This window comes from Microtus oregoni, unplaced genomic scaffold, assembly GCF_018167655.1.
Source record: "Microtus oregoni isolate MIOR12 unplaced genomic scaffold, Mior012 000023F_ref0000262, whole genome shotgun sequence".
Lineage (NCBI taxonomy): Eukaryota > Metazoa > Chordata > Mammalia > Rodentia > Cricetidae > Microtus > Microtus oregoni.
Genome location: NW_024543082.1, coordinates 31,623,909 through 31,768,087, shown reverse-complemented (window position 1 = coordinate 31,768,087; position 144,179 = coordinate 31,623,909). Strand labels below are relative to the sequence as shown.

General features: G+C 43.9%; 2 protein-coding genes and 1 pseudogene across 3 annotated transcripts; all 3 read right to left on the bottom strand.

The window, feature by feature from the left end:
• Window positions 1-26,557: 26,557 nt before the first annotated feature.
• Window positions 26,558-39,496, bottom strand: Psmg1 (proteasome assembly chaperone 1). 2 transcript variants are annotated; one of them, XM_041673085.1, is made up of 7 exons: window positions 39,318-39,496; window positions 38,057-38,163; window positions 35,844-35,995; window positions 35,275-35,337; window positions 31,642-31,840; window positions 30,051-30,187; window positions 26,558-26,756 (listed from the first exon to the last, which is right to left on the bottom strand). In XM_041673085.1, the coding sequence occupies exons 1-7, from the start codon at window positions 39,452-39,454 to the stop codon at window positions 26,682-26,684; spliced, it is 870 nt and encodes a 289-aa protein (XP_041529019.1). In that variant the 5' UTR covers window positions 39,455-39,496; the 3' UTR covers window positions 26,558-26,681. The 2 variants fall into 2 exon arrangements, with proteins under 2 accessions (XP_041529019.1, XP_041529020.1); XM_041673086.1 differs by lacking the exon at window positions 39,318-39,496 and adding an exon at window positions 38,950-39,299.
• A 2,972-nt stretch (window positions 39,497-42,468) lies between these two features.
• On the bottom strand, window positions 42,469-123,736 carry Brwd1 (bromodomain and WD repeat domain containing 1). Its single transcript, XM_041672793.1, has 41 exons — window positions 123,547-123,736; window positions 123,403-123,461; window positions 123,280-123,309; window positions 123,117-123,176; window positions 110,390-110,540; window positions 108,477-108,575; window positions 108,059-108,219; window positions 106,815-107,036; window positions 97,058-97,158; window positions 95,172-95,242; window positions 94,305-94,405; window positions 92,227-92,267; window positions 90,666-90,764; window positions 87,528-87,678; window positions 86,762-86,896; window positions 84,996-85,124; window positions 84,613-84,838; window positions 83,882-84,070; window positions 81,585-81,768; window positions 79,564-79,657; window positions 77,964-78,095; window positions 74,044-74,135; window positions 72,083-72,272; window positions 70,274-70,399; window positions 70,076-70,183; window positions 69,447-69,571; window positions 68,630-68,712; window positions 66,786-66,897; window positions 65,776-65,837; window positions 64,759-64,914; window positions 64,472-64,592; window positions 61,632-61,757; window positions 59,835-59,907; window positions 59,369-59,410; window positions 57,251-57,397; window positions 55,368-55,520; window positions 53,327-53,493; window positions 51,852-52,078; window positions 49,606-49,764; window positions 48,342-49,184; window positions 42,469-47,822 (listed from the first exon to the last, which is right to left on the bottom strand). The coding sequence occupies exons 1-41, from the start codon at window positions 123,593-123,595 to the stop codon at window positions 46,681-46,683; spliced, it is 6,738 nt and encodes a 2,245-aa protein (XP_041528727.1). The 5' UTR covers window positions 123,596-123,736; the 3' UTR covers window positions 42,469-46,680.
• Window positions 123,737-139,747: 16,011 nt separating this feature from the next.
• Window positions 139,748-140,650, bottom strand: LOC121461650 (annotated as a pseudogene).
• Window positions 140,651-144,179: the final 3,529 nt, after the last annotated feature.

The following is a 144,179-nucleotide window of genomic DNA, read 5'->3' as shown; positions in this document are numbered from 1 at the left end:
GGACAGGTCACCAGAGGTTCATGCACACTGAGTTGAATGCTCCTTACGGTCGTCTGTGTTTTAATCCCAAGCCTTAAGTGTATTCACGGTCTTTGACTCAATGTTTCCACTCTGGCCTTTACTGGCACCTTTCCCAGCGTCGCTTCCCAAGCAGAACCAGGCCTTGCTGAGCGCACACCCCTGACCTGCAACTGTGTAAGGACGCTCTTCCGAGGACAAATAGCCCTGGAACGAATGTCAAAGAAAAGAGTCACGTGTGCTCAAGACAGGGACCGCTGACCTTCTAGAATGTTCTTGATTTACTTGCAGCAAGATGGCATCTCTAACATAAGGGAACTGCAGAACTGGCAGAAGTCCACACAACTCAGGACTCCCCCCAAGCCCACCTCTATGGCATGCTTCTTCCAATAAGGCTGCTTCTCCTAGATCTACCCAAACAATACCATCAGCTAGGGACTAATCATTCAAACACCTGAATCTATGGTAGACATTCAAACCACCAAGGTGCTGAATTTGTTTATTGACCATTTGAATAATAATGTTGGAGTAGCCAGTCTTATTTATGTATAAGAGCATATCAGCATAAACATGATATGCTAACATATCATGCTAAAATGCTAACATATCTATGGGATACAATCCAAGTAGAAAAATCTTTGGCTCGACGGTAGACTCATATAAAACATCAGATAACCTACTTTTTTAACTAAAAGTTTACTGTAACAAAATTTAAACATCCAAGGAGATCATTAAATGAAGAGTAAAAACACCACCTGAGGCCCTGACATTCTACTCACTGGTTAAGAGTTGTAATCTGCTGCCTTCCTGGTGTAGGGGTGACTATTCATATTGTCTTAGTTACCATTCTATTGCTGTGAAGAGAGACCGTGACCAAGGCAGCATATAAAAGAAAGCATTTGATTGGGGTCTGTGGTGGTTTGAATGAAAATGGCCCCATAAGGTAGCACTATCAGGAGGTGTGGCCTTGTTGGAGTAGGTGTGGACTTGTTAGAGGAAGTCTGTCACTGTGGTGGGCTTTGAGGTTCAGAAGCTCAAGCCAGGTCCAGTGCCTCACTCTCTCTTCCTGCTGTTTGCTGATTCAGATATAGAATTTCAGCTACTTCTCCAGCACCATGTCTGCCTGCATGCCACCATGTTCCATGCCGTGATGAAAATGGACTAAAGCTCTGAACTGGAAGCCAGCCCAAATTAAATGTTTTCCTTTATAAGAGTTTCCGTGGTTGTGGTGTCTCTTCGCAGCAGTGGAGACCCTCATGAACACGGGGTTTTCTTAAGTTTCAGAGTTAGTCCACGACAATCTTGGTAGGGGTATGGCACCGAGCAGACAGGCACTGGAGCAGTAGCTAAGAGCTAACATCTGATCCAGAGAGAAAGACTGAACCTGGTGTGGGTTTTTGAAACTTCAAAGTCCACCCCAAGTGACACACTTCCTCCAACCAAGCGACACCTCTTAATCCTTCCTACAAAATGTCACCAGCTGTGACCAAGCATTCAAATATATGAGCCTCTGGAACCATCCTCATTCACACCACATAAACTCAGAAACATGGAATCAAAGCATGTTGCACAGGCTAAGAAAACGGTGCCATTGCTACAAACCCCGTAGTCGGTGTAGGCCAGTGGTTCTCAACCTGTGGGTCTCAACCCCTTTCCACAGTCAAATGACCCTAAGGCCATCAGAAAACACAGATGTTTACATTATGATTCACAAGAGTAGCAAAGTTACAGCAAAAAGAATTTCATGGTCGCGTGTCACCGCAAGGAACCGCATTAAAGGGTCGCAAGGTTAGGAAGGTTGAGAACCACCCACATACACCAAATGTACATTCCACAGGTCATTCCTAACAACAGAATAGCGTGTAAGAGTGAGTGTTCGAGCCAGGCTCTGGGGTTCACGCCTATAATCCCAGCCCTTTCAAGGCTGAGGCAGGAAGAGAGTAAGTTTGAGGCCAGCCTTGGCTGCCCGGTAAGATTGCACAACGCTTACCCAGCATAAGTAAGGCCCGAGTTCCACCTTTGGTGAGTTTTTCCTCACGCCTGTGTCAACCAGACAGGTGAAGGCATGGCCCAGAGGTCACAGGTCATACTTGTGGTGAGAATGGGGTGACATGGGGCTGCAGAGATGGCTCAGAGGTTAAGAGTACTTGCTGTTCTTGCAGAGGACCCGGGTTCAATTCCCAGCATGCACAACCATCTGTAACTCCAGTTCCAGGTGGTACAGCACCCTCTCTGGCTTCTTCAGGCACCAGGTACACAAGTGATACAGAAACACACATACACATAAATTAAAAATAAATACACATTTAAAAACAAAGAGCAGGACAGAATACCTGTTCATCTTTTAGGTACTATTGCGTTTATCTTCTCACAAAGGGCCCTTCTTACCCTTTGCCATCTTTTAGGTACTATTGTGTATATCTTCTCACAAAGGACCCTTCTTACCCTTTGCCATCTTTTAGGTACTATTGCGTATATCTTCTCACAAAGGGCTCTTCTTATCCTTTGCCATCTTTTAGGTACTATTGCGTTTATCTTCTCACAAAGGGCCCTTCTTACCCTTTGCCTTTTTCCATCCTGTTGTTTTATTTTTTTATTGAATCGTGTGGTTTCCTTCCTAAGGAAATAAGGTAGACCAGCTGCTCTAACAACAACAGAAAATTACCAGCAGTAAGTCCACACCTTGAATGGCACAGACGGCTTCTCTCTCAGCATCACACTCCAAGGTGGGGAGCAGGTGGGCTTGCTCCACCAAGCTGCCTCGAATTGCACTTAGAGTAGAGCCATAGCTTGGAGTACTCCCCCAAAATTCATATGCTGGAAATTTGGTCCCCAGAGTGACCATCATGGCAAATGAGCCCTCCAGAAGGGATGGACAATGGGTCATTGGAGTTCTGCCCTCATGAATGGGCTAGTCCAGTCCTGTGTGAATGACACCATGGTCACTGAGGAGTAGCCTTGCAATGGAAGTGGTGACTTGCGACACGCTCACTCCCACTTTCCAATGAGCCTCCACGTAATGACACAGCACAGTCATGGATTTTCCAGATCCTAGAACTGTGAAGCAAGTAAAGCTTTACCCTCTGCAAACTGCCCATATTGGAGTATTCAGTTACAGCAGAGCATGGATGTAGACACGTGTCCAGGTGCCCTCTCCCCTGCTTCCTGACCCTGACCTAAGAAGACGTCACTCTCACCTGCACCGATGATGCTGCCTGGCGCCTCCATGTCCTGGCTGTGACTGGAGAAAGCAGGGAAGACACACCTATGCCTGAATACCCTGGCCTGGAATAACCCACATCATACCGTTCACTGGTTCCTACTCAGATGACCACAGAGATCCCAAGAAGGCTAAGACATGCAACAAAGCATCCTTACTAGTAAAGTCCCAGGCACAAGCAGCTATCAGCCAGACATTCCTTACCTCACATGTTTTGTGGGCTGCAGGATGGCAAGGTTTAACCGCATCCTTTGTAGAGTCGCAATCAAGGCACTGGCCTGGGTTCCAGTCACAGCTTCAGGCCTAATGTTAATCCCAGGTCCCCATCTCCTCCGCCTGTACAGTGACTCTCTCCACTGAGGTCTTCCACCCCTCAGAGTCAGCCATGAGGCATCAACTCCTCCAACTTCAGTTAACGATGATAATCTGCCCTCCTCCCATGAACCACAAGCACTCTTCACTACATACAGCATGGAGAACTCTTCCCAGTGGCTTCCAGTTTGTGCTGTCTGCTCCCTCGGGCAAAGTCTACACCAGGTATAATCTTTCAAGATATATTCCCTGAATAATAACTCACGCATGTGTACTAACCCCTTGATTGTGGAGGCTGCTGTGCTTCCAGACATGAAAAGAGCATCTCTCATTGCACACCCTCCACGCAAGCCATCTTAAAGACTGTTCCAGTGCTGTGAAGAAACAGCATGACAAAAGCAACTCTTATGACAGAAAGCATTTAACTAGGGGCTTGCTTGCAGATTCAGGGCTTAGTCCATGTGATGTTCTGAAAGAAAATGGCCCCCAAAGGGAGTGGCACTATTAGGAGGCGTGGCTTTGTTGAAGGAATTATGTCACAGTGGAGGTGGGCTTTGAGGTCTCATAAATGTTCAAGATGCTGCCTAGTGTCCCAGTTCACTTCCTTGCCTGAAATATGTAGACTACTAAATTACCTCTCCAGCACCAAGTCTGCCTGTACACGGCCGGGTCTCACCATGATGATAATGGACTGAACCTCTGAACTGTAAGCTGCCACCTCAATTAAATGTTTTCCTTTGTAAGAGTTGCTGTGCTCACGGTGTCTCTCCACAGCAATAGAAACCCTAACACAACCCATTATAGCATCATCATAGCAGGGAGCGTGATGGCGTTCATGATGCTACAGAAGTAGCTGAGGGCTACATCCTAATCCACAGGCAAAGTGAGAACACCAGGCCCGGACGCAGCCTTTTGAAACCTCAAAGCCAACCCACAGTGACACACTTTCTCCAACAAGGCCACACCTCCTAATTCCTCTAATCCTATCAAAGAGTTCCACTCCCTGGTAACTAAGCCATTCTCACTCAAACCACCACACAAGCCCTTGGAGGACTAGTGCTTTGTTGACGGGCAGTAGCAGCGTTTTGAAAACAATCTTCTGAGCAGAAAATCTTAACAATGGTCTTAAAGTGCAAGCCCGGTTATAACCGTAAGCTGCTATTTGCAGAGCAGGGCATGTTTAGTGCTGAAGGTCCTGTAATATTCAGAATGGTCAGTGAAGATCAGCTTCAACATGAAGTCAGTGCCTTCGCTTCCAACAAGACATGCATTTAGATGCTGTGAGCCCACGGACTGGCGTCTTCCCTCTGTGCTCTGACAGCCATAGATCCCCTTCTCTCCCAATCGAAGGCTCCTCCATCACTTAGTGCGGCCGCCTTCTCCGTACAGAATCTGTGCAGCCCCTGCCCACACGGGCCGCTCCTGTTCAGTGGGGATTCATATTATTGATATGACTAGAGTTAGGATCACCAAGGGGACATATACTGAGGCACGTCCACAGGGGCATTCCCGGAGAGGAGGGAAGACCCACCCTGCATGTGGGCAGCATCATCATGGGTTGGGGTCCTGGACTGAACAAAAAGAAAGTGGGCTGAGCAACCACCTTCATGTCTTTCTGCTTCCTGGCTGTGACGCAGTGTGACCAGCTACCTCACGTTCCTGTCACCATAACTACAGCCATCCTGCCACCCCGCTTTCCCCACCATGATAGAGTCTCGAAGTGTGAGCTCGGGGATGCTCAGGTCATAATCCCCTACAGCAGCCTGTCCTCTCCACCCTCAGAGCCAACTTTGGAGATCCCACCGCTACAAGGGAAAGACAGGCACTCACGAGGGTACCTGACAATGATTCTGAATTTTTCCATCCCCAGGAGAAATTTTCCTAAGCATTGGAGGCTACAGGTGCCACATCTCACGACAGACACTTCCGTTCCCTCCCATACTGCTTGGGATTCAGAAAAATCTGATTTCCAGTATATACGATGGGCTCATCATCACATGGTAGAGGGTATCTCCCTCTCTCCCTCTCTCTCTGCCTCTAAGAGAATCCTTCACCTCACCCCACAGCCCTGCACTCTCCTCAGAGTTCCCACCAGGATACTCTACTTCTGTAGCGTTTATAACTCTCTTGATAAATCTCTGACCCCAAAGGATAATCTGCCTCAGTGTCCCCTTGAGACCCTAATCTGAGAACTCATAATTCACAATTTGGCTAACTGGCACAAGTCCAACTTTCCATTCTTTAGTCTTCAACCTGCCTTTCTTGTTAAGGTTCATCATTTGGCTTTTAATTTAAATAAGATTCATAAGAGCCCTTCACTTAGTGGCTTTGTTTAGAAGCTGTGGTAGGGATATGAATTAGCCTAGTTTCAACATTACATGTCTCAGGAAATGAGTAAATCCTTAAAGTAGAGAAGAGATGTGGCACCAACCGGAGTGCACATCCATTAAGTTCGTCGCCTGGGTCATGGCAATGCCATCCTCAAACCTCCAGTCTGTAGGCATCATAGTTGCTCTGAGGTATAACACAGGTCCGAGCCAAGGGAGAGGGATCCCTCTGCACATCCCACCTTGCCTAGATGCTGCAGGGTGCAAGTAAATCTACCACTCACAAACACTCAAGGAGAGGAGAAAGCATGGGTGGGCATAAAGAGTGGAGCTTACAGGCCCACGGGAGGTCCACCTCAGACCCCTTAGAAATCCATCACAATTAAGAATGCAAGATTGCAGCCAGGCGGTGGTGGTGCACACCTTTAATCCCAGCACTCAGGAGGCAGAGGCAGGCAGATCTCTGTGAGTTTGAAGCCAGCCTGGTCTACAAGAGTGAGTTCCAGCACAGGCTCCAAAGCTACAGAGAAATCCTTCCCCCCCCCCAAAAGAAGAAGAAGAAGAAGAAGAAGAAGAAGAAGAAGAAGAAGAAGAGGAAGAGGAAGAGGAAGAGGAAGAGGAAGAGGAAGAAGAAGAAGAAGAAGATGAAGAAGAAGAAGAAGAAGAAGAAGAAGAAGAAGAAGAAGAAGAAGAAGAAAAAGAAGAACAACGCAGGATGGCAAGGAGAGCTGGCCTCCTGCTGCCATTGCAGCTGTGGCTATTTCTCTTAGCAGCGGGAAGTTACTAGACTCAAGATTGGCTTTGTATCTTAATTCAATGGGCTATTGCACAGTTGGCTTTTAAAATTTGCTTAATAGTGTACTTGATATATGGAAGCCTTTAATTTGTGTCAAGCTTATCAGTATTTCCCGTTAGCCTCTCGTTTTGTTACGCTCTTGAAATTGGGGGCACGGCATGAGAGAGCGCTGCGGCCCTCGATTAGCTAATATCTCGTCCCCCTGCCTCCTAAGACTACCGTGTTATTATGGCCACGTGTCCCATTTTTTAGAACGCTTCACCGCTGCCAGGGTAATTTGTTTATATAAACTGTGCTGCTGCTGATGGCTTGAAAGCAATTTCTTCACCATTTTGCTAATCAGTGGCTTTTTAAGGGGAAGAAGTGAGATTTCAGCAAATTATTTCACCCTTTAATATGCAGCTCGTAGCGCGGCCCTGAGATAAGCAATAAAATTCCACAGGAAGCCGCTTTTGATGCCACATCAGCACGCTTCACGTGCACCCAACACACTGCATTCCGGTTCTAGCCGCTTTCTTGACTCAGAGAAGTCCTTTTGTGACCCCAGGTGTGAACTCCGAGGCCACTCTGTCGCTGACCATCTGCTTTCTTTTAAATAGAAAGCTACGATTGTGCCAACAATATCCAGTCACAGCCTCCTCACCACAAAAAAGGGGGGCAAAGTCATTGGGAAATCCCAGCGATGCCCACACCGCCTCCTCCTTCCGCACAGTCAAGATGATCCACACCCTGACCTCAGCACTCTGCAAAGTGGGGGGCTGTGGGCCAACATCGCAACCAGCACCACAAAGGCCTCCGTGTTTTATTTCCACATTTGCGGTAACGGCACCTTGCTCTAGTGTTCATCAAACGACCAGCATTGAGACTTTCGAACAAGGCCACCTCGGGACCTCATTACCAGAAGGAGGGACACCTATTCAGCTTCTTACCAGCAAGTTCTCCGGCATCTGCCACGCCTGGTACTTTACCCGCCCAGCCTTGACGCCCATTCACACCTGCGGTGGACACAAACCCCTGAGGAAATGTGATATGTACAAAATCCTGACGCCTCCTCCACCGCGTCTCCTCACGTCCACCAAGAGCCCCCCCCCCACACACACACACAGAGAGAGAGAGAGAGAGAGAGAGAGAGAGATTTCTGAATGCTGCCCCATCATGCCTGTAAGCAAGGATGGCAGGTGGCATCCGGGAGATTCAGACTAGAGAACTAGACTGACTGTCAATCAATCCTGGTGCAGGAAAAGAGGCTGAAAAATTAGGATGCACTGGCGTAGGTGCAAATGACTTGAGTAGCTTCAGGCTCTGCTGGAAGCTTATTCTTTTCATTGTAATATAGACTCATAATAACAAAACTACAGCCAAAATTAGACTGGGTTCGACTAGAAAGCCTTTATTTCCTTGACCTAACATCCGGGTTCTGTTTCCTTCCTTCGATTTCATCATGCCACCAGTCTTAGGACACTGCTTCCCACCCCCACGGTGCTGAAGGAAAAGGGAGCTACACCCTCCATACTCTATAGACACTTCCCTTCCCCGGCTCTGCTCTGTGCCTAGCTGCAAGGGATGCTAGGAAAGACAGCCTTAATCAATCCAGAACTGAGGATGTAGTTACTGTGGATGATGGGACAAGGGACTTTAAAAGACAACTAGCAGTGTTTGATGCTCTCATGAAATAGCGTAGGTACTTTCTCTCTCTTTCTCTCTCTCTCTCTCTGCTCCTTTCTCCTTCTCCCTTCCCCCTCCATAACCCACTAAATAAATGTCTAACCTCACTCTGAAAATAAAAATAAAAATAAATCCTACCTACTCCCTGTAGACCAAGTGCCAGTCACTTCTTCAGTGATCAGAATACCCAATGATGTCCCCCCTCCAAACCACCAGTGGAAAGTAATTTTATCTGACTGGCCTCCCAAAACCGACCCCTGAATCTCTTCTCTATCCTCATAAGGCTATACACTCTTCTGCTTCCACACTGCCGGGTCTACACTCCTGACCAACTCATTGTGTTTCTTGCCATAAAAAAAAAAATGTATTTGCCTTGGCCTTGCCTGCAGATTCCCTCCTCTCTCCTGCATCTTTATTCCACCAACCCAAGTCCTTCTCAGGCTGGAGGTCTAGGAAGCAGCCCCCTGAGTCCACACACCCACTGCCTCATTTGTAGTCTCAGACAGACTCGACTTCTGTGGAGTTAGTAACCAGGTGTTTCTGATGCAGAAGGAACAGAGTTCTCTGTGTCTCTATAAGCCTGGGGCCACACAGAACTCATTTCTCTCCAGGTTCAGCCTTCTACCAAATCCAAACAAGGTTAGTTATGATCAGGCGGGTCCCAGAATGCAGGGGAAGAGCTGCCTAGACTGCTGTGGAGCATCAGAGAACCTCCCAAGAATTTCCACCCGCATTTATTCAAAGGAAATACCAAGAAAACACAAGGCTCTCTGGCCTGCCTCTATGTTTGGCGGCTACCTCAGTTTTCAGCTGGCTTTTCACCAAGACTATATATAAAATCTGCTGGAATTGAGCTTCCACCCAAAGAGGGGACACTAGGGAGAGAGAGGGAGAGAGAGAGAGAACCCCAGCCCTATGACTGCCATGCTGCAAAGATAGTCTTCCTGGGTGGGCCAGGGACTAATGGCCCTGAGTGATGGCCCTGGAGAGCTTTTGTACCCTTGGGCAGTCTTGGTGTCTAGGATCCAGAGCCAGGCAAGTCACTGTCACGGGGAAGGCATAGAGGCTGGGATCCTCACAGGACCCCAGGGTTCAGGGTCACATCCATTTCCAGGCAGGGGAAGCAGAAGCCTGGTAGTGAGGCCAGCCAGGATGGCTTAGCCACTAACACAGACGTGAAGCCTCTTTGTGAATCCTCAACAGACCACATTCAGTGGAGGAAGGAAAAGCCAGCACTGCTGTGGCTGGAAGGAAAAACATTTTAAAGAGAGACCACACAGACATCCATCAGGGTGCATAACCTGAGAGCCTTCTGGGAGCCCTCTAACAGGGGAAACCGAGGCAGCAGCCCTGCCTTTTCCCCACAGAGCAGCTGGCGCTCAGAGGGCAAGCCTCCTGTTGTGCCTGTCTCCAGGGCAGTGTGTTCCAACTGTGCTGGCAAAGTACCACATCTTCCAGGAAAAGATCACTTTCCTATCTATAGAAACAGCCATTAAAACTGTGTGTGTGTTGGGGGGTGCGGACATTTTATTTTTCAAAGTCAACATTCTTTCATAACATTGTTTGTTTGTTTATGGGGGTATGCATGCAGAGGCCACAGAATATCTTTCTGGAGTTTGTTCCCCATCCCCACCACATGGGTTCCTGGGATCAAACTCGGGTCAACAGCCTTCTCAGCAAGCACCCTTAGCCCCTGAACCATCTTATTAGCCCTCAACAGACAGTCTTAAAAGTCTAGTACATACAGATGCCTCGCTGTGTTTTTAATTGTTTGTGGGTGGTTGTGGAGTATTAATAGAGTCAGACGTTTAGGGAGACAGATTAGACAGGCCCCGGGGAAAACCTTTGTTGAGCAATACTGCCCCCTTGTGACCAATCTTTACCTTCACTCTCTACAGGTTAGGGAGGGCTGCCGGTGGCCCACAGAAACCTTTTAACACTCGTGTATGCCTGAAGGGGACATTTATATGAAATATCACTCCTGAGTAGGAGAGAGTTTGATTTAAGAACACTTGTCATCAATACCCACCACAGAGTCCACAGTAGCTCTCAGCAAACGTGGGCTGCTGACATGACGACAGCTTCAGCCCGTCCCAGCTCTCACACTGGCCCCCGGGAGCCAGAGCGTGGCAATGTCCAAGGGATTGCACGTGTGAATTCCTTCCAGCCTGGGAATCCCACCTGACGAATTTGTTCTGCAGTAACAAGAGACGGCTACTCGGCTACTCGAGGCGTTTGTGGGAACTCTAAAAAACTGCTCATGGGGGAAATGGGCACGTAACTCGGAGTAGGATGTGTCATTCTTGGCCTGTATCCTCACGTTCACCATAGATCACCCAACCCAACAGCACCTCATCTCCTATATACGCCATGGGTAGGTCTGGGACCACAGCCTCTGGCCACACACCCACAGTCACAGCTGGGACTTTCTCAGTCCTGCTCCCGATGTGAGTTCGACTCTCTAGTTTATGGAGGTCCCCACATGATGCACACTAAAGTGGCCTCAGACTCACCTGGAGTGCTTGTGAAGGCACGGTTTGTGAGATGCCAGCCGGCGCATGAATCCCTAGGTCCAAGCTGAGATGTGAGTACGTGGACTTCTAACAAGCTGATCCTCAAACTTGGCATGACCAGAGGGGTGGAGAAATGCTGGGTCCACCTCCAGATAGGGCATGTGTGGAGGGCACTGAGCATCGGAATGCTCCCCAGAGTTCTAATACCCAGAAAAGTTTTGGGACCACCGTCTCTGAGAAACAAAAAAAAGAGAGAGAGATAAGAGAGAGAGAGAGATTAGAGACCCTTTCTCAATGAGTCTCAGTAAGCTGTGTGACTGCTCGATGTGGATATTTTGATCCTATGGAGTGGCTCTGTGGAAGCATCCATTGTGCTGAGAGACTGCATTAAACAAAATAAGACACTAATAGAAGATACTGGGGCATGTCCAGTGGGGAGGGACAATCAGATTCCCCAAAGACCTCTGAGAACGTACATTGGCTGAGGTTGTCTTTCAGCCTGGATCCAAAGCTGGTTGGGATGCCCTAGAGCATCTAGTAGGCTGACTTCAAGACTCCTTCAAGCCCTCACAGCTGGGAGCTTAACTTGAGAGAGCCATCGAAAGACCCATGGCCATTGACTGGAAACTGCATCGAAAATCTCTACTCTGGATTTTGACTTCCTTGTCCTTTCGGGTAACCACATATTCATAGCAAAGGACCGAGCATCAGGCTTTCCTATTGTGCCTCACACAATGCAACAATTCTTACTTAAAAGGTAAAGACCCAGGCTGGAAAGATGACTTAGTGGTTAAGAGCATGTATGAGGCTGGAATAATCCCAACACTTGAGAGGCAGAGGCAGGTGGATCTCTGTGAGTTTCTGGCCAGCCTGGTCTGTATAGCAAGTAACAGGCCAGCTGAGATAGATACTAAGACTCTGTCTCAGAAGAATAAAATAAAATAGAAAGAGTGTATACTGCTCTTCCAGAGGACCTGAGCTCAGCTTCCAGCACCAATGTGGAGTGGATAACAACCAGGGGATAGCATCCTCTTCTGGCCTCCATGGGCCCTGTGCACATGTCCACCCACAGACACACACACATGCACATAAATAAGGCAAAGATTGGATTATTTGGAGTCATACTGCATGCTGTTTACAAGACGTAGAGGAGATAACAGCCAATTCAGCACAGGATGAGCACAGAGCTGCTGTCTGCAGAGACCATCGCTAGCCTTTCTCTGGTGCTCTTCTCTCCCACAGCTGTGTGGCAGCTCTGAGGGCAAGTGTCACAGCTCTGAAAGATAAGGCTTCCCCAGGGCAAGCATTACAGCTCTGAAGAAAAGGTATCCTGGCAGTCAGGAGCCAAGGAGCACCACAAACTGCACACAAGAGATTTATTGAGGGTGGCTGGTTCTGCTCAGCCAAGAAGCTGCAGAGAACTGAGCAGAAGACAGGGTTTATATAGGATTTCTGGAGAAGGGGTGTTTTCCAGGGTGGAGATTTCCAGGGAGGAAATTTTCCAGGGAGGAGATTTTCAAGTCCTGAGCTTAGGGAAAGCCCAGGCATTGGTGAGATTTCAAGCTCGGGGATTGGTGGGTTTTCAAGCCCTGAGCTTGGGCCTTTTGCTCTGTATGGCAGAGATTGGCTGTCTGCATCTAGAGAGGCCGGGTCCAGCCATTCTGTGACCCACAGAATATGTCCTATATACAGAGCCTGGCGGTTGGAGGTCCTCAGGAGTGGGGCCTGGCCCGTTGCATGCACCTTGAGGGACTTAATAACAGTTATTCCTTAAACTGGCTGCTCTTGGGTGGGGAGCTGGAGAGACGATGGCCCCACAGTAGAGAGAACTTGCTGCTCCTCCAGAGGACCCAAGTTTGATCCCAGAACCCAAGTCACAACTGCCTATAACTGTAGTTCCAGGGTATTCAGTGCCCCCGCCTGGCCACTGTGGGCATCTGCACACATACACATAAACAAAGACAGAGACACACAGGCACACATAAATTTTTAAAAAAAAAAATATTTCAAAAGTCTTTTTTTAAGAGCTAACTGTTCTATGGTCCCCCTGAACTCCATCTGCCATGTCCAGCTGGTGAGGCCACAGGTCCTCAAGCCATGAATAAGATGGGAGAATCCAATGGGATAATATAGCCGTCTTTTCAAATCTCCAGCCTTGCTCATAGCCAGAATATCTTCCCACACAAGGAACTCACCCACTCTGGGCGGACACCAACTGTGCTACAGTTTGTTCAGTCCCGTGACTAATTGCCGTGATTTAGTGCAGGCCCCTGGCTTAGTGGTACAAACCCTACTTCAATCACAAGTTTAGAACTCCTATATTTGTGGCCACCACCCTTGGGGATTTTTTTTGCTTGTTTTTTTAAAGATTTATTTGTGTATTTTATGTATGAGTCCTCTGTCCACATGTACATCTGTACCCCAAAAGAGATAATCAGATCTCATTAGATAGTTGTGAGCCACCATGTGGTTGCTGGGTATTGAACTCAGAACCTCTGGAAAAGTAGTCAATGCTTTTAACTACTGAGCCATCTCTCCAGCCCTTCATCCTGGTTCTTCCCACAGAAACTCTTAAGTCCCTTGAAACCATCTAAGCACAGTTTGTTTGTTGGTTTCTGCTGAAGGGCTTCTTGATGGGCTCATGGGAAGATTCAGGATAGAGGTCCAGCATCAGGAAGAACAAATCTGGAAAAGACTTTTGTAACCCCAGCTCCATCTCCATAAATACATAAATAATTAAATCCAAAAACATAAACAGAATCAAGCAGTGGGGCGCATGCCTTTCTTTAATCCTAGTACTTGGGAGGCAAAGGCAGGTGGTTGGTGAGTTTGAGGCCAGTCTGGTCAACAAAGCGAGTTCCAGAACAGCCAGGGCTACACAGAGAAACCCTGTCAAAAATAAATAAATAAAGAAAGAAAGAAAGAAAGAAAGAAAGAAAGAAAGAACCAGATTGAAAACCAAAACCAAACCTATTTTCCTTCTTGAGTATCCTATAGTCCTTCCCAACAACAGGATGTCTACACTATGCATCCACTGCTATGCACCCACCGCTATAACGACATCCTTCAAAAGCTGTCGCTTTATCCTTGATCATTTCCCCAGTGGTTTGAGATGCCTATTTTTAAAAAGTGCGGTGAGGGAACTGGAGAGATGGCACAGAGGCTAAGAGCACTGGCTGCTCTTCCAGACGTCCTGAGTTCAATTCCCAGTACCCACAAGGTGACGCACAACCGTCTGTAACAGGATCTGATGCCCTCTTCTGGCTGCATGCGTACATGTAGACAGAGCACTCATACATTTAAAAAATTTAATTAAAAAAGAAGTATGGTGAGTTCATGCTTGTTTTCTGTGGAGTGCCAGCCTCTCGGGACTGAGGTCCTCATGAAGTACAGAACAGAAAGCCCCTCAAGGACTCAGGCTGTGCAGTGGGTGAGTGGGTCATCTCTGACTGCTGTGTGGGAAACCGTGGAGATTTCCCGGTAGGGTGCTTTTAGTAACAGATCCCAGGAAACAGAATGAGTCCCTTTCTCATCAGGGAACTGGAACGTGACATGCAGGTTTGCTCATCTCGAAGACTGCAGATCTGAGGTGCCTCTAGCCACGGCAGTGGGATGGATGGCTGTCACTAGTACCCGTGCTCCAGACATCCTCACTCACACCTACAGAAAACACAGTGGTTGCTTTCCTGTCACAAGACGCCTAACGCATTCACTTGGGCTCATGGCTTGGTCCAGTCTGTCATGATGGGGAAGGAACAGCAACCGAGCAAGCGTGGAGTGTTGGCCACATTGCATCTGCAGTCAGCAAGCAGACAGAAGTGAGGACCTGTCTTAGATTCTGCTGCTGTGATGAAACGCCATGACCAAGTTGGGAAGAAAAGCGTTTATTAGGCTCACACTTCCACAGCACTGCTCGCCACTGAAGGAAGCCAGGACAGGATCCTGGAGGCAGGAGCTGAGGCAGAGGCCACGGAGGATGTTGCTTACTGGCTTGTTCATTATGGCTTGCTCAGCCTGCTTTCTTATGGAATTCAGAACTGCCAGCCCAGGGACAGTACCACCAACCATGGACTAGGCTCTCCCCCATCAATCACCCAATTAGGAAAATGCCCTACATGTTTGGTTGCAGCCTGGTCTTACAGAGGCATTTTCTCATTGAAGCTTCCTTCTCTCAAAATCTGTGTCAAGATGACATGAAAGTAGCCAGCACAGCACTGAAGCTTTGTGTTCTTCTATCCACAGGATAGTTCAAGCCACATTCAGAGTGGGTCTTCCCTCCTTGGTTAAAGTAATCCAAAAACAGTCTGAGATAAGATCCTCCAAGGTCTGATGCAATCAAATTGATAATGAAGATTAATCACCACAGAGAAGAGCCTAGAGAATCTTCTATTCCTCAACCACTAACACAAGTCTTGGGCTTCCCACTATCTGGCCCAATATTCTAATATCTACAAAGAATTCAATGTATAGATGACTTGAATTGATCCATATTGGTCCCACCCAACCCTATACCCCAGAATGTCTTGGTCCTTTGAGAAAAGAATAGAAAAGCAGACACTGGAAAACTTAAAGCAGACAACTAATACCAATGTTGTGACCCAATTGTAGACTATCTATATTTGGTCCTTACCCCACAAAAGGAGGAAAATAGAAGCATTGCTTCAGTTCGGAAGGTAGACATCCAAGGTCCAGACATAGGTAAGACTGGCTTCTAGTGAGGCCTGTGGGGACATCCCCTCGTCCTAACATGGCCTTTGCTCTATGTGTGGAGAGGTCGGAAGCGTTTCACTCTTGGAAAAACCTCAGACCCACTGCATCCAGGGCCCACTGTTCCGGCCTCATTTGACCTTAATTATACCTTATCTTCAAGTTCAGTCACATTGGAGGTTAGGAGTTTCAAGCTAAGAATGAGAACCTGCCCACCACAACAGATGGTGGGTTTAGGCCACCACCTACTTGCAGGGCTCTACAGAGCCCTCATTGCTGCAAGGCTCAACTCCAACCCTCAGGTTTTACAATGGATTCCCAGCGAGCTTGGTAGGGACAGCAAAGCTACAAAACCCAGCAGTTCTAGTAAATCCCCTACCAAAGATGGGAGACTTGGAAAAGTCAATGCCTCATTGGTAATGAAGGGATTAGGCCAGAGATTGGTACCTGTGACCCAGGTGCAGTGGCCACATCCCAAGAACTGTCCTTCTAAAATCTAAACCATCCATGCATGTGATGTGATCACTGGAAATTAGAAGAAAGGCATATCTATGACCACAGGAGGAGACTTGTTAGAAAGAGGGGGCTCAGCAGGAGTGGGAGGGCATGAGAGAAGGTAATAGGAACTCCAAATGAACATAATATATTCTATCCATGAAATTGGCAAAGAATAAAAATATTTAATTAATTTTCAAAAAGAAAAAATATGTCTAAAATGACCCCAATGTTCAACCATGGAAGAAGAAGCTATAGATAGGATTGGACTTCCTGCAAGTGTAGTACCCCCAAAAATGCATCCCCTACTACAGACACATGGCTTGCCCTTCTGCATCTTTATGTTTCCTCAAACACTGCGTGATCCGTAACAGTCATGTAGCACAATCACAGTTTCTCAGTAACCAGTCCTGGAACTTGCTCTGTAGACCAGGCTGGCCTCGAACTCATAGAGATCTGCCTGCCTCGGCCTCCTGCATGCTGGGATTAAAGGCATGAGCCACCATCACCTGGCTAAAATTTCTTCTGCCAATGATATTAATCTAAAACTCTTCAATTTAGCCTTAGGCAATTTTTTTTTTTGAACAAGGACAGAAAGTAGCCACATTCTTTGCCAAAACACCACAGGAATGGTCTCAAAGCCAGTTGCTAATATTGTTCCCCTCTGAAAGCATTGAGCTGAACCTACATAGTCCACAAGGTTCTTAGCACTACCGTCTTCCAAGCTCTACTAGTATGGCCCACTAAGCCCTACAGACAGCATTCAACTGCTTTCCTAATCCAGAATCCCAAAGTACACATTCTTCGAACAAGCAGCAGGTCAGGCCTGTCACAGCAATACCCCACTCCTGGTACCAACTTCTGTCTTAGTTTCTGTTCTATTGCTATGAAGAGGCACCACAATGAAGGAAACTTATATCAGAAAGAGTTTTGGAGGGGCTTACTTACCGTTCCAGAGGGTGAGTCCATAACCATCATGGCAGGAAGCTTGGCAGCAGGAAGGAGGCAAGGCGCTGGAGCAGCAGCTAAGAGCGTACATCTTCTCTGCAAGCTGGAGGCAGAGAGGGAGAGACTGGGTCTGCCATGGGCTTTTGAAACCTCTAAGGCCACCACTAGTGACACACTTCCTCTAACAAGGAAATGCCTTCTAATCCTTCCTCAAGCATTTCTACCAGGGAGGGACCAAGCACCCAAATATGTGAGCCTATGGGGATTATCCTCATTCAAACCATCCCAGTACTCATACTGATTCTGAGACTGTGAGTAGGAGGAGGCTGTGCTGGTAAAAAACCAGTGCAGAAGCTGCAGCTCAAGACTCCTCTAAAGTTCAGAGAATTCCTCCTAGCAACCAGGCCTTTACAAGCAGCCCTGAGAAAGGCATTGCAAGAAAGGACCTTACTGGTTTTTCAAGTTTTCCCAGTACTTGAGAAAGATAACCCAAATAAACCAGGTCAGAGGCCACAATGCTTTGTTTCTTTCTCTTTTTAGTTGGGTTCCAGGGATTGCCCAAACTACTGAACTATACATCAAGCTGCATTGGGAGTATTATGAAATAAAATATGGGGAGATGCGGGGCACTAACGTATCCCTGTATGAATGAGCATTCATGGCATGAACATGGCCATGTCAAGGACTTCAGTACCTCAGACCCATGGAAATGGTGAGACTTCCCCTGGTCTGAGTCCAGATGTTGACAGTGTATGATTAAGGTATCAACCACAGCTTCTCCTGGATAACTGCAGCCTGAGACTGTCCCCTTCAGAGACACCTTTCACAGACTTAACTAACCCAGCTCCTCATTCAGCTGTGTATAATAAAGGCATTGAATTTCTGAGCTGCTGGTACATCTCCATCGGAATGCACAGCCCACCCAATCCCAGTTTTCTGTGTGCCATGTCTTCACTCTCCATTGCTGCACAGGTCACTGGCAAAAGTATATACAAATGTATCAAATATAAACACTTCTAGGGCTGGCAAGATGACTCAGAGGTTAAGGGCACTGACTGCCCTTCCAGAGGTCTTGAGTTCAATTCCTAGCACTCACATGGCAGCTTACACCTGTCTGTAACTCCAGGTCCATGGGATCTGACACCCTCACACAGACATCCATGCAGGCAAAACACTGATGCACATAAAATAAAGATAAAGAATTAAAAATATTAGAAAAGAGAAAGAAAAGATGATGAGTTATTAAGTGATGTGTTTGTACATCAAAGTTGGCAAGTTAGCTTTAGCTATCGACCTGACACCATGGAGGAGGGGCATGAAGAATTGCCTCCATCAGTTTGACCTGTGGCCACATCTGTGGATCATTCTCTTAACTGCTGGGTGATGTGGGAGGGCTCAGGCCACTGTGGGCTTGGGAAATATAAGACTCCATCCTATCACAAGAACATTTGCTCAACTATGTTCATAGCAGCTTTACTCAGAATAAGCAGGAGCTGGAAACAGTCTTGATGTCCCTCAACTGAAAAATGAATAAGAAAATGTGGAGGGGCTGGAGAGATGGCTCAGAGGGTAAGAGCATTACCTGCTCTTTCAAAGGTCCTGAGTTCAATTCCCAGCAACCACATAGTGGCTCACAGCCATCTGTAATGAGGTCTGGTGCCCTCTTCTGACCTGCAGGCATACACACAGAATATTGTATACATAATAAATAGATAGATAGATAGATAGATAGATAGGTAGATAGATAGATAGATAAGAAAATGTGGCACATTTACAAAATGAGGTATTATTGGGCTGTTAAAAAACAATGCCATCGCCGGGCGGTGGTGGCGCACGCCTTTAATCCCAGCACTCGGGAGGCAGAGGCAGGCGGATCTCTGTGAGTTCGAGGCCAGCCTGGTCTACAAGAGCTAGTTCCAGGACAGGAACCAAAAGCTACAGAGAAACCCTGTCTCGAAAAATCAAAAACAAACAAACAAAAAAACAATGCCATCATGAAATTTGCGGGCAAATGGATGGATCTTAAAAAAAAATCATCCTGAGTAAAATAACCCAGACCCAAAAAGACAAACATGGTATGTTCTCACTTACAAGTGGATATTTCTGTAAAGTAAAAGATCACCATGCTATGGTTCACAGACCCAGGGAGGGTAAGCAACAAGGAGAGCATCAGAGGGGAATGCTCGAATCTCCCTGGGAAGGAGAAATAGAATAGATTTCCTAGGTGAACTAGGGCCAGGTGGGGTTGGGAATAGGAGAGATCAAGGTAGGGGTGGATACTGGCTTAAATGACTGGAATTGGGGGCAGTTTGGGGGCAAGGTGGAAACCTCGTGCAAGGGAAACTCCATGGAATCTGCAAGAGTAACCCTAGCACAGAGTGATGATAGTAATGGGGGATACGGAGCCTGACCAGCCATCTTTGGTATCCAAGCAAGGCCTCAAGGGAAGGATCTGGGACCCCCAACCCGGCCACAAAACCTTCCAACCTACACCTAGTCCTGCCTGCAGAGTGTTCTGGGAATGGAGCCTAGCAGAATCTAGGGGTCCATTCAAGGGAGTTGTACTCCTTTCTTCTGTCTGGCATGTCTAATAAGTTCTTGGGCCTGGTTTTCTTGATATGATTTTGATATTACCCCCCCCCCGTGTCCCTACAGTCTTACCTCACCCCAATATACCCAACAGAAAGCTGACTCCCTTTCTGGTCTCAGGAACAAGTCATTTATCAGTCCGTGATTTACAGGTAGTGCCTTGACAGTTTGTGGTCCACCCAGGGGCTGCAGTCTTCATCCTCCCTCAGAATGGAGTCAGAGCTGCTTGTGAAATGCAGTCTCCCAGGGCAGCCTGAAAAACACTGTTTATTCAATCTGGACTCAGAGTAGGGCACAGTCTGATCTCAGCAGGTCCCCTAATTATACTAGTAATTTAGGCTCAGCATTAAAAACTTTGAAAGTAAAGGCTGGAGTGTTCCCTTCCCTGACCCTGAAGAGTCTGGGCTTTGAGGATGCTGGAGGTGACGATCAGAGACAGCCCAGCAACTTCAAAGAGTCACAGCAGAGCAAGTAGGTAGAGGTTCCTAGAACAAGAAAAGAGGATGTGTTGGTTGAATAAGCACAGAAAGGCAGAATGGAGATTTAGCCAAAGCTACCATCCTTGGGGCATTCAGATATGTGTTACTTTAACTCCTTTGAAAGATTTCAACTGTTGGTATCAGACATGTTCAGTATCAGTCTCACTGTGTACCGCCATAGATACCTGAACAATCTCATTTTATTGTGAAGAGCCTGGACAGACATGGGGCTGACACCCAGCCTTCTTACTACTGGAGAACGTGCATCAGAATTCCTGAGTGTTCTCTAGACCTGGGCAGCATCTAATAGCCACATGGCAACAGGAGAAGCAGGTAGTTTTTCAGTTACATTAACGCCCCACATTTGGCTACACGGTAACCATGTAACTCAAAGCACTTGCCAAGCCAGCCCACCCACCGTGAGGGAACTCGGTACCCAACCATGAGAGGACACAGAGATGTGGCATGCCATGGTTCAGGCATAGTACCCGGGGCTAGTACCTGGTAGACAAAATGAGCCAGATGCCTGCTTAATCCAGGTCCTTTGTCAAGGCTCATGTCTTCTGAACCCAGAGGCATTCTGGACTGAAAACAGAAGTCTAACCTCTGTTAGGCCAGCCCACCAGAGAGCAGTTCTTCCTAGCTGTGTAGACACATCGTGTTGTCAAATGTGTCAACCAGGCCTGGCCGTTGAACTCACTGGATTCTAACTTGCTATGGAGGGCAGATACTAACATACCCTGGGCCTGCCTCAGTGGCCCTTCAGAAATTTCTGGTCTCACCTCTAAGACTGTCAGGCAGGCTGAGCTCCCCAAAGGCAGGCTTTCAAGTACCATTTTTACCTCCAACATGAAACCCTGCTGCCAACTCCCTGATGTTCAGTTTGTCTAACTCTTCAGGACACATCTGCCAGGAGCATTCACCTGACCTGACCTGCTTCTGGGCCAGGGACCTGAGATTTCCTTCCCAGGAAGGCTGGAGGCTGGAACTTTGAACTAACTCTGCAGAGCCTTCTGCCACAGACTTCAAGTTAGCACAGCAGAAAACCAATTCTGGAAACTTCTGAAGTCAGGGGAGAACTTGTGTCCAGGGGGTCAAAGACATACTATAGAACTGAAATGTCTGCACTCACATACATGCATATAAACACAGTCACATACATCAGGGAGAGAGGGAGAGTTTTTTAAAAAGGAAAAAAAATCCAGGTTCAGCTAGTAGTCCTACGAGGAGAGGCAGTTTTGCTTGCCTTGCAATCCGACAGATCTTACTAAGTACCTACATATGCCATCCACTCCAGTACATTGGCATTTAGAAAGTGTCGGCTCCCTTCTCCTTGGTCTCCATAGTAGTTCCGTCTATGATGGATGAAGAAGTTTCAGGGAAAAGAATATTATTTGTTCTTTTTCAATTAACCAAAGCAGACACCTCTGGCATGAAAAGCCAAGGTTTTCCACAAGTAACTGTGCTGAGCTGAGAAAGCCAGGGTTTCCCACGTAACAAAGTAACAAATAACTACGCTAAGCTGAGAAAGCCAGGGTTTCCCACATAACAAAGTAACAAATAACTACGCTGAGCTTCTTCATTCAACATTTTCTTCTGACCTCTCACAACCTGTTGGGAGTCAAAAGCAGCATACAGGTCAGCCTGCAGATGGCTCCAGACTGCTTTCACGAAATACATGACTGCAATCAAAATGTTCCCACTTGCATCTTCTGTGTCAAGGAGTGCCATTTCCCTGGAATTTCACTAAAAACAAAATACAACTTGTGGGAAACGTTGGACAAGGCTTTAACTTGCAGTCATGGTTGTTTATTTAAGCAACACCAGAGAGTTCTTAGATTAACACACCGGAAAGAATGTTGACGTGTCTCACAAGCAAAGCATGTGTGGTAACTATAGTCAGCATGACAGAAATAGGCCACAACATGAAGACCTAATACCAAGGCATTCTAAAGTTGAATTATTGAGAAACTGCACAGAATCAAGTAGGTGGCATGCAAATGAATCCTTTCTGATATGGGAAACTCCTCATGCCATTCATCTGATCTACTCTCAAAGCCTGGTTCATCAAGGGAACCCCAACTGAAAATCCATGCCCTCTCCACAAAGCCGGAATGCCAAGGAGGCATCCATATTCTACTTCCCTTTCTCCTTTCATTTTTCTACACATCTCTTTCTTTCTACTCTTCTCCTAGGCAAAATCAAGGCTGTCAGACTTGAACATAACTTAGAAATGAGTCTCCATTGGCATAAGACAGAGAATCAAAATTTAAATGTAAATGCTTCTCTTGCTCTGTTTACATTGCTGTAACAAAATACCTGAGACTGGGTAATTTACAGCAAACAGAAACTTAACCTGCCTTGACAGTGACTGTATCATTCAGACTGGAGGAACACCATCCCTTACACAACAGAGAAGGGATCAAGAAGAGAGGATCGAGCTCTACACACCAGGCCCACCCTCAAGGATGGAGCCTTCAGGGCTGAGTGGATTCATCATCACAATAGCAACTAAATGTTGAGAGATTTCTGTCCCACTTGGTCCCGCAGCCATTCTGTTCCCAAAAAATACACAGAGGTCTACATTAATTATAAACTGGTTGGCCTAGTAGCTCAGGCTTCTTATTAAATCTTACATCCTACATCTTAACCCATAATTTTTGTCTGTGTTAGCCACATGGCTTGATATTTATTATCAGCGAGGCACTCTCATCTTGCTTCCTCTGTACCTGGGTGATGCTACAGACTGCGTCTTTCTTCTTCCCAGAATTCTCCTGCCTCTACTTCCTGCCTGGTAGCCCCAGCTATACTTCCTTCCTGGCCACTGGTCAATCAGCATTTTAATAAACAAGTACAAGAAACAAATTTTTACAGGGTAAAACCATTGTCCCACAGCACTCTCCCCCTCTTTTTTTTTTTTTCAAAACAAGAACTCTGAATTGAATCTCCCTTGTTTAGCTTTCTTCCTGACCATTACCCATAGCAACTTGTAACCAACACTCTAAACAAAGATAAATATCCATAATCCATTTTTTGGGAATATGGGCATAGTTTTCCAGGCTACTTCCTGCTGATTGGGGGTGCTAATAATCTTATGGGAATCTAAAGAAAATTTAGAATTATGATCAAGTCCTGACTGGAATATCCTGTGAGGCTTGATCATCTCAGGCAGCAGTCTTGAATCTGTTCTGGATGTAGAACTCTGACATCTGGGCCATCTGTTCCTACCGGAGATTTCTCAGGTGGTCTTCCTTGATCAAAACCTGATTTTTCTTAACTCAGATTGAATCTACAGCTTCACATTTCCTGTGGAAACAAAAGCAAAACCTCTTCTCCACAGTAACATACCTTTTGACTTATATTTTAAGGTAAAAGTATTTTCAAAATATATATGTTGGCTTAATCCAGCAGCATTTATAGTCAAATGTCTTTTAGCAGCTTTTGCTCCTTCCTCAGCCATCAAACAATTTAAAGACAACACAATAACATACAGTATCCAGACTCTCTGTGTATCTTTCATCTTTATATGGCTTTATTTTAAATTCATTTCTTTTATTTTTAATTTTTGGCTTTTTGAGACAGGGTTTCTCTGTATCGTTTGCTGTCCTAGAACTCCCTCTGTAGACCAGGCTGTCCTTGAATTTACAGAGATCTGCCTGCCTCTGCCTCCCAAGTGTTGGGATTAAAGGTATGTGCCACCACACACAACTATTCTCTTCCTTTTTTTTTATTTTAAGGACTTTATTCTTTTTCTTTTCTACACATATTTTTAAACACACTGTAAACTATTTAGAGGCTTTTTTGCTTGAAACTATCTTTACTGTATCTCTCTTTTTCTGACCACATGAGTCTTTAATTTGCCAAACGACATGGCTAGGATTAAAGCCATGGCTTTGATGGCTGGATCCAGCCCATTCCTTAGCTTTTTTTCTGAGAATCTAGCCTCATGTCAGAGGTACTGGCCAGAGTCGTGTTTATTGCCACAACTCTATGGAGTTTCAAGGTACCTGCCACCACCAATAAGCATGAGGTCAGCTTTTCATCAATACAAGTGTTTAGGGGCAGGACCTCTTAAAAGAACCACAAGGTTTTGCAGCTAAAACTGAGTCAGGAAACCTCTCTTAAATGGGAGTGCTTGCCTCTAGCAAGCAGAGTCTACCAGAGAAAGTTGTGCTATCAAGAAGCGGAGCTTAACTCTATTCTTTTCTATCTAGACTAACTTCCCAAGCTCTCTCAGGCTTTTAAGTGGATTTGGCCAGCCCCACGTTGGCACGCCATTCTGTTGACCAAGATTTCTGTCCCACCTGGTCCTGCAGTCATTCAATCCCCCCCAAAAATATACAGAGGTCTACATTAATTATAAACTGGTTGGCCTAGTAGCTTAGGCTTCTTATTAGCTCTTACATCCTACATCTTAACCCATAATTCTTGTCTTTATTAGCCATGTGGTTTGATACCCGTCATCAGCGAAGCATTCTCATCGTGCTTCCTCTGCACCTGGATGATGGCTGCAGACTGCATCTTTCTTCTTCCCAGAATTCTCCTGTTCTCATCACCTCAGCTCTACTTCCTGCCTGGCTATCAGTCAATCAGCATTGTATTAAACAAGTTCAAGGGGCACATCTTCACAGGGTACACATTGTCCCACAGTGAAGGACAAATCCCGGAACTGTATTTCAGTTCATTCTGCTTCCTTTCCATCATAAATGACCAGCATTCAAATTAGTAATTTACACCATCCCAGCACTCAGGAGGCAGAGGCAGGCAGATCTCTGTGAGTTCGGGATCAGCCTGATCTCCAGAGCAAGTTCCAGCAGAGCCAGGGCTACAAAGACCCTATCTTCAGGGTGGCACTGGGGTGGGAGTGGTGGATCCAACAAATTAGTAACTTAGTAGCAAAATGATGTCAAATCCTATACTATCAAATAATTGCTGACCTGACCTGACACCCTCATCCTCAGTTAAAAGGAAGAATTCAATCAATCAATCAATCAACCAATGTGCTTGGTGCAGAGCAATCATCAGTCCTCACTGTTGCTGGAGCTTTGGTCACACTGAACTCACACTACTTTTGCTCCAGAAACTCATTACCTGATCCTTTTTCCTGTCTATACTCATTGCCTGGGGCATTGCCCACACTCACTGCACAGAGCAGTCTCTCTGCACATGTCCTGTGTGTTAACCTGCAGCTGTGGCCTCCTACCACCCTGGACTCTTGTGCACACCCACCCAGAGCAGACATCTCAAGCCTGACAAAGCCTGAAGCATGTTCCAACTCTCTGAACCTACCTCTTTCATTTCTACGTTGAAAATGCTAGAAAATCCTACTGGTCAGATGAGTGGCTGATAGAACAATAAATAGGCAGGGTGAGGATTACCAGGGACAATGTAATCAACCTATCAGGTCATTGGCTGGCCACAGTGGGGATCTGGCACTCAGCAACAGCTATAGCCAGGTCCAAGGTGCTGCCCAGTATTCCTGATACTGTGGTCACTTTGTTCATAAACTGGAATAGCTGAACCAAGACACTGGCTCCTGCACCAGAAGGCATTCTCCAAACCCACCTAACTATTCAACGTCTCTGTTGAGATCATCTCTGTTTAACAGTCTGGTCTACAGAGTTCCAGGACAGCCAGGGCTGCATAGAAACCCTGCCTTGAAAGAAGGAAGGAGGGAGGGAGGGAGGAAGAAGGGGGGGGGAGAAAGGGAGGGAGAGAGGTAAGGAAAAGAGATCACCTCTGGTTACTACCAATTTCAAACCACATTCCTTCTAATTCTTGTATCATCCAGTCAAGCTATTGGGGGAAGCCTATGAACTAATACCAGACATTCACCCAAGTACAGCACCTCAGATTCTTCCCACAAGGACAGTCACCATCCTTCAAAGATGTCCCAGCAAGGGGCTGTGGTGCTACAGTATCTGCTTTGATGTGATAACTGTGTGTCACACTGAGCCAGGTCTCCTCTTCATTGTCAATTAATGGTAGGGAACTTGCAAGTGGCCACGCCCACCACACTCTGCACTGTGACACACCACTTAACTACAGTCCTTAGGCATTGACTGAGAGGACATCTGTCAGCTGCACTGACTGAGGACACATCTGCAGCTGCACTGACTGAGGACACATCTGTCAGCTGCACTGACTGAGACGGTGAGAGGGAAGGAGGAAAAGAGGTTGGGAGGGTGGCTGGAGAGAAGACTCAGCAGTTAAAGCACTGGCTGCTTTTGCAGAAGACCAGGGTTCAGTTCTGCACCCACAAAGTTGCTCACAACCATCAGTAACTCCAGTTTCATGGGTCTGACTTTGAGGCCTCGGTGGACACCACATACACATAGTACACAGATATACATGCAGAGGAAATACTCACCTGCATAAAGAAAGAAAATGATCCAACAATAGTTCCACTTAATATATAAAAAAGTACTGGCTCGTTAATATTCCAGTTGTAGACATATCACCATTAAGAAAAAATAAAATTACAAAAATATTTTTTAATTTTTATTGTGTTTATCACTATCAAAACACCCCCAACCCAGAATAAAGTACAAAACAGTAGTGGCTGCCCCCTGGAATGGGCAGGTCGTGGTCATGGCTCACTGCCTGTGGGGGTCACGTGTAAATGTTGCTCTGAATCTCATTTGTTGTCATCAATTTCTTCAGTATTTCTGTGCTTTCAGGAATGTTCTGGAAAGAGAAAAAAGGCTGTCACCAAATACATCCAAAACCCCATACTCACAACAGAGGAGGATGGTACCAGGCACGAGCTGCCTTTCACCTTGTTCAAAGAAAAGGTAAACAGTCTAGTGGTTCAGAGCCCCCGCACCCCCCAGGCTGGAAGGTTGCCCAGATCGACTGGGTTTGACTGTGGGGATCGTCCTGACTGGAGAGGTGTCGGAGAGCCCAGCTCACTGTGGCGACACCATCCCCGGGACAGGTGCTCTGGGCGGCATAAGGAAGGCAGCTGAGCACGAGCCTGTAAGTGAGGCAACAGCCGCCATCCTCCACGGTTTCTGCTTCAATGTCTGCAAAGCTCCTGCCCCGACTTAACTCTGCTGACCGTCAGCACGCCATCTCTCACCCTCCACAGCCCTCCCACAGGGCTCGTGTTCTCCTCACACTCCGCACTCTGCCCTCGCCCACTTCTCACCAAAACATCACCACCTTCTGAAGCCATCACCTGACCCTCTCAGGTGCCTCTTCTAAGGCTGACTTCTTGTTCCCTCCAAGCGGGCCACAGTATGTGCTTCCCAGCATGTGCCTGCCACCACCCAGAGCTTCCCTATCTGTGGGGCCGCCCCAGGTGAGAACCCAAGGTAACTCCTGCATGCCATGCGCTAACTCAGGCCTGCTGTGTCCTATAATAAGCCATGCGCTAAGTCAGGCCCGCTGTATCCTATAAACCATGCGCTAACTCAGGCCCAGTGTGTCCTATAAGCCATGCGCTAACTCAGGCCCAGTGTGTCCTATAAGCCATGCGCTAACTCAGGCCCAGTGTGTCCTATAAGCCATGCGCTAACTCAGGCCCAGTGTGTCCTATAAGCCATGCGCTAACTCAGGCCTGCTGTGTCCTATAAGCCATGTGCTAACTCAGGCCCGCTGCATTTAGTCTTTATGATGATGGCTGAGGTCAGGGAGACAGATGGTTCGGCTGTAATGTCACAAGAACGTGAGGACCTGAGCTGAGATGCCCCAGAGCCACACTAACAAGCACCTGTAATCCCAGTGCTGAGAACGAGACAGGAAGTCTCCTGGGACCCACAGGCCAGTCAGCCTGTCCTAATCCAAAAGTCCAGATCTCCGAGAACAAAGTAAAGAGCACTAGAGGGGGACACCTGCTGCTGACCCGCACTAACTCACACCCACACCGCCACACCCACACCCACACAGTGTCCCTCCACACACTAATTTGTTGTTGTTGTTGTTGCTTTTTGTTTTTTAGACACAGTTTCTCTGCAGCTCCGGAGCCTGTCCTGGAACTAGCTCTTGTAGACCAGGCTGGCCTCAAACTCACAGAGATCCACCCGCCTCTTCCTCCTGAGTGCTGGGATTAAAGGCGTGCACCACCACTGCCTGGCCACACCAATTTGTTTTCAAAAAGAAAACAGTATTCAACAGGGCATTGTAGCACACATCTCTAATCCCAACACTTGGGAAGAGGACAATCTGGGTAACATGGTGAAACACCAAGTCAAACAAAACATTCCCCAGAGCGATCATTATCTTTTTTTTTTTTTTTGGTTTTTTCGAGACAGGTTTCTCTGTGGCTTTGGAGCCTGTCCTGGAACTAGCTCTGTAGACCAGGCTGGTCTCGAACTCACAGAGATCCGCCTGCCTCTGTCTCTCGAGTGCTGGGATTGAAGGCGTGCGCGCGACACCACCGCCCGACGAGCGATCATTATCTTAAGGGCAGGTACTGGAAACGCTAAAAAGTGATTTAAACTAAATGTTCATTTCAAGTTGATATGACGAATGATTTTTTATCTTCAAAACAAGTCTAGATGTTTACTGAGAACACCATCCACAGCGGAAACAACAGCCCTGCCTGCCCTCAGGGACACAGCCCTCAACCAAATGTGAAAAGGAGCCAGTCGGATGCAAACCCAGTGAAAAAGATGCTAAATCTGAAACAACTTAACAGCACTTACTGCTCCTGAAGAGGACCTGGGTTCATTTCCCAGCACCCAGATCAGTGGCTCACAACAATCTGCAACCCCAGCTCCAGGATCCAATGCACTCTGGCCTCCACAGACACTTGCATGCCCGTGGTGCACATAACTCTCACAAGTACATACGTAATTAAAAAACAGTAAATCAATCTTTTAAGAAATAATTATAAATTTCCAAATAAATTAATTGTAGGAACTTTGATGGAGGAAGGTCATTGGTTAAAAAACAAAGAAACTGCCTTGGCCCATTTTATTGGTTAGAACATAGATAGGTGGAGTAAATAGAACAGAATGCTGGGAGGAAGAGGAAGTGAGCTCAGAGACACCATGCTCCCCTCTCCCGGGCAGACGCGACAGCTCTGCTCTCTGAGGCAGATAAAGCACGCGATGAAGCAAGCCGCCGGGTCAGACATGCTGAATCTTTCCCGGTAAGACCGGTGCTACACAGTTTATTAGAGATGGGTTGATCGGGATATCAGAATTAGCCAGTAAGGGCTAAAGCTAATGGGCCAAGCAGTGTTTAAATGAATACAGTTTGTGTGTTGTTATTTCGGGGCATAAGCTAGCCAGGCGGCAGGGGTGCTGGGGATGCAGCCCTGCCACTCATATTACTACAGAACTTGCTATAGAATATTATTCTAGGATAAATTACATTGTTTATGCTGTGGAACATTTGTTTAATGATGCAGAGATGTGTTGAATTCTTTTATGTTGCATTTGTTTAACTCTGTGAAGCTGTGTTACTTTACCTGTCTGAAACACCTGACTGGTCTAATAAAGAGCTAAACAGCCAATAACAAGGCAGAAGAAAGGATAGGCGGGGCTGGCAGGCAAAGAGAATAAAAAAGGAGAAGTCAGGGAAGAAGGGGCAAGAAAAGGGGCCAGGCACACAGTCAGCACAGAGTAAGAGTGAAAGCAAGATTACAGAAGAAAAGAAAAAGCCCAGAGGCAAAGGGTAGATGGATAATTTAAGGAAAGCTGGCTGGAAACAAGCCAAGTTGAGGCTGGGCACTTATAAGCAGAAATAAGACTCCGTGTGTGATTTATTAGGGAGCTGGGTGACAGGCCCCCCAAGAGTAAAAACAACCAACAATAGGAAGGTGTCAAGCAGTCCATCTCTCTCTCCATAGCACACGTAGGATGTGACAGCAGTACCAAAGCAGTCACATATCACAGAACACTGGGGCACAGGTAAGTGCCGCACGGGGAAGCTCCCACCTGTGGCTTAGGGTTTCAGTCTTCCCGCAGCACTTCTTGTCATCCCCCTCCCCGTATCAGCATGGCTATTAAGGGGGGAGCACTGAAATCTTACCTTCACCAAGCATTTCAAGCCACTGGAAGAAAGTACAGGCTTAAAAGCTTCCACAGTGACAAGGTCCAACTTCATCACATCAGTGTAGCACAGATACAGAACTGCGGGGATTTTCCACACTTGGCAGTAGCTCAGAACTACAAACACAGAGGAAAAATGATTGTTTTCTATGACATGATTTTTAAGTGGGACACTTTTAAATAATAAAAGCTGCTTTGGAAAAGTCAACTTTCTGCCTCTTTTAATCAAGGCACCTACTGCCATGTTGATCCATTTATGGGTATCTTCTCTAAAATCAATAATAATTCTAAATAATGTTCTGTAAATATTATCTTATTTTGTATGTCCTGACATCCCATCATAAGGTAAGAATGAATGTATCAGGATAATGGCCACTTGAAGGAGGCACGCAACGTATAATGCATGCTGTTCTCACCCTAGTAACTCTAACACAAAAGGTAAAGCATCTAACAAAGGCTACATACTATCAAATACTAATGTGGGGCCCCTCTGTATGCTCTGAATACCACTGGTGAATGAAGAAACTAGGGCAGGGTAGAGCTAGGTAGGGAAAACTAAACTGAATGCTGGGAGAAAGGAGGCAGAGTCAAGGAGAAGCCATGGAGCACTGGAGACAGACATGTCAGAACCTTGCCAGTAGGCCATGAGCCTCATGATAAAATATAAAATACTGGAAATGGGTTAATACTAGATTTAAGAGCTAGCTAGCAATAAACTTAAGTGATTGGCCAAGCAGTGATTTAAATAATATAGTTTCTGTGTGATTATTTCAGGAGTCTGGGCCAGGAAAACAAAACAAGTGGCTTCCTACTACAAAATACTAACTACTGAAAACAAATGTCAACTTATCCTTGCATAATATGTGTGCCCAGCAGTATGACGGCTAGTAGTGTCCACCTGACAGGGTCTAGAATTACCCAGGAGACAAGCCTCTGGACTATTGAAATCAGATGTAATGTGGCCGCAGCTCCTGCTGCCACGCCTTCCCCGCCATGGTGGGATGTCCCCCTTCCACTGTAAGCCATAACAATCCTTCCTCCCATAAACTACTTCTGCTAGTGGCCATTTTGTCACAAGAGAAGTAACTCATATGTAAACGGCATGATAAAAACATTAAGAGTAACAACCAAGCCAGGCATTGATGGCGCACACCTTTAACCCCAGCACTAGGGAGGCAGAGACAGGCAGATCTCTGAGTTCCAGGACAGCCAGGTCTACACAGAGAAACCTTGTCTCTAAAAACCAAATGAATAAATAAATGTAAAAGCCAAGCTTCAACATCCAAAACTTACTTTGATAAAATTGCCAATTTTCACATACCAAAAATCTGTATCTAACACTGGGTTCCACTTTGAGATTGCAGAACCAAAACAGAAAAGAACTGTGGAAGCACAGAGCCAAGATTCTAAGCTGCTGTCCCAACCGCAATGCAGGGAAATCTAACGTTAAGAAGAGTATCCCACATGCAAGTACCTTCCACACGACTACAACTACTTCAGAAAGGTTACTAGTAAGAGCAGAAGTCATCAGCACAGCCCGACAAAGGGCAAAGGCTGCGAGTTTAGCCCACCTGCTGCAGGCAGATCATGCACAATGTTCGGCTGTTCCAGCAGTGGGCAGCAGGCAGAATCTTTGAATTTCTGAGTTTTTAGGGCTCTCAGGAAAGGAGAAGGAAGGCTGCAGGTGGACTCTGAGGTTTTATACTCGGTGATGTGTCGGCATGTGAGAACTGTTACCTGCATGTTCTTCCTGGGTTGACAGCCAAACACCTACGAGAACAGTGATGATGTTAGACCTCATATTTGCCGTAGTGACCCCCCCAGCAGCAGTGGAGGAGACTGCAGTGCTGCCTTGCCTCTGAGTGAGAGCGGCACTGCCCAAGAGCCATGTGACATAAACTGGTGCAGAGATCACAAGTCAGAACAATAGTGGCCCTAGGACGGCCACCCTGAATAAAGTCACAAGGGCAGAGGCAACATCCCTTCCTTCACTGGCCACTGAGGACACCTAAGCAAATGGTTCTTATGGAATTCAGTTTTGGTTACTGCAGTTGTAGAATCTCAAATTCCAACTGCAGTGTGTGGGTCTGACAGGTCATCAAGAGTCCTTCTACCTTTTATTTAAATTCATGGCAAAATGAAAAACAAAACAAAACAAATAAAAACAGATATTTTGTAAAAAGGATTTCTAAGATAGTACATTTGCCCAAATTTTCTTTTGTTTGCCTGTTTGTTTTCCTCTATTTTTATCTGTCTGCCTACCTCGTAAGTAGCCAATGCTGGCCTCAAGTGCATAGCCCTCCTATGCTGACCTCCCAAAGTTGGCTTTACAAGAGCTGTGTTTAGAAAAGCAATGCACTCCATGGGCTCATGGTCTTCAGTTGGCAGTGCTGTTTGGGGAGGCTACAGAACAGAACATTCAGGAGGCGCAGCCTCAGGGGAAGTGTGTCACTGGGGCAAGCTTTGATGGTCTATGACAGGCCGCACATCAATCCACTGCAATCTTCCCGTGTGAGGATAAAAACGTGACAGCCAACCTCCTGCTCCTCCACCATGTCTCTCTACCACCACGTTTTTCACCACGAGAGAATTTATTTCTGAAAGTGTAAACCAAAATAAACCATGTTCTCTTCCACTTTGATTTTTGTTGGTGTGTTTTTTCACACACACACAAAGTGACTAACAAGTGTGTGCTATCGTGTCTACCTTGTCTGAAATACTTTATGAAATGAGAAAAAGGCTAGTGCCAATCACAGGAATGCCGAAAGTTTCCTATCAGGTACCATAAATGATTTATACTATTAATTTCACTACAAATTTTTGTAAACAAATACTAAAAACATTACCTCTTGCAAACTTGTTATTGTGCACATCCATTTAAGAGAGAAAAATCACACCAGCATAATTTAACTTCCTTCCTATGATAGTTTGGTCTGAACCTACAGTGCTTGACAGCTGTCAGGTTGTATCACTAGGAGGATTGTGCTGTCACTAACAGAGCAAGTGTTTACAAAGAATATTCCTAAGGAACACAACACTGTTAAAAGAAACTGCTTTAACCCTCAAATGGCAGCAGATGCCCATAATCTCAGTACTGAGGAGGTTAAAGCAGAAGAATTTTTGCTCAAGGTCAGCCTAGGCTACTGAGCAAGAATCTAAAAAAAGCAAATAAAGTAAAAATAAATAAATAAATAAATAAAATAAAAAAGAAGGAAGGAAAGAAAAGAAAAGAAAAACTTTGCTTTGAAAATGTCAGCCTGAGGGCCAGAGAGAGAGCTGGGATGTTCCGAGCACTTGTTCTTGCCAAGGACGCGGGTTTGGTTCCCAGGACCTAGACGGCAGCTCCAACCATTAGTGACTACAGTTCCAGGGGACCCGATGTCCCCTACTGACCTTGAAGGGCACCAGGCATGCATATACATATACTACATAGATATGCATACAGGCAAAGCACTCATACACATAAACTATTTTTATTTAAAAGTGACTAATTTTATGTCACTTCAAGTCTAGAATATGGTCATTTTTTCTATAGTACAAGCGTAGTATTTTTATATAACCAGCATCTGCACAATTTAAAAGTAAAATTAAACATTTTGATTTTCTACCCTAGAAAAAATATACCAAGTACCCTGAGTATACGCATATATAACCAAAGACTAGCATGCAGAGCTTTGCAAACAACCCTGTACTTAATGCAGTCACTGATAACTTAATGAATGTCCAATTGCTTTAAAATAGGTACACACCAAAATTCTCATTTCCAGTGAGTTTAATCTTAGCATCTATGTTCAAGTGCACAGGATGTTTTTAGAAGCGTCCTCCTCCCAGCACAGGTGGACTAAAACAGTAACTGCTGAAGGTTCCGGGTCACCATCTATGCTGCACACTATCTGCACATAAATATGAACAATTTGCTTCTATTGAAAATAAGTATATGCCAATGTAGTAACACTTGCACTGTGTGACTATGGACAGGGAGAGTATTCCTAACCCAATCCAAAGCCTTTCGCCTGCCTAATGACAAGCCAAGTGGAGAATCTCTTAACATGGAACTACACTTCACAAATTTAAAATGTAAAACCATAACTTGTGTTTAAACTTGAATCTTATCCCCAAGACATTGTCATATTGTACATGCAAATATTTCAAAACTTTAAAAAAATATAAAACATTTCTAGTTTCAAACATTATTGAAGCCGGGCGGTGGTGGCGCACGCCTGTAATCCCAGCACTCGGGAGGCAGAGGCAGGCGGATCTCTGTGAGTTCGAGACCAGCCTGGTCTACAAGAGCTAGTTCCAGGACAGGCTCCAAAACCACAGAGAAACCTTGTCTCGAAAAAACCAAAAAAAAAAAAAAAACATTATTGAGAAGGCATATTCAATATGCAATCACTGCCCAACTGCCCAAATTACAGTTTTTCTCTCAAATGCAATCACTGTACAACTGCCCAAATTACAGTTTTTCTCTCAAGTCCTTGAGTTCAATTTTCCAAAATGAGGACTTTGTTTTTGTTTTTCAAGACAGGGTTTCTCTGTGTAGCCTTGGCTGGACTGGAACTCACTCTGTAGATCAGGCTGGCCTTGAACTCACAGAGATCTGCTTGTTTCTGCTTCCCACATGCTGGAATTAAAGGCACGTGCCACCATTGCCCAATGTAGACTGTTCATTTAAAAATAAATAAACACTCCGTGATGGTTAGTCTTGTGCCCACTTGATACGCAAGTGAGTCATCTGAAAGGAGGGAACCTCAGTTGAGTATAAGATCTGGTTGTAGAGCATTTCCTTAAATACTGACTGATGGGGAGGGCCCAGCCCACTGTGGTTAGTGTCATCCCTGGGCTGGTGGTCCTAGGATCTTCAGGAAAGCAGCCTGAGCAAGCCATGGGGAGCAAGACAGTAAGCAGCACCCCTCTGTGACCTCTGCATCAGCTCCAGCCTCCAGGTTTCTGCCCTGTTTGAGTTCCTGTCCTGACTTCCTTCAGTGATGAACTGTGATGTGGAAGTGTAAGCCAGGTAAACCTCCCCAAGATGTTTCATTGCTGCAACAGAAACCCTAAGACATACTCCATAACAACTCCTACACTGTTTTCTTAGGGAAACAAACTCTTTCTCATCTAATATTTGGCTGAAAAGTCTAAGAGACAACCATGACCTTGAGCCCACACACCCAACTAACCAGCCAGGACTTTCTTCCTCTTACCTTTTCCAGCCACTGGAACTGTTGATCCTCAGCAATGTAGCAACTACACTGACAAAGGAAAACCTGGAAAGGGAATTTCAAGTGTTCTCAAGTGAAAGTAGACACATCCGGCCCTGTCATCAATGAGCATCATGTAAATACCAGTACCTCACACTGCTCTATGGAGCTCAGAGTCTGCAGGTCATTAGCAATATGTCCTTGAGAGAGACGGTGGTACTCTCCTCCTCTTTTGCCTTCTGGCCTTGTACTCAGTGCGCTGCTCCTGTACGATCCCGCCATAGAGTACCAGGCCTCCCCACCCAGCAGGACTAAAAGCAAAGGGTCTGTCCCAATCACACATTGGAACTTCAGAGTTTCCAAGCCCAAATCAACCTCTTCTCTATGTAAGCTGAGTATTCTAGGCATTTACTCAGCAACAGACGACAACACAGCAGTTTACCCAGAGTCAGGCCTACAATACAGTTAGACCACTGGAAATCACACGACACAAGCACACACTGGCTAAGGAGAGCCTGGATCTCATGCACAAACGACTATGCGTTGAGACTACTGAGTGGAGGCCCACATACCGAGGGGTCTGATTTCAGCTGATAGAACACACAGAAAGCATCTGTAGGGGACAGATGGACAGTGTCCGTTGTTCTGCACCATTCGTTCCAGAGCTTAGCACAGCCAACTTCTTTCCAGACTCCTGAATTCATAACAAACGATGACAAAAATGCTGTGGGGGGGAAAATGTTCATATGAGCTGGTGTCTAGCTATGCAAATTGCATTTCCTACTCGTTACCCCAGAATTTAGAGCTGAAATAACCATTCAGAGCCATCTAACTGGGGAGTGGAGAGATGAATCAGATCAAGTACTGCACCTGTCAAGCCTCTGCCTAGTTCCCAGCACCCACCTCTGGGGACACACAACTGTCTAGAAGTCCAGCTCTAGGGGATCTGATGCCTTCCCCTAGCCTGTACTCTTGTAGACATATATACATAATTGAATTTCTTTTGAAAACCTCTTATTAAAGACTGTCTAATTCAGTGGTTCTCAACCTTCATAATGCTGCAACCCTTTAATACGGTTCTTTATGTTATTGTGACACCCCAACATAAAATTATTTCGTTGCTACTTCATAAGTGTATTTTTTGCTACTGCTATGAATTGTAATGCAATATCTGATATGCAACCCGGTGAAAGGGTTGTTTGACCCCTAAAGGGAGTGTGATCTACAAGTTGAGAACCACTGGTCTAATTGGTCCATTTTAAAGAAAAGAAAAATTGAGGCCAAGGAATGAAATCCTACATCTTCCAGACACGACAACCAGGAACAGGAAAGACAACCTTGTGCACAGACTCTATGCCAGTCTCACATCCTAACATCGTTCTAATACATTTGGGCCTCAAAAAACTGGGCAGTAGTGATACACACCTTTATCCCAGAACTCAGGAGGCAGAGGCAGGCTGAGAGTTTAAGACCAGCCTGGTAGGCCGGGCGGTGGTGGCGCACGCCTTTAATCCCAGCACTTGGGAGGCAGAGGCAGGCGGATCTCTGTGAGTTCGAGACCAGCCTGGTCTACAAGAGCTAGTTCCAGGACAGGCTCCAAAACCACAGAGAAACCCTGTCTCGAAAAACCAAAAAAAAAAAAAAAAAAAAAAAAGACCAGCCTGGTCTACAGAGAGAGTTCCAGGTCAGCCAGGGCTAAACAGAGAAATCCGTCTCAAAAAAACAAAAATAAATAAATAAATGGATAATTAAAACTTGGCCAGCAGACCTTTACATAAGGATGAACAGCTACCCACTGCTTACTTACACTTCTAAGTACAATGGCTACCTTACATGGGCAAGGTCTCTTAACTATAGCTCAAAAGCCATTGAAAATATAAAGGTCTCCACGTGTACTAATATACAAATCTGTTGCATCTAAACTCACATTGCTCTACTGTGAATCTACCAGGTCAATAAATGCATTCAAAGACCTTAGAACTGAAGTGCTCCAAAGTGTCTGCAATTATTGACAGACCACTGGACACCCCCTCAGACTGGAAAATGGGGCCTTGAACTCTAATTCTGAAGCTAAGCATACTTCCTTCAAACCTCATTTTTTTTTATGTTTATTACAAACATGGAAGGAGCAGGCAATCTACTTTACTTGAAATGCATTACTGTGACTGTTTACGACAGGGCTTCAGGTAGCCCAGGTTGGCCTTGAAACTTTTTCACATTCCCCTCTACTGCCTCTGCCTCCTGAGTGCTCAGACTGCATCATGCCAAGCTTATATGCTGCTGGGCACCAAACTCACTTTACCACCTGAGCTGCATACCCAGCTCCTGCTGTGATTTTTTATTTTTCATTTTTTTAAATTTTTTGACTTTTCGAGACAGGGTTTCTCTGTTTAACAGTCCTAGCTGTCCTGGAACTCACTTTGTAGACCAGGCTAGACTAGAGCTCAAAGCGATCTGCCAGGCTGGAGAGATGGCTCAGAGGTTAAGAGCACTGGCTGTTTTTCCAGAGGTCCTGCATTCAATTCCTAGAAATGGTGGCTCACAACTCTCTATGATGAGATCTGGTGCCCTCTCCTGGCAGAACACAGTATACATAGTAAATAAGTCTTTTAAATAAATAAAAAGCGATCCACCTGCCTCGGCCGCCCAGGTGCTGGGATTAAAGGTGTGCACCACCACCACCGCCCAGCATGTCGTGACCTCTCTAAGGTATCAGCACGTGGAGTTTATGCTGCCCTCCTACTCCATTCTTCAACAGCACATCTGTCTTGGTGCTGGCACTTACCTGTTGCATTACTTCCTACTGCGATTATGAACTTGGAGCAGGGATGCTTTTCTAGCAGTGCAACCTCCAGAGATGTTTTTGTCTGTCTTTGGAGAAGCCGCACTTCCCTAACGAGACGAGAGTAAAGTCAACAAGTATTTCACGCTGGGAGAGACGAGTGACAAAGGGGAGGATGATAAACAGACTGACGAAGAATAAATGATATACTATATAGAGATGGATGGATGGAGGAGAGACAGATGAGGAACAGAAGGGCCGCAGACATGTTATTTATGTAGACAGGTGACAGGCAGGTGCCGCATACACATATAAACATGTATGGATGGGTGATATAAGATACAGGTGGATGGATGTGTGGGAGATGCATAGATGGATGGATATACGGTCTTAGATGAGAGTACCCTTACAAGTGAGAAAGGTACACGCTGTCCTTTTATAAAATATATACTACAGTCTTAAAGGAAGAGCAGACTCAATCAGCGGGCAAAACTACTGCAAACTTCATACTGTCCCCGTGACACAGCCATGCCAGCACCCCTAAGAGCCAGACAGAGACCCCAAAAAGACTAAAAGCAGGTCAAACACTCCTGCCAGCAAAACGCAAATGCAGATGAGGAATGAACACAGTAAATGGCTGCATGGGAACACCATCGGACAAATCAGGACTCACAGGAGTGAAAAATGAAGAGGGCGCTGAAGAAAACAAAATGAACTGTTGAAAGGGTTTGTAGGTGGTGCAAGCCGCTGGAAAATAGAATTTCTGGAAAAACTAGGTGAGTTTGACTGTGGCCTGGTATGATGTTGAAAAATCTGTGATTCGCATACTTAGGGTTGGGAAGGTCCTAAGTTGCCAACACAAGCATGACGACCCAAGTTCTGATCCCTGGACCCACCTAAAAGCACAATGGTTCTGGGGAAACGAGAGACTCCCTAGGGCTTGGGGTCCAGCCAGTGCAGAACAACAGTGAGCTCTGCGTTCAATGAGACACGTCCCAGGAAGAAGGTGGAAAGAGCCACAGGACACCCAACTTCAACCTCTGGCCCCAAACACACACACAAAACAGATGTGTAGGAATAAAAACAGCATGCTTCGGGGAGGCAGCGGGAGAGCCGTGACTGGAGCTGCGTAGGAGACCTGGCGTCTGTGTGTTTAAATACAGAGCTTCCCGCTGACACACGGTGTGACCTCAAGCGTGGGATGGATGGAGTCGGTGTCCCGCGTAACGCTCGCCCGGCGGAGTGGGCCTCCCCGGAGCCTGACCTCTTCCGCGCCAGCTGCCGCCGGACCTCCTGGTCCTCCGGCGTGTCCCGCCTGCTCTGCTCCTCTTCCTCCTCCTCCTCCTCAGTCCCAGCTCGGCACGGCGCCTTCACCACCTCACCGAAGAACGTGGCCGCCATGCCCACTCAGCACCGCGCCGCCCGACGGCGCCTGCGCGCCCGAGACTGGCCACGCCCCCTACAGTCACGCTCCCGTCTCGCTTCCGGGCAGGGCCACGCCCCCGGCCCTGGAGCTTCCGGTGCGCTGCGCGGCGGGGCTCCGGCTCCCGAGCTAGTGGGAGCGGAAGCCGACTCTGAAGGCCTCCTGTCCGGCGGGCCCGACCGTCCCGGCGCCGCCCCTCGGCTTCCCTCAGCTCCAAACCCACGGCCCACCTGGGAGGACCCACTCGCTGGGGGAAACTGCGCGGACGGAGGGCAGACCGCTTCAGGGGTGGTGGCCGTTTTAAAGAATATACAATGTTTTCTATTTTAATGACCTTTCATTGACAAGCAAAATGTGTGATTCTGGTTTGTGTGCTGGAAGACCAGAAGCTCCGCCGAACAGTGCTCCCACATAGACAACCTCGAGGAGAAAGGACTTTCCCTCAGTGAGAAATAAACACATTGTAAATTTACATGCGAGGAAAATGGGGGAGGGGTAATTGTCTGCATGGCCTACCCAGCCTTTGGGTAAATACTTGGAAACCAGAGGGACCTTTCTAAAACAATCAAAATTCTCAGGAAGTTGCTTAAAACCTCTCACAATGTAGAAAAACAATACTCAAAGTTACTGCAAAAAAAAAAATAGTGTCAATTTTAACATATAACTGTGTATAGCTATAGCTCACAAATGATTCCCTCTCTGGTGTCTGAAGATTCGAAGACTCCAGGATTAGCACAGAAGTGAACTGAATAAAAAGTAAACGGGTAGCTGGGTGGTGGTGGCGCACGCCTTTAATCCCAGCACTTGGGAGGCAGAGGCAGGCGGATCTCTGTGAGTTCGAGACCAGCCTGGTCTACAAGAGCTAGTTCCAGGGCAGGCTCCAAAACCAGAGAAACCCTGTCTCGAAAAACAAAAAAAAAAAAAGTAAACGGGTAACGGCGCACGGCTTTCTCTTTGTATTTTCTTAAGCTGTTATTTCGCCAGTGAGATATTCAGTTTCTCAATCACATCATGAAGATCACAGAAATCTGAAACATGATTGCAAGCCGTAGAGAAGTAGGGGCTTCTCGGCCATGCTTTCAATTCTGCACAAAGCTGCTCACCTAGCACCATTCCCAAACGTCTAGATTTAAAGAGTAAAGCATGAGTTTCAATTTCCGGGCTTCGTTTCTAACCCTCCTTCAAACCATTTTTGAAATAATACCTCGGACATAACTCCCCACCCTAGGAGAGAACCAATGTCCTGATATCTGACTTCAAGGGCTCAAGGTATACTTCCAAGACTAGGGTTTCCTTTATTCGAGTATTTAAGTTGCTAAACTGGTAACAAAGACAACTGCACTTGACTATGAAGTTTAGCATGGCCTTAATCCTAATTTCTTTCCGATAATAGAAAAAGTTGGGCAGACTGAAGCTCATACTTCTGAATCAGTTTATGACAGATACAAAGGAATCCTTCCAACCATGTGTGTATGGCTCTCTTAACAGCTGACAAGATCTGTGGAGTTAGGGAAAGATTCTTTTGGGAAAGTGCAATTTTGATGAGCTAAATATTGTGAAAAGGTTTATCAGCACCTGAGCGAGGCAGAAAGTCCACTGAAGAGGCAGATCCTTTCACAGAGCTGTCTGCCAAGCAGGTAAGTCAAGTCTTTTTGTAAAAGTAAAAGTTCAAGTTATGTGGCACTTTGGGGTGTCTGTTATCGGCTAGGGATTGGGTCTCATAACTACTCTTGCAGTCATGACAAGTCAAATAAATCTAAAGGGACAACACAGCCTGATGGGAATATGACGACAGAGTGACACAGACTGTAGAACAGGCAGGCAGGCAGGCAGGCAGGCAGGCAGGCAGGCATCTAGAGAACTTGGCAAGACCCAGAAAACGATAGCCTTTTGGTCACGTATTGTTATCAAGCCGGCTTGGCCTGAATGTTTGCCCACATCACCAACCATTTTCTGGCCTCCACAGACACTACATGTACGTGGTACATCTCATTACTGTGGAAGCATTTGAAAATGTTCATCTGGCCAGCATCTCTTAATTCAAGTATTTAAATCAAATCTGACAAGATACCCAACCTAAAATGCTATGTTCCTAGTATTACTGGTGGCTGTGTGAACACTGAATCCAGTGAGCACCCTACAGTTAGCCGTAAACTGTGTGCACTTCCTCCCACCCTTCCAGAAACATCCCGAAAACTGCCATCCCTCTAGATAATGAGATATCTCTATATAAAGTGCCCGTCCTGTGATTAGGTTCCACTTCCTGTTCTGCGGAAAGGCGGCAATGGTGCGGTGGTATCTTCTGCTGCAGGACAAGAGGTGGCCTGAAACAACTGAGCTCATTCAGCAGTGCAGTGGTCATCCAGTGACCAACCTGGCTTTTCTAAGTTAGCTCATTATTACAGGGCTGTGCCTCCTTTGAAAACTGGTATCATCAAGATGAAAAGTTGGTGGCTATTCTTCAGAAACTTCTCAGCATTACAAACTACGGGTCTGGAGGATCAAGTGTCAGAGATAAAGGACTGACACTCATGAAAAGCACAAGTCACTTTGGGTCCCTTGCTCACTAGTAGCACTGCAGGCCATTGCTCTGTCTGCAGGGGTGGGACCCACTGACAGAGGTCAGGGTTCTGCAGGGGTGGGACCCACTGACAGAGGTCAGGGTTCTGCAGGGGTGGGACCCACTGACAGAGGTCAGGGTTCTGTAGGGGTGGACCCACTGACAGAGGCCAGGGAAGCGCCCTGAGTGCTGAAAGACCTTTAGCTTGCTCCTAGTGTAGCAGTCACATTTCCCGTGACTTTAGTTTGTGAACATGTTTAATCTCAGTCTACTGTGACCAAGGCCTGAGGTGCATCCTACGAACTGTTTGTTGTTGTTGTTTTTAATATGTGAGAGAAAATTTAAAGATATGCCCATTGGAACTTCAACCACATAACAAGCCCAGATGACGACTGTAGGAGTACTGCAGATGAAGCATAACACAAAATCCAATTTTATACTTAGAAATTATACTTAGAATTACACGATTTATACTTAGAAATTAAAAATACTTTCAACTTTTCCAACATTGATGAAAACAGAAGTCCAAACTACTAGGGGATGGAGGTGGGGCAGTCTGCAACTGATCCTGCTAAAATCAAGATGGTTAATGTTGCCACTTCTGGGCCAATTCAGACGCTTTGATAAACTTGATCCCAGACCTGGGGAAAGACAAAGGCACATAGATGTCTGTGTTCCAGGCTGGTCAACACCACACATTCTCTTGAAACAACCGTGTCTCAGAAAATAAAGGCCTGGAGAAAAGGCTGAGAACTCAGGAGTCACTAGAAATGATTCCCAGAACACACGGGGTCGCTCACAACCCTCTGTAACTCTAGTCCCCGGGGATCTGATACCCACTCTTTTCTGGTCTCTGTGGGCAGGGCAAAACACATACATATAAAAAAATGAAAATTTAAAATATAAAAAGTAAAGGCCTTAATAATACACTTGTCTTTAACACACGCAGTGTAGCAAGCACACATTAGAATTCAGTGGAGTCTATCAAGTCTTGCCACACTATTTACACACGGACGACAGGAATCAAGATGCTGGGACTCTAACCAAAAAATTCACAAGAAGACACCGATTAAGGAGGTAATTTTCCTAGCAATGTGGTAGTATACTAGACACAAGCTTTGCAGATAATACAGAAATTGTTTAAAGCGAACAAAAAAACCCCCAACTCTTTAATTTCGAAAATTCCCAGGTATCCTCAGGGACACTTAAAAATAATTCTAGAATGTTAAAATGTAAGAAAAGACAACACAGCCTCCCAGGAATGACAACAGAAACTACATGGAGGACTCACATTCACTAACCTAATTAGAGCGCACACCATCTCAACCCCTGCATTAACAAATTTGGGTTGGACCACGTGTTACAAAGCACTGGGAGGCCAGATTTAACTGGATCCCGTGCCGACTGGTGTCTTCTGCTTCTTTACTACTTCCTGCTCTCCACAGCCAAAGGTGAGGGTCAGCAGAAGGCAGGCTTTGCAAGGCTCCTGCACACTAAAGGGACTATGAGGAAAAACTCAAGGTTTTGGTTACAACTGTAAGGTATCTGAAACACATTGGCTTAATGCTGATAAAAGAATGGAGCTGGTTACTTCAACCATTAAAGGAGAAGGCCATTTTGAGCCTGTGAACGTTGCTAGCATAATCAATACAATGGACTGAAGAGGAAAACAAAAACAATCACGTTTCTTTAATGTTTTGCATTCTATTGATCACAAACCTCATAAGTCTTTTTTTCAGTTGACACAATCAACTTCAACTTGTAGAAGAGACTAAGACCCAATTCAATTTTTTTTCCATACAGTACAGTGATTTAGGGGAAACTACCACAGAAACTGGGAGCGCAGTGTGAGCCCATCACTACCCTAAGAAGGCATCAAGGAGGGCAAAGGTTTAGCGACACACCTTACTGTCTGGGCAGCGCACTCTTCTGGTGGTACAGCTGGACCTGTTTATAACCTTTCTGCACTGCTCTCCCGGGGCATGAAGTGCTTTTTAAAAACATGTTGTATTCAAACCCAACTTCCCCTTAGGTGCAGCCTCATTTCATTACACAGAAGAAGCCTTTGTGTTGGTATCCCTTAGAGATAGCCACAACTGTCGTACCATAGTTCCCAGGGTCACACTAACCTCAGGCATTATTTGATCAGAAGTTTTCCATTTTAAAAAATAAAAACAATGACCACCCTAGGATTACCTGATAATGGGACACATTTTCTTTATTCATAAATTACCGTACATTGTCAGGACACCTTTTTAAAATAGATATTGAGGGGAATCCTTTTAAATCTTTCTTTCTTAATATGCTTGGAAATATTAAAATTTCAAAAGAAGTAAAAATCAAACCTAAATACTTTAAAAAATCATAAATGAATAAAAGCATAGACTTTGGACATACAAAACTCGAGTGGGGAGAAGTCTACTTTTACATATACACCACTAATACTTCAAGTGCAACAGAAGCTGGAGCACTTGTCTCTGGACCAGTTCACATTCACCTTGTAACGCTCCCAAAAAGACCAACTGATCCTCAACATTAAAGTACATCTGTGCATTAAATCCCTGCGCATTTAAACACCTAGTGCTCAATGTAAACATTTTAACTATTATTTATTAATCATCCTTAATCCTTAATGGTACTTAGGAGTGTGTCACATATTCAAATTTCATGTTAGAAATAGCACCATAACCAAAAAGAAAAAAATGAAAAACAAAACCCCACAAAAATACTTCCTCCCAACCCCTCATCTTGACTTCACAAGTTGAGAGTCACTGTCAACAATCCCACCCAAGGTCACCAGAGTCACTTCTGTTCTCTGATGAACCCGAAATACTGCTTCTACACAATTGGACCAAAAAGAAAGGGGGAGTGGGAGTTTTAGAAAGGACTGTAGACTAATCAACTATCATTTAAAACTTAGTCTAAGCCTGAGAACCGTTCTGCACATGAAACCCAAACTCACTTATGAGTGCACTTCATATTCATTTATGGATTTTTGGTGCCTTTTTGCAGATAATGGTAAACATGCAGCTAAAATTCTGAGGGATGTAACAGGAATCAAACGTATTTCTGGTCGATGGCCAAAGACAACAGGACCTTCCATCTACTCTATGGTAAGCATCTAACCTCCCATGTGTGGTGGGCAGAGATCACTACCCTGAGAAACAGCACCTACCAACCACCGCTGGAAACTCCCAAAGCCAACCCCATCTCTTGCATGAGAACAGAGGAGTGCTGCCTGCCAAAAGGAATTGTGACACCAAAGAACATCAGATGTTCTTCCTGATCTGCCACCCCAGGAAAAGAGGAGGGAAAGGGGGCAGTTTATATATGAAAGCAAACACAACTATGGTCAAAAATCACTCGAAGGTGTGTAAACCACATATCCCTATCACTCACGGAAACTCAAGGGAAACCTACCTGGAAGAGCTATCTACAGTAGACCAAAAATAAGCAACTCAACAAAGAAATGAACCTGGCTCAAAAATAAATGTACTCTAGTATTGAGGGTGATGTGATGTTCACTTCAAATGATTTCAAAATCACTGTGCCTCAAACATGACTTTCTTACACTAGAGGTCCCAGCAAAGGATGCTGATGATGCACATGACAGCAGTAAGTTCAAGGATGGAGAAGGACATAGCTAGGATTCACAATTGTACTCTGAACTCTACAGTTCTGACAGAGGAAAATCTACACAGAACTGAAATACCATTAGCCCTGCCCTCTTATTAAAGAACACTTTCCCTAAATCTAAGGCACACAAACTTCTCTACTTTAGAGTAAGATTATGGAAAAGCAAGAATTTGGTAAATCCTAATGGAAAGTAAATCTTGAACAAAAACAAAACAAAACAAAACAAAAAAAACCAAGGAACAATTTGTCAGTGAACTATCTAAAAGAAAATATTCTAACTATTCTCTCAACCTAGACCTTTAAATTATGCACTCCAAACATGTAAAATCATTTACCAGCACTTTATAAATTCAAGTTTATAAACATTAAAGTCATCAGGTTTTCCTTAAAAAGATAAGAGTAAGACCCAACAAGCATTTGGGAAAAAGTGGAAGCCATGTTAATAAAGATGACCAGATGCGGGTAAATGTATCTTACTCAAGTCTCCAGGGAAAATGATTAAAAAAAAATAGTAAAAAAAAAAAAAAAGTGGTAGGTGCCTTGCCTACTAATCATGGTTACACTCGCCATGATTATAATGTCAGTATGCACATAATATTTATCAAGATTCTGTAAACATAGGTCACGAGGATTTTTCTCCTACTTTAACTACATGGCAGGGGTTTAGAAACTACCACTTCTGGACAAATTCAGAAAATAACTGCGTGACACTGCTGTTACAAAGTAATGCTCAGTGGTTTGGGTAACCAAGTCGTCTAGTGTTTAACGTGTCTCGAACTCTTGCTGTCTGTATTCAATACTGTCAAAGTAGATCTGCCCCCAAAATGAAGCATATTTTGGCACCTGTGCTGAATGCTGCTTCAAAAACCAGCAAGTGCAAATAAAAATAACAGTCATGATTTAGTCACATTCACAAACTTCTCATAGAAAAATATAAATATATTCCCTGAATTGTAAGCCAGCTTTCACAATACATTCCAGTCGCTGTGAGCACGCTGGCTCTCAAGGTCACAAGGTGCAGTCACTGAGCTCCAATGCGTTTTCTATGCTTCTGTCATCTTCCCCATCATGGTATCTCACCGTTCTCCTACCCTGATTTCTTGTTTTTATTTTTGAGCGCCGAACAACTCTTTTAGCTTTTGCATAGTCCAAATCTTCCCAGTCGTTGTCATCCACACTCAACCGGGGACATTTACTCTGTCTTTGATGTCGTGCAGTCTTAGACGGGTTAGAGGGATGGGTTTTACCTTTTCTAACCACCTTTGCTTTTCCTTTCCTTTTCTCCTTCCTCGGGGCTTTTGTGTTATCAGTACACTCAGCATCAGATTCAGTCACTGACCCCAAATCTGAAGACTTAGGGCTGGTGTCAGGTACACACGCTGAAGTCTCCGTCTGTCCAGGTGTGTCCACACTGTCTAGCTCAGGACGCAGTCTCCTCTTCCCTCGAACCTCTGCCGAAGCCTGCAGACTGTGAGTCAGTTGTGCTGTCCTATCGAAAGGGGCTTTTCCATATGTCCTGAGCCTTCTGCCATTCCACCTCCGTAACCCATAATTCAGGTCTTCTTCAAAGTTATTCTCTGTGATAGCTTTTTGGGCCAAAACTGATTCAGAAGACAAGCTAATCTCACTATCTGGGGTGTGGCTTTGGGGGTCTTCCTGAGAAGGTCTAGCAGAGGAGCTCCGAGTTTTAGGCGGCATTCTGATGTCCACAGTGTCCGTATGCCTCTTCTGTATGCTTTCAGTATGCTCAACACTGGAAGCCCCTTCAGAATCCAACTCTGCATTTACAGACTCACTGGCATTTTTTGTACTACCTTGGGATTCAGACTCGGGGAGGTTGCTACCGCAGGCACGTTGTGCCTCTGGCACTTCACAGTGTGCGTGTGTCTCACCACCACTCGGTATCTTCTTTGCTGGGGTACAGGCCAATCGGATGGGCTTTTTCCTTCTCCTTCTGCCTCGAGTACACACCCTTTCTAAGGTGACATTTTCTGCATCACTTGTGAGCTTGGTTTTATCAGCAGCCACACTAGCACTTCGAGTAATCCTGGGTGACTTCTTCATAACCTGGAGATTGCTTTCCGAGTCACTGGAACAGACCCTTTTCTGGGAAATTTTTCTGCTTTGTCCATTCTCTTGAGACAGAGAATCTAAAAATGAAAAAGTATTTTTTTAATCTTTGATATGAGTAACTATTTCTAAAGTAATCAAACGCTTAACATAAGACAATTTAAGTGCTGAATTCTTACTAACAGTCAGGTTACGTGAGATGGTCCCAACTCCTGACACTGCCTGAGTGCAGCAGAGCCCAACTGAGGACAACGTGAAGAGGTTCAACAAGACCGTTCCACCAGCTGCCATCATTACTAACACTGAACCAATCCCATCATTTCTCTTTCTCAAGCAGTCACTACCACGTTCCTGTCTCTAATACAATGCCAATATTCAAAGTAAAATCTTTAACAGAATAGTTAAAGCCAAGACTAAACGTTCAGTGACTAACAGTGATTGTGCACAGTGTGGTGACAACAGAAAGGTGAACAAAGAACCAGCATACAATCAGAAAAAACAGCTAATAAAAAGAAATCTAGAAGAGGGCAAACAGTCTTTTACCCAATAGAAAGAGGAGGAAGGGGTAAATTAGTGAAAGGGCGAGTGTCTAGAATTACCATTCATATCGCTGTGCAATTTATCTTTCGCTGTGCCAACATCAGAATCCACTTCAGTCTCAGACCCAGGACCCGAGAGACCCTGCAGCACAGAAACAGCTTCACTCTTCAAGGCCTCAGGGACTGGGTCTCCTTCCGCTGTGCGAAGTCTCTTGCTCTTCCGTCCTTGTTCTTCACAATCTTCTGAATCGCTCAAGACAGTCGCCTTCTTAAACAAATGTGCATTCTTGCATAATTTACTGCTTCCTGGTTCAGAGTCAACTTCCTCAGAGATGTTCTCTGTCCCAAGTTTCTGCCCAGATGTTGAAGGGGTAGCAGTGCTGCTGAGCCCATCATCTGATTCGGGACATCTGGAGTCTTCCTCAGAAGACTCTATTGGAAGGAACTTTGTTTTGCCTGTTGCTGGAGTGTGGGATGTGCAGCCGTTCGCGTGCCAGTTCTTCCGGGCCACTCTCAAGTCACTGTCTGAGTCACTGACACTGTCTTGGGAGGAGTGAGGACCAGACAGCAGCTGCGCTCCTCGGCTCTGGTCTTTTTCTTCCGTCTCTGACTTAAGGTCGTCACAATTGTGTAGTAACTTTCTCCTAGCTGCAGCCGAGGCGTTGCGATGTGGCAGCTTACGGCCAGAGCAGAGGCTCTCAGAGCTCGAGTCTTCTTCCGCATCACTCATTAACTTTATCTTGTTGGCAGCAACAGCAGCACACTTCCGGAGGACTTTCCGGGTGTTTCCAGCCTTGCCCTTCAGATCTTCATCTGTCTCCACGGAGTTGTTATCAGAATCACTTAGGTAGGCTCTCTTCCGAGTGGCTTTTCTGCCACATCCATTTTCTAAAGAAACAGAACCTGAAAATAAAGTGATGGGGTTAGGGAACTGTTTCCTTACTCTGGACAGTCATACTACACAGACACATAGTGACGGGGTTAGGGAACTGTTTCCTTACTCTGGACAGTCATACTACACAGACACATAATGACGGGGTTAGGGAACTGTTTCCTTATTCTGGACAGTCATACTACACAGACACATAGTGACGGGGTTAGGGAACGGTTTCCTTACTCTGGACAGTCATAGTACACAGACACACAGGCCACACTGGCGCTTGCTTCCTAAGGTGACACTAGACACACTAGGTTTTCAAATGTTTCTACAAGGATTGACTGAAACATGTTGATGTTACTTTCCTTTCCAAATTAAAAGAATTGAGACATTTCATCACATCTAGATGAGTTCAATTACACCAATCAACACTGATTAGTCACTGACCAGCTTTTCTCTGAGCGGCTCGTGTTCTCGTCACCCTGAGATTGCTGCTTCTCAAGAAGCCACTGCGCAGGGAGCTCTCTGCAGCTCTGGGGCTCTCTTTGCTTTCCTCAGAACTAGGCGAAGATGAAGAGGTAGCTATGAAATCTTCCATTTCACTTTCTAAAACAAAACAAAAATAATAAGGTCTCCACAACAAGCATTTGTCTCATAACTCAAATATTTCACGATGTAACTTATACTAAACCCAGACTCTTGAGTTGCACAGATGGCTCAACAGATAAGAGCACTTGCTGCTCCTGCAGAGGACACAAGCTCAGCCCCAACACCCATATGACAGTTAGTCACAAGTGCCTCTAGCTCTAGTTCCAGGAATTGGATGCCCTCTTCTGGACTTAGTGGGTACCAGGCACATGATAAATAGAGAAAATAAGCTGAAATTTAAAACAAAAAAATTAAAGATTCTAAAAATGCTTTGAATGTAGAAAGTGACTTAAAAGAGGTACTTAAAAACAAGTCCACTTCAGTGTTCCACATTAAGTTATGCCTGTATTTTCAAGGCTGACCACCACACACTGGGCAAAATTTAGAAAACAATTTAAAACCAAACTTTCCAGTTACAGAGAAACCCTGTCTCGAAAAACAGAAATAAAAAGAGCAAATTTCCATTTCAAACTTAATTAGCCCCACTAATTATTATGCCTTCTGTGACATCAAGACATTTCTATGCTAGAAGATACAATCATTCTGGACCCTTTGACCTCAAAAGGAGGAGTTTCAGATCTCCAGCAGCTCCTGACAAGACAGTTCTAACACATGAACCTCACAGTCACACAGGAGCACGAGGCAGTGTGCAAGCTTGTTTTGTGTCAACCTGACACAATTATCATTCGGGAAGAGCAGCTTTCAACTGAAAAACTGCTCCCACCAGATTGACCTGTGTGTAAGACTGTATGGAATTTTCTTAATTGATGATTGATGTGGGAGGCCAGATGGCTGTGGGTGGTACAACCCCTGGGCTCATGGTCCTAAGAGCTACAATAAAACAGGCTAACATGCCTGTTTTGAAGATATGAAGAGTCACTGAGAGCAGCTGAAGCTTGGCACTATGAGAGGCCAGAGGTAAAGGTGCACCTCAATCGTAGCTAAGCCCCGGGATTGAAAAAGCCATGGAGAGAAGTTGAAGCTTGGTACCATGTGGCAGTGACAGAGTCCCTAAAGAGTGCTCGGGGAGGCTACGGCTGCAGTGTAGATCGCAGCATTTTAAAGATGCCAGGGGAAGATCACCAAAAGCAGCAGAAGCTGTGAAACGGAGCTGATCTGACCTAGGAAGGTGAGCTGTGCATGCTGCAGACAATGAGTGCCTCCCAGGCATACAGCACCAAACTTTGGCAATTTTGGGTTTGCTTTGGTCTGAATATGAAGGTATGTAACTTATTTTTGATTTTAAAGGATCCCACAGTTAAGAGAGTTTAGAATTCTAGAAGGACTTTGAACTTTGAATGAGACTTTGGATGTTTTTAAAAAAAGACTGAACTTCAGAATTTTAAAAAACTGTTGGGACTTTCAAAAAGTTGGGTTGTTTTATACTGTGACATTAATTTAACCTGCCATCTTAGGGACAAATGAGAAAAAAAGATCTAGTTGAACGGTGATGTGTTTGTGTGTCAAGTTGACATAGAGTCAGCTGTGCTGGCTAAACACACACTAGAATCATTTGGGAAGAAGGAACCTCACCTGAGAAAACACCTCCATCAAACTGGCTGCATTACCACAGCAAAAGAAATCCCAAGACAGATAGGGTATCCCAGTTTCCTGTTCTTACATACTTGGAGACTTCATTCTGTAACCGTGTCTATATTCTGGTGTTCTGAAGGAAGGTGGCCCCCATAGGGAATGGAACTATTAGGAGCTGTGGCCTTGTTGGTATAGGTGTGGGTGTGGCCTTGCTGGAGGACATATGTCCTGCAGGCTTTGGGGTCAAGTCACTTCCCATTGCCTGTTAGTCAAATACAAGAACTCTCAGCTCCTTCTCTGCACCATGTCTGTCTCACACTGCCTTGCTTCACTGTCATGACAATGGACTAAACCTCTGATGGTAAGCTGCCACCACAATTAAATGTTTTCCTTTAGAAGAGTTGCCATGGTCACGGGGTCTAACTAGGACAGTAACTAAGACAATTTCATACTGGTGTCATGGCTGTACACTGTGCTGTTTCTAATCCACAGAAATAAGCAGCACTCCTCACCCGACAGCTCAGAGCCATTCCTTAGTATTTCAGATCTATGTCTTCTCGTTCTCCCTGGTGGCCCCGCTGAGTCTGAAGAGTCCCCAGAGGTGAAGCCTGAAGAGGCACCAGTGCTTGTCTTGCAGGCTGAGGACACAGGTGCCCTACTTGAGGTAGACTGGGAGGAAGGACACATCAACTGTGGAATTACTTTTGTCTGAGATTTCATCTGCTTCTGTTTGATATTTCTGGTAAAAAGTATGGACAAGAGAAACAATTATTAATAAAACATAAATCACCAGAGAATACCCAAATAAAAGTATATTGCTTTTCAGCCTGCAAATATTCACATAAATAAAACATTCACTATTAATGTTTATTAAAGATGGATTAATAAGTATTTCTTTACTCTAAATTTTACAGGTTTATTCAACTTTGAATAATGATCAGATGATCCAATTAAACAGACTATTTACACCTAAGTATGCATTCTGTTAAGTTACAAATCTGGGTATTAGTCACATAGAAATTTTGGTAGTCCAAAGAAAGAGGGGAAAAAAGCAGGGAAAAATATTTAAAGAAACAGTGAATAAAAACTTTTCAAATTTGACAAATTACACTTCATACCCACAGAACTGGATAAACACCCAAGTAATACAAAGCTACTCCTGTGGTGGGTTGAAGAAAGGAAGAAACCTTGGAAGCAGCAAAAGGAAAATAATGTATGCAACAAGGGAAGAAGCTCAGCAGGATACCAGCAGCTAATACGGTAGGCGAACTGACAAGAATTCACTATGCATCCAAATTATTTTTCTGGGCTAGAGAGAGGGATCAGCAGCCACTCTCTCTTCCAGAAGACCCAGATTCAATTCTCAGCACCAACACATGGTAGCTCACAAGCCTCCGTAACCCCCGTCTCAGGACACACATGTGATATACACACCTACATGCAGACAAATAGCCATATACATAAAATAAAAATAAATAAAATTTCCAAACCAATTCTTGTTGGTTTTTCTTGTTTTTCAAGACAGGGTTTCTTCATGTAGCTTTGGAGCCAGTCCTGGCACTCACTCTGTAGACCAGGCTGCCTCAAACTGTTTTACTTCCCCAAAACGTATTTTTAAAATTTACCTTCAAAATGAAGGTAGAATTAAAACACCAGCAAGAATGCAAAGATAGCGACCACTGCAGGTCCACCTGCCTGCTTTACAAAGATAGCGACCACTGCAGGTTCACCTGCCTGCTTTACAAAGCATTCTAAAGAAATCTTCAGGCTGGAGAGAGGGAAAAGACGACACCAGGATAACGCAAACCTACACTCTTATAACTGGACACTGAACTATGAGAGCCAAGTATTAAAAGGTTTCTTGATGTAAAGTTAAAGAAGCCTAAATACTAGATGAGCGTGTAGATCAGTACTCAAAGAGATGACTTTTAGCACAGTAAAACATCTTAAATTAAAAACCAATCACGTGCAATGCCATCCCACTCACCTTATACTTCTGTCAGCCCGAAAGGCACCATTACAACCTCGCCGTTGCTTAAATCTTTGGCTTCGCCGAAGTTTCTCCTTAAATTTTTGACCAATTTTAAAATCAAAGGAGATTTTCTTCATTTTTTCTTCAAACAAAGCAGACAATCTCAAGGTCATACTATAAATCTATACAGACACAAAAACAAAACCAGAATTACAAAGTAACTCTGTCCCAGGTCACTGTAGGTGGAGGAACATCTTCTTTCCTTCCCACCTACCACACATCACCAGCATTTGCGGGATATGGAGACATCTACATACACTGAAAGCTGACTTCAGAGTAGTGGTAAAGAGACAACTCTACACTCCACAACCCAAGACAACTCAGTGGATATCCTCAGGACTTTAACATTGGTCCCAACCAGTTACAAAGTGCACATTTCTCCTTAACAAATTTCGAAGTTACTTTTTTTTTTTTTTTTTTTTTTTGATTTTTCGAGACAGGGTTTCTCCGTAGCTTTTGGTTCCTGTCCTGGAACTAGCTCTTGTAGACCAGGCTGGCCTCGAACTCACAGAGATCCACCTGCCTCTGCCTCCCGAGTGCTGGGATTAAAGCCGTGCGCCACCACCGCCCGGCTTCGAAGTTACTTCTAATACTGCTATTTGGTGTGTGTTTGGATCAAAGAAACAAAAGCATTTTTACAGCAATCATTTTGAAATTTGACTGGAATACCACCTAAATCTATATATGATACAGAACGTCTTTCATCCCACACAAAAGACATCCAGTCACTTACAATGTAGGCATATTCCTGGTCCTCCTCCATCACTCTTGTGTGTGTCACTACCCGGCTTATGCAGCATGGAGACAGAACCAGGTTCTAACACACACTGTGTGTAGGTTAAGCACTCTACAACTGGGTTAAATCCCAAGCCCAACAAATTCAATAATTATCAAATCATTAAAATAACATCAAACTGGTCTAAGCTACGTGAATTATGGAGGAAGCCTGCACACACCCACATTAAATACAGAAATGAGTGCCCAGGTCTAATACTCAAAAGTTTACTATCAGGCTGAGAAATGGCTCAGCCAATAAAGTATGTCCTTTGAAAGCATAAGGATCTGAGTTCAAGCCCCATAATCCACATTTAAAAGGAAGGAGGGAAGGAGGGAGGGAGGGAGGGAGGGAGGGAGGGAGGGAGGGAGCAGATATAGAAGAACAGTCTTGTGATCCCAGGGAGATAGGCATGAATCCTTGAGGCTAGTTAGATAGCAAGTTACAAGCCAGTCAAAAACTCTTGTCTCGAAATTTTTCTTATCCTATTTTACATTTTTTAAATTTATGTCTGGACAGAAAAAAATCAGAAGACAACCTGTAGGAGTTAATTCACTCCTTCCATAATGTGGGCTCTGAAAATCAAATTCAGGCTGCTGGAGTTGACAGCCAACAGCACCCCCTCCTGGTGAGCCACTCCTCAAGCGCTGTCTCAAAAATGGTTTTTGTTTTCTGTTTGTTTTTAAAGTGAGCAGCTCTTGGGTCTTACTTAGCAATGATCCAATTATACTAAGAGACACTTCCACAAATAAGCTACACTTAAATCTGAAATCCACACCCTTCTGAATAGCAGGATATAGCTTCATGCCATTCTGCGACAACCGATTTGGGAAATGAATTATCTTTATGGCCACAGTATCCAAACTGTATACATTATCCAGCTCACGGCAATTAAAATTATATTCATGTAGCTTCTATTATATCACTATAAATGTGCTACTAACTGATAGATACAAGTTATCTCTTACCGTGTCTAATTCATAAACTAATAAACTCCACCACTATCCTAACCAGCAATCTCTATCTATATTCACATGTAACTTCATACTCACGAGAGTACCTTTAAGATTAAAAACTGTTCTTATGAAAGCTTTGGCAACAACTTGTCCAACATGGCAGTCTTGTGTTTACCCAGTTATTGTACATACCCTAACTACTACTACAAGTAGAAAAGTACACATCATGAACACTTTGTTAAAATAAAGCAAGAAAAAAAATTACCTTTGATCTTTTGTTGGGTGTATAGGCCTTTGCATTGCTAAATATCAATCGGATATCTTTGCAGAATTCCACAGGGCTATCATAATTCCCAGCTTCTAGAGTTTCCCTTACCGTTCCAAAATCCATTGGAGTATCTATAATATCTCGGTAATCCTGTTTTAAAAATGACAATTCACAGATGAACTTCATGCCCTCAAAATGTAAGTACTTAAGGGGTAGGAGATGGCTCAGCAATTTAGTGTACTGGCTACTCTTTTCAGAGGACCTGAGCTCCCAGCACCCATACGGTGACACACAACCACCTGTAACTCCAGTCCTAGAGGATTCGACACCTCTCTGGCTTCCCTGGGCAGTACAAACAAGGCACACTAATATACAGATTCTACACCTCTCTGGCTTCCCTGGGCAGTACAAACAAGGCACACTAATATACATGCAAATAGAACATATAAAATACCCATACACACAAACTTTTTAAAAGGAAACATCTACACTAAAATATTCAAAATGATAGAAAGGGGAAAAGTGAAATATCTGAGGATTAGTACTTTAAGGTATATTCATAAGATAAAAAGAAAGGTACGGTGGTGTGGGACAATGGTCTGTATCCTGTCAATTATATTTTAAATAAATGTTGATTGGCCAGTAGCCAGGTAGGAAGTATAGGCGGGACAACCAGACAGGAAGTAGAGGTGGAACAATGAGAATTCTGGGAAGAGGGAGGAAGCTCTTTCCACATTCCTGACCCATCCACAGAGCAAGCAAGATGTGACTGCCTTGCCGAAAAAGGTACCAAGCCACGTGTAATGGGCTACTATAAGTTATAAGAGTTAATAAGAAGCCTGAGCTAATGGACCAATCAGTTAATAACTAATGTAGACCTCTGTGTGGTTTCTTTGGGACTTAACGATTGTGGTAACAGGGCAGGATAGAAAACTCAGTCAACAGTACAGTAGAAACTATCAAATATTAAAGATTTTACTTTATTTCTATTTGGCTGGTTTTTCAAGGCATGGTTTCTCTGTTTCCTGGCTGTCCAAGAACTCTCTCTGTAGACCAGGCTGGCCCTGAGCTCACAGAAATCCATCTGCCTTTGCCTCCTGAGTGCTGAGATTAAGGGTGTGCCACACCACTGCCCGGATTACTTTATTTTACTTTATGTTAGGATGTGAGTGCAGTGCTCAGATAGGCCACAAGAGCGGTTCAGACCCCTTCGGAAGGACAGGTTATTTATGAATTGCCTGACATGGTATGGGAAACTAAACTCTAGTCCTCTGCAAGCACTCTTACTGCTGACACATCTCTCCAGCACCACACATATCATTAAATGACAAATGCATACTGGCCATGAAACAAGGGTATTTTAATTTTCTGCTTTACAGTCCTCAGTAATCCCAAGCTTGAAGTAGCAGGTGGTGTTTTGGATTCGTGGTTCTGATCAATGTCCACCTGTCCTGTTCATTATCTCAGTCTTCTTTACTGTGTCAAATGAGTGAGTATGCCCGTATGTAGGAATATGCACCATGTGCATGTCTGCTGCCTGTGGAGGGCACTGGATCCCATGGGACTGGAGTTAGAGATGGCTGTGAGCTGCTATGTTAGTGTCAGAAACTTCTGTAAGAGCAGCCAAGACCTCTAACCTATGAGCCACCTCTCTAGCTCCAGTAAATTAATGTTGTGCCTATAGACAGCAAAGCCCACATACAGACCCCCCATTTTAGTATTCTGTGAAGCTATGTCTAAGTTCTTAAGTGAGTTACCATGTACAGAACTAACCTAGTGTAGAAAGAGAACATACCAACATGAATAAAGCCCGTCCTTTTACTCCTGAGTTTAATATAAATCTGCGGCCCCACTCTCTTCTCAACAACAAGGAAACTTACTGGGTATTCGACCAGGTCCACAGGCTGTCTGAAAGGCTCAGAGTCCTCGCACTGGAAGATCAAGATAAGCAAGGCTTTGCACTGCCTCCTCCAGTCGCTCTCAACACAGCTGGTGGCTCTGCTGCTCCTCTTTCTCCAGTTGTGGACCTGAGAACATATCTGTAGGTTATTTTAGCCTGGGTGAAAAATGTGGAGAGAGCATTTTCACAGTATGGTGTAAGATACTAGCTTAAAAAAATTAAGTGGGCTCTTCTACTTTCTGTATTGTATTAGAAGTTGTGGCTGTTTCCAACTTGTTATCTAGCTGGACAAAGCTGAGTGCTACAAACATCCAATCATCTTTCATAACGTTCTCAACATACTTTTCTAAAAGGAAAAAATTAAGACAAACAAACATACTTTAAGAAAATATTAATGAGATCCAGGCGGTGTTTGCATACCCCTTTAATCCCAGCACTCAGGAGGCAGACGCAGGAGGATCTCCGCGAGTTTGAGGCCAGCCTGGTCTACAAGAGCTAGTTCCAGGATAAACTCGAAAGCTACAGAGAAACCCTGTCTCAAAAAAAAAAAAAAAAAATCCCAATAAATAAATAAATAAGAGGATTAATGAGAAGAATTACAATAACATTAAATGTGAAAATGAGCACAGGGCATACAATCTAACAAGCGCTTCTACCAATTCTTTCTCACCCATGCACCTTGTTTGTCACACTCATTTGAAAATGAGGTAGAAAGAATAGCTCCTCGCCGGGCGATGGTGGTGCAAGCCTTTAATCCCAGCATTCGGGAGGCAAAAGCAGGTGGATCTCTGAGTTTGAGACCAGCCTGGTCTACAAGAGCTAGTTCCAGGACAGGCTCCAAAGCTACAAAGAAACCCTGTCTTGAAAAACAAACAAAACAAAAACAAACAAAAAAAACAACAAAGGAAGGAAGGAAGGAAGGAAGGAAGGCAGGCTCCTCAACCAAAACTATCACAGAGCCTAGCTGTGACATGGGAAGAGATGCCTTATAGAAACCAATGTGACCACAAAAAAGACACAAAAGCTATTGTCTGGTTTGAATGAACTCAAACAGAAAGCATAGGAGTAGGGTGTGTGTGTGTGTGTGTGTATGAGTGCGTGAAAGAGACAGAGAGAAAGAAAGACCATAATTTTAATAAGAGTCACATCAAACTTCTCCATGCACATAGCAACATCTGGCTTGTGGAATAAATTATGTCATTTGCAACAGCAGATACAGCAAAGAAACAGACATAGGAAAACACTTGGCACTCCAGCTGGAAATGAAGCAACATGAAAATAAACAAGACAACTGCATGTCTAGCTCTTCAATGTTAATTAGGACAATCATTACACAAAAAAATGAGTATTCAATTTCTTTAGCTAGTTGATTTAAAAAAAAAATAGGACCTTACTAACTGTAGTCCTGGCTGTCCTGGAACACACTATGTAAACCAAGTTGTCCTCAAACTCAGATCCACCTGCCTCTGCCACCTGAGTGCTGAGATTAAAAAGGTATGTGCCACCACACCCAGATGATACTTGATTTTCTTTTTTTTGAACAGATCTCCTTTCCAAATCCTAGCTAATCTACTTTTCCCCTTAAAAGAGCTTATCATTTTTTTCCTCTCTATTCCAAGAAAACAACACTATCTGTACCTGGACTTCACAATCACATGAAGAATACTCTTTCTTAGTCAAGCATTCAATCCACATTAAAATGCAACCATCAGAGATACCTTATCCTCCAAGCTGTATTCACCCACTTCAGCTACAACTGCTGCTCTACCTTACAGTCACATCAAATCCTTGGATTCCCAAGAAAATGAACGGACACACAAGTCAGGCCAGTGTCCTGCAAAGCCCACAGACACAGATGCCCTACCTCCTTTCTCATGGGAGTCCACATCTTACTCCATCTGAGAATTTAGTTCCAGCAGCAACGCTCAACTAGACATTCCTGGATTTAATGATTTTCCCCTTTCTTTATAAACCACACTAAGTCATCGCATAAAATATGCAGTACCACCATATAACTTTAAGGCAGAAGCTGTAATCCAGATGATATTTGGTTTTGAACACAGAACACACAAACCAGTTTGCCATGCAGAGGACTTACCCTTCTCCTTCCAGAAGATGTTTTAGGGAGATCACTATCGTCCTAGGATAAACCAGAGCACCTTACTATGGAGTTCTCACCAGAAATCATCATCTGAGCAAAAGTGTACCAGAGACATCACTTAACCATGAACATTCTCATCAAGCACCATACTGCCATAGCTAACTGGAACATACCACAAAAGCTGGTACTAGATGACCTACATTTTCTAGTCTCGCTTTGAAATCATTGCATTATAAAGTAAAAACGTGGGGCTGGAGAGATGGCTCAGTGGTTAAGAACATTGCCTGCTCTTCCAAACGTCCTGAGTTCAATCCCAGCAACCACATGGTGGCTCACAACCATCTGTAATAAGGTCTGGTGCCCTCTTCTGGCCTGTAGGCATACACACAGATAGAATATTGTATACATAATAAATAAATAAATATTTAAAAAAATAAAAAAAAATAAAGTGAAAACGTCATACCAATTCATCGGCATTCTGGTCATCATTTTCCGATGTGTTAGACAGTTCTGATATGTTTGTACAATCTTGATTCCTAAAAGTTAAAATTTTCACAATTAGTCACATGGATAGTCCTCCTCACAAGCACTCACTGCATGTGAAAAAATGCAGATAGCTCCCCAGGCTAGACACACCCAACTTTAAACATGACACACGACTGTAACCAGTCCTCTATGGAAAAGATGGACTTCAATATTCTAATTTAGAATAATGATAATTTAAGCGTTCAAAATCAAGTTGGTAACACAGAAATAATGATACTCTAAGTGGCCTTTTCAGGATGAACACAGCATGATTTCTCCTAGGTATTAGCACAGTAAAACTGATATAGCAAATACCATGAGAAAAGGAGATTTAAGACAGAAGAGAAAGGAAACAAACCAAACCAACCATCTAAACGTCAGTGAATAAACAAAGGAAAGAATGCTGAAAGGAAGCCCAAAAATAATGACAACACGGGCACGCTGCTTTTGGAGGCAGAGAAAACAATCCTGAAGGAGGCCAGCATCCACACCTTAGACTGCTAACTGTGGCATTGCTGTCTGCTCATGCAACTTCCTTGTGTTTTCACACAAGACCGGACATGTTCAGGGATGGTATAGCCTTAGACTTAAGGAGTCTTTCAAAGAATTTGTAAAGACAAGACACATGGGAAGGAAATTTATTCTCTCATGAGAAGACTGAAGTTGGGTTATCTGTCCATACACAAAAATATGACATCTCTAAAAGAACTCAGGTCTTAATTCCCACTTCAGTATTCACAGAATTTCAAACAAATTTGCAAAATATGTAAATGTACAGACTATTTATACAAGTCTACTTTCAGAGAGTACAATCAAAATAAATTCAACTTTAACCTAGTCATTAAAAGATGCCTGAAAAACCTACAGTCTACAAAATTAAGTGACCAACATTTCAGAAAAAGAGTCTAGAAAACTTAGAAGACGATTAAAACAACAAAACAAACCAACACTAAAATACACCAGCGAGTCTAGATTTGACTCTGAAACACAGGGGCATTTGGCATACAAACTACTAAAACACTGGAAACTGACACAACTAGACAGGGTTAATTACCTAACACTTTATACCACAGCTATGTTCACAAGCAACTGGATATTAGCCACACAGTAGTATAAAACACTTCACATTTGCTGAAGAGATGAACCTCAGTTTAAAGCACAGACTACTCTTGCAGAAGAACTGGGTTCAATTTCCAGCAGCCACATAATGGGCTCACAATCCAAGGGATTCGATGTCGTCTTTCTGCATCAGACATCAGGCATACACGTGTATATATACACACACACACATACATGCTGATAAAACATTGATGAAATTATTTTTAATTACTTTAGATTTTTAAATATATAAAGGTTGGGGCTGGCGAGATGGCTCAGTGGTAATAAACACTGGCTTGTGCTTCCCCAGGATCTGGGTTACATTCCCAGCACCAACATGGAGGTAACTGCCCTCTGGAACTCTAGTTGCATGGAGATCCCACACCCTTTTCTGGCCTCCTAGGGCACCAGGCACACAAGTGTACATACATATAAGCTGGCAAAATACCCATAATACTTAATGAAGTATTAAAAAATAAAACTGAATTGTTCACATTCCTTTATTGAAAGTATGCAAGGAAATGTTCCCTCAAGTAAAACCTCAGATGGGAAGAATTCAGGCAATAAACATGGGACATTATAAAAACACAGTATATCGAAAAAAAATCACTTTCCCACCACACATGAGATCACTTACTTAATAAATTTCAGAAGCTGGTCGGTTATTTTTTTAGCTGACCTTGCAATTACACTTTCCGGTTCATTAAATGTTCTTGCATTATGCTCTATATATCGGACTTCCCAAATCAATGCAGATAACCGCCTCAAAAAGAAAAGTACCATTACTTAAAAGGAAAATAACCAAAACCTAGCAAAGTTAGTCTAGTAAATGAGACATATCTTCAGACAGCACTAGTGAAAAGTCACACTAAATAACCTCACGCTCTCAACTCAGTCATTATAGTTACAATAGACAAAAATTACAAGATCTAATTTAAACAAACCACATCAATCACTTTATCTCACACACGAGCATGTGCACGCAAGCGCGCACGCACGCACGCACGCACGCACACACACACACCATCCTTTCCTTTCCACCATGCCTATTAGTACCTTTTTTTAAAAATATTTATTTATTTATTTATAATGTATACAATATTCTGTCTGTATGCCTGAAGGCCAGAAGAGGGCGCCAGACCTCTTTACAGATGGTTGTGAGCCACCATGTGGTTGCTGGGAATTGAACTCAGGACCTTTGGAAGAGCAGGCAATGCTCTTAACCACTGAGCCATCTATCCAGCCCTATTAGTACCTTTTGAAGCTGTCAAAACTTAACAAACAGGGCTGGGAAGTGGCTCCATAGGTACAATAGCTTGCTTGTGGATTAGGTTCTGCAGCAACCATGTGAAAAGGAAGTGAGCACCGGTAGGATGCCTTTAACTCCGGCATTGGAGGAGGTAAATACAGCTCCCAAGAGTGCTGTGGGAACTCCTTTAGCCAATAATTTTTAAGATACCAGCCCACTTTGGGCGTGGTCTCGTGTACTGTAAGTGTAGACGCAAAAATGTGCACAGTCCCTTCTTTGGCTGGATTCAGTTCCCAGTGCACGCAGAGGACTGCAGATCGCTACCCTTACTGTGAGTTTATCCAAAATAAATAAACCTTTGTTGTACTGCATTCTGGGCAATTTTGTAACTCTTTGATGCTACTACACAAGAGTTTACTGGGCAGTTAGCTTATCCAGGTCTCTCAGAGACTCAGCATCAAGGGAGCACAGCAAAGAGTGCCAGAGGAATATCTTGGACATTCTCCACATGCCAACAGCACCCACCACAGTCCCTCCCCACACACACGCAGACTGAGGAAAATGTGTTCAACACCAACTCTGAGTCAGTTTCATTACAAATTGGTTTCTAGCTTAAACACATATGACTAGTTATAATTCCACTATAAATGTGGAATAATAATTATGTTCAACAGTATTTCCATCAAAGGATCATAAAAATTTAAATAGTATCAATTACTGTAAAAACAACGGGCTGGAGAGATGGCTCAGTGGTTAAGAGCACCGCCTGCTCTTCCAAAGGTCCTGAGTTCAATTCCCAGCAACCACATGGTGGCTCATAACCATCTGTAATGAGATCTGGTGCCCTCTTCTAGCCTGCAGGCAGAGCACTGAGAATACTGTATACATAATAAACAAACAAATATTTAAAAAATTACAAAGAAGTGATTTTAAAATTAACAGTGATTTTAAAAATCGACAACAAAAAGTTGCTATCTCTGAGAAATAAGCTTTGCTCAGACAAACAAGTAGATTACTAACTCATGAAATGTACTACTTTTAAATGTAGCAGTGTTAATATTTAACTCTGTGAAAAGGGGGCAAAATTCAACGCAGTCCAATTGGGGCTACCTCAAGATAAGCACTCTTACAGATCTTGTATTACTTTCCTTTTATTCTAGTGATGTGGGATTCCCATGTTTTATTACCACTGGTTAATAAAGAAGCTGCTTTGGCCCATAGCAGGGCAGAATAGAGCCAGGCGGGAAAACTAAACTAAATGCAGAGAGAAGTGAGGCGGAGTCAGAAGACACCTTACAGCCGCCCAAAAAGCAAGATGTAAGGGTGACCACGAGCCTGTGGTAAAATAGAAAATATAGAAATGGGTTAATTTAGATGTAAGAGCTAGCTAGGAATACGCCTGAGCCAATGACCGAACAGTGTTGCAAGTAATATAGTTTTTATGTTATTATTCAGGTCTGGGTGGCCAGAAACGAGAGCACAGGCTCCATTTACATTTCCGTGCTCTGTCTGCATGTACACCTGCAGACCAGGAAAGGGCATCAGACTTCATTACAGGTGGTTGTGAGCCACCATGTGGCTGCTGGGAAGTGAACTCAGGACCTCTGAAAGCACAACCAGTGCTCTTAAACGCTGAACCATCTCTCCAGTCCTTTCTTTTATTTCAAAGTAGGCTTTGTATCACAAAGCAATATGTATCTAAATTTCTATCTACATTATCATAAAAATGTGAATTATATTGTTTCATAAGCCTTTACCATCTTTAGTTCATGGTTATGGTTTAACAGTTAATAGCACTGGCTGCTCTTGCACTCAATATCTGGAAACAACCACCTTTAAATACAGCTCCAGGAGATGGAACTCTTCTAGACTCCAAGGAAATCTCTATGCACAAGGACATACATACATGCATATACACACAGACAGATAAAAATGAAGCTTAAAAAAATTAAGTTCTAGTAGCTCATGCATTTAGAATTTGACAGGCAGAAAAAAACCAGGATCAGATTTCTAACACACGCACATGAATGAAGCTTGGTATATCATCTGATGCCTGACTACCCAATATTTGTCATTCACCCAAAGACATAACAAGCAACAACAGGAAATTATGTTCACCAGCACTGAAAACTCACATAGTAACCATCTGCAAGCTGTACCTCTCATTCATGCTGGTTACTATGTCCTAAGAGCTCTTTATGATATTTTGAAAGGGGTGCTCTACTAACCTATAAAATCGATTAACAAGTCTCATTCGAATTGTGTAAAGATCAGTTGGATAGGCCACCACTGTGCAATACTTTGGATATGTACATAGATCCACCGGGCCTGCAAAAGCTGCTGCTATATCTGTAAAAGACAAAATTCTAGGCTTTTAAACAGTAAGTTCATTACCTACAGAGGATAATTAGCTTTAAAAAAAAAAAAACAAACCATTCCTAAGAGAGAACTCCATTTCATATGACATTGTGTGAAGAGAGCCAGAGACAAACGTGAGGCTCAGCCAGTGACTCACCAAGGTTCAGGAGCTGGTCTATACCACTGATGATGCGCTCACACTCCTCATCTCTTGACTTCCGGCCCCATTCGCCATCTTGTGGTTTATAAAGCAATTTCTCTAGCTCATCTGAAGTGACAGAGATACTTGCTCCCAATTCTTCTGGTGGATCAACTATGACGAATTCCATTTTAAAGAAAATTAAAGAAGAGGTACGGGGGGATCAACCTCTAACATGCAATCCGTACTATATACACAGCAACCCTTCAACATTCTAAGTTGTTTACAGAGATTGCAAAACTGCTTGAATTGAGGTGTAAGCACTATGACCCGGATAAAGACTAAATAGAGACCATCTTCAGGGCCTCAGTCTATTCCTTCCAAATGTAAAGTTCCAGGTACCACTGGGGCTGGAGAGATGGCTCAGCATTTACCAGCACTGGCTGCTCTTCCAAAGGTCCTGAGTTCAATTCCCAGCAATCACATGGTGGCTGGCAACCATAAATAGTGAGATCTAGTGCCCTTTTCTGGAATGTGGACATACATGGAGGCAGAACACTGTATACGTAATAAATAAATAAATCTTAAAAATAAATAAAAACTGAGCCAGGTGGTGGTAGTGTTCACCTTTAATCCAAGAACTCAGGAAATGGATCTCTGAGTTCAAGGTCACCCTGGTCTACAGAGCCAGTTCCAGGACAGCCAGGGCTACAGAGACCCCCCCCCCCGTGGGGAAACACCCCCCCCCAACTAAAAACAAAAACAAAAAAAAACAGGGTGGGTGGGAAAAGAGGGGCCACGTGTGCTGGCGATAAAGTGGGTCATGTGACAGATGAACTGCTAAGACACCTATAATAAATACAATCTCCAAGACCAAAAGAAAACAAACTGGTATCAAACAGTTTGATACTAGCAAAGCTCTGAGACTGTGGTAACTTCAGGACATTTATGAGTGGACAAAAGCATGTCCCATTATGTGCATAAGTGAGAAACATTGAAAGAAAAATAATTTCAGAACTTATGACCAATATGTACCATTGTCAGGAATTGGCTCCATGTCCCATGGGCTAAGCTTTTCAATTTCAGTATTGTCCCACCTGTTTAACAAACAGGAAGCATTAGTTACCTTTCCCAAAAACAAACCGTACAGAATAGCAAGACATCACAAAAGAAATACCAAAAATTAGTCTAACTGCAGGAATTACGTTTCCAACATTAGTATTAAAAAATTGAGAAAGGCCAGGTGGTAGCAGCACACACCTTTTTAAATCTGCATTAGGGAGGCAGAGGCAGGGGGATCTCTTAGTTCGAGTCCAGCCTGGTCTACAAAAGGGATTCCAATACAGCCAGAGCTGTTTCAAAACAAACAAAGTGTAGCCAGGTATAGTGGTACATGTTATTAACTTCAGCACCTGGAAGGCAAAGGCAGGCAGATCTCGAATTCGAGGGCCAGCCTGGTCTACATAACAAGTTCTAGAATAGGAAGGATGACATAGATAGACCCTATCTCAAAAAAAGAAAAAAAAGTGTTTATGCGAGGGGCTAAAGAGATAGCTCAGGGGTTAGGGGCACTGGCTGCTCTAACAGAGCACAAATGTTAGATTCCCAGCTCCACTATCTGCAAATCCAATTCTGAAGGATCTGACGCCCTTTTCTGGCCTCTGAAGGGTACCAGTCATGTATATGGTACATGCAGGCAAAATATCCACATGGAAAAATAACTAATTTAAGGTTTACTAAAACATCAGAACTCCTAAGCAACCTGCCCTCAGAGTAAGGGAAGCACAGTCAGTGTTAAAGCTTGAACGCCAGACTTTTTTATCCTATAGCCAGCTAGTGGGTGAGGTGAAGGTTTTTGTGAATATTAATACAGTATCAATGCTGACCTGTGTCTCGGGAATATTAGACAGCAAGGTGTGTTGCAGGTCTCGGAGACATACTGGAGGTCACTGACTCAATGGCGCAAAATACACAGACCCTAAATCATGTCAGTCACACGGTGATCTGAATCAGCAAACAGTTTCTCTCTGTATACAAATACAAACCTTACAACGTAACACTGGAAATGACTGTCAGGATACTGCGGTTGATACGGCTCTTGACTCAGCACAGTTCCAAACCACCAAGCATCATCAATAATAGATCGAAATCTGTCACCTATAAGAGAAGTGATCAAGTCTGAGGTGTGCGTCTGCTACCATTATGGACACCTTCTACCTATGAAATATCATACATAGTACATGAAGAACAGAGATCAAGTGCAAAGTTTAAGAAATTCAAAGTCTAGCCTTCTGGGTATATCACAGAGGGTGCTAAGTCCCTGTGCTCGATCAACATGATGAGTGAGAGAGAGAGAGAGAGAGAGAGAGAGAGAGAGAGAGAGAAATTCTCTGGGTGCAACTAAAATACACTTGAGAAATTTATGAAATATTCTAAAAAATCTGCAGGAAAATTTTAATAGCTATTAGTCGTCTTACGATTGCAGTTGTCACTATAAAATACAACTGGTATGGGGTGTCCTTATGTAAATATGTTGCTTTCATTGGTTGATGAATAAAGCTGTTTTGGCCAATGGTTTAGCAGAGTAAAGCCAGGCAGAAAATCCAGAGATAAAAAGTAGGCGGAGTCAAGGAGATGCCATATAGCCACCCAAGAAGCAAGATATGAGGTAACAAACTATGAGCCTTGTAGTAAAATATAAAATATAAGATAAAGTGAGTGCTAGCTAGAAATATGCCTAAGCCATTGGCCAAACAATGTTGTAATTAATACAGTTTCTGTGTGATTATTCAGGTCTGGGTGGGCAGGAAATTAAAGTGCAGTCTCCCTCTACAAACAACATGAACATACGCTGAAAATTCTTACAAATCTCATGAGCAATGGGGTCTGCAGCCAGTGAAATAGGTTAAGGAATAAAGACGCAGGCCACTATGCCTGCCTGAGTTCAATCTTTAGGGACTCTTATGACAGAAGATCACAGCCTTCCCGAAGTCCTGACCTGCATATGAGCCACATGGCATGCTCTCACTGACACATACACACTTAAAATGCACAAAATAAAGTTTAAAAGAAAAGGTTAAAAACCAGGTCTGAAAATACTCAAGCACTAAAAATGTATTATTGTTTAAAAGAACTACATAGCCACTAATCAGTTCTACTGTCTAACAATAATTCAACAGGAAGAAAGTAGATCTTTGTAAAGGGATTTTGAGACGGTTCCCAATAGTCGCCTGGCTTCTGTAATTATTTTTTAACAATTAGATTGTTTTAAATCAGTGCTTCTCAACCTTCCTAATGTTGTCACCCTTTAATACAGTTACTTATATTGTGGTTATCCCCAACCATAAAATTATTCTCGTTACTTTTTAACTGTAATTTTGTTACTGTTAAGAATAGTGATGTGGTATCTGATATTCGGTATCTGTGAAAGAGTCAATCGACCCCAAAGAGGCTGTGACCACAGGCTGAGAACCACCGTTTTAACTCCTATAAAAGAACAACTTACACAAGCATTACGTCAAGGACAATTACACACGACCCAGTGTGGTGCTGCACACCTTAATCACAGCCCTCAAGAGGCAGAAACAAAGGCAGGTAGAGCTCTTTGAGCTCCAGGACAACCAGAGCTCCAAAGACAGACCCTGCCTCTAAAATATCAATATTATTAATATATAACAGAACAATTATTCCCAAACACCATAAGCAGAAGCAATATTGCAAGGCTAAAAAGTCTACACAAAATAGGTACCGATCAGCACAAGTACTAAGCCAATATATTTAAAGGCCACTTATGCTTCCAGAGATTGTGTAAACCGTAGTTAAAAGTACTCTATCTAGAGAGCAGCTCAATGGTTTCGTACTCCACAGAATTCAGTAAGGACAGACTTACAAGGCTGCCAGTTTCTCTGTCTTGCTTCATCATAAAATTGACGCAACACAAGAAAATCGATAACATCTGGCATATCGTGATATCTAAAAGAAAATTGAAAATTACCACAGTAGAAAGCAACAGTGTTCAAAAGGCACAAGCACTCTGTCATTTCAAGCTCCTTAGGACATGTGCACACAAGGGTGGAGTGTCATCATCCCCAAATGCCACCACCAGTCCTCCTGACAGGCTGTCACTGGTCTGCAGGTTACCAGCAGGCTGGATTTCACTGACCAGTGAGTACCAAGCACCTGTCTCTTTCTGCCCAGCACTGGGGACCTCAGACTTTCTAGCTGGGCCATCCTCCCGGGCCCGTCTAACTTATGTAGAGAAGATAACAAAGGACTAGAGACGGCTCAGTTAGCAAACGTGCTTTCAGGGCAAAGTAAGGATCTGAGTTCTGATGGCCTGTATCCATGCACAAGCCAGTTGTGCCACGTGCCTATCATCCAAACACTAGGAAGGCAGAGATAGGCAGGTTCCTACCCAAATGGTGAGGATCCTGTCTTCTTTTTCAGTCTCCAAACAGCACAGTGCAGTGTGTCCTCAACTTAAATCAGTACATCTACTACTCCCGTGTAACCAATCCCCGCTTAGGCTCTAATCTGCCTGGGTGAGCATCATGGAAGTCCCTCACACAGCAAACCCCTTGCTTAACTGCTCCCTGGCAGACCTGTCCATGGGTCTACATGCATGATGCAGCTAAAGGGGAATGGCCTACTAATCAGCAAAATGTAAAATCTACATTTAAGTAATTCCACAGAAATATAATACATACCTAATGGAGAAAGATTTATCTGTAAGTCTACTAGTTGCCGGATCTATAAATGCTAGTTTGAGGCAACAGAGCGTTGGTGGTCCAACCTCATATCTTATTCCAACTATTTTGACCAACTCTTGATCCTGTAATAAACATTTATTTAGAAATTTTATTTTCTTTCTTAAACGTCAATTTATCACTCCTGTACTTCTCTATGTACTACTGCTGGACTAGCCAGCTCCTAACCTGGGATTACAGACACAGTGTAATTTGCCAGTGACTGCAATTATCCTTCCCCTCTCCAGATGACAGACACCTCACACAGAAACACCCACGACGGCAGTCAGTGTACTCGCCAGAAGTCTAAGGAATTCTGGAGTGGCTCGGGGATCAGTACAAGATAACCAGTCAATAATCTGACATTTTCTTGACTTATACTATGAATTTCACTTTTTTTTGCACTTACTGTATGTATTTATTACTTGTACACATGCATGTGCCAAGCTGCCCATGTAAAGGTCAAAGCAATGCATGTAGAAGTGGGTTTTCTCATTCTACCATGAGGGACATGGAGCCCTCTCTCACCCATCTGCCCCCTGCATGAACATCCTACAGAAACTATGCACTAGGTTCTAACAATGGCCTACCCTGAGATCCATCTTCCTCCATGGCTCCTTATTAGGGTTCAGCTCATAGATATTATTTCTTCTGACAGCTTCAATGTAAGCTTCATGACCCTGACGGAAGTATATCACCTGCAAAGGGAAGCGTTTGTTTACTAGGAAGCCACGGAGCAGCAAGAGCTTGGCTTCCCCGCACACTCCCTGGGCGGCCTCTGCTCTCACCTCGTCACCCATCTGAGGAACAAAGGGAGACTTGCGAAGTGCCGTGTCAGTTATCCACACAGGAGGGTGAAACTCGTACAAATGCTCCGCATCTGCTAGCTCTGCTGGAGTCGTCCTTCGCAAACTCTGCCAAGAGGAGACAATAAAGCCTGGTATGAAAGGGGCAAGATACGCTATTTAATTGAAAAACAAATACTTCACTATTCAAAGTCATTTTGTCTGGCTCAATACACAAGCATGTACTGCCTTCTAAAAAATTATGAAAAGTGCCTGGCTCTAGTCCTCCACTTACCTGTAGCTTCTAAAATCACTGTGGAGCTACCTAAACCCAGCCTAGGGCTCCCTCATCCCCATGCCCTTATGTTACACTAAACATCTTCTAGGCACAAGCTATTCTACTGAGACTCCACTCTGAATTTGAACAGAGCCTAGTAATAATTAAGAATCTTCTTTTGTATTTTAGAATTTTGAGAGATTTTATGTATCCCAAAATGGACTTGGACTCAGTACATAGCTAAGCTAAGGATGATTCTAAACTTCTCATCTTCCCACCTTAACCTCCTGCGTGCTGGGGTTACAGGAATGTCAACACTATGCCTACCCTATGTGTGCTAGAGATAGAACTAGGGGTTCAAGCATGGTAGGTAAACAAGGGACCAACTGAACTTCTTCTCTTGTAAGGTTTTCAAGCCTGGTGCTTCTTCAAAACAAGTTCTCCATACTTCTCTTCTTGAGCTCAGCTGAGACTCAGTAACTCACTTTGCCAACAAAGAGGCCTAAATCAACAGTATGCAGCTTGGGGCACAGAAGCATTAAGGTGTAACTTTAGTTTTACTATTGGATAGTGGCTCAGGGGAAGATCAGACAGCATGTTGTCAGCAGCTCGCTGAGGGGACTAGGTTCCTGTAACTCAGGAACACATTCCGGACCCAAAGTAAGAAATACTCATTCTTACACTTAAGTGAAATCTTACACCTAAGGGAATCTGTTACACAGGAAGAAAAAACAAAAACAAAATTTGACATCTTTAAATGATGACAATGGCATGAACTAAAGAAATAAAGCATTACTACAGCCATAAGATGAAGACATGTATATAAAATAGAATGTGTCAAGAAGAGCTGGGCAGTGATGGCATACAGTGCACACCTTTAACCCCAGCACTTGAGAGACAAAGGACATCAGATCTCTTGAGTTTGAGAGGAGCCTGGGCTACAGAGTGACGGTTCCAGGACAGTCAGGACTACTACACACAGAAACCACTGTGGGGGAGGGGACACAACACAACAAAAAACTAAAACCAAAACAAACAAACGCAACAAGAGGCAGGAGAAAGGTATGTTCAAAACACATCAACTTTATTCCTGGTAGCAAAGTCAGGCTCCACTCTAAACTATATCAACACTACTCAGGACAGCAGAACCTTACTTCTTCCAGAATGTTTCTCTTTACTCCTTTGCAACAGATCCCCAGATAGCTATAAAAAGGATAACCTTTTTTCTTTGTTCACAAGAATAAAGCTCAAGGAAAGGTGAACTAAACACAAGAGCCAGGCCGGAGCCGGGAAGCAGTGGAGCTTTGTTGAAGAAGGCAGGCTCTGTGGAGAGAGTGACTCTGCACATCCTTCAAGCTTCACTAACGCAGTGCAGAGTTCACCTCGGTGTGAGGTTTGAGGGCCTGAGTTGAATCCCAGCACCAAGAGAAAAGAGAACTATAGAAAAAGACAAGTAGTGCAAACAAGCAAAACCAGAAAAAAAAAAACAGCGTATGAACAGAGGCACACAATATCTTTAGGTTTGTTTTTCCTACCTCCCTTTTAGGCTTGCTTTCTTTCCTTCTTTTCCGCCTTCTCTTTGGAGGAGATATGTTCTCCGTAGACATCTCATCCTCTGAACTACTACAAAACCGGGTTACCCGGCGGCGACACGACATCCTTAATGGAGGTTGCAAGTTGATTCCTGTGTCAGCTGTCCAATCAGAGTACCGAGACGAAGAGTCACTGCAAGAACACAACGTTTTAAATTACACAGGACCAGAATGGAAGCATAACAGCAAGTTCAGAGTAGACCCAGAGGGAATGAAGGGTGAGCATGGAGAGAAGAAAATGAAGGGCCTAGGTGAATTTAAACATCCTGCTCACACTACCAGCAAAGACCAACAGACCACAGTTCACAACCAAGATGGAGAAAGAAATTTTCACCAGGGCTAAAGAGATGGTTCCACTGGATACTCTTCCAGGACCAGTGTTCAATTCCCAGCACCAACATGGTGGCTCACAGCTGTTAGGGACTTCGGTTCCTGGAGATTTAATGCCATCTTCTGGCCTCCTTAGGTAATAGACACATACATGGTGCCCAGACACACATTCAGGGAATAAACTTACACATAAAATGACGGAAGGAAGTAGGGGAGGGAGGGAGGGATGGAGGGAGGGAAAGGGAAGGGGAAACGAAGAAAAAGACAGAAAAGAAAGATTGATTTACCAACAATGAGAAGAAGGTAAGCACTTGGAATGTTTTTTTTTTGTTTATTTTTGTTTTTTTGAGACAAGATTTCTCTTTATCTCTGGCTGTCTTGGAACTCAGGCTGACCTCAAACTCAGAGAGATCCGCCTGCCTCTGCCTTGGAGTGCTGGGATTAAAACTGCGTCACCACTGCCTAGCATTAGAATGTTTTGGTTTAACAGCAACCTAAGCTAACTCTTAAGGGAGCTTCTAATTTTTTTGTGCCTGGCAATTACTCTACCATCAGAGCAACACCTCCAGCCTTTTTATTTGGCAAGTACCCTCTGAATGAGAGCTGATGAAAAGTCAGGACTACAGCCAAATGATAACTTCCCTCTCAGAAAGCAAAGCAATGCTAAAATGTATTACAGAGAACAAAGAGCCCCACCGCCTCCAAGACACTGGTAGATACTGGTTCCTAAATTCCACCTTGCATTACAAGCCACCAATGGAGACACCAAGGGAAGCAACTCAATCCCAAAAAGAAAGTGATAGATTCTTCCAAAGGGCTGACCCTATGACATGCTACGAATGGAGCAAAGGGTTAGCAAGAGCTGCACCCCGGGAGTGTAAACAAGTCAGAGCAGAGAAGTAGGCCTGTAAGAGAAGCTCTCAGCCCACAGCAGTTTCACCACACAGCAAGAAATGAGGACTCTGCTGCACCTCAAGTGCTTCACAACGTAATTAGTTTTGTTTTTTCCGAGATAGGGTTGTCTCTGTGTAACAATCCTTGCTGTCCTAGAATTCGTTTTGTAGACCAGGTTGGCCTCAAACTCAGAGATCTGTCTGTCTCTGTCTCCTGAGTACTGGGATTAAAGGTGTGGTCCACCACCGCCTAGCTATAGATAATATTTTATGTTATGGATGCTGCACAATTCACAGAACGTTTTAAAGGAATAATGCACCATACAAAAAGTCACGAAACGCTAGATGACCTGTGTACTATGGATATGGTAAACCATCTGGGCATGACTAAAAATTTTGTGTAAAGTAATATGAGAAAAATGGAGGCTTAAAATCATACTGAAACCTGAGTCCTAATTAAAGACATTCTAAAAACATTTAGTAATAAATACATAAGGTTGCACACACACTTGGATCGAACACTCATTTTAAATGTGGCCTGAGGTTAAGTTAACATCTTCAGTATGCACACCTAAGCACATGGTAGAGCACTCCAGAGCTAGTCTAGTGTTAACCAGAATCAACAGAGTTTGGACCCAAGGCAACAACTCAATTCTTGTGAGACGCAAAGGAGGGCGGTACCTTGAGCTGTCACTGTCGCTCTCACTTCCTCTGTCACTTCTCCACTCGTCCTCTGAAGAACCAGAGCCTTCACTCTGATCACAAGAAGTCTCCTAGATTGGGAAGGGAAAAGACAAATTTTGATCCCATAGGCTTTGTGTCATAAAACTGTTGACATCCCTACAAGACTAGCATTGAGAATAAAAAACTCAAATTAGTAGAAATGTAACTAGATAAAACATAGAAGGCATGCCACTTTTACTAAACCACTGAAGGGCTTTTTGAGAGGAGGTCTGGTAGTTCAAACTGGCCTCCGACTCACGGAGTAGCAGAGAATGGTTTTAGACTCCTGACACTGCTGGAGTCATGGGTACGCACCGCCAGGCAGGGCTTCTATTTCTTTTTATTTTATGTGCACTAGTGTTTTGCCATGGATGTCAGGTCCCCTGAAACCAGAATTTCAGACAGTTGTGAGCTGCTGTGTGGGTGCTAGGAATTGAATCCAGGTCCTCTCGAAGAGCAGTCAAGTGCTCTTAACCACTGAGCCATCTCTCCATCCCCAGGCCTAGCTTCTAAATCCTTATTTTTATCAAGGTATTTTCCAAAGAGGATTTGTGACAGTCACCATAGTCAGGGAAATGATGGACCATGATCTGGGCTCTGTGATTTGGACTGAGGTAATCTGAGTGCTGTCTGATTTTAACCCTTGAGACGAAATGACCAGTAGTTTTCCCATTATGTCTCCCTACTAACAAAGCCACTATTAGATGCTTTCCCACTTGAAAACCGACTGTTTTCCCTACTGCTCTGCTTCAACAGCTCTTCATGTACACTGAATACAAGTTTTTTTCTCAAATAGTTTTCCCACTGTGTGGTTTTACCCTTTCTGAAGCAATTCTGAAATTTCAATTCAGCCACAGTTAATAATGTGCAGACTGCTTGTAAAATAACATTCCTGTCTCTGAAGACACCGCTGTTATATCTTCAGTATCTACAAATTTTAAACTCTTTTTTTATATTGACATTCAGAGCTTGTGACTGATTAGAGCTGTTTCTTCTCCCCAGTCAGGGCCTGAGGATCAGCAATATAAGCACCTACCACCAGGCAGACTGAGTGAGCTCATGGGAAAGAATAACTGCAGGGTGATTTTGTGGAAATGCATATGTCCAGCTATTACACAGTATTTACCCGAACACTGAGTTGTCTGTGCTGGCAACCAGGTGACAACTGATTTGTTTGGGACCATGTTTCCTGGACTGTCTCTTCTTCCCCCAGCACCACTGTCTTGAAAACTACACTATAATAAGTCACAATGACACCGTGATCAGTCTTTAATTATGCTCTTCTGCAATTTTATGTTAGCTTCCTGGATTTTCCTTCTTTCTATATAATTAATTTTTTTTTTTGAAAAAAAGGCGGTTTGCCAATATCTACAAAAGTAACTTGCTGGGTTTTGACTAGAATCTTACTGAATATAAGACAACGACAGAACATCCTGAAAAGGATGTGAGCCAACAGGGATGCACCTTTGAGGTTAGTGAGAAAGCAAACAAGTATAGTCACTTTCCCTGGATTTCAGAGAAGCTCCTGAAGCAGCAGTCTATAAAATTCCCAACAACTTGCAAAGATGCTTATGGTCTGCACCATAATTCTCAAAACTCATTCACCAAAGTGTTACCTTCAAATAAGGGGAATAGTAGACTATTGCAAAAAATAAATGAGCTATCGAGCCAAAAGAAGACAGACAAAATGTGTCAATGTGTGCTACAAACGGCAGGAAGACAGCTGAAATGGAAGACAATACAACCTATGGTTCCAACTGATGTCCTAAGAAAGGCTTCAATGTGAAGAGAAACAGTATGTGTGAAAACCAGATGGGGCACAGGCTCTAAAGTTCCAGGTACTCAAGAGGCTGAAGTCAGTCTGGGCAGCTATGCTCTGATTACTGCTGTTTTCACAGGCGGGGGATCTAACTCAGTTGAAGAATGCTGGCCTAGAGCAGGAACCCCTGGATGACATCCTCAACATCACTGTAGCAAAGGGGCAGGCCTGAAATGGCATTCTGAGCCAAGGATGTCAAATGCCAGCATGAGACAAGCCTGGAATACAGCAGAGGCTGGCTTTAAAAATCAAACCAACAAAAAAATTTCACAGAGCTGGCAAAATGGTTCAATGCATAAAAATACTTAACAAATCTGACAACCTTATTTCAAAGACCAAGATACACACCCACTGGAAAAACAAAACCACAGAACGCCAAGAATGATTCTCATCTGGTAAAGGACATTCCTAGCCTATATGAATAGCACAGACAGCAGAAAAGTCAATTTAAAAACAAGCTACAAATCAGACTCCAAAGACTGAGAAATACTTTGAAAGTGAAGAAAAGTACCTTTAACTTTCTAGAGATTGGACAGATGAAAATGGAAACCAGAACAGGCCACCCTCTGGCCGTGAGGGAGCATAAGTAAAAGTTGATAGCATAGGGTGTACAGATGCAGAGTTTGAGCTCATAATCAAGGATGGAACATCAAGGGGTTTAGGCATTAGTCGTCCTAGAAATTTGTAGATGAATGCCAGTGATGAACATACAAATAGCTGGAAAGCATAGACAAACCAAATATCCATCAGCTGAGAAACGGAGAAACAAAATAAGGTGTACAGCCATACATTACTATATTTCCAATGTTTTATACATGCAAGTATTATGTTACATGCTAAAACGCAGAAAAATCAGCACCAAAGTCACTGTTTGATTCCAGAATACCCAAATGCAGAAACAGGAAACAGGTAACGTAGTGCAGGCTGGAGAAAATAAATACATGGTACTTTAATGATAACAATGTTTATATATTCTTATATCACGTGTACATGTGATATGTGATTTTGATAAAACTAATTATAAAAATCTCAGCCAGGAAATCAGGTGGTGGTAGCCTTTAATCTTAGTACTCTGGAGGCAGAGGCAGATGGGTCTCTATGACTAAGAAAAACTCTGTCTTGAAAAACCAGAGAAGACAAGACTCTCAGCCAGACATGACAGAAAGTGCTTGTCATGTTAGCATGCAGAAAGGATAAAAGGCAAAGAATAGGAAGGCTAGCCTGGAAACACATTGAGAGCCTACCTCAAACCACGATAGAAACACAAACAGAAAGCCAGATTAAAGGCTATGTCTGTCATCTCAGACACCTGGTAGAGAGTTGCCCGAGTTCAGGAACTCTAGGCAGCCTCTAAGACACAGCAAAACATGGTTCTTTTCTCTAACACCCAACCAAAAGTCAAAACCAAAACATGTGAAATGTAATCATCATCTATGTGTCACTTTTATATAAATGCGAATTAGATTCAAAGTCAAGAATTAATTCAGGCCAGGCACACGCCTTCAATTCCAGCAGCCAGAGACAGAGACAGATGGGTTTCTGCAAGTCAAGGTCAGTGTGGTCTACAAAGCTAGTTCCAGGACAGCCAGGGCCAAAGATATCCTATCTTAAAACCATGCCACCAGAAAAAAAGACTCAGGGAATAAAATATGCTTGCTGGGGCTGGAGAGAAGGCTCAGAGGTAAAAAGCACTGGCTCTTCTTCCAAAGGTCCTGAGTTCAATTCCCACCAACAACCACATGGTGGCTCACAACTGTCTGTAATAAGATCTGATGCCCTCTTCTGGCCTGCAGGGTACATGCAGGAAGAACTCTGTATACATAATAAAAATAAAAATTATAAGAAAAAAAAAAGGCAAGCTTGCTGTCAGGTACCATGTGGTAGACAGGAGGACTCCCTATGCAAGGCCTGCCTGTCAGATCACACTGAGCTGACCTCCCAGTACACTTACTATGTCCAGACCTACCATGTCTACCATGCCTATCATGCCTAGCTCAACACCTAACACCAGAACACAAGCGCACGTGTATGATGGTCTTTACAAAGTGCTTCTACTCACATGTCTGACAGAGCCTGAAGATTCATTTCCAGAAGATAATTCACACCGGCCAGCACTTCTTCTACCATAATTTGCGTATTTACGCCTACAAGTTCGTTGTCTAGACTGGGACACTAAAACCACTGAATCTGACTAAAACATAAAGAAACATGAGCATTATCAACAAAATGGGCATTGAATGGAGTTAACTACAAATGGCATGAAAGAAACAAAGATTAAAAATAATTTTGCTAAATACTGTTTACTCTGAGTTGTTTTTTACTTCTAATTCCTCAGAGAGCTTAAAAAAGCCAGTTACTCACCTTTCATATACTAACTTGTAAGTTACCGTGTTACCATTAATGACATAAATCGACAATGAACAGGGTTTCACAGGCTGGGGTGTGAGTAAGTTGGTAAATACTCACTTAGCAAGTACAACTCTCAGTAAGGTTCAATCCCCAGCATCCCATATACCTGGGGGTACTGGCACACACCTGTGTAATCCCAGCCCTCAAGAGACAGAGGGAGGAGAATTAGCAACTCACAGCATCTTTGGCTACGCAAGGATAAATATAAAAAAAGAGGTTTTATATATATATATATATATATGGATTCATATTCATATATAGATCCATATCTACATATGGATCACTAATCAACCTTAAACATTATCACAATGTCAATACCTAATAGTTACAAACAACAGTCAACCAGTAACAACTATTTTCAATGTTTATCTGGTAATATAAAGCCTCATGGTGCAGGAGGTGGAGGCGCTCAAGAGGGCTCCGTGGTTATGAGCATGTGCTGATGCGCCACAGACTAGAGCCCGACTCCCAGCACCCACGCCAGGCATTGGTCCAGGTGACCCAACATCTTCTAGTCTCCACACCCATGCCAAGTGTCTTACCACCCTCCTAGAACTGCAGCTGACAAAGACACACGCAATAAAATAAACTTTAAAAAAAGCTGTCAAAAATTTAAAGTCATCCTTGGCTATACAGCTTATCTGAGACAGAGCTTTGTTAACTGAGACACTATATGACCCATCCAACCACCACTACCACCACCACCAAAAATAAGAAAAAATTCCAGCAACTGAGCTTTAGAGGGGCACGAACCAAGACAGTATGTGACTGAGACTGCTGGAGCTCCAAGAGCTCGCATGGCAGCTACACAAGCTGTGACAGAGCAGACAGCAGCTGGGAAGGGACGAGAGGGATCCTGACGGATGGTCACTGGACACTGTCAAAGGATGCTTTAGTGCTACAGAACCGTATACTGAGAATCAACAGTTCTATAATGGCTTTAAGTCCCCAACCACAGATCTCAAGCTATTAACACCATATTTTTAAAGAGCAACTGACATTTTTTTGTTGTTGTTGTTTTGTTTTTGTTTTTTCAAGACAGGGTTTCTCTGTGGTTTTGGTTTTGGAGCCTGTCCTGGAACTAGCTCTTGTAGACCAGGCTGGTCTCGAACTCACAGAGATCCGCCTGCCTCTGCCTCCCGAGTGCTGGGATTAAAGGCATGTGCCACCACCGCCCGGTGAGCAACTGACATCTTTATACACCACAAAGAACACTGAATGTTAATTTTGTGGTAGGAGAGTCAAAGTACCTTTGGTGAGAGCTGGAAAGACTTCTTTTTCCTCCCTATCACATACAGGTTTCTCTCCTCTTCGCCTTTCTCAATGCGAAAATCTTCCAATCGCCTACAAAATTAAGTATGTGGTTACAGGCTCTGGGACTGATATAAATAGTCAATCACTACAATTTTAAAAACAACTCATAAACCTTTAAAAGATACATGAAATGATTAAACTCATAAACATGCAGCTGGCATAGTGACTCTTTCCATCACATGGAGGCCCTCAAAGTCAAGGCTCACTCAGGCTGTGGAGGTGAGGTCCTACCTGAGACATACTTCAAACTGCCTAGAACTGTACATGTTTTTTTGTTTTTTTTTTACTTTTTAATATCACTAAAAACAAAATCTCAGTGAAACCTACTCACTAAATACAAAAGCACTCATTAACTTGAAGTGGTTCTATCAGGACCACTTCAACAGGATATCCTATTTCAGTGCTCCCAAGTGTCTCCCATCATTTTCAAGGCTTACACTTCCTTTATGCAAATAAAAGTGAAAGCAACATGTTCCTATGCAAATGATTCGACTCCATGCTCTGTACCCCACACTAACGCAGCACTGCTGCTCATTTCTGTGTGCACATCACTGACACTGCACGGGACATGACTGGAGTAGGGGAACGTTAAAGTGGGGAGTGTGTTACAATGAAGTTAAAAAAATAGCATGTGTCTTCTCTGTGGAACAGACTTAAGGTACCGTGATTCTAACTTGAACACTACCGAAATATCTGGCTTGATGTTTGTAATGTCTCAATGTAGAAAGGCTGGTGTCTTAACCATGCTGCCTATGTAACAATGTACAAGGAACAAAAACTGACTTTGAAGGAACACTAAAAAATAAAATAAAATGGTGGAGGGCATGAGTGTTTTGCCTACAGTTATGCGTGTGTACCACATCTGATTCTCTGGAACTAGAGTTACAGAGGGCTGTGAGCCAGTATGAGATGCTGGGAAGCTAACCCAGGTCCCTCTAGAAGAGCAGATACTGCTCTTACCAATGAGCCACCACTCCAGCCTGGACTTTTGTATTAATTAAAAATCTAAATTAAAACAAAACTGAAAGAAGAAAAAAAATGAATCAAGAACATGTCCAGCTTTTTACAGATCTGTTACAACTGCATGATCAAGACTATTAAGAGGAGGGCTGGAGAGATGGCTCAGTGGTTAAGAGCACTGACTGCTCTTCCAAAGGTCCTGAGTTCAATTCCCAGCAACCACATGGTGGCTCACAACCATCTGTAAGGAGGTCTGGCGCCCTCTTCTGGCCTTCAGGCATACAGACAGAATATTGTATATATAATAAATAAATAAACGAATATTTAGAAAAAAAAAAAGACTATTAAGAGGAAACCTCTCTTTTAAGAGTACCCATGACAGCCAGGCAATGGTGGCATGCACCTTTAAGCCCAGCCTGGTCTAGAGAGTGAGTTCCAGGGCAGGCTCCAAAGCTATACAGAGAAACCGCATCTCAAAAAGCCAAAACAAAGGAGTACCCATGACAAACGAAACAAAAAGACCCTGATTGCATTATTACCTAATCGATGAATGTAGCATTTATAGGTGCTGACAGAATAAAAACATGTTATGATTTTTATTACATGATAAATTACATTACACCAGCCTTGCAAACCGCTGGTGACTTCAAAACTGACTAAACCTTTGGTTATATGGAGAACTGTGTGTGTTTAATGATGTCGTAGAGAAAATACTGTTGACTTTTAGGAACATATGCTAAATTACCAAAGAAGACATTATGTGTCTTTATTGCTAAATGACGCTGAAGGAGAAACGGCAACTTCGGAGATGAAACAAAACTGGCAATGACATAGTTCACTATGTAACAGGCTGGGAAATTAAATTCTGAGTCCTCTCCACAGTTAAAATAGATACTCATGCATTACTGAAATATACTTAAATGGCTGTTTCTACTACAAGGTGTGTAGATAACGACATGAAAACATCCGACAGCTAAGAGCACATCCTTCAACAGACCTGAACAGGCCTGGTGGTGCCTCTGGAACAACCACTCTCCGCTTCCAAGCCTGCAGGTCACGCTCTGTGGCAATCTGACTCCGGGGAGCATTCTGATGCATCTGACGAACACCTTCAACCTGTCCACTCCGGCGGAGACCGATATTTGGAGGAGACTGAATGTCTAAACTCGGTCTTCTAAAACCTAGAAAAAAATATCAGAAAATTAGTTAGAAACTATTTCAAAATTATTTTTCACTTAACATGTGGTGATCTGAAAGAAAATGGCCCCACAAGAGAGTGGCACTTTTAGGAGGTGTGACTTTGTTGGAGGAAGTGTGTCACTGTGGGGTGGGCGCCGAGGTCTCCTTTACTCAAGCTATGTGCAGTTTACTTGTGTTGCTTGCAGGTCAAAACATAGGGCTCTCCTCTCCTTCTCTAGCACCATTTTTGCCCTCATACCGCCATGTCCAACGTGATAATGGACTGAACCTCTAACAATGTAGGCCACCCAATTAAATGCTTTCCTATAAAAGCTGTCATGGTTTTGGCATCTCTTCACATCAATAGAAACCTTAAGACAATACAACAAAAATGCATTCTTCCACCAGGTGGAAGGATGGCGGTGTAACACCTGTAATCCCAGCACTCAGAGGCAGAGTTCAAGGTCAGCCTGGTCTACAGAGCAAGAGTGAAACCCTGCCTCAAAACAGACAGAGAGAGACAGGGAGGGAGACAGGGAGACAGAGGGGGAGGGAGGGAATTCTTCTTAGTAGGACACATACCCCAAATCAGGGAAAGTAAACATAATAAAAGTAACTTGCAAGAAGAAAAATTTTGACACACTGAAGAATACTTAACATTAATTGATAAACTTCAGTTTGAACTTTAAGGAAAGCCTTTGTTAAGGATGTACGCCCCCTCCCCAACTGGGATGGCTACACAAAAAGAACAATGCTATGACCTGGGCAACCAGGCAGGCAAATGTCAACAACCTCAACTCCACCTTCAGGGCATCTTGGCCTCTGTGAGACACACACCACAGCACAAACACTCTCACACAGACATACATACAAGTTAGTATAATTTCAACAATATTTTTTTTATTTAATTCCCACAAAGGGCTAAAGATGGCCCAGCAGTTAAGAGCACTTGGTGTTCGTCAAGAGTTTAATTCCTAGCACCCATGTCAAGGTGGCTCGAACTGGTAACCCTCTTTTCTGGGTCCCACAAGCACTTAAACACAAAAGGCAAACACTCAAACAGGTCAACACATACACACACATAAGAGAAATGTGCTCCGAGAGAACCTAAAATTCAGATCCCAGCACCCGTGTCAGGCAGCTCACAACTAACTCTAACTCTGGCCCTCTTGTGGCCTCCATGGGTACTCACACACATATGCATAAGCATACATGCACAAGAGCGTGGCATGGCATGCATTCAACACAGACACGTTAGTAATAAATAGTGATAAACTACACATAAGAAATTCTATGGACAATGCCTGGACACTGGGAGTGGAATGTGACAGGTGATGGCACAGTTTGCAGTGAAACTTTCAGCTAGAGGCCAGGAGACAGGGCAACCAACTATGAGCTAAAAGCACTATGTTGCCATAAGTCGCCTAAACTGCCCCAAAGAACACACCTTACATATAAATACCTATATTAAATATTAAAGATGTAACACACATCTTTAATCCCAGTACTGGAAGGAAGAGACTGGTGGATCTCTGAGTTCGAAGCCAATGTGGTCTACAGAGTGAGTTTTAGGACAGCCAGGACTACATAGAGAAACCCTGTCTTGGAAAAGAAAAGAAAACCAACTCATCAGTATGCAGTGATTCCTAGATTAGGACAAAAGGAAAGGTGCAAAAAACTGTGGACTTGCAACTATGATTGTTAAGATGGCAACCTAATAGACACATCAACACTGGAGTGGAGACTTACTTCCAAGCTCATCCTGAAATGCTGATTTAGAAGAGAGTAAGTCTCCACTCCAGTAAGTTTCTGGAAAGACGTGAATGGCAAAGCAAGGGAAGGCTGAACGTACTTTCCCCTTAAAGATACAGTTTGCTCTCATGTGATACATTTTTAAACAAACTCAGTCTTATAGCTGAGAAGGCTGAAAGCCTTTCAGAGTTTGAAAAATCTCAAGTCCACTATCATTCCATTTTTTGAGTTAACAATTTTCAGAACACTAGGTGCAAGAATATGTTGCTCATTGGTTTCTTGCAATGAATGTACCCAGCGAAGACTTCACCTCTCTTTGCTTCAGTACTACCATGTTAAATGAAATATCTCACTGGCACTCACCCCCTCTTCGGGGAGTCTCCTCCCCATGTGAAACTCCGTTTGCAGTCGCATCCTGATCCAGCCCCAGTCTCTGGTCCTGCTGCTGCTGCAACTGCCGGATCATCCCATCAAGAATGCTGGATTCGGGGCTGGCTTCACCAACATCATTGGTCTGTAGGCTTATGATCTGTTCAATCACCTCTCCATCACCTACAAAGTCATCCACTACTCTGTAATCATGTTATGTGAGAGCAGAGAAACTAAAATCTTCACTAAAACGCATCAACAGAGCTGGGCATGAAGCTCAGTAGTGGAGCACCTGCCCAGCATGAACAAGACCCTGGACTCCAGGTACCCTGAACTAAGGAAAACAAAAACACAGTACTACAATGAATTTCTTTTCAAAAAAATAACCTAGTAGGAAAATACCCTACATACAACAGATGGGTTATTAACAAAAGGATTAAAAGCAAAAAGACTGGAGTACTAAGTCACAGAAAAACAAGCTCCCTGTGGAGCTCCTCTGACTCAGCTGCACACACTGTGCGGCACTTGAGGTCTGGAACAACCCACGGCCGCCTGGGTGGTGGCCCAGAGACCAGGTATAGAGGTACATGCCTGCAGTCTTAGCACTCCTACTGAAGCAGGACAGCCTATTCTACATAGGAAATTACAGACAAGCCAGAGATAAATAGAGAAACCAGAGAGACAGACAAGACAGACACATAGACAAAGACAAAATTTGCACTTACTTGTGGCCACATAGCCTAGTTGTGGAACCAAGTGCTCATCTGCTGAGTTTTCTCGACCTGGTACTAATCTCTGGTACTTGGTTGGATGAGGGTTCCCATCTACATCTACCAAGAATGGTGGGGGCATAAGATGAGGTGCCTGTTGTGTCTGCTCATCTAAGACATAGTTATTGGAATCTCGTATCAGTGGTCGGTAGTCAGTATGGAAAAACATCTGATCAGGAATCTAGGAAAGTAAAGATCATGGAATGACATTTTTTAGATATTTATTTGTTACAAACAGTATTAAAGGTATGTAAAATTATAAACAACAGGAAATTAAATAACTATTTCCAAACTACCTCTCCCAACTATTCATAGGCTGTAAGAAACATAAGAATGACCTTTTCATATGGTTTGCTGCATCCAAAACCAAATATCAGAAGATGCCCATGAGAGTCTGTACAGGCAAAATGCTGTCCGTCCTGCGAGAACTTACAGTCAAACACGGCTCCATGCCCTTGTCCTTCAATCTAGGAAAGCCCGGAAGAAAGAACATTAGGCACATTAACATGCTCTATGACTGTCTGCTTAAATTTATGCTACATGCTCATGGGGGCCTACACAGGCCAGAGGGGCATAGGGGCATCTACAACAGTGTGGAACAATTGTCTGTATTCTGTCAAATAGTTTTAAAATAGACTCTGATTGGTCAGTAGCCAGGCAGGAAGTATAAACAGGACAACCAGACAGGGAAGTAGAGGCGGGTCAATGAGAACAGGAGAATTATGGGAAGAACAAAGTCCTAGTCTGCAGTCCTGTCCCAGCCAGCCACAGGGGAAGCAAGATGTGACTGCTCCGCCAAATAAGGTACCAGCCACATGGCTAACACAGATAACAATAATGGGTTAATGTAAGTTATAAGAGTTATATAAGCCTGAGCTAATGGGCCAATCAGTTTATAACTAATGTAGACCTCTGTGTGATTTCTTTGGGACTTAAACGACTGCGGGAACCTTGGTCAACAGAACAAGAGGAACAGGCAGGTGTCAGCACAGGCCGAGTACTAAAAAACACCAAACTCAGTTCTTGTGCGACAGCATTGGGTGAGCTGTCTCTCCAGCTACTATACAAGCATTATGAAAGGTTTTAGATTTTCTTTATTTTGGATGTGTGGGTGGTTTACCTACATGTGTGTATGTGCTCTAAGTTCATGCCTAATGTGTCAGGTCAGAAGACACTAGATCCAGGAAACTCAAGTTAACCGATTCCTCTGGTGAACTGACAAAGCTCTCGATAGCTGAGCCATCTATCCAGCCCTGAGCAAACAACTTTGCTATGGAAAGTTCTTGAACATGGATCACAATCTCCAATATATTCAATTAATATCTTGAAAAAACAAAAACCCTAGGCCTCTCAAATGGGCAGTGAGGTAAGGAGGCCTCATCATACAAGGTCAATTATTCTTTGTTTAGAGATTAAATATATTCCACTTAAAGTCTGAATTAATATAGCTTTGTTTAAATTCAAACTACAACACACTGGGCTAACCACAGTAGCACACACCAGTCAGGAGTTCAGAGAGAGAGCTAGACAGCTCAGCCATTTACTACAGTGCATAGCAACCTGCAGTAGATCTGGACTCAAGCAGCAGCCAAGCACCAGGAATGGCACTGGGGCAGCCAATCTAGACCCAGATCAAATACTGCCTTTTTCTCAGGTTATGGGCACGTCAGTGAGTTCTTCAAAAGGATCCTCATTTGGTTCTAGAGTCTAACTACTGACTTAGTTTTATACTGGGATATAAACTGACCGACAGGGTTGGAGAAAGGGCTCAGCAGTTAAGAGCACAGGCACCTCTTCTAGGGGATCTGGGGCTCAATTTCCAGCAGCACCCACAATGTGGCTCACAACCATCTTTATCTCTAGTTTCAGACAATCTGCAGCCATCTTCTGGCCAACTGGGCATTGCACACACATTATACACATGCCAAACACCTGCACACACAAAATAAACACACTGACAAGTGCCATGAACATATGTGTATGAGCTATCAGACTAAGCTTCTACTACTTTGATTTGTATAAAAGTTGCCACTGCAAGTCAATCAACTTCTAACTAATTCTCATAGCCCATAAAAGCACAATTAAAAAAACTCGCTTTACTTACCATATTAAAATAATGTTTCATCTTGATGCCTTTTGTAATATCCCATATAAATATGCTGCCATCATGTCCTGCAGATAACATAATTCTGCAATCAAAGGGATGTGTCTCCAAAACAAACACTTCATCAGCATGTCCCTTTATTCAACAAAGTCATAATATTAAGAATAGTTTGCAACTTATATGTTGAAATTAATAAGTCATGTTTATTAACTTTAAAATATACTATCAACAATGATTTATACATGCATATAAATATTCCTAGTCATTTGAATCATTTAAATGATTTATTCAGTATATTCATAACATCAGTGTTATGATTTAAAAGGGGGCTTTAAAAAAAGGGGGGGTTCAGGGTCACTGACCCTGTGAGTTTGAGGCCAGGCTGTTTTATATAGGGAGTTCCAAGACAATCAGGGCTACAGAGAGATCCCCTACCTCAAAACCCAAAACCACAGGTTCAAGGTCTTTCTGACATATACACCAAGTTGAAAGTTAACCCAGACTTCTCTCAAAGACTAAAAAAAATCTGAGTTTGGCATGGTGGCAAACACCTTTGATCCAGCACAAGGGAGGTAGAGACAGGCAGATCTGAGTTCAAGGTCAGCCTGGTCTACAGAGGGAGTTCCAGGATAGTCAGGGCTACATAGAGAAACTCTGTCTCCAATCAATCAATCAATCAATCAATCAATCAATCAACTTAAAAAGTAAACAAAAATTAAAGTAAATTAAAAATTCTGAATTATCATACCCTATTGGAACTACCTACCAGTAAGTTATGAAGCAGCTGTCCAGTGTAGGAATTCCACACTTTGAGGACATGGTCATTCACAGCTGTGACTACAATGCTGTCATCCTGATTCCAAGCTATCATTGTAACTTTGGGTTTCATAAACCTCTCCTCTTCAGAAGCTGTGTCTCTAACAAAGCAAAGACACTGTGTAAACTCACTTGGAACGCACACCACACAGGTACAGTCCATCACTAATACAAACGTTAATAAAGAAATCTAAGATGAAGCTCAGTTGGTGAACTGCTTGATCCCCAGTACATAAAGTTATTACACCACCTACGGCAGTAAAAGCCAGTGATTCCAGTAGGTGGGAAGAGAAAGGAGAATCATAAAATCAAGGTCATCCTCAACTACTTGAGTTCAAAGAACAGTCCAGGTTACAGAGAGAAAAAAAAAGGGAAAGATGGCTAGGAGGAATCTAATTCATGTGTCTATTTATCAACAAATAAATTATCTTTAAGTAGGTCAGAGAAAATCCAGAGGAGCAGAGGATAACTAACAATACAGTCAGGGCAGACTTTAGGACACCACCGCTACTTACAACAACTATCCTGTTCATAGTTTTGTTTCTGAGACAAGGTTTCTCTGTGGCTTTGGAGTCTGTGCTGGAACTAGTTCTGTAAACCAGGCTCTGACTCCTGAGTGTCTCTGACTCCTGAGTGCTGGGATTAAAGGCGTGTGCCACTACCACCCAGCCTTTTTGGTTTGATTTTGTTTGTTTGTAGAGTAGCCCTGACTGTCCTAGAACTCATTCTGTAGGCCAGGCTGGCCTCAAACTCAAGACATCCTCCTGCCTCTGCCTGGATTAAGGCATGTGCCACCACTGCCTTTCTATGCAGAGAAAGACAAAGCAGAGGATCTTAGACTGGAAGAGTGTAGACAGCGAGGTGAGTCCTAGCGTGCATACATTAAAAAACACTCTTCTCCGCTCAACTTTGAGGGTAGGTCATATCCACCTGTTTCAAGCCTCTGCATCTTAGACTACAACCTGGACTTGTGTAGCAGATAAACCTGTCTCGCTGGTTGCTGTGGTCAGGGGGTGTGTCGGTGACACTAAGGAAACTAAGACATGGTGAGTGTTTTACAACAGACTGAGAACAAAACACAAAACTAGCCAGACAAAGAATAGCATATGCCTTTCAAAAGACACCGTGCTTGTTTTTGTTTTGTTTGAAGTGGAAAGTAAGACAGGGTCTTCTCTCTATGCAGCCATAAGCTGACCCAGAACTTGGCTACATAGACCAGACTGACCTCAAACTCACAAAGGTTTGCCTGCCTCCTCAAGTGCAAGGCCTTAAGCACTCACCCCCATTAGATGACCCCACACTCAGCAGCAAAGCCACTTTATAATCAACAAGTGTAGCATGCAAAACTTCCCACATGGACCCAAATTACTTTCATTGTAATAAACTGTATTTGCTTATTATGTTATCCAGTTTTAGTTCGAAGAAAGCATATATATATACATATATATATTATATATATATTTTATATATATATATATTTTATACATATATATAAAATCTCCATCCGAAGGATATATAAAAATAACAGCAGCAGCAAGGACCACCGTGTGTACTATGTGGATTACATTGTCTGCCTGGCAATCCAGAAGCACCTGTGAACAGTCTCAGTGAGGGCCTACCTAGATCAGGGGGGCATGAAAGTGTGCGGGAGAGGAATCATCTGTCATCTTAATTGAGGGAACATGTGCCCAATGTGGGCAGCACCATTCTCAGGCAGGGGACCCTGAGCTCTGTAAGCTGAGAGAGGATTCTGAGTTTGAGATTCATGCCTGCATGCATTCATTCATTCTCCCCTGCTCTTGATAGTGGGTGGATGTGAATACCTGGTTAGAGTTTCTGCCATCACTTTCCCACAATGGACCATAAATTATAAGCCAAATAGATCCTTTTTCTTCTAAGCTGCTTGTGTCAGGGTATTTTATCCAGCAACACAAAGGAAGACAGGACAGAAATATAGAATACAGAAATAGAAGAGAAAAAAAAAAACCAGAAATAGAATTCTAGCCAGGCAGCAGAGGTAGTACTATAAACCCAGCATCAAGGAGGGGCAAGAAGAAGATGAGGAATTCAAGGTCAGGCTTGGCTACTAGACAGGCTGCCTCAAAGAAAAGGGGGGGGGGGGGTGGGATGGGAGTGACAAGATGGCTCAACAGTTAAGAGTTCTTGCTTCTCTTATAGAGGGGATCAGCTCAAGTCTGTTCCAAGCACTCATAACAGGCAGTTCACAACAACTTCTAACTCCAACTCCAGATCTCTGGTCTCCACAGGCATGCACAAAGACATTCTCCCCCCACCTATGCCAACTCCACCCACAAACAAAAGTTTCTTTTAAATTATTTTATTTTGCTTGTTTTTGGAGACAGGGTTTCTCTGTGTAGCTCTGACTGTCCTGGGACTGACTCTATAGATCAGGTTGACCTTGAACTCAGAGATCTGCCAACGCCTGTCCTTAAAATCCTATCTTTAGAATGCAAATTTGCAACACTGAATAATTTGGTTGGGGTTTTTTTCCCTCTAAACTGTAGGTTTTAAATGTAAATGTAAAAAACAATGTAACAATAAAAGTACAAAGTGAAGAAGAATTCTACTGACTGAAGTGAAGGACACTTCTAGGCGTCCTACTTTAAAAGACAAGAAGGACACCAGGAGGACTCTAGCCTACCTGCAATGGTTAACCACAGGATGGATTCTTATGATGAAACTGGAGGTGGGGAAGGGTGGCAGGTGGGCCTAATGGGAGGCAGTAGGTCACTGGGTGCTTGACATAGGGCCCATATTGTCCTAGATGTTCCCTTGTTCTTCTGTTCTTGGCTTCCTGACCCAACACAGCACATACTGTTCTGCTCTGTCACATCCTTGTTCCATGACAGACCCAAGCCCCTCAAAATGTGAACCATAATAAGTTCTTTCTCCTTTATTTTCCGGAAATATACATGTGAACTTTCTTGCATTAATTTGGTTATGAGGTTGAAGAGTTTTATTCATACTACGTAGGAGGGAGTTAAAATTCTCCCAACAAAACTAACCACACGCAGAAGAAACACACCAGCAGTTCACCTATGTGTAAGAAACAATCCCAATGACTTACCCTGAGATTCTGGTAGCCATATCCAGTAGGATGCTTCTCCATTCCAACTGTTCAAACCTCCAAATGCGTGCTGTTCCATCTCTGCTACCACTTAGGAACCTTGAAACATTCAGAAAACTCATCCACTCAACAGGCTATCCCAACAGTTACAATTAACATTAAGTGAAACACAATGTATCAAACAGCATCTTGGTGAGTGATCTCACGTGTTAGTCAAGGTCGGATTACTCAAGGCAAAGTTCCAGAAGGAAACCCTGATTTACTATTGGTTTCCTTGCCTTACAAAGCAGAACACATTATAAACTCAGCAGTTATCACAAATACACTGAGTTTTAGGGAGACAATAAAATATAAGAGGGGGAAATGTACCAAGAAAGAGTTAAAGAAAAAAAAAAGATGTAGAAAGATAAGCAGCACCAGAAACTCCATCTTAAGCATGTCAGTTTTAAATTCTAACTCATAACAAACTCTGAAATATAAACCATGAAAAACTTAAAATTTGTAAGTACACTTTGGGGCTGGGCATGGTAGCTCATGTTAGTTCCAGCACTAGGGGGGGCCAAAGACAGTCGAATCTCTTGAGTTCCAGGACAGCCAGGGGCTGTTACAGAGAAATCCTGTCTTGAAAAAACAAAAATCAACACGCAAAAAAAAAAAGGGGGGGGGGGAGATGGCTCAGAGGCTAAGAGCATTGGCTGCTCTTCTATAGGTCCAGAGGTCAATTCCCAGCAACCGTATGGTAACTCACAACCATCTATAATGGGATCTGATACATTCTTCTGGTGTGCAGGCAAACATGGAAGTAAAACACTGTATACTATACATAATAAATCTTTTAAAAAACTGAAAAGAAAGAAAAAAAGCCAGTGATGGTGGTGCACACCTTTAATCCCAGAACTCGGGAGGAAGAGGCAGGCAGATCTTTATGAGTTCGTGGCCAGCCTGGTCTACAGAGCTAGGTCCAGGACAGCTAGGGTTTTACTCAGAAAACCCTGTCCCCAAAACACCAAACATAAAACCTGCTCTTTGGGAAAGGAACCAGCCATATCCTATAGGCCAGAAGGCAGCTGTAATATGGGTAATCAAATGCTTTTTCGTGAGGGCTTTAAGATTTTTAATCTACTCAGAAAAAAAAATGTCATTCTTGGACTTAATTTTTTCAGGAATCAACCCTTGGCCAAAGCAGAAAGGCACACTCTAAAATCTAACACATCGTGAAAAAATCTGTCTACTGAAAGCACCTGCAATGCACAGACAGCAGGAGGGTGTGATGTTTTCAAAATCGAGTACTTTCAAGGTCAGAGAAAGTACAGGATGACATTAGGGCGTCTACCATGCACAGGGTCAAGCTCAATTCCCAGAACTGATCACCATCAATCAGCTCATAAGCGGTACGTCCATTAGATTGAGTCTATCATTCCAAGTGTCAAGATGTGCCATTAGACTCACAAATAAAAACGAAACTGTACTTAATATGAAGTAGAAATTATTTAGCAGCTAGAGCAATAAGGAGTGTATTTTCTTTGCCTGAAGACATATACAAATGCAAGCACACACTTACCTGTCACCATTGTTACAAAACTGGATACTATCAACCTTGTCCTAAAGAGGAAAAAGCAAATATGAAAACTTATCTACATTACTCAATGAACAAATTTATATGCTAAAAAATACACTGGGGGCCAGGTGTGGCAGCACATGCCTTTAATCTCAGCAGCCAGGAGACAGAGGCATGTGGATTTCTGTGAGCTCGGGGCTACACAGAGTCCCTTTCTCAAAAGAGAGAGCGAGAGAGAGAAAGAAAAAAGAAAAAATTCAATCGTTTAATAGTAAGAAACGGACGTGGCCAGTCACTATAGATACATGCGTCACACCTATGGAAAGGCTTTAGGGGTTCACTAAGACTAAGAGTACTGAAACCTTTCCAAGAGAACCACACTCAGAAAAAGATGGGCACACAAAACCAGCTGTGCTGAAAATCACTCTGAAAACTGACTCTGACTGCAAGTAAAAAGATCAAAACAGACTCCAGCGAAGCCAAAAGGTGCAGCACTTTCTTATTTATGTACAAAACATGTTCTCTCTTAGCACAACCGGAATCCATTCACTAAATCAGCTCTGAGTATGGACCGCATTCAGTAAGACTGTATGGTACAGGGGACTAGAGACGGCTCAATGGGCAGAACAGAAGCTCACAGCGTCTCACAACCATGTGACACCCTCCTTTGTCCTCAAAGAACACTAGGTAACAAGTGATTATAAACACACACACTTCAACTGGGCAGTTATGGCACACTCCATTAATCCCAGCACTCCAGGCAGAGACTGGTAGATCTGAGTTCAAGGCCATCCTGGTCTACAAGAAGGTAGTTCAGGACCAAAGGCACCAAATCTACACAGAGAAACACTATCTCTAAAAGAAAAAAACAAAAACAACCAAAATGAAGAACAACAACAACAAAAAAAAAAAAACACTTAAATTTATAAAATTTCTTTTTCTTTTTTTTTTTTTTTTTTTTGAGACAGGGTTTCTCTGTACAGTCCTAGAACTAGCTCTGTAGACCAGGCTGGCCTTGAACTCCAATATCCACCCACCTCTGACTCCAAGTGCTGAGATTAACAGTGTGTGCCAACACTGCCCAGCATAAAAATTAATCTTTAAATTAAAAGGTGTTTTTTTAAATTGTCTGTGTGGCTTGTGTAAATATGTGTGTCCATATTTGTCCTTATGCACATGTATGTGAAGGTCAGGTGGACAGAGTGTATCTAGTTTATATTCTGAGTCAGGGTCTTTCACTGAACCTCAAGCTCGCCAACTGGTTAGACTCTAGCTTTACACTGGGCTCACACAACAAGCACTTTACCCGGTGAGCTCCCCACAGAGCTTCACCCTAGCAAAGCAGCTGTGCACAACAACTGACTAAAGGATAAAGAGGTGAGTTTTCTCTATGAGTAAAAATGGCCATGCGCCAGCGTAAGGCCACACATCCAAGAATACTTGAGTAGACAAACTGGCTGTGTGGGTATGGAGAGTTGGAGGGGGGTGTGGTGGGGTGAATAGCATCAAAATATACACAAATTCTCATAGAAGATAGACAGACAGACAGACAGACCGAATAGAATTATAGCCATCATGTCTCTACAAATAAGCAGTGCAGGTCTGGAAGGACAGCTTATTGGATAAGAGAGCATACTGTTCTTTGAGAAGACCCAAGAAACCAGCACCCACCCAATGTGGAGGGGGCTCCCAATTGCAACTCCAGCTCCAGGGGACCTAATGCCCTTCCTTCTGGCCTCCTCTGGTTTGCCCTCTAGGGGACGTATCAACCCATCCTAACAGATCCACATGTATATACACACTACTTTTAAAAATAAAGAAAAGTAAGTGGGCAAGGTGGCATACACCTATAATCCCTGCACTAAATAGGCTGTGGAAGAAACTGGAGAGTTTGACACATCAAAGGAAGACCAGATCCTGTCTCAAAAAGCCTAATGGGTAAAAAACGGTTTTTAAAATAAAAGTAATCTGTTAAACAGGAGGAGGAAAAAAACAAAGCCCTCAGTTAAATTAGTAAAATTGGCTTTTGCAGTGAAACAATGATTAACACATTTACAGAATTTTAAAAAATGAATGCTTACAGTATGGCTCTCAAGTTCGGCGATTTTTTCAGGTGCTTCAAACCCCAAAAAGTACATTCTAATCACATGATCAGTACTTCCCGTGGCTAAAAACATACCACCTGGAATAAAAATGTTAAGAGTTTAAATGTGTAGCTTCTAACAAACACACCAATAGAACACACTTCTCCTCCACATCAGGAGCATCGCTACAAGCCCGTCCTCCGGCTCTTTAAACATGCCTACAAAGCTCGACTCTCAGCTTTGGTAGAAAATCTAATCCAACTGGGAACACACTCCCTTATCTCACTCAGCTTTCACCCCGAGCATCAGTCCCCAACAGACTCTGTCTCCTGAGCAAATAACACTTCCACAACCAGAGTTCCCTAGGACAGTGTCATAGCTAAAGGGAAATGGAGTGGGCCTAGTCTGCACAATTTGTCATAAGTCTGCTAACCAGGAAAGAATGAGGGGAATAATATCTCCAAGATTCTGTCACATTTAAACAAAAATACATATCTAAGCAGGTTATCAGAGAATATCCTACACATGGCCACATGACCCCAGAACAACTTACTTACATGATACCATGAGCCTCCCTGCTGAGAATTCTCTTACATATTAGTGACTGAACAGTGTTAGTCAACAGAGGGAAGAAAGAGGCAGTGGGCTGAACCTCGCTGATGTCACTCTCCTTTGACAAGCCCACACCCATGTTCTCAGGTTTGTCTTTGTTCCACTGAACCCAAATACTTAAAAATCACGTAGTGAACTCTAGAAATTATCAACACAAATTAAGCTAATATAGAGAACAGAATTCATGGGATACTTTTCTGACGTGATGAAGGCTGCTTTAAACTGAGGGAAAAGCATCAAGTGTTATCTTACCAACACTAAATGAGGAGCACAGCATCTGAACACCAGGTCTCGGCTTTTCTGTGAACTTCAGGGGGCGTGGACTTTAAAAGAGATGATATGCTTTTAGAATACATGCTAACATATTTAATCAGAGCACTGGGGAGTTTTATCTATCACTACTAAATATGCATGATGTGTGTACATTGAGTGCACACATGCCATGGCACACCACCAGAGGCAAAGGGACAGTTGTCAGGACCATGTCAGAACACCATGGTTCTGGGAATGTAACTCAAGTAAGTCATCAGATTTCCACAGCAAGAGCTATTACCCCACGAGCCATCTCGGTGGCCCTAAAATACTGCCTTAAACATAGCCTAATTAACATTACTATCATCTCCTTGTGGTTGGGGATACAGCTAGTATCTACATAGCTAGTAGACTACCTACCTGCTTGCCTAAACAAGTTTGGATTTGGTCAACATAAAAATGGGACAAACCCAAGTATACCATATCAATATTTCTATGTTGATACAACTTCAATGAAAGGCTTTTAGTCTTTAGTTCATGTACAACAAAACACATCTCAATATTAATCTTTAATTTTTATCAAAAAATACTTAAGTTGGGGCTGGGGTATACTATAAATTCAGATATACCAACATAGCGACTGTTATGGGACAATGCCTTTGTACACTGTAAAAAAAAATTGTCACTCATATTGGTTTAATAAAATGTTGATTGGCCAGTAGCCAGGCAGGAAGTATAGGCAGGGCAACCATACTAAGAATTCTGGGAAGAGGAACTGCAGAGAGCCAGTCAAAGCCAGATGCAGAGGAGGCAAGATGAGAATGCTTTACTGAGAAAAAGTACCAAGTCACGTGGGCTAAACAAAGACAAAAATTATGGGTTAATTTAAATTGTAAGAGCTAGTTGATAATAAGCCTGAGCTAACAGGCCAAACAGTTTTTAATTAATATACACCTCTATGTGTTTCTTTGGGACTGAATGGCTACAGGACTAGGCTGGACAGAAACTTTTGTCTACAAGCAACAATAACAAAATATGTGTGTACATGTGTATAAAATCTCTCAGGCTAGAGAGATGGGTTCAGTGGTAAAGAGCACTAGTTGCTCTTCCAGAGGTCCTGGGTTCAATTCCCAGCATCCCCATCATGGCTCACAGCCGTCTATAATGGGGGTTTGACCCCCTCTTCTGGCCTAAAGATGTACATGCAGATAGAACACATATATAAAATAAATCTTAGAAACATTAACGCCTGCATTTAAAAATAAAATTATATATATATATATATATATATATATATATTTATTTATTTATATAAAGGGCTGGAGAGATGGCTCAGAGGTTAAGAGCACTGATTGCTCTTCCAGAGGACCTGAGTTCAATTCCCAGCAACCACATGGTGGTTCACAACCATCTGTAAGAGATTTGGTGTCCTCTTCTGACCTACAGGCGTACATGCCAGAACACTGTATACATAATAAATAAGAAATCTTTTTTTTTTTAAGTTTTGCTTCTTTTTCCTTTTCTCAAGACAGAGTTTCTCTGTGTAGCCCTAGCTGTCCTGGATGGAACTCATTCTGTAGACCAGGATGGTCTTGAACTCACAGAGACCCACCTATACAGATCCACCTCTGTCTTTGTAGCCACTGCTCTCTAACAGCAAAGTTCCTGAGCCCAGTGCTCCTGTCAACGCTTCTGATTACACACCTAACTCTCCGTCTCTGTCTTTTCTAAATTATCTGTTGTTTGATTTTGCTTACAAATGTGAGCAATGAAAAAGTTAAGCTTTCCTGTTCCAGTGAAGCTGATGCAGTGACAAACTGAGCTCAGGAGAGTATTTTCCTTTTATACTGTCCCCATCACATTAAAACATCATGTAAGTCACTCACCTGAATTTCAAGGACTCCAAATCCCACTGCCAAAAGCAAACAGTGCCGTCAGCACCAGTGGAGACCATGTATCTCTGAGGTCCTTTGGCCATTGGGCTAAACTGAAAGTCAACAACACACATGAGTCTCTGTCTAGTCTCTCCTTAGCTACAGCTTAGCAGGTCCCAAGTTCACATCAGCTGACACGCTGAGGAAGGTGGTATCAGCAGTGACAACTCTAAGAGTGCACACTAACTCAAACCTGATTCTGATCAATTCTCACAACAAGCAAACAAGAACAAGAGTAACTCTGACAAAGTCAAGATCTAGTTTTAAAACACTAAAACACGCCAAACCTGAGCTTCAGTAACTAGCACTATTCAGTGTAAGAAGGACAAGGGTAGAATTACAAATGGAAAAAACAAAATTAGACCAAAGTGCAAGGCGTATTTTTTTTTTTGGGGGGGGGGGGTCTATCCTGAAATTCACTCTGTAGACCAGGCTGGCCTGAAACTCAGATTTGCCTGCCTCTCTGCCCCCCCCCCCAAGTGTTGGGATTCAAGTCATCACTGCCAGGCTAGTACAAGACATCTTACATGTGGGAAACTATAGGTGGTACAGGAGATGGGGTCATGCTTGAGAATACAATAATACATTTCAAACTCATCAGTGACTTACACATCTTACGAAATAAAACCAAAGAAAACAAAGTGCTACTGTAACATCTGAGTAAGAAAGACATTTGTGGGCCAGCAGCTAAGGAAGGCAGAGGCAGGCAGATCTCTTGTGAGTTCAAGGATAGTCTGGTCTATAGAGCAAGTTCCAGGACAGCCAGAGCTGTTATATATAGATATCATCTCTCAAAAACAAACAAGCAATTTTTTTTTCTCAAGTCATATATATGTGTTCTGCAGCAAACCTCCAGACACACATTTTACTCCACTCTAGCCTGCCAACTCCTGCCTGGACTAAGACACTGATTTCTAACACTTCTATGGCAGTACTGCTGCCACAGGGTCTCTACTTAACTCTTAAGTCACTGTTTCTGATTTACAGTAATCCTCCTGTCTCAGCCACTTGAATACTGGTATTGGCAAGCACTGCCCACCACACCACGTAATCTGTACTTTCTAATATTTAATCTGTTATATGTGCACAATCCACACATTTTAATATTTACTCTGTATGTGCATAATCCACACACTTTTTAAATGTGTTTTTTGCTTCATTCTGTGCTTCCCCTGGAGGAATGTCAATTACAATAGAGTACCTAACTTAGTCAAAACCTACCTCTTACGCTATCTCTTCTCTTCTGACCTTTCAACTCACTAATTCTTTCTCCAATTTCTTGTTGTATCCATATTCTGTTAAATTTATCCACTGCATTCCTATTGAGAGTTGGAGTTCTGATTTTTTTTAAGAAACAGATCCTGCTATACAGCCCAAGGCTTACTTTGAACCCATGACTCTCCCGCTGGAGATTAAAGGCCTGAGTCACTACACTGAGCTTCAGCCACTGGGTTCTTAAAAGTCAGTTACGGATTTTAATTGTAGAGTTTGCTTCTGCGCTTCTGGCTCACTGGTGGATTGATTCTACTTATTCATACTGGCTAACTGTATTTAAGCACAAGCAGTCCCAACTCAGACCTGTAGATCTCCATTCTGTCTTATTTACCACTGCATTTCTCCTGTCCAGTAAAGCTCGGCTCTTATTATTTATTTGCATTTTTCTTTAATATTCCTTTTTTATGCCTTATGTTTGCTTGTCTCTAAATGAAGCAACTTATGCTTTTAGCCTGCACCATATTGGTGATTCCTCATTCAGGAGAACAGATTACTTGAAACTGGGCTTCGTTTTCTGGGCAGGTAAATTTAGTTCTGGATCATCTTTATTTCTAGGATGAAACTCTTCTGATTACAACAGGGCCATTCTTATCTTTAAAACCCTCTACAACAGACCCTAGTTTTTATTCACTACCTCCCTTAACCCATGATTCCTGTCATACATCCTGCTCAACATCCCAGGTAAGCCCCTTTAAAGCACCAAACACCTCTTAGTACAAGTTCCTTCTCTGAGCTTTCCTTATTTATCTCATAATGACAACTCCATTTCCCACGACAAAGCCTCACCTGTCTCATCAGAGTGGTGCTTCTACAAGTCTTAAAGTAAGTCCAGCCTTGGGGGCTGGAGTAGCTCAGCAGTAAAGAGCACTAATTGCTTTCTCAGATTCTGGGTTCAATTTCCAGCACCCATAGGCAGCTCACAACTGTCTAGAACTGCAGTACTATGGGAACTGATGCCCTCTACTGGTGTGCAGAAATACATGCAGGCAAAACAGCCACACTCATAAAATTTTTTAAAAATCTTTAAAATAAAAAGAAGTCCAGGAAACTTTGAACATTCCATTCCTAGAGAATACTCTGCCTCTGGTGGTAACTACACCTTAATACTTATATTTTTAAGGATGTAAATTATATTAAATGAAAATAGACTATTTGGAGTTCTTTAAAAGGCAAATACTAAAACCTGTCATTATTCTTAGCTAAAACAGGCTTGTTATCCTCTGTGTTCTGATCCTCTACCTAATCTTCCTATAGGCAACACCATAAACAATGCCTTTAATCTCAACACAAACAGGCAGGACTCAGTTACATGCCAGCCAGGGCTATACCAAGTGCCTAATCTCAACAAACTGAATGATGCTGTCACTGAATTTTAAGGATCCTCTCAAAGGACCAATAACAGGAAGCACAGAACTCAAGGAAACCACGAGCCCAGCCCAGTGCTCTGGTAGGAGGTACAGTCAGTCCTGAGGCCTGCCCAGCAGACTGCAAGCACATGTGGCCAGCCCCACGTAACTAACAGAATGGCTCCAGGCAAAGCTAGCACTCCTCCGTACTCCAACACTGCTCAAATGTATTTTATCAAAGAGCACAAGGCTCCTCCATAGCTGCTCTACTTCCTGGAGGTCCATCAGAACATAATAACTATGACACATGCTAGTTTTTATTAATTTTTAAGCGGAAAAGACTTCTCGGGGTGAGGAATGTATTTCAACTGGCAGAGTACTTGCCAGATGTACCTGAAGTCTGTGCTTCTAGCGCTAGTAATTCAACAGGTGTAGCAATACACACCTGTAATTCCAGTTCTGGATGTAGAGACTGGGGATTATAAAGTCAAGGTCACCCTTGGTAACAAACCAGGTTGAAGATCAACCAAAGCAACAGGAGATTGTCTCAAAACTTTAAAAAAAAAAAAAAAAGTTTTTCCAAAAAATAATCTATTGCCTAGAAATAATGGGCACCTAAAAACCTTAATGAATTTCAAGTTGAAACATTATCTTCACATGAGAATGAACAGCTTTATTGTACATCATGGCACATGGAGAGAGACTCAGTTCTTTCCTTCCAGGGCTCAAACTCAGGTTATCAGACGTGGCAGAAATTGCCTTTATGCACTGAGCCATCTCTCCAGGCCAAGAATAACATTTTAAGCGTATGTGTGAAAAGACTCAGCAGAAGCATCAAGTCACTCAGATCACAGAACTCTACACCAAAGCTGCATAAGAAAATGGAACCCTCTCTGCACGTTTAACCAAATCTTAACGGCAACAACATGTAGTTAAAAGCCTCATAAATCTAACAATTTAGCTCAACCTAAGAAATGTGAGTTAAAGAGGAATAATAAAAATCAGAGGTTGGGTGTAATGCGCACGCCTTTGCTCTCAGCACTCAAGAGGCAAAGGCAAGTGGGTATCTGAGTTCCAGGACAGCCAGGGCTACACACAGAAACCGCCTCAAAAACAGAAAACAGCAACATTTCTAGTTCCTGCTGAGCCGATGGTCAATCCTAAGGCAGCAATCAATGGGTTCTAACAGGACAGCAGCAGCTCTGACAGGACTGCTGATGTTTCCAGGCCTTGCAGGTCGATTCATGAACACCAAAGAGTACCACTGCTCTGAGACAGACAACTCCACAGGAGCAGGTACAGAGACCTCTGCGGATCCAGGCATGAGTCTGGGACCAGGGAGTAGACCTGAGCCAAAGCCACTATAGGATTCATCACCAGAGTCACAGCCCCAACAACACAAACTAGAGGAAAAGATGTGTAGACAAGAACACTCACAACACCACAAAGACCAACACGACACCAGTAAAATCTAGTGATTCTTTAACAGCAAGACTTAAACAACCAAATACAGATGAAGCAGAAGAAAATGACCTAAAAAATAACTTTAGGAGAATGTCTGAATGTTTGAAACTCTTAAAGAGGAAATGAGAATTTCCAAATTAAAAAAGAGGAAAAGACAAACAAAAAATTGGAAGACATCAACAAATCCCTTAGAAAAACCAAGAAAAAGCAATCAAACATATAAAAGGAACTATTCAAGACTTGAAAACTGAAATAAAGACCATAAAGAAAACACAAGCCAAGGGAATTTTAGAAACAGAAATCATGAGAAATGATCAGGAACCTCAAATCCAAGCATAAACAGCAGAATACAAGAGATGAAAGAAAGAATCTCAAGCACTGAAGATACAATAGAGGAAATAGATTCATCGGTCAAAGAAAACATTAAATCTAACCCAAAAGCTTACTTAACTCAAAATATCCAGGAAATATGGGACACCATGAAAAGACCAAACCTAAGAATAACAGGAATAGAAGGAGAAGGTCAACTCAAAAGCACAGAAAATATATTTAACAAAATCACAGAAGAAAACTTTCCCAACCTAAAGACAAACATGCCTATGAAGATACAAGAACCTTACAGAACACCAAAATAGACTGGATAAAAAATAGTCCCCTTGCCACATAATAATCAAAACACTAAACATACAGAATAAAGAAAGAATTTTAAGAGCTAAAAAGGAAAAAGGCCAAGTAACATATAAAGGCAGACCTATCAGAATTACACCTGACTTCTCATTAGAAACAATGAAAGCCAGAAAGTCATGGTCAAGCCTTATGCAGACATTAAGAGATCACTGATGCCAGACCAGACTACTATACCCAGCAAAACTTTCAATCACCAGAGATATTCCATGAGAGAACCAGATTTAAATAATACCTAGCCACAAACCCAGCCCAACACAAAGTACTAGATGGAAAACTCCAACCCAAGGAAGTTGACCACATCCGCATAAACACATACAATAGATAATCTCACAGCAGCAAACCCCAAAGAAGAGAAAAACACAAAAATTAACATCACCAATGATGAAAACTAAATTAACAGGAGACAGCAATCACTGGTCATTAATATCCCTTAATATAAATAGACTCAACTCACCTATAAAAAGACACAGGTTAACAGATTGGATACGAAAACAGAACCCATCCTATTGCATACAAGAAACACACCTTAACCTCAAAGACAGACATCGCCTCACAATAAAGGGTTAGGAAAAAAATTTCCAATCAAATGGACCTAAGAAACAAGCTGCTATAGCTATCCTAATATCTAACAAAATAGGTTCAAACTAAAATCAAAAGAGACAAAGAAGGACATTTCATATTAGTCACAGGAAAAATCCATCAAGAGGAAATCTCAATACTGAACATCTATGCCCCAAATACAAGGTTACCCTCATATGTAAAAGAAACATTTCTAAAGTTTAAAACATACATTAAACCCCACACACTAATAGTGAGAGACTTCAACACTCCACTCTCACCACTGGACAGGTCAGTCAGACAAAAAAATTAACAAAGAAATAAAAGAAAATTAACGAGTTATGACTCAAATGGACTTAACAGACATCTATAGAATATTCCATCCAAACAGAAAAGAATATACCTTGTTCTCAGCACCTCATGGAATCTTCTAAAAAATTGACCACATACTCGGTAACAAAACAAACCTCAACAGATAGGAAAAAAATAGAATAACCCCATGTATCTTATCAGATCGCCATGGCTTAAAACTAGAATACAACAGCAACACTAATTTCAGAAAGTCCACAAACACATGAAAATTAAAAAATGCTCACTCGAATCATCAATGGGTCAAGGAAGAAATAAAGGGAGAAATTAAAGACTTCCTAAAATTCAATGAAAATAACCTCCCAACAGACCCAAATTTATGGGACACAATGAAAGCAGTGTTAAGAGGAAAGTTCATAGCACTAAATGCCTACATAAAGAAAAATCCCACATTTGAAAACTTTAGAACAAAAGAAAACTCACCCATAAGAACTAGACAGCAAGAAATAATCAAATTGAGACCTGAAATCAACAAAATAGAAACAAAGAAAACAATACAAAGAATCAATGAGACAAAGAGTTGGTTCTTAAAGAAAAATCAACAAAATAGGCAAACCTTTATCCAAACTAACCAAAAGGCAGAGAGAAATTATCCAAATTAACAAAATCAGAAATGAAAAGGGGAACATTAACAGACACTGAGGAAATACAGAGAATCATCAGGTCATATTTTGAAAACCTATACTCCACAAAATTGGAAAACTTAAAGAAAATGGATAACTTTCTGGATAAATATCAGATACCAAAATTAGATCAAGACCAGATGAGCAAATTAAACAGACCTATAACTGCTGAAGAAATAGAAACAGTCATCAAAAGTCTCCCAACCAAAAAAAGCCCAGGACCAGATAGTTTCAGCTCAGAATTCTACAAGATTTTCAAAGAACGAATACCAATACTCCTCAAATTGTTTCACACAATAGGAACAGATGGAACAATGCCAAACACTTTTTATGAGGCTACAATTACTCTGATATCCAAACCACATAAAGACATTACTAAGAAGGAGAATTGCAGACCAATCTCACTCATGAACATTGATGCAAAAATACTAAATAAAATTCTGGCAAATCGTATACAAGAACACATCAGAACCATAAATCCATGATCAAGTCAGCTTCATCCCAGAGAATGAACGTTCAACATACAAAAATCTGTCAACATAATCCACCATACAAACAAACTGAAAAAAAAAAAAAAGATCATCTCATTAGATGCTGAAAAAGCCTTCAATAAATTATAACATCCCTTCATGATAAAGGTCTTGGAGACAATAAGGATACAAAGAACATACCTAAACATAATAAAGCCAATATACAGCAAGTCAACATCCAACATCAAACTAAATGGAGAGAAACTCACAGCAATCCCACTGAAATCAGGAACAAGACAAGGTTGTCTACTCTCTCCATATCTGTTCAAAATAGTTCTTGTGGTCCTGCTAGAACAATAAGACACCAAAAGGAGATCAAGGGGATACAAATCAGAAAAGAAGTCAAACTCTCACTATTTGCTGATGATATGATAGTTTACATAAGGAATCCTAAAAAATCTACCAAGGAACTTCTACAACTCAAACACTTTCAGTAATGTAGCAGAATACAAGATTAAATCAAAAAGATCAGTAGTCTTCTTATACACAGATGATAAATGGGCTGAGAAAGAAATTAAGAGAAACAACACCCTTCACAATAGCCACAAATAGCATAAAATATCTCCAAATAACTCTAACCAAACAAGTGGAAGACTAGTATGACAAAAACTGTAAATCTTTGAAGAAAGAAACTGAAGAAGACACCAGAAAGTGGAAAGATCTCTCATGCTCTTGAGTAGGTAGAATGAAAATGGCAATCTTAACAAAAGCCATCTATAGATTCAATGCAAAGCCCATCAAAATCTCAGCGAAATTCTTTACAGACCTCGAAAGAATGGTATTCAACTTCATATGGAAAAGCAAAAAACACAGGATAGCCAAAAAAAATTCTGTACAATAAAGAAACTTCTGGAAGCATCACAATCCCTGACTTCAAACTCTACTACAGAGCTACAGAGCTGAAAACAGCCTGGTATTGGCATAAGAATAGACAGAAGGACCAATGGAACCAAATCGAAGACCTGGACATTAATCCACACAACCAGGAACACTTGATTTTTGACAAAGAAGTAAAAAATATCAAATAGAAAAAAGAAAGCATATTTAACAAGTGGTGCTGGCATAACTGGATATCAACATGTAGAAGAATGAAAATAGACCCATATTTATCACCATGCACAAAACTCAAGTCCAAATGGATCAAAGACCTCAACATAAAGCCAGCCACACTGAACCTTATAGAAGAGAAAGTGGGAAGTATATTCGAACGCATTGGCACAGGGAACCACTTCCTAAATATAGCCCTAGCAGCACAGACACTGAGAAACAATAAATGGGACTTCCTGAAACTGAAAAGCTTCTGTAAAGCAAAGGACATGGTCAACAAAACAACAGCCTACAGAATGGGAAAAGATCTTCACTAACCCTACATCAGACAGAGGTCTGATCTCCAAAATATACAAAGAACTCAAGAAATTGGACACCAAAAGATCACATAATCCAATAAAAAAATGGAGTACTGGCCTAAACGAAGAACTCTCAACAGAGGAATCTAAAATGGCTGAAAGACACTTAAGGAAATGCTCAACATCCAGTCAGAGAAATGCAAATCAAAACAACTCTGAGATTCCATCTTAAACCTGTAAGAATGACCAAGATCAAAAACACTGATGACAATGTATGCTGGAGAGGTTGTGGGGTAAAGGGAACACACCTGCACTGCTGGTGGAAATGCAAGCTGGTACAGCCCCTTTGGGTATCAATGTGGCGATTTCTCAGAAAAATTAGGAAACAACCTTAAGACCCAGCAATATCACTTTTGGGTATACAGCAAAGAATGCTCAATCGTGCCACAAGGACATGTGTTCATAGCAGCTTTGTTTGACATAGCCAGAACCTGAAAACAACCTCAATGCCGCTTGGCCGAAGAATGGATAAGGAAAATGTGGTAAATTTACACTTGCAACACTACACATCAGAAAAAAATTATAGCATCTTGAAATTTGCAGGAAAATGGATGGAGCCAGAAAACATCATATTGAGTGAGATAACCCAGACCCAGGAAGACAAATATCATATACACTCACTCATAAGTGGTTTTTAAACATATAGCGAAGAAAACCAACCTATAAATCACAATCCCAGAGAGCCTAGACAACAAAGAGGACCCTAAGAGAGACATGCATGGACCTAATCTACATGAGTACTAGAAAAAGACAAGATCTCCTGAGTAAATTAGGAACATGGGACCATGGGAGAGGGTTGAAAGGGAGAGGCGAGGCGGGGAGGGGAGCAGAGAAAAACATAGACCTCAAAACAATCTATTTTAAAAAAAAAAAGTAAATTAAAATAAAAGTTAAGCTGATAGGCCACAGAGACCCACTACATTTTTCTACACTTCATGTATATATTTAAAAACGACTTCCCACTTATTGTAGGAAGATTTTTATCTAATTTAATCAACTCATCAAAATGCACCAGTTTTAAACAGAAAAATAACCCATTGCCAGTTTGTAACAGGCTTTCATGCAATTCAACCATAAGCTTCAAAGCGGTCAGTACATCACTCTGAAAGCTCTGCATCCTTACACATTTTCTTCCATAATCTATAGAAAGATATTATCAGCTGAGCTGGAGATAGCTCAGCTGTCAAGCGCTCTCAGTGACTCAGCGCTCTTACACAGACATGGGTTCAATTCTCAGTACACACACGGCAGCTCACAAGCAACCCCCTGATGGCCTCTCAGGTTTCTACACACACAACGGTGCAGACGTAGATGCAAGCCAAACACACACACACAAAATAAGAATCAATTTTAAAAAAGAAACAATCAAGTTTTTAAAACATCATATAATCACATCACCTTACTATTTCATTCCAAAAGTTAAACTGTGGTGTCAGTGGGCTAGAAGTTACCTGCAAAGATGTAATTGACCCCGTGTGTCCTTGCAGCACAGCAACTGGGGCACAGGTCCTCAAGCACCACACCCTGATGATCTTATCACAGCTTCCTGCTGCAATCAGTGTATTCTCGTAGTTCACAGCCATGTCTGAAATTTCTGCAGAATGGCCTCTTAACGTAGACAACAAGCGGCCATTATGTGTTGACCAAATCTTTACCAAACAATCATCTGACCCCTAAGAAAAAGCAACACCCCAATACAAATGTTAACACAGCATCCACGAAACTGAAACAGGAATGATACCACCCTTACTATTATTCCTCTCCTTTCCAGCCAAATACTGTAATTACTACTGCTACCACCAGAACACACAGACTTAGCATTTCTCTTCAAAGCAGAAAGCTTACACAAAATCTATGAGTCAGATTCTCCCATATACTACTGTTTTCAAAAAGTTCTCTCCCAAGAATGTAGTGGGCCCAACCCTAAGTTCCCACTCCCCAATACCAGTTACAATAGCAAGTTAGTTTACCAAGCTACAAATCAAAGTTGGGACAGACCTAAATTCCTGGGACCAGACTACACACCATAGTGGGGAAAGTACGCTCTTTTGAAATAAACAAGTCTCAAATTTACAATCTCAAACTAGATACTGTTCAATCAACACAGCTGACTATTGTTTTCAATCCACTTAAAAAATTATTTTAGTCTTTAAAAATATTGGAACAGTCATACTCTTAATTTTCAAATAACCCCTTGAATACAGAAATGAATATAATGAATTAGTGGCTGATTAATCCATGTAAGTATGAGTCATCACCTATGATCTGGGATTTCCTGAGTAGTAAGAGGGAGCTTTTTACTGATAACGTAGGATTAATCTCAATGTAACTTAATTCCTTTAGTCTCAAATGTCCTAGAAGAGAAAGTTTTAGTTATGTACTTTCTATTATTTGAAAACAAAGAGTGCATGGCAACAGAGCTAGAGAGAGAGCACCGTTATTCTGAAGCAGGCCTCAACTCATCATCACCTCCCCAGGAGTTATACAGGACTCCTCCACTCTCAACACAGCCCAGAGCTGACTGTGTTGCCCAATCACTTGAAGTAATACTTAAGAAACTACAAAATTTTAGACCCTGCACCACATCTCCATGATCAAAATGTCTGTGGATGGGAAGTAAGAGCCTCTCCATGCTCCTTGTCAAGGATGCTACAGCACTCCAGGCAGTACCAAATTGAGTAAGACGTTCACTCACTGTAAAGATTCTATGTCCTGTCCTATCAAATGCTACACAGTACACAGCAGACAGATGTCCGAGAATCCTCCTGTGCATCTTTATATGCTGATACATAGTTCCTGGGAACGCTGTGCTAAAAGTGGAACACCCTGTGAGCTGTTTTCCTCGGTGTATCTCCACTAGGAAATAAAAACAACGGAAATGGTTAAGGGGGAGCCAGCATGTAAAAATTAAAAAAGATCCCAAAACAATTTCCAGAGTTTGAGAAATCCAAATGACTCACACTTTGTCCTAATTCTACTGTACTATAACAGAACCATTTTTAGTTACTTTAAGTCAACAAGAAATTTGAAATTTGGTACTTTTTGCTACTGTGATCACACTATACCAGGACTTCCACTGCATCTATAAAGTCTCACAGGCCAACCGCACTCACCAAGACTTGGTGGGGAGCCATAATTCACGGGCATTTCAGGAGGTCTTCCTCTGTGAAGAGCAGCAAAGGCAGAGCCCTTCCACACTGTGTGCCTGCAGTCTTTAAAATGAAGTTTAGATACACATAAAATCTTGAAAGTTAATCCAAAGAAAGATCTTATAGAATACTTACGTACATTGTAATAACTGTTTATTCAAAGTTTTACCAACTACTGTACTTTAACAGAAAAGCCTGCAGGTTTATTGTGCTATTCTGGAGACAGCTCAGATACAGCAGCAGTAACACTGACAGCACAGCACTTTACAGTCCACCAAGTGCTTTCCACATACATCAGCTCATGGCGTCCTCACAACAACCCTGTGAGGTAGGTGTTCCCACTGAGGCTCTAAGGCTCCAGGACCTTTAGAGAGATCCACTGCAGATGAGTAGTAAGAGGGATGGATACCAAGTTAGCTGTTTATTTTTCAATGCAAAATACCATACAACATTTAAAATGAGCAGTCTTATCACAACTGAGCCCAGTTTTCAAAAGGAGAATTTCTAAACATCTTTGACTTGATTCATTCAGTTTAAGATTCATTCGGCCAGTACTACTACCTTGAACTCATCAGGAAGAATTAGCGAGTTCAGGTTAACTCAGCTTCCCACATTAGGGTGGAAGGCAGCTCTCCAGAGAAGAGCACATACAGTGTGTGAGTGAGCCTTCTAAAGCCACATCCCACCCAGGTCTGAAGAAGACACAGAAATACACAGGCCGACACAGGCCTCGTGCCCCACTCTTGCTGAGCTACAAAGAGTTGCTTCACAGCTGCAAACACGGGAGCGGCACCGTACTGAACCACCTCCACTGAGCCTGGGTACCCACACTAACAGAAGGCATCCTCTGGCACTAGCACAAAACACAAGCAGAAGAAGGGTCCCTCACTGAAGTCTCGTCTAAGTCTGCCAGTCCTCACACAAGTCTCATCACAAAACAACATTGAGCTTGAGCTTGACACAAGGAAAAAGAAAATGTGCTACCCAAGCAACTGCTGTAAAACAACTAGTGATGAAAATAATTACAAAGTGAACAGGATGCCGAAAAGGAGGATGGGACAGTTTTCTGATTAGAGCCACAGTGGCACGATTATAGGGCCCTAAGAAACAACTAAGGCTGGCAAGCTGGTCTGGCATGAAACCAAGAAGCAGGGTACTCTTTCTCAGTCAAGCTTTGTCCTAGTGGAGCATCTAAGAGGTAGCATTACATCAGCTTGTAACAAAATAATCACAATGAAATTCAAGTCTGCTGAGATCAGAACCAACACACTTGCCATTAGCAGTTTAGCCACATATATACATAGAGCATATCACACACAGGTACTTAGTCTAAGTCAATTATACGAAGCTAACAGAAAAAGTGTAGCAATTCCAAACATTTTGCTAGCACATAACTTAGCAAAAGAAAAAAATTGTTAGTAAAAAATAAAAGGAATCATGCAAGTTTACATTTTTGGTGCATGTTTTTCAAGCTGCTACCATTTTTTTTAAAATCACTTCTCCTTATTACAAAGGACTTTCAGAATCTAAATATCAAAAGTAATAATTCTAGTATTTAAAGAGTTTATTAGACACATACAATTACATCCATTGAAGTTATGAGAGCTACAAAACGGAAAAATTAAGAACTAACATTGATAAAAACCCTCAAACACATCTTAAATTCAAGCTTTTAGCTTAACATCTATATCTTTATCAATTCTGAAATGCAGAAGGACCCATTAAACACATGATAAAATTCAAAGATCTACACTAATTGCAGAAAATTTATAGTCCATGGCGTTAGATACATTGTTACCTTCCACAACGCTTACACAACTTCACAATTATAACAGAGCTACTAATACAAAGCAGAACACTTCTTCAAATTAAGGTACCTTTTGCTGTACGTAGCAAAGACTGCCTTCCCGCACCAAGCAAAGAAGTGACTCTTGAAATACTGGGTGGGATTTCTTTATCCAGCATCGGGCCGATGCGCTGGCAGATCTGTAACAGGTGATCAGGAGCCACATGCTTATTGGACAAGACCTGGTTGGAAAGGCAGGTTTTAATAATAGCACTGCATATAGGGATACGCAATATGCAAATTTTTTTTTAATTCATGATAGTCTGTTAAACGTGAAGATCACAGTGAAAACTACAGAACATAGTAAGAAAAATTAGACACTTTACACAGGAAACTCTCTGTAGACTCACTCTATAAATGTACAAATGCTACTCAGTGCAGAAAACATTTCCCCCATAACTGGTGCTGAAACGACGACGCACACAATTTCTCAAAATCAATCAACTCTAAATGTCTACTTCTGTTGTGCTTACACATGGGAATTGCACATGGGCTTCCTCAGCATCTCAACACTGACCATTTTAGAACAAAACGAAAAACAGCAGACAGGACATCATATAATACAACTGTTACTTTGTTACAGCTTTGTTATAATATAATACAACTGTTACTTTGTTACAGCTATAGAAACAGAAAAGAAATCCTTTGGTGGTGGTGGTGTGGGGGGGGGGGGGGTGTCAGATTTGTAAGGACACCAGAACAAATCAAAGAGAAAACTGCTATTCTTAAGTGTTTCCCTCAAAAGGCACTGTTGAGTGAGTCAAGAAGTCATAAAGCAAAAGAAATACTGCACACATCTGATGAGAAACTTGCATCTAGAACAGATGAGAAAGGCCAGAGTTCTCAGCAGTACCCAACAACACACTCAAACACTACCCAGCACTCCCCCTGTCAGAACCCAATTCTGACCTAACTATTTGAGCCAAGAACGTGAACCCGGGGGCAAACGGGCATAAAGACACCAGAGAGCAGAACAGTGACACAGACTCAGACCACCAGGAGCTCCTGCTAGCATCAAGCAGACTAGCCTGGCTACTTGAAGACTGGCCATGGCTAGGTGGAGAAACTAGTCCAGCACTTGGGAGGCAGAGGCAGAATGCTAGTCTCTGCTACTCAGTTCAAGATCACCTTGAGCTATATGACACCCCATCTCTAAGAACAGACAAAAAAATAAAAAATAAAAAGAACAGGAAGCAACATCTGACAGGTATATAGGTACTAGAGCTTTTGAAAACAGTTCTGCCACTCCACTTTTAAGTAACAGTACACATACTCATAAATAGGCACATACATGTTTTTGAAGTATCTGTGTATAACCACTTTGCCTGCACGTCTGTCTGTGGAGTCAGACTGCCCTAGAACTGGAGGGAAGGACAACTGAAGTCAGCATGTGGATGCTGGGAACCAAACCCCAGTCCTCTGCAAAATCATCAGGCACTCTCAGACATTGAGTCATCTTTCCAGGCCCTATGAGTGCTAACGACTTCAATTATTTAAAAATCAATTTCCAGCAACAAGTTAATAAGTAAATATGCTATACAATACTATTATAATATGTAGCAATAAAAAGAAATTATTAAGCCAATCACAGTAGCTCCGAACTATAATTCCATTGCTTGGAAGGCAGAGGCAGGCAGAACTTAAATTCAAGGTCAACTTGGTCTGTGTGTCAAGTTCCAGGCCAGGATTAGAGTTGACTGTTTTTAAAACCAGGATAGAAGATGGCCCCACACGTCTGCACATGTAGACAGCATTAATTAGATTCAGCAAAGCATTAAAAAGAAGGAAAGAAGTGATGACAGTAATAAGGGGAAGCACTGGAGAGGGAAATCGAGGGAGCTAGGACAGTGTACACATGCATTCAAGTATCAAAGGACAAAGAAACTCAAATTATATAATACAACAATTGTGCTTAAGAAGATTGCAGTCAGAGAACATCAGAAAATGCATGAAGGGTACCAGGAGAACTCTTCACTGTTCATTACGGTGACAACACTTAGATTTTACACTTGGAGTAAGAAAATTAGACAGAATGTTAATTACACCTCATTAAGGACAAGAACAAGCACAAAGAGAATTGGAGTTTTTAACTCATGAAGTTACACACTGATAAAAGTTACACACTGATAAAATGCATCTGGAATAAAAATAAATGCTGCCTGCCTAGGGTTTCTTTTTTTATTTTTAAGACAGCTTCCCTTTGTATCCCTCCCTGGCAGGCCTGGAACTTGTTAGCCCAATCAGGCTGGCTTTGAACTTGCATCAGTCCTCCACCTTGGCCTCCAGGGTGCTCGGATTATAGGTGTAAACCACCCCAATCAACTTCACTCTCACTGCCCCTCTGAACTGGGCAGGATAAACCCACTCAGGCAGGCACTACTGTGACATCAACGTTTTCAAACTCTGGGACACACGCCTCCAGAGAAACCCTGACAAGTGTGATCACAGATCTACACTGACCTCAACTATTAGTTAATCAGCTAGAACCTCCAGGTTTGATCCAGAAAGCCCCATTCCTCTCTCCAAACCCCACCCACTCAGAAGTCTCTTAACAAAGATATCAAAAAGCCCAGCAGTCCAAGACCCCACCTAAACATCCCAGCTTTTGTCCATACTTGTGGACAGGTCATCACTCCTTGCCTACAGGTATATAAGCTCCCTGATTTAGTTTGGGAGTCTGACCCCTTTTGCCTCCATCTCTGGAGCTGGAGAACTCACCCGGGAGTTGCTTTGCTCAAATAAACCTGTTCTTTTACTTTTTCAATTCGGTCTGATGTGGCTTACTGCATTAGCAGACAAACCTATTATGAGGGTACAAAAAACCTATTAGTTAACAGACTTCTGCTCTTAACTGTCCTGGAACTCACTCTGTAGACCAGGTTGGCTTCAAAAGCACTGAGATCAACCTGCCTCTGCCTCTGCCTCCCGAGTGCTGGGATTAAAGGCGTGCACAACCACCACCCAGCCAGGTAGCACACACCTTTAATCCCAGCACTTAGGTAGCAGAGGAAGGCAGGAGGCCAGCCTAAGCTATAGTGAGATCTTCTCAAACACACACACACACACACACACCAATGACGACAAATCAGAACCTAAACAGACTCCAGTAAAACAAGTCAAAGATATTTCAGAAAATGATTCTCAATAGTCAGCAATAAACTTGGCAGTCGTGCAATAGACTTGTGTAAATTGTAAATCTGCTTCAGAGGTTGTAGATTTGGTTTACTTGCTCGGGATGGGTGTTGTTTTATAGATCTGGAGAGTAACCCAGACTTCATACATGAACGGGAAGCAATCTACGACCAAGCTCCATCACTAGTAAGTACCATGACGATGCAATGATGTAAGTTTTGGTTTTGAGACAGGGTTATGCTATGAATACAAGTTTAGGTTACCTCCACTTGAGATCCCATGCCTCAACTGTCTGAGGTGCGAGTGCAGGCACCTGCCTCTCTTCTCGGATGTGTAATTTCACATGTCCCTAAGAAGCTAGCTAGATTAAAGAGCTGAAGAAATGAAGACCAGCTCCTACTTCTCTCACGGCTACTACACTGAGGATATATAGAAACCAAACACTCTCAAAGTCAATACACATCTGAGAGGCTTTCACACTAGGCTGAACACCAGTAACAGTGGTTCTTCAATGTGGACATGTCTATTGTACTGGAGTACACCCTTAACAAATGTGAGTATGTTACACAGGATTTTAACAAACACTTATCTTTTTTGTTAATGACTTATTACTTGCTATTTTATATTTGTTTTATGACACAGAAATGAGGTTAGACAAAAGTGAAGTTCACCTGGTCATCTTGAGAACAAAATGGGCTGGAAAGCAAAGATGACAACTCCTAACATCAACAGCACACTTGGAGCAGAAACTGCTAAGAATGTAGCGCAGTAGGCGGCAGGGGTGGAGAAGCTTTGCAGGTGTGGTTGGGTCAGCAGCAGGAAGAGCACTCACTGACTGCTCTTGTAGAGGACCTGGATTCAGTTCCCAGCACACAAGATGCTCAACTCAAACATTTCCAACTTCAGTTCCAAGGAATCTGACACACTGCTGACTTGTAAAGATACCAGGGATTCTTATGCTACCCATACATTCATTCAGGCAAATCACTCGTACACAAAATAAAAATACTAATAAAAAATGATGATGAAGTGTAAATCTAATTAATCTTACCAAAAACCAGGAGTCAGATCAGGTTAAAACCTGAAAGATCAGAAGAGGAGCAGCCACCAGTGACCTCCTTCCTCTTCCATTCCTCCAGTCCAAAAGGCTGAGACCCTGTTTCCATCCCGCTTTATCCCTTCCTGTCTCCGCTCCACATGGTCTGTTCCTGTATCCTCTCTGTACTGACCTCAGACTGCTATAGCTAACTAGTAGCTAGCTCCGCCCTCTGACCTCCTGGAAAGCTTTATTTGTCAGAACACAAACAAAATATCAAACACTGTATGTGGTTTTGCAAAGTAAACAAGAACCTTCACCTTCAGCTTTGAAGATGAGAAGCACAGAGGTTGGCCATTAAGTTGATATAACCAACCAAAAGCAATCACGATAGCATCACACTTTAAACCACAACAGCAGTTAGCAAAGAATTCTATAGGCATCCAGGTGTTGGTAGCACAGCACTCAGGAAGCAGAGGCAGGCAGATCTCTGTAAATTCGAGGTCAGCCTGATTTTCAGAGTGTTTTCCAGGACAGCTAGTGCTACACAGAGAAACCCTATCTAAAAAAAACAAAACATAAATAACAACAACAGATAATAGAGATTTTTTACCTCTATAGGGTCCTTCAAAAGACATCCAACATTTGATGCTGGAAAAGTGACAATGTTCCTTTGAACTGCTGTCCTTTATCCTGAGTAGAAATGAACCGTTTCTCAAATGCTCTGTGACATACAACAGAAAGTGAACCGGTAGTAACCAGCTCACTCGACCTGTAAAGAAGCGTCCAAGCCAAATCTGCACAAAAAGGCCACATTCAACTGGGTGGTCTGCTGACAAATTCGTGCATCTGAGAAGCCCAGAAAATGCATGTGATGCACAAAAACTCAATGTCTCAACTGATGCGAACCAACAGAAAGGAGCCACTCTCCACAACACAAACGACCTCACGGCTACAGCAGCACCTTGTGAGCAAACCTGGTATGAGTTTGGCCTTTTCAACTCAACTTCACAACCAAGTATCACTTTCCAAACATCTTAACTCTGCAGTAAAGAACACTGGTTGCTCTCCTAGGAGTCCCAGGTTCAATGTCCTGCACTCACAATTATCCTTAAACAAAGTCCCAGGGCATTTGACACATCTTCATTTCTCTGTGGGCACCAAGCCACCTGTAGTACAGACAAAACACCCATAACACATAAAACAGAGTAAGTAAATCTAGCCAAGTATTATGGCACACAGCTTTTAATCCCAGCACTCAGAGGCTGAGGCAGGAAGATCTGAGAGTTTCAGCCTGGTCTACATGGCAAGACTTTGTCTCAAAAATAAATCTAAAAATGTTTGGTATTTTTGGTTTCTTTTCGATATGCACTGGCATTTTGCCTGCATGCATGTCTGTGTGAGGGTCAGATCTTGGAGTTACAGTGGGCTGGAATTTTTACTTTTTGTTGTTTTGTTTTTCGAGACAGGGTTTCTCTGTGTTACTTTGGAGCCTGTCCTGGAACTCGCTTGTAGAACAGGCTGGCCTCACAGAGATCACCCCCCCTGCTGTAATCATCTGATGTTTCCTGACATGGAATAGTTTTTTGTATACTGTGAAGTAGTGTTGCTCTGATTTGAAGAAAGAGCTAAGGGGCAATAAAGAGGAAGAAGTTAGGTAGGGCGAAGAAGGATGGAGTCTCGAGGAGACTGAAGAGAAGATGACCATGCCAATGCTGAAAATGGTACCGCCCCATGGTAGAGCACAGATAAATACGGGTTAAAATGAAAGATGCAGTTAGTAACAAGCCTAAGCTACCAGCCAACCATTTATAATTAATAAGTCTCTGTGTGATTATTGGGGAGCTGGCTGGTGGGATAGAAACATCAGCCAGTTTCTACACATATCAGAAAACTGCCTTTGTTACTTTATTCTGTTGCAACAAAAATTTCACACAACTGCTGCCACACTGAGAACAAGGTATTTAGGGAAATTTAAATCTTATTCCCAAGCCATGGTTACTCCTATTTGGCAACAGGATGAAAGCTTCTATTTCCTTTAAAGAAAGAGCTGTGCCGGGCGGTGGTGGCGCACGCCTTTAATCCCAGCAGAGGCAGAGGCAGGCGGATCTCTGTGAGTTCGAGACCAGCCTGGTCTACAAGAGCTAGTTCCAGGACAGGCTCCAAAACCACAGAGAAACCCTGTCTCAAAAAACCAAAAAAAAAAGAAAGAAAGAAAAAAGAAAGAGCTGTGTTTCTGCACACTTCAAGAACTGGTAAACCAACCTAACCTCTTCATACCGCCCACTGTTTAGACTCAGAATGAACTGGGGCTGAAGTTCAGTGGGAGGACACTTGCCTAGCATGCACAAGGTTCAACATAAACAGACTTAGATACTCAACTGCTACAAAGTGTCTCCATTTGGGGTTGAAGAGATGGCTCAAAGGTTAAGGGCATTTGCTACTTTTACAGAGGACCTGGATTCAGTTCCTAGAAACCAATGGTGGCTTACAACGACTGTTAACTCCAGTTGCAAAGAATTTCGTGGCCTCTTCCAACTTCCATGGGTTAACAAGTACTCCAACACATGAAAATAAATTTTAGTGATTTTTTTTTTAAATGTCACCTAAATAAGGGTCATTTCCTAGTTTTAAAATATTAGGTCAATTCAACAGGAAGACAAGAAATGCTAATGTGTCTTACACTTAAGAACTAAGAAAATTCAACAAAAAGAGAGAGACAGACAGACAGACAGACAAAAGCAGGGCAGTGGTGGCACATGCCTTAATCCCAGCACTCGGGAGGCAGAAGCAGGCGGAACTCTGTGAGTTCAAGGCCAGCCTGATCTACAAGAGCTAGTTCCAGGACAGGCTCCAAAGCTACAGAAAAACCCTGTCTTGAACCAAAAAGACAATGACGACAAATTTATACTTATATAAAAAGCAACAGAACAAAAATCCATACATAAAGAAACAAATCAAGGGCACTTTACCAATAACCAGGTAAGCCTGTGGACACAGCAAAGCCATGGGGAAATGACAGCATCACCCCCAGTTGGCAGCACTAAGCACAAGGCAGCCTGCTGCTTATCCTACTTAGCATCATTAAGTAGGTCCTATCAGCTGCTCCTGCTTCATAAAGACTTGTTGTCCTAAGACCCTACAATGGACATTAATTAAAAAGATCCCTTTTTTAGCTGCCATCTTACAGATACTGATGACTCGATCCCAGCATTCATTAGGCAGACAGATCTCCAAGTTCTATGCCGGCCAGAGCTACACAGAGTCTCAAAACAAACAAAATAACAAATACTGACTACCACATGCACGTGACGTTTTTTATGATTTTTATGTTCATGAGTGTTTTTGCCCAATGCGTGTCTGTGTGAGGGTGTCAGATCCCCTGGAACTGAAGCTACAGGCAGTTGTAACATCACGTGAGCGCTGGGAATTAAACCCACATCCTTTGGAAGAACAGTCAGTGCTCCCAAACCCGAGCCATCTTCCCAGCCCCTACATGCACATCATGTCTTTAGGAAAAATGACTAGACCTATTATATGTACACAACAAAAAGCTGGGGTAGAAGACTGGCAAAATGGCACACCACCAAAATGCCAGCAAGCACTAAAGTGACAGAAGCAGGGGGCTGGATGAAAGCTCAAGGCTCGTCTGGTCTACATCAAGACCCAGGGCTAGCCTGGTCTACATCAAGCTCCAGATCAGCCAGGACTAACAGAACAAATCCCTGGGTTACAGGAAGAAGGAAATGGGAGAGGAAAACAGAGGAAGGAGAGGCAAAGCAGAGATTAGGACAAAGATGAACTAATTTACCAAAGAATAAAAAAGCTCAAGAGGTCTGGAGAGTAAGTGCTACTGCTGCAGAGGACCAGAGCTGGACTCTCAGGACCATGTCAGACAGGCTCTTCACTCCAGCACTGCACTGCAGATCTAACTCCGCCTGAGAGCACCTCTGTGCTCACGTGCACATACACACAGAAACCATGTGTAATAATCCTGCTTATGTGTTCTGCCTGCATGTACATCTGGATCCCTAAGACTAAAGTTAGACAGTTGTGAACTACTGTGCTGGAAAGGTCCTAATGAAAGAGCAGACAGTGCTCTTAACCACTGAGTCATATCCCACAAATACATTAAAAAAATAAAATAAAGACTTACTAGCTGGGCGGTGGTGGCGCACACCTTTAATCCCAAAATTTGGGAGGCAGAGGCAGGCAGATCTCTGTGAGTTCGAGACCAGCCTGGTCTACAAGAGCTAGTTCCAGGACAGCTAGGACTGTAACACAGAGAAACCCAGTCTCAAAACAAACAAACCGAAAACAAAATTCCTCAACAGATTTCTAATTTAAGGTCCACCATGGTCAGCTAGGACTACATACTATAGTTTTCTAAGAGAAGTTTATGTAAACATTCAAAATCATGATCTCCTAATGACAGTACAATGTAAGGATGAACTGCTTTCTCTTCCTGGCTAAGGAAACACTAGCCTATAAAAATGCTGCTCAAATACCGCGTGATGGCTCTCCTGGAACTCACACTGTAGGAGAAGGCTGACCTGCATGGGCACAATGTGGCAGGCATGCACATACACAAAGTAAACAGAAGATTTTTAATGCCATCCAGCCAAGACTCAATCCCGGGGATGGAGAGGTGGCTCGGCGCTTAAGAGCACTGGCTGTTTCTTCCAGATGTTCTGTGTTCAATTCCCAAGCACCACATAGTGGCTCACAACCATCTATGATGAGCTCTGATGCCTCTTCTGGCCTGCAGGGACACATGCAGGGAGAACATTGTATACATAATAAACAAACCTTTAAAAAATTATTTTAAAATTTATTTAAAAAAATAAATCTAAAACAAGACTCAATCCCAATCTGCAGCACAGTGAGGTGGGAGACCTCCTATGGCTAGGCTTTGGTCCTGGACAGTTTCTCTATATAGCCCAAGTTGGCCAACCAATGCCTTTGTCTCAGCATCTTCTTGGTTGAGACAGAGTTTCCTTACGTAATTGTCCTAGCTATTCTGGAACTAGCTCTGTAGACCAGGCTGCCCCCAACTCAGAGATCTGCCTGCCTCTGCCTTCCGAGTGCTGGGATTAAAGGTGTGTACCACCCACCGCCCAGCTGGTCTCAATTCTTAATAGGTAAAGGTACTCTTGTTCCTAAATACAAGTCAGACTAACAGTACCGTCACAAATTAAAATAAAGCATAACTTTGCAGAAGCTGTATTTGAACCACCTGGAAAGCTTATAAAATTACTAGTGCCCAGACATACCATAGTAGATTCCCAGTTGACTGATTTGGTACCTGTGGACATTCAGAATGTGTAAATTCCAAGTATTTTTAAATCTTATTTGTATTAGTGTTTTGCCTGTATGTATGTATGACAGTGTCAGATCTTAGGAGTTGCAGACAATTTTTAGCTGCCACGTAGGTACTGGGAATTGAACTCGTGTCCCTCTGAAACAGCAAGCAGCCAGGGCTCTTAACCACTGAGCCTTCTCTTCAGTCCCCACTTTCATTCTTTCTGCTTTTCTTGTTTTGTTTTTCAAGACAGGGTTTCTCAGTGTAACAGCCCTGACTGTCCTGGTACTCACTCTGTAGACCAGGCTGGCCTCGAACTCACAAAGATCCACCTGCCTTTGCCTCCCAAGTGTTGGAATTAAAGATGTGCACACCATGCTGGGCGGTGGTGGCGGCGCATGCCTTTAATCCCAGCACTCGGGAGGCAGAGGCAGGCGGATCTCTGTGAGTTCGAGGCCAGCCTGGTCTACAAGAGCTAGTTCCAGGGCAGGAACCAAATGCTACGGAGAAACCCTGTCTCGAAAATCAAAAAAAAAAGATGTGCACACCACCACCTACTGGTCCGCCAAATGATTCTTATCAAAGGACTGGAACCACTGAGAAAATAAACATGGGAAATACTATGACAAATCTTTTGGTCTTCTTCAGTAAAATGACAGCACAGGGAATAAACTATTAAAGGTTTTAAAATTATATTTACAAACTTATAAGCCCAACAATATCAGGATCCTCAGCTACAGACCTCAAGGCCAGATAGCCTGGGCTACATCAGACCCAGCCTTATCCCACCCACTCTGCAAAAAACGTTATAAAAGTATTAAGGACTCAGAAAACACCAACACACAATCTGTGATGGCGAGTTTCATGTTGGCCGTACCCTCAGAAAGAAATGGTTCTTTAGCCAGGTGGCTGTGCAGGCCTTGAAATGAGAGGCTCAGCAGGTAAGCCACAGGTGTCCCTGACTCAGTCAGGGGTGAGATGGTGAGAGAAAGGATACTCCGATAGCAATCAGTCAGGTGGCTATTCAGCCACAGGAAGTAGATACCAGCACCTGAAGTAGGGTTCAAGCAATTCTTACCAACAAAAGTCAAAGAAAGCAAACTCCTCTCCGGACTTTACAACATGGCTTCATCCCAAAAGGAAGGCAGTGTCAACAATGGGTCTGCGTTGTTCCCACCCCCCTTCAAAGACTTACATTAACAGGAGCAAAACTATGAGACAAACAACTTAAACGTTCCCTAGACTTTCAAAAAGAACACCTGATGCCAGGTTGTGGCGGTGAAGACCTTTAATCCCAGCACTTGGGAGCCAGGGCAGGTGGATCTCTGAGTTCAAGGCCAGCCTGGTCTACAGAGCGAGTTCCAGGACAGTCAGGGCTACACAGAGGAAAAGATGGATGCATACTATAGGACACTTGGAGATAGCTAGGAAGGGGGGGAAGGTAATTCCCAAGTAATTCTCTGTCTGGCTGGAGCTGTAAATCAAAATCCCAGCCCTTGTCTGGTGGGAAGGAGTATGATAAAACCCTGCCTGTGGGTACAGCACAGGAGAGGCCTTGGATTCACACCCCAGCATGCACACACCCACAAGCCTAGGAGAACAAATGTGGTTCAATATCCACTAACATTCAATTCACTTTTAAACATGTATTACAAGTATGTACATATGTGCACACACACACACACGCTTGACAGTGGATGGCAGAGACCCACCCTGGAAGTAGGTTCTCTTCCTCCACAGGGGTCCCAGGGATCAAATCCTGTTGTCACGATTGCCAGGAAGTGCTTTTAAATGAAAAGCTACCTCAGTCTGAAGCATTTGCTTTTTAAAAATAATCCTAACAAGACAAATTAAACAACCCAGCAACGCTGTTCTATTCAGCAGCGCCCAATGTGATGGCTAACACCTGGCTAAGCACAGAACAGGAGCTGAGCCTCTGCAGCACCTGCCCAGCACGACTGAGCATTCTGGGTTAAATCCCTACTCTGAAAACTCCAACTGTTTATGGTTAAGTGCTCACAAGCGACAAATGCCCTGGCTGACTTCTTGCTAACGCCTCTAGGACTATGACTGCTTACAGGTGTGGGACGGCTCTCTTCTGGAGTAATCCCGGCCCAGGACTGAAATTCAGTGAGGCAGGACTGCGAGCCCAGGCCAAATAGCCCTATGTAGCCAAAAATCAACAGTGAAGATTCAGAGACCGTTTACATCTTCTGTGTTCAACACGCTCAACATGGGCTAGCAAATCAAATTTTAATTAAGACAAAATTTTCATCTTAAATTGTCAAAAACATTTTCCTGGAACGTTTCTGTTCCACTACCGATAAACTACCCCCCACCAAAACTTCCGTTAACTGCATAAAGCTCAATTACCCACCACAGAACGTCTAAGCAAGTGTAGGGAGGATAATGAAAAGTGATAAAAAGCACATTAGCACTCCTCAAGAAAACCAAGAAAGCCAGGCACGAAGGAAGGCCTTTAGTCCCAGCGCTTTTTCCGAGTTCAAGATCAACCTGGTCTACACAGCGAGTGAAGACACCCAGTCTCAAAAATTAGCTGGTCAAGCCGGGCGGTGGTGGCGCACGCCTTTAATCCCAGCACTCGGGAGGCAGAGGCAGGCGGATCTTTGTGAGTTCGAGGCCAGCCTGGTCTACAGGAGCTAGTTCCAGGACAGGCACCAAAGCTACAGAGAAACCCTGTCTCGAAAAACAAAAACAAAAAATAGCTGGTCGGAGGAAATGTCAACTTGAAAGCCTGTACCACTACATACAGCAAGTCCAAGCGTGAGTCAACTTCCTAAGGCCTGGCTAGGAGAAGCAAAGATACTACGCTGGCCGCACATCACGTAGCGGCGGAAAAACCGGACGGGAAGAACACAGCAAGGGGCCATTTCTCCACCTATTGACTATTCCTAGGGAACAAGTGGTCTGAAGACCTGGGCGGGGCAGGAGAGGGGAGACCAATGAGAGCTCGAGTTACAAGTCCGAACGGAGGGCGACGAGAGCGCCCCTCTGAGTGGCTGGAGGCGCACCTGGAGACCGGGCCAGGCCGCGAGCCAGGGACGCCCCCGCCGGTGCCCGCGCCGCCCCCAGGACCGTTTTCTGCCAAATCTTCCCCCCGGCCCAACCGCGAGCCTGGGGGGGAGGGGGAATCGGGCCGGTCGCCCCGGGCAACCGTGGACCCCTCGCGAGCGTCCCCGCGGAGCCCGCACGGGAGCAGAGACCCGGCCGGGGACGCGGGTGGGCGGGCGAGCGAGCGAGCGCGCGGAGGACGCGGGCGGTGCTCACCAATTCCTCGTAGCTCCTGTTGTGCTCGTTGCCCTCCCAATCCAACCTCTTCGGCAACAGCTGGAAAGAGACACGAGAGGCGTCCGAGTGACCACCGCGGCCGGGAGGCCGGCCGGGCGGGACGGGGACGCGGGGACGGGGGACGCAGGGGCGGATGACCGACCTGGTACTGCTCCAGCTCCTGCACCAGCACCTGCGGCAGAGACGCACGGTCAGACCCGGGCGGCTGCGGCTGCTACTGCGCCCGCCGGTCCGCCCTCCCGCCCGCCCGCCCGCCCGCACTCACCTGCGCCGCTCGGCGACACGGGCCAGCCGAGAGGTAGCGGGCGATGAGGAAGTACAGCTCTGCGGGGAGAAGACAGGGACGGACAGGGACGGTCAGCGGCGGCCGCGCGGCGCCGGGCGGAGGGGACGCGCGGCCGCGTCTTACCCGACTCGATGAGAGGCACCGGACGTCGGGCCGGCGAAGGCTCCGCCATGGCGGGGCGCGGGACGGACGGGAACGGGCGGGCGGGACCGAGCGAGCGAGCCGAGCGGAGCGTCTAGGCCGCGCCGAGGCCTGAGCGGACCGGCGGACCGCCCCCACCCCCCACCCCGACACAGCTCCTCAGGCGCGCGCCGCCGCCGCCGCCATGCCGTGCGCGCCGCTCGCCGACGCGTCCGCGGCAGGAAGTAGCGCGGGGCGAGGAGTCGGGCCGCGAAAGTAGTCCCTCGGCGGGGAGCGGCGGGACGCGGGCGCGCGCAGGCCGGGGCGCCCTGGCTCGGGAGGCGGGCCTCGTCTCCGCGTCCTGCGCGTCGGGAGCGTGAAGCGCGAGGGGGCGGTGGAGCCAACGAGGCCCTGCGTCCTTGGAGCGGGGCGGGGCGAGGCGGGGGAGCGCGCGTGGCCCGGATTCCTGCGCGCGGTGAGGCGGCCGCCGGCCTTTGTGCGGCGGAGACGAGCCGAGCTTGTGCGGGGAGGCCGGCGGGGGTGGGACGGGGGTGGGGCGGGGGCGGAGACCTGGGAGGACGGTCACCTGGGCCCGGAGACCCCGCGGCTGGGGAGGAGCCGTGCGGGAGGACGGCCGGGCCTGCGGAGCGTTAAGAGATGTCCTGTGCTGTGCAGCTGACGGAGTCTGCGGGTTGGGGATGACTTGGCCGGTGGAAAGGGGGCTGGGACCGCGGGTGTCGATCCTGACGGGACCTGAAGTTGGGAGAGGTGGTGGAAGAGTTCCAGACCATTCCCGTAATTACCACGCCAGGCTCCTGACCTAACCGGATCTGTTTCACCACGGCCAGTGTGCGCTGACTTGAGCTCTGACGTAGAGGGGTGAACAGAACTAAACATGGCCATTGTTAAGATTTCTTAGGCAGCGAGCAGAAAAAGACTAGAGCCTGACCCCAATCGACCGGACTGTTGGTTCCAAAATAGCGAAGGACGGATGCTCTTCCCACGGGAAAGTCTGCGTGACTTTTAACGGGGATGTTTGCATCCGTAAACAGTCTAGGGTGGTTTCGCCGGGTCTCTCCCCAGCTTGGGATGCAGCTACAGGGTACTGGGGGGGGGGGGGGCTGTCTTTCCTTCTTCCTCTCTGCGACGACCCGCCGACCCATCAAGGTCATTTGTGGGAATTGTGTCTTGTGACCACGGCTTTCTAACAGCCATTCTCGTACCTACCCGCGAGCACAGCCTTCGCTAAGCACGGAGGCAGAACTGTGTGTCCTTGTCACGCCCGGGCAGGATTCACGGCCTGAACCTTGGACTGGCTCCAATTATCAGGTGGTTGATTTTAAGCAAATCACTTAACCCCTGCGTCTCAAATGGCCTTACCTGTAAATAGCAGCCAACAGCGCACCTACCTCCTAGCGTGAGGATTTAATGAGCTATTAGCGTTTCCAGCATCTGTCTTGACTTTGGATAATTACATGGAATACTGAAAGTATATATGAATACGTAGATGACCCACACCTGTTTAGCGTACTGCTAACTCAACAAACACCAAGTGATAAGATAAAATGTTGGAACAGTGAGCTCCAGTGTCCCCATCAGAACAGTGTGGTGCTCTTTAGGGGAAATGTGAACTCTAATGATAAGATTTAGGGCGCCGGTTTAAAGAGCAACTTGCCTGAGGGAAAGGCAAGAAAGTTTCATTGTTCCAGGGACTTCGTGCATAAGACCCTGAAAACCGAAGAACTCAGGTTCCAGGCTGAGGACGTCACCCCGTACCACTGCACCACGTAAACCGAACACCAGATGATCCCAGCTCAGGCAGACATAAGAGGTTCAGAAGTTCAAGGACATGCTTAGCTACACAGCAGCTTTGAAGACAGCCCCAGGATACATGAGCTCCTTAAAAACGAGTTTTGTCCGAGTATCCTGGGTGTCTGGTAGGCAGAACCAGAAAGTTTCCACCTGAAATTGGGAGAACTAGAAAGTTCCAATCAAGGAGAGGTGGCAGTTTGAGACGAAGGTGCAGAAAAACATTACTTAGTAAACAAAAGGAGGATGCCCTGGAGCTGTAACCATAAGAAGGGATGAGGGTGGGTGCAGCGCCAGAGAATCTCGGGTGGAACCTGGTGGCACCTTTGCCACCACCAATGATAAGGCATCCAAGCCGTAGTTAAACTGTTTGAGATAGGGACTAGAGACATGGCTCAGTGGTTAAGAGCACTTGTTGCTCTTGCAGAGAACTCAGGTCAGGTTTGGTCCCCACCACCTACATGTGTAACAAAGTTACACCATCTATCACTCCAGCTCCAGAGAATCCAATGCCCTATTCTACCCTGCTGATTTGCATCCTGCACATGTAGGCAAAACAGTCATTCACATAAACTGAAAAATTGTCAAAGATGCATAATTCTGGAACACCTTACATTCTGACTTGAATATTCCTTTGCTTGCTGCTATACGAAGCTCCCAAGTGACAAAGATGGGGTTGGAGGAGACATTACAGGGACACTTTAAAATTTGTTTTCTATGTGTATATGTGTGAGAGTAAATGCTCGTGTGTGTGTGTGTGTTTGTGTAGAAAACCAAAAGAAGGTCTCAGATTCCCCAGAGCTGGAGTTACAGGGAGTTTGGAACCACGCCAAGTAGGTCCTGAACTTGGGTCCTCTGGAAAATCAAGTGTTCTTGACTATTGAGCCATCCCTCCGTCTCCTTTTTTTTTTCTTTCTTGTAATCCAGGCTGGCCTTTAACTCCTGATCCTCCTGCCTCTGCCTCCTTCAGCAAATCCTACCAGTCTGTGCCACCAGAACTGGCCCCTCCAGTTCCTTTCTTTTTCTTTTTTTTTCTTTTTTTTTTTTTTTTGGTTTTTCGAGACAGGGTTTCTCTGTGGTTTTAGAGCCTGTCCTGGAACTAGCTCTTGTAGACCAGGCTGGTCTCGAACTCACAGAGATCCACCTGCCTCTGCCTCCCGAGTGCTGGGATTAAAGGCGTGCGCCACCACCGCCCAGCTGGCAGTTCCTTTAAATGTAAGATTGACCACAGAGTTATGCATTTCATTTTGTGACAGTATCATAAAATGTAGTTCCCAAATGGATACAGGAGTGGTTTTCCCCCCAAATGCTGGTCATTGTCTGGATAATAATTCTAATCTTGGGCAGGCAGCATGGTTACCCTGCTGAGATCAGAGGACCTGAAAGCGGTGATGTAACTCAGTGGTAGTGCATTTACCCTGTGATTGCTCTCAGCACCCCGTGAAGAATAGAGGGAGGATGGAACAGCCGTCAGAGTTGGCTCTCCCCTCATTCATGGGTCCTGGGGATCAAGTCAGACCATCAGGCTCAGCAGCAAGCAGCTTCACCCCTGAACCATACCTCACATGTGCACAGACATGCACGGACTTCCTAACAGGGCAGAATGTCATCCCCATTCAACTCAGATAAGAGCCCCTGATGATTCATAATACACCTGCAAGGAAGGAGTGCACTATCAGCCTGTAGTGCCAGAGAGAAACCTCTGAACAAGACAAAAACTGTGCTCTTCCAACACAAGTGAATACAAGCCGTGCTGGAATTACCCCAAACGCTTGGCTAGCCCTGGAGAAGTCCCAACAGCAGGCCATGTGTAACATCACCATCTCCACTTTGAGATACATCTCGAAGCCCTTTCCTTTCCTAGGCAAACATGCTGAGTCCAGACAATGGCACCAGCTGCACCAACTTCATAGAGGGGAGCCAGAGAACTGGAGAACCACCCAAGGGCAGTCATGCCAGTGACTGGCAGGCAAGAAGCAAACAGGTGAGCCAGCACCACCCTGACACAGTATCTCCCTCTACCACACAGGGAAGCAGGTCTGAAGAGCAAGCTCCATGAAGTCGCTCAGCCAGCACAAGCGATCAGAAAAATTGGAAAGACCGAGTGAGAAATGCAAGCCTGTTTTCAGTTCTCCCGTACTAACAATGAGGAAGCTGAGGCAAGGGAGTTTAAGAATTTCCCTAAGGTGGGGGGTGGCTGGAGAGGTGGCTCAGCAGTTAAGAGCTTTAGCTGCTCTTCCAGAGGTCCTGAGTTCAATTCCCATCAATTCCCACTTGGTGGCTCACAACCATCTATAATGAGATCTGGCGCCCTCTTCTGGCCTGCAGGCATACATGCAGACAGAACACTGTACATAATAAAATAAGTAAATAAACACCTGACAACCTGAGTTCAATCAGACCTGCACCCTATACACACGTACACACACATTTTTAATTTCCCCAGGGCCTAAAGGAGTTAAGGAGTTACAAAAACCTGCTGTGCAATCCTGAGGTGTTCTGGATTCAGATTCCAGCACCCACATGACGAGCCAGATGTTATGTCCAAATCACAGAGTACCCAAAAAACCAACTAAGAGACCAAGTCCTATATGTAAAAGCAAAGAACCTTTATTATTCAAGTTTGAACTCAGACTCTCAGTGTGCCTCGAGCGCACTTGGGGTTGGGTTTTTATAGTAGTAAAGGTTGGGATGAGTGATTTCTAAGGTTCAGGACCCCTGATTTTTTTTTTTTTTTGAGACAGGGTTTCTCTGTGGCTTTGGAGCCTGTCCTGGAATTAGCTCTGTAGACCAGGCAGGTCTCGAACTCACAGAGATCCGCCTGCCTCTGCCTCCCGAGTGCTGGGATTAAAGGCGTGCGCCACCACCGCCTGGCTAGGACCCCTGATTGATATTTGTCTAGGGGTGTCCTGGTGAAAAGTGATGGGTGTGTGCTGGCAGGTGATCCTATCTGCAATGGTTGGAATGTTAGGAATTTCCTTTCGAGGGTCTGTTCCTGGTGCCTGAATAGTCTCAGTTTGTGGGCTTTCTTGGATCCAGGTACTGAGACTCGGGCTTCTATTGGGTTTGTCGTGGCTGGGTCCTACACTAGATATCCCAGCTCCAAAGGATCCAGGGGAATACATAAAACCAGATTTGGTGGTCCATGCCTATAATCCCAGCAGCGAGGAGGTAGATAGAGAAAACCAGAAATTCAAGGGCATCCTTGGCTACATAGCATGGGGTAAATGAGACTTTGTCTCAATTAAAAAATAGTGGAGGAGCTGGGCAGTAGTAGCACACACCTTTAATCCCAGCACTCAGGAGGCAGATCTCTGTGAGTTCGAGGCCAGCCTGGTCTACAGAGTGAGTTCCAGGACAGACTCCAAAGCTATACAGAGAAAAGAAAAGAAAAGAAAAGAAAAGAAAAGAAAAGAAAAAAACAGTGGAGGTTGTTGGGTTGATGTAGAGCACACGTTTAACGCCAGCAAGAAGCAACAGGCACATCTCTGGGCTCAAGGTCAGTCTGACTTCAGGACTGCTAAGGCTGCACAGAGAACCCCTGTCTTAAAATACACACACACACACACACACACACACACGCACCAAAACAAAAGTGGAGGCAAATCTGTCTGACCACAGAAACCGCACATGAGAGGTGTTCAGGAAATGAAGGTTCAGTGTGCCTACCATGTGTGAATTCAGCCTTAAACTTCTTTGCCCCTCCAACGCCCAAAAAGACAAACAGTAGGTTAAGGTTGCTGCTACACATTGTAATCCCTCACACACACACACACAAACACTTAACATGTGACAATCAAAATTTCTAAAAGAGAAGACTTGGTTCAGTCTAGCATACCTGCATAGCACAAACAAGGCCTGGAATTCAATTCCCAGGACTGGCATAAACTAGGTATGATAACACATTCCTGAACTCCCTGAACTCAGGAAGTGGAGGCAGGAGGATTGGAAGTTCAAAGTCGCTCTCAGCAGGTGAAAGTGTTTACCATGCAAGCCTGAAAACCCAAGTTCAAGCCTTGGATCCAGACCCGACAGTGAAAGAATCAACTCCTAAAAGTTGTCCTCTGGCCTCTGCAAATGGACCAGGCATAAGCACACCCACTTGTGCACACACCAGCTGATTTAATTTTTAAAACAGAGTTTCTAGCTGGGCAGTGGTGGCGCGCGCCTTTAGTCCCAGCACTTGGGAGGCAGAGGCAGGTGGATCTCTGTGAGTTCGAAGCCATATCGGTCTACAGAGTGAGCTCCAGGACAGGCACCAAAGTTACACAGAAAAACCCTGTCTTGAAAAAAACAAAAAAAGAGTTTCTAGCTAGCCTGGACTCCCTCACAGAACTGTCTCAAAACCGTAAAGGAGAAGTCAAATTTTGAAATACTGAAAATTGAGATAGGGAAGTCTCTAAGCAGGAAAGATCATACAAACAAAGTCCAGGTCTAATAATAGGCTAATGGAAATTAATTAGTTCATTTGCAACAGAATCTATCGGGATCTTTTTCTGTTCGGAAACTCACTCTGCAGACCACGCTGTCCTCAAACCCACAGAGGCCCCGCCTCTGCCTCCTGAGTTGGGGAATTAAAGTCATGCACCACCACCTCAAGCAGAAATTGATGTTAACTGGATTTATTTTTGATTTTTCAGACAAGGTCTCACTTTTTATTTCTCACTGGTCTAGAGCTCCATATGTAGACCAGACTTGTCCTTAAACTCACAGAAATCCTCCTGCCTCTGCCTCTACTGAAAGACCCCCCGGAGCCGGGAGACTCTCACTCAAGTCTCGGGATAACACGACCCTTCAGGAACTCACAAGAGACCGTCCTTGCTTCAATCACACGAGGTTTATTGACAGGACAGGAACCAGTGCACTGGGGCCGAAACTCATCTCCCACGCAAGAGAAGAAAGTTCGACCCCGAATAGCTGGAAGAAGGGGTATTTAAGGGAAGAAACCACAACCCAATAACCCAAAGGGGGTAGGGAGGCATCATTGGAAAATTCTGAAAATACCAGTGATAATCACAAGGGTGTTATAATCAAACTTTATGGTCAGTTCATTCCTGGAACAGAGTCACTGAACCGGCTAACCTAGGTTTTTGGTTCTTCTTTCCCTGCTAGATTTCCTTGGCTCTATTCTTTCTGCTAGAGGGGTCTGAATTTATCCGGGCCTTTCAATAGGAGTGCCGAGATCAAAGGCATGCGCCAGTACACCTGGCTATATTAACTGAATTTAGGTTCCTATGGCAAGGGTTGGCAATGAGCCCATAAAGTCAGTGGAGTTCTGAGGGTCAGGAAGTGGGAAGCTCCACACACAGAACCAAATCAGCGCCTGGAGGTGAAACCTGGCATCCAAACACCTCTATCGTTATTCATTCCACAACTACTGCCCAGAAGGTCTTCTCCAAGCCTGTGGTCCGTTGATGCAGCCTCCAGATTTCTATTGTACAAGTAAATTCCCAGGGAATGGGAGTTAATGTCTTAACAGACATGCAGAAGAATTTGAAACAGTGGCAGTATCTGACATTTCTATAGCCCTGGATGGGTCTGGAACTCTCAAAGTAGCTCAGGCTGACCTTAAACTCACAAAGGTCTGTCTTCTTAGAGTAACCAAGAGCACCACTGCACCCTTCCGGATCTGTCGTGAGGCCCTGAGTTGCTCACAGACCTTGCTGCTCTCCCTGAAGCCCCTCATCCACCCACTGGAGGTATCATGTTTCCAGTCAAGTCTAACCAGTCAGCTGTTCCTCCATGTTCCTTGTTCCTGCCTCCCTCAGCAAATTGTTTCCACGTTTACTCTCCCTTTCCAGCTCCTGCCTCTCCCTAGTCACTGGCTCTGTCCCCATTTCATCCCACATGTAGGTATTGGCACATGCCTATCCCCAAGTCTTTGAAACCTTCTTCACAGCATTAAAACAAACACAGCGTGGTGGGATAAGACCTTGGGAATGGGGAGCGGGATCCAGAATGGGTCTGTGCTTGCACGTCAGAGCTGAATAAGCTCTCTGTGGGCGTGGTGCTTTTGGATGGTGCCAGAGATCAAACCTGGGGCTGCAAACGTGCCAAAGATCTGCTGTACCACTAAACTGCTACCTCTTCTACTGAGGAGGCCGTTTTTGACTAATTGTTTAATATTGTTTATATTCATTGGTGGAAACTTGCATGTAATTTTCAGAGTCAGTTGCCTCCTTCCACCGTGTGGGTCCCACGGATCAAACCCAAGCCATCAGTCTTGGCAGTGTTACGGATTAAGTAAAAATGCTGAAGGTTCCCGAGTGGCTGCAGCAGGCAGTAGGCCATGAGACCACGCTGCAGGTCCCCAAGCGGGTGGCAGGCAGTGGGCAGCAGGTCCCAAGAGCAGCCAGTCCCAGGCAGGGACAGTGAAGTTCCCCAAGCGGCTGCAGTGGGCCGTGAGAGGCAGCGAGTCCCACCAGGAGAGATGGATGGGTTAGCATGCTACGAGACCACGCTGCAGATCTCCTAAAGCTGACTGGTCAGGGGTAGAGAGCCACAGGGCGGCAGGCGAGAGACAGAGACACAGATAGGATAGGCACGCCATGGAGAGTGAGGTTGTATATTTATTTAGTGGGTTATAGAAGGGAAAGGGAGAAGGGGGAAGGGGAGAAAGGGGGAAGAGCAGAGAGAAACAAGCGGGGTGAGAAGTGGGGAGAATGGAGTGAGGCAGAAGTTCCCTCTTTGGGAGAGATGGAAAAAGGAAGGGACTCAGGCTGGAAGCTGAAATCAGCTTGCCTCAGCAGGTGGGGGTGGGAGTGGGAGTAGGCGTGGCTTGTCTCTTAAAGGGACAAAGTAGACCATTACAGGCAGCACAAGTCTTTACCAGCTGAGTCATCTCGTTATCCCTGTTTAATGATCTCCAAATGAGACTAGCAACTGTCAATTATGTAATAACTTTTCTATCCTGGATACTTCTGATGCATCCTCACACAGGTATAATATAGTGCTCATGACGTAGCTAACTAGGCTATGTGTACAGAGTGAATACCTATATGGGCATTAAGCAATGCCCAGCTCATTCAGGAGACTAACGCAGGATTGAGAGTCTGAGGCCAGCCAGCCAAGGCTATATAGCAAGATCTTGTTTCAAAGCAAAGAAACCAACGAGAAAGCGAGCATTAAAAGTCCTTGCTACCAACACTGGGAACTTGAGTTCAAACCCCAGGATCCGCATGGTGAAAGGCAAGAACTGACTCCTGAAAATTGTCCTCTGATTTCCACCACACACATACCATGGTAAACAGTCACACACACAAAATATTTTGAAATTGTAATAGCCTACTTTCAACACCATGCTCATGTATATAATTCCTTGGGATGGAACACATTTGTTAGAGTGCTTGTCCAGCATGCGTAGGCCCTGAGTCCATCTCCAGCACCCCATAAAATCAGGCGTGACAGGAAATGTCTGTAATCCCAGCAGGTGGCAGGAGGAGAGTCAAAGTTCAAAATCATCTTAATTCTGTCACAAAAATCAACCATCTAACTTGCCAACGTGTGGCCTCAAACTCACAGAGATCCACGTGTCCCTGACTCGTGAACACTGAGATTGAAGGTGTATTCATCCATCACCTCTTGGCTGCCTCCAAGACTTAATCAGTCCTCAATACAATTGCATAAAATAAACTTAAAAAAATAATGCTGGCACGTGGCAGAAAAAGTCCATATACTCAAATTAGGAGAAACTCTTATTTTTGAGTGTACATGTGATGAATGTGTCCGTATGCATGTGTTTGTAGAAATGTATTGTCTCTGTGTGTGGATATGAAAAGCCCGAGAGCTGACTTTGGGTATATTCCCCTATTTCTTGTTTTTGTTTTTTCAAGACAATGTTTCTCTTTGTAAAAGTCCTACCTGTCCTGGAACTCGTTCTGTAGATCAGGCTGGCCTTGAACTTACAGAGATTTACCTGCCTCTGGCTCCAGAGTGCTATTCTTTACCCTCCTTTTATTCCAGACAGGGTTTCTTACAGAACTTGATGCTGGCCTTTCAGGTCCACTGACTGGCCCCTGAGCCCCAATCCGCTTGTTTCTACATTTCCAGCTGGATTTCATGAACCCCTGTCCCCCAAACCTGTTCTCTCCATTTCCCTCTTTGGTTCCTCAGTCTTCAGAGGTCTCCCTGATTCTGAACCCCATCCCCGCAGTGTCCATTTCCTGGAGTATAGTCGAACATGTTTCTTGCCTGTTTAAGCCTTCTTATTTCCTACAACTTCAAAATCAAATTCATTAGTTGTTTTTGTTTTGTTTTGTTTTGCTTGGGTTTTTTGTTTGTTTGTTTGGTTTGGTTTTTCGAGACAGGGTTTCTCTGTGTAGCCCTGGCTGTCCTGGAACTTACTCTGTAGATCAGGCTGGCCTCAAACGTGAAGTCTACCTGCTTCTGCCTCTGAGTGCTGGGATTAAAGGACACGTGCAGCCCGTTTCTTTAACCTTTCCCAACTCCACTCTTTGGAAAGCTGTCAGCACCTTGCGACTCGGACTCTCTCGCCCTCTGCAGGAAGCTAGTGTGGAGGTGGACAGGGAGGAGGAAAGAGGCAAAGGTTTCCTGCTCCCTTCCCACTTAGCTGCTGCGGATCACTCCTTTCCTGAGGGTTGCAGTTTTGAGAACCTGGGTGCAGCCTGCTCACCATTGCTGAGTGCTTACTTCTCCTCAGTTGTGCTCACGTAGACCTTGGTTCCTTGGAACTGTTACTCTGACAATCGAACTCCCTCAACGATGCCTGCGATGCCTGCGATGCCTGCGCCTATCCCCTGCAGCCACCAGAACGCACTCTGTCCGCTTCCAGGTACTCCCACGTGATCTGCAAGTTCTCTACTTGAAAGCAGCCACCCAGATCCCTTCATAAGGCCCTCCCTGAGTCACTTCCCTCTGGCTAAGCTCAAATAACCTTAGGATCGCCTCCCCACACACCGAACGGCTCTTGTGCAGTTAGTGTAAACCAAAACCTCTGGCAGAGGACTCCTGGATGCTAAGCCCTTTCTTCGCACCAGGCTGCAATCTATCCACTCGCAGTCCTGCTTCAACCTCCAACAGACAGCTTCTTCCACCCGGTATCGACCTCAGCTCAGTCTGCCCCTCTCAAAATCCCTCGACGGCCAAAATTTTACCCAGGGGGGAGGCTCCATGTCGCCTGGCCTCTCCTGCTTCTCTGGCCTCTCCCTGGTTCTGCTCTTCTGACCCTCTATGTTGGTAGCAACAGAGGCACAATGCTGCCTTAGGGCCTTTCACTTGCTGTTCCTTGTTGTTTCCTGGGGAATGTTCTTTCCCCAGGAAAGCCACCTGTGAAACGTCTTATTTACAGTGAGATCTTCCCAAACACCCTTTCAGAGTCTGGAGAAATGGAGTTTCCTTTGGACCTGACAAAATGGATGCCAGGTAGTGAAAACATGAGCCATGTTCTCAGCCTTCACTCACATCTCCAAAGACAAGCCGACGGTGGTCAAGGCGACGGTGGTGGCACAAGCCTTTAGTCCCAGCAATTAGGGAGACAGAGGCGGCTGATGTCTGAGTTCAAAGCCAGCCTGGTCTACAGAGTGAGTTCCAGGACAGACAGAGATACACAGAGAGACCCTGTCTCAAAAAATAAACAACAACAAAAATCTCCAAAGACAGTCAGTCAGAACCTGTGGGCCACTAATATACCTGTGACCCTTCTCCTGCCTGCCTGGGATCACGAAGCTGACCCTGCCCTGCAGGGGATGACAGTGCTGTTTGGAAACCCCTGGAGGGAGAGCATTTCAGAGCTGTGGGGATGGTACACCAGGTCTTTGTGATTCTGGGGACTTGCAGAACCTCTGCCAGTCTCCTGAGGACACAGGGTCTCATCCTCAAGAGTTGACCTAGCCACTTAATGGCAGGTTTCCACTGAGCCCCACAGAAGAGAGAGCACACTGCTGGCCTCATTTCAGCCTCTTCTTCCAAGGAGGCACGGCACTCTCTGCTCTTATATTATCTAAAAGCAGGAGACCCACCGGGTGGTGGTAGCATATACCTTTAATCACAGCCTCGGGAGGCAGAGGCAGGCGGATCTCTGTGAGTTTGAGGCCAGCCTGGTCTATGTAGAGAGTTCCAGGGCTACATAAACCCTGTTTTAAAAAAATGAGATAAAATAATAAGAATATTGGTCGTGGTATGAACTTAAGATGTTTTTCGACTCAAGGATGCAGAGTCGTGGGTCATGGAGATAGCCTAGTCAGCAAGGCCCTGACCATGTGAGACTTTGGACCTGAGAAACAGGTATGAGTAGGACAACCCAGTGCTGGGAAGGGTCCTAGGGCTTGCCTACCTCCGCCTACCTCTACTTAAGGAGCTACAGGCCAGTTTGTGAGACACAGTTAGCTGCCTAAGGAAAGACACCAAAGTTCACCTTTTGCCTCTCAGTGCACACACACAAGAAACCGGAGGCTTAGTCTTGTCATCTTCACTGCCTGCCTCCTAAAGGCCTGGAAGGCCTGAGGTGCAGGATGCACGTGGTCAGTCCAAACTCTGTTTCCTGGTGATCGTAAGCTTCAGGCAGAGACTCAGCTCGACACAGTCAGGCAGCCTCCAAACACTAAATCCAGAGCAACCCAGGCCTGGCAAGGCTAAGCCAAAGGCCCAGCATCTGGACAGCAGATGTGAGCACGCAAGACATGTAGAGCCTGACTCTGCCCGGGTAGGGACAGAACTGGTTTCTCACAGAATTTACGAGAGCAGAGACCAGCTCATTGATAAGCCAGTGTAATTGTGGTTTTGTTTTTGTTTTGTTTTTTGCTCATTTGCTTGTTTTTCAAGACAGGGTTTCTCAAGTGTAGCTTTGCAGTCTTTCCTAGAACTAACTCACTCTGTAGATCTGGCTGAACTTGAACTCACAGAGATCCACCTGCCTCTGTCTCCTGAGTACCGTGATTAAAGGTGAGTGCCACACGTGTGCTGTGTTTACAGCCAGGCCAGGGACATCATGTTTAACACAGGTGATGCCAGGATTAAGTTCATGAAAGCACGGGTAGCTAATTGTGGCAAGAGAGTATGTTCCTGGGGCCAATGAGGTGGTTCTGCAGAAGAAAGGGCTGTAGAATCCTGACACCTGAGTTCGGTATCTGGGACTCAGGATGGAAAGAGGAGCAGATTCATGTGGTTGTCCCCTGACCTCGACACACACCCGTGGAATGTTCACACATACACGATTTTTGTTTACTATTTATTTACTTATGGGGTGTGTGTCACAGCACTTGTGTGGAGGTCGGGGACAGCAAGCAGGAGTTGGTTCATTCCACTAAGTGGCTCCGGGGAATCAAACTCATTAGGCTCAGAGGCAAGCATCTTCACCCATGCAACCATCTTGCCAGCCACAAAATAAAGTTTTAAAAAAATGAAGTATGCTCATTATAATTTAGGGGATTAATTTTCATAAGAGATAAGAGATAAAATTTGCTAGAACAAGACTCAAAACGAGATTTGCCAAAACTCTTGCCTTGAGGTTACACATTGCACTGGATAGAAAGTCTGCAGAGAGCAGGTTCTAGTAGGAGCTTGTTCTTTCCTATAAATAAACAGTTTGGGATCCCTGCCCCATGCTGGAAAAGATACAGCTTTACTTTGAACCAGATCTTGGTGCCCTGTGACTGATGCTATTTACTTAGTAGTTTGGGAATTACTAAAAGATTTGTCAGCATTAAGAAAATGACTTTCTACCAAAAAGTAGATACTAAGCCACCACTCTGAATTATCTACCATCTTATGGTCATAAAAGGTCTTTAGCTGCAAAGAGCATGTGAGAGTTGACTAAAGCAGGAGGCTCAGCCATCTGCCCACTCGCCCTCAGGCTGATCCTCTCCAGAGCCCTCCAGAGCCCTGGCTGCAGTGAGCACTCCCAGGGGTGGGAGAGCGAGCAATCCAGTGTCCTTGTTTTCTGTTTCTTTTCCCTATTTCTTTATGTCTCCTTCCTGCCTCTCTGGGTCTGTCTGTCTCCTCCCCCTTCTCTCATTCTCTCTCTTGTCTCTCTCCCTCTCTCCATCACCCGTCCATCTAGTCTTGGGAGTCTGTAACTCCATGTCCACGTCCTCACATGTTCCTTCTTCGGAGTTTTAGTCATCTTCCAACAAGTACAAAACATCCCATCTTTTTTAGAACACATCTGTGGCTAAAATTCCTTCCCCTGGGGTGGGATAAACAATGTCTAATGTTCCTTCCAAGGTCTCAGCGACAAACCAAAGCATGATTCTACTAAGGTTCACTCTGGAAACCCAACGAGTTTCCTTCCAGAACGCAGACGAAGGGTTACCTACGTGATGGGGACTTGTAGGTACTTCTCCCCCAAAAGGCCACACTGGAAACTCCAACAGTGATGATGGCTTCTCCAAGACAAATAGATGAAGCTCTCTCCCCCAGTCTTCCCTGGGTAGAGCAGCATTCAGCAGGTGGCTGGATCCTCAGGTGGGAACCCTGTGACACCCCCCCCCCCCCCGCTCCATGAAAGGATATAAGCAATCATTAAGCCCAGCTGGGATAATCTTTTGCCAGCAGGCACGGCTGAACGCCCATGATGGCAGTTGTTTAACTTGGAGGACAGTCATAAACAGCAGCATCCCATGGTGTAGGGGCTTGAATACGGCAGGTTTTACATGCCATGTCACTTAAGAGACATCAGGGATTTAAAAAAAATACCCTTATAGTTTCTATATGTTTATGTAGTCACCGTCTGGTTTTTTGTTGTTTGTTCATGTTAATTAAATGTTATTTAGTTAAATAACGCTTATTATTGGGAACACAGGAGCATATGAGGAGGTCGAAGGACAATTTTGTGGAGTCATTTCTCATCTTTTTTTGGTTTCTGGTATTAAACTGGTGATCAGACATGACAGAACACACTTTCACCAACCGAGGGATCTTTTTTTTAATTTATTTATTATGTATACAATATTCTGTCTGTGTGTATGCCTGCGGGCCAGAAGAGGGCACCAGACCCCATTACAGATGGCTGTGAGCCACCATGTGGTTGCTGGGAATTGAACTCAGGACCTCTGGAAGAGCAGCCAGTGCTCTTAACCGCTGAGCCATCTCTCCAGCCCCCAACCGAGGGATCTTAATGGCCTTATTTTGTTGTTGTTTCTGGGGTTTTTGTTTTGTTTTTGTTTTTATTTTTTCCCAAGACAGGGTTTCTTTGTAATAAGAAGCCTTATAAGACTCACTCTGTAGACCAGGCTGGCCTCGAACTCACAGAGATCTATCTGCCTTTCCCTCCTGAGTGCTGAGATTAAAGGCGTGCACCACCAACCCCAGCCCTAATTTCTTTTTCTTTTTCTAAATAAGTTGTGGTGACTTATATTGGTAATTAGTTCACGCACAAGTGGATTGCTAGATGTCAAACACTCGAGCTTATGAGACAACACTGGCTGGTTAAGCCTCTGCAGTCATTTTTCTGTTGATGCTGGGATATAAGTCCCCAGGGCAGGCAGTTGGGAAGGGAGGGAGCATCATCGGTCACAGACACCTACAGGTCCTGAAATCAGTCTCTCTGCTTCTGGCTTTGAGAATATCAGTGTCTCTCCTGGCCCGGAAGCTCTCTCTACCCAAGACTCAGGAAAATCCCGGAGAGGTGGCCATTTCAGAGCAGTTTCCAGCCAGCTGGAATGCAGATGTGACCTCGGACCAAACAGCCACAAACTTGCACACCGTCACTGCCTGGATGCCCTGCCCTGGGCTGTGGAGTGCCAAGTGTCACTCTGGTCAGTCTGGTGTGAGGTGTGCATCGTCACCCTCTGTGGCTACCCCACATATGCAAGAGAGTTTTAGGAATTAGCCTCAGCTCTTGGGGAGAGACCGCCTTCTTGTACCCCGACTAGCCATGGCACCTCCCTTCATTTCATCTCAAAAATGTAACTGATGATAGCTACCCATCAATACCCATGAGAGTTACATGAAATATGTCCTGGCTGCTGTGTCTAGGGCTTACCAAATGTTAGCCTTACACACACGCACCACCTTGCTCTGCTGAGTTAATCATTTGATCTCTTTATTAAATTAGAGACTCAAAGAATCTGCTTTTGGCTTAAACTCATAAAAAATTACCTCTTTGAAATGTTGATAATGATTATATGTAAGCCAGGCTCTGTAGTATGTGTCTGTAGTAATGCTAACATTGGGAAATGTCAAGACCCCAGTCTCAAAAATTAAAAATTATTCATGTAAATTTAAAATGAGCATAAAGTTAGTCTTTATCCAATTCTGTAGAAATAACCCTTACCAGATATGCATATTTTTCATATAAATATTTTAATTATCTTATTACACGGTTTAAATCTATATATACTACTGAATGTGTAAATCATATGCAACTATTTACAGGAACAGCATCATAGATAAAAACTTAAAGAGAATACACAAAGCAATGTGTATCATCATATCACACACAGAGGGTTACTTCAGTGCTAGAGAACCTTATATAAATGAATTTGTGCAAGAGCTTCCCTGTCAATGTCCGTTTGTTGGCACACACCAAGGTTCAGTGGTATCTCTTCCACCCAGGAGGACAGCTGCATATTAGTCTTAAGACCTAAGAGAGAATCTTGGAGACTTGGTACTGTCACTAACAGCGAGCCTTGTTTTCTGACATTATGGATGATGTAGTCCCAGGCACTGGCCTGCTTAGCCTCAGTAAGAAAATACTCGAAGACGTTATTCATTACAATGACATCAGCACTCTGCAGAAGCGGACCTTGGGTACAGATGTCCGCATGAAGCACCTTTATTCTGTCACTGAACTGGTATTTTTCGATGATCATTTCCTGCAACTGGCAAAAGTCTCTGTTCAGCTCTACTCCGCAGATCTGCGCTGCTGAGCTGTAAAGGTAGCCCCCGTAAAGCACTGGGCCAAGTCTGGAGCCAATGTCAACCAAGACCTTTCCCGACAGGTCGGGCAGTACGTGATGATAGAGGAACTTCAGCTCCGCGAGTGAGAAGGAATGGGAAATAAAGCCCAAAGGCGCCGTTTGGTGCGAGCCACACATGGTACAGTAGTTTCTGCTCATCTTTCCTTCCTCACATAATAAATCAATAAAGTCTTCATCATAAAGGAATGCATCAACGTGAACCGTGGGTTCTGGCTGCTGTCGTATTTTTTGGAGGGCTAGCTGTTCCGAGCAAAGCATCGCCTCTCTGGGGGCAAACAGCCCCGAAGGTCATCGGCTATGTTTTTCAGCACAATGTCAAAATCCCGAGTAGTTCTCATCCAGTGGAGCAGTGCCGGGACATCTGCTGGAGCCGTGGTCCGGAGCAGCTGCAGCACAGTTCGACGAGCCGAGCGAAAGTCCATCCTGCAGCCTGCAAGCACAACAGGAACGTTCGCACTGAGCATGCACAGCCAGACCCCGCCCTCCCAGATATGCATATTTTATCCAATTCTGTAGAAGGAAAGTTTTCCACCACAAGTTCAGATATGCTTCTTCTTCTTCTTTTTTTTTTTTTACTTTTTTTAGTATTTTATTTTTATTTTTTTGTGGAAGAATGTTTTGCCTACATTTAAAAGTGTACACTATGAGATGGGCGGTGGTGGCACACGCCTCTAACCCCAGCACTAGGGGAAGCAGAGGCAAGTAGACTCCCTGAGTTCAAGGCCAGCCTGGTCTACAGATTGAGTTCCAAGACACCCACGGCTACACAGAGAAACCCTGTCTAGAAAAAAAGAAAGAACACTATGTATGTGCTGAGAACCACGGCTATCCAGCTTCTTTTTAGATTTTTGAGAAAGAGCCCCTCTCTCTCTCTCTAGTTTTTCAAGACAAGATTTCTCGGTGTAGCCCTGCCTGTCCTGGAACTAGCTCTGTAGACGAGGCTGGCCTCGAACTCACAGAAATCTACCTGCCTCTGCCTCCCGAATGCTTGAATTAATGGCTTGTACCACCACCACCCGACCAGAGTGGCTTCTTAATGAAAAAAAAAAAAAGAAAAAGAGAGAAGAAATAAAAGGAGAACATTACTGCTCCTAAGGGCTGAGGTTTTTATTATAGATGCAAGGGAGAATACAGGCAGAGGCAGAGACATCTGGGAGAGTCTAGAGCAGACATGACCAGCCAATTGAGCCATGCCATGTGAGGAGAGGTGTTATGGCAAAATGCTGCAGGTCCAGAGTGGTGGTAGCGAGCCTGCGGCGGGACATGAGGCCACCAGACCACAGCCCGTCCCAGGCACGGAGCCGCAGGGCAGGTGAAAGACAGAGACGGGTAGGCACGCCATGTAGAGAAAGTGGGTGTTTATTTAGTGGATTATGGAGGGGAAAGGAAAAGCAGGGAAGGGGAAAAGTGAGAAGAGCAGAAAGAGAGGCAGAGAGAGAGAGAGAGAGAGAGAGAGAGAGGAAAACAGAGAACAGAGAGAGGGAGGAAGAGAGAGAGAGGGAGGGAGGGAAAGAGGAAGGGAGGAAGGGAAGGAGGGAAAGAAGAGGGGTGAAGGCAGGGAGAAGGGAGAGAGACAGAATGGAAGGGGCTCAGGCTGGAAGCAGAAGGAAGATCTGCTTCCCAAAAGGGGCCAAAAAGGGCCATGTAACCAAAATGGTTGGGTTATATTTAGAAATCAAAGAAGGTGGGGAAAGGAAATGCTCAGCCCAGTCACTGGACTGGAGAATTAGGGCCATGGTAGCTATGCAACCTGTGTAGACAGCGCTCACGGGAAGGGAGGATCAGGTTCATCTTAAAATTACATGTAACAAAACAGGCATCAAGCAAGACTTACAGTTACGATATTTATATTTACTTTATCTTTTATCATAACTAAGGAAAACTATAATTATAACTACCTATTCTTCAATTCCATCAAAGACTCCAGAAGGATATAATATTACCTAAGTAAACAGGAAGTGTATTGTAAGCAACTTCCAAAACTCTAGAAATAACAGAGAAAAAGTAATAGAGTAAGAAAAATAAGCCACATAAAAATGTAATATACACAGAGAGTCTGGATTATGCATATTATTGTGTTTTCTTTGAATTTTTTGACTGCAGAGAGACATTTGATTCTGGGGACTGCTAAGCTAAACCAATACATGTATTTTAAAGGTTTTGACTTCAAATTTTGAGTCTAAGGATTGCTGCTTTGGAAAAGAGGTTCTTCTTTTGTCTCCCCAGAAGATGAGAACCTGTGGAATTCTTCCAAAGTAATGCAACTTGATGGAACAAGACCTCCCGAAAGGTCTCCATAAAGACCCCCCCCAAAATTACTTTGCCCAATAAAAAGCAGGAAGCAGTTTTGAGAGAACTATACCCAAATTTTCAAATATTTTTTATAAAAGTGTGTTTACATTTATGGGGGATATGCTATAAAGAGATGAGTAATTTGCATTGATATGGATCTTGGTTTATTGGTACAAATTTAAGGTCAATTTTGTTATATGTATATTTTTGCTCTTGATTAAGGAATTGTGTTTGTGTAGCTCATTTAGAAATTTAATGTATAATTAAGAAATACAGGTAATAGATAATCATCTGTAATAGTCAAGTGTGTAGTATGTTAGTTAAGTTTTCAAGATATATAGAGATACATTTCAGTTAGATAGGTATTCTTTTTTTTAAAAAAATATTTATTTATTTTTATGCATACAATATTCTTTCTGCATGTATGCCTGAAGGCCAGAAGAGGGCACCAGACCCCATTACAGATGGTTGTGAGCCACCATGTGGTTGCTGGGAATTGAACTCAGGACCTTTGGAAGAGCAGGCAATGCTCTTAACCTCTGAGCCATCTCTCCAGCCCTAGATAGGTATTCTTAAAATCTTTCAGAGACCTTCAGAATATGGCATTTAAATAACTTAGGACTTTTTATGACATGAGACACATCTGCCCCTGGCAGCACCATTTACTTCAAGAGGAAGATGGTCATTGAAGAGACTCCTTATGGAGTTTGCTAGTCATTTGGACAAGAAAATACTCCTGCCTGGAGTGCTTGGTGTTATGCTGTGTGAGCTGGACATGTGGGACCCATGGAGAGAGGACTGCTGAACTTGCCTAAAGGTGAAACGGTCCTTTGGGGTTCCTGCTTCATAAAAGAGTCTGCCAGACATTCTGCAGGATACATAAGAAAGTGACTGACAAACTGCCAATATAAGCAGAACTATCTTTGAAATTTACTGCTTCACAGAAACCTCTGCCAGAGCCAAAACTTACACAGAGATGCTCTGTCTCAAAAGCCACACAAAGCAAAACAAAAAACAAAACAAAACAGAAAAGCTCTTAAGGAAGGGGATACTTTTCCTCAGTGATGTGATCATTCATTAAATTGCATGCTCCTCTAATCGAACCCTCATAGGAACACATACATACTCACACTGAGAGAAGTTAAGTTTGGAGGGGACTTAATTGAGATAGATGTGATGGTTCACACCTTTAATCCCAGCACTCTAGAGGCAGAGGCAGGTGAATCTGTGTTTCCAGGCCAGCTAGGGCTACACAGTTGAGATCCTGTCTGTGATAGTTTGAATGTAATTGGCCCCATAAGCTCATAGGGAGTGCTACCATTAGGAGGTATGGCCTTGTTGTATGAAGTGTGTCACTGTGGGGGCAGACTTTGAGGTCTCATGTATGCCCAAGCCACACTCAGTACTTCTGTCTGCTTCCTGTTGCCTACATGGCAATATGTAAGACACTCAGCTATTTCTCCAGCACCATGCCTTCCTGCAAGTCATGTTCCATCATGATGAAAATGGACTGCACCTCTGAACTGTAAGGAGCCACCCCAATTAAATGCTTTCCTTTATAAGATTTGCTGAGGTCACGGTGTCACTGCGCAGCAACAGAGAACCTAACCAAGTTGGTACCCAGGACTGGGTACTGTTGTGTTAGGCCTGGCCATGTTT

Bases quoted from the DNA above. Each gene is read 5' to 3' on its own strand.
- Psmg1 (XM_041673085.1), bottom strand. From the start codon at position 39,454: ATGGCGGCCACGTTCTTCGGTGAGGTGGTGAAGGCGCCGTGCCGAGCT. The intron at 35,996-38,056 runs GTAAGTGCCAGC...TCCCCCCCACAG, and splicing joins AGTAGGAAGTAATGCAACAG to CATTTTTGTCATCGTTTGTT. The intron at 30,188-31,641 runs GTGGGCTAAACT...CTGTGTTTGTAG, and splicing joins GCATGATCTGCCTGCAGCAG to TTCTGAGCTACTGCCAAGTG.
- Brwd1 (XM_041672793.1), bottom strand. From the start codon at position 123,595: ATGGCGGAGCCTTCGCCGGCCCGACGTCCGGTGCCTCTCATCGAGTCG. The intron at 70,184-70,273 runs GTGAGAGCAGAG...TTCCCTTTGCAG, and splicing joins TTCCTCAGATGGGTGACGAG to GTGATATACTTCCGTCAGGG. The intron at 68,713-69,446 runs GTATGTATTATA...ATTTTCTTTTAG, and splicing joins GATAAATCTTTCTCCATTAG to ATATCACGATATGCCAGATG.